The 117,775-nt window shown below is 38.6% G+C and overlaps 2 long non-coding RNA genes across 2 annotated transcripts; one reads left to right on the forward strand and one right to left on the reverse strand.

Annotated features, from left to right (window-relative positions):
* Positions 1-623: 623 nt before the first annotated feature.
* On the reverse strand, positions 624-45,053 carry LOC144312953 (uncharacterized). The gene is made up of 4 exons (XR_013378601.1): positions 44,889-45,053; positions 28,496-28,594; positions 15,781-15,837; positions 624-910 (listed from the first exon to the last, which is right to left on the reverse strand). It is a non-coding gene; the product is annotated as an uncharacterized LOC144312953 (long non-coding RNA).
* On the forward strand, positions 29,715-38,755 carry LOC144311940 (uncharacterized). The gene is made up of 3 exons (XR_013377414.1): positions 29,715-30,038; positions 37,067-37,136; positions 38,622-38,755. It is a non-coding gene; the product is annotated as an uncharacterized LOC144311940 (long non-coding RNA).
* Positions 45,054-117,775: the final 72,722 nt, after the last annotated feature.

Consider the following 117,775-nt stretch of genomic DNA (forward strand, 5'->3'; position numbering starts at 1 on the left):
ATGACTTAGTCTGTCTTAGAGCCACCTTGTGGAACACTGGAAGGTAACAGAGAACTTCTCTTCAGCTATTCACTTTTTAGACAGCAGAGGAAACACAAAGGCCGATTAAAAATAAAAAGCTTAATACATGCAAGGAAATTTTAGCCTTAAGATAAAGTTTTGTGCCAGCAAAAACACTTGCTTTATCATCAGGCTATGAAAATATCAAATGAAATATATTGATACGCTAATTAGAAAGAATAGCCCTCCCCCCCAAAAAAAGAAAGAAAAAATAAAAGAATAGCCAATGATATTTTCTCAGAGGTATGAAGTAATTCATAATCATGCTGTGGAGGTTACTAGAAGTAGTGATTTCAATGTTGCTATTTATTTTTCATTGTTTAGACATATGAGGAAGAATAGCAATGTAGATCATTCAAAGTTATGGTTAATTTATATTAATTTACATTTGGTTTAATGAAAGCCTTTAAAAGTTATATTTCAATATGTAATTTTTGGTGTAATGGCTACTATTGCTGCATAGTTGTAAAGCAATAATGAAAGATGGGAGACTAGGGAGCATGGAAGCCTCTGGAAGCAAGACTGTGAGTCTTAGTCTTCATGCTCCACTCAGTATCTGACACTTAGTAGGTACTCATTTTTTAATCTATGAAGGAGTGTTCTTGAGGACCTGAGTTAAAGGACCTGAGTATGTCCAATTATGGATGTCAATTCTACACAATTGTTTTACGTAGTAACTTATCTTAGGAATGTGACTGGGAACATACACGCAGGTCTACCATCATTTCTTCAGCAGCAGAGCTAGAATGGTTACAGATTCAGGTGTTCTGAGCTCAAATTCCATCTTCAATGCTCCCTCACTGTATGACTTCTCGCTGGTTCCGTACCTTCCTTGAGGTAGTTCTCCTTGCTAGGAGACAGAAAGAAGAGGAACAGCTGCCTCAGGAGATTGTTGGGGTGAGGACTAATGAGGTGATCCATGCACAGTGATGAGTCTGGTTGCCTGGTCCACAGAGGGCATTCAATATATACCAGTTATCACTATTATTCATACCCTAAAATGAAATCAGAAAGTCTTGATAACTAAGTATATTAATGTCCTGTGGCTGCTATAACAAAGTACAACAAATTTAGTGGCTTAAAACAACAGAAATTCATTCTCTCAGAGTTCTGGATGCCAGAAGTCCAAAATCAGTTATCATTGGGCCAACATCAAAATCACTATTGGCGCGATCCCTGGGTGGCGCAGCGGTTTGGCGCCTGCCTTTGGCCCAGGGCGCGATCCTGGAGACCCGGGATCAAGTCCCACATCGGGCTCCCGGTGCATGGAGCCTGCTTCTCCCTCTGCCTCTCTCTCTCTCTCTCTCTGACTATCATAAATAAATAAAAATTAAAAAAATTATTTAAAAAAATCACTACTGGCTGGCCCATAGTCCCTCAGAGGCCCTGGTAGAGAGTCCCATCTGTTTCTTGCCTTTTCCGCTTCTGGAGGCTGCAGGTGTTCCTTGGCTCTGGTGCATGTGTCCCACGTCTTGCCTCTGTCATCTCCTTGTCTCCTGTTCTTCTGTGTGTTTCTGGAAATCTCTCCCTGCCTCCCTCTTGTAAGGATACACATAATCGGGTTGAGGGCCCTCTCTGATAATCTCTTTGTTTTCAAGATTCATAACCATAATCATATCTGCAATCCTTTTTTTTTTTTTTTTGGCTTGCAATGAAACCTTTACAGGTTCTAGAGATTAAGACTTGGGTATCTTTTGGGGAACTATTACATAGCCTACCAAATTAACATTTAATGCTCCAAAAATTAAAGGATTTGCTTCTCCAGCTACATACTATGGGAGTAATTCTCTCTCTCTCTCTCTCTATCTATCTCTCTCCTCTACTTCCTATCCTCCCTCACCGTCCCCCTCCCTCTCTTCCTTTCTCCCCTTCCTCCAAACCTTGTCCCATTTACTTAACTATATATAAGTCAAGTAGCTTGATCAAATAGAGTTCCTTTTTTTTCTTACCTACTTGGAAGACTGGTGTAGGCAGCTCCAGCTTACTGGGGGGCTCACCCAAGACAGGATCTGCATCTTTAAGAAGTCCTGTGATTCTTTTGATTTTTTTTTAGCATGATTATTCCTCACAGACACAAAAGCACTGACCCAGACCAAGGCATTTGAGATAAGAGGAAGAGAGAATGTTTACAGCAGCTTCTGTCTATCAATAAACCAAAACTTGCCCTGAAAACTGTCAGGAGAATTTCCTTTATGTTCTATTGGCTAGAAGTGTATCCTCCATCACAAGATACAGGGGAGGCTGGGAATAGAAAAATATAGCTTTTCTAGAGTGAGTAGTAGAAGAAGGTATCCAGATAGGAGATCAGGGATGATTTCTATGAGCCAGCCAATAGGGATTATAAGATACCCAGTCTATAGAAATGGTGTATTGGGTGTGCTGGGCAGAAGAGGAAAAAGAAGTGGAGTGGTGGGACTATCACTGAGTGCCTGCCACAAGTAGGCAGTGAGCCTGAGAGTTCCTCACACTTTTTCATTTCATCTTCGCAATAGTTCTTTGGAGCAAGTCCTAGTATTCCCATTTTGCAGAGGAGACTGAGGCTCAGAAAAATTTAAAAACACACTCTAGTGTTATCTAATACAGAGTTAATAAATGGGGAGGACTGGAATGAAATTTAACTCTGTCTAAGTCCAGACACTGTGCTCTTTCTAGTATTTTTTAATGAATTATCAGACCCGTTAGATCATCTGTAGCTGACTTTTTCCCGAGCAGCCACTCTTCTTCAGATACTATTTTATCTTAACAGTGTGGACCAAAATTCAGAGTGCTTCACCAGAATCATAAATCACTCTAGGGCTGTGGTTATGGGGGCAGCTCCAATTCCATCACAAACATGCCATGAGAAGCAGGGCCTGGCCAACACATTGCAGTATGCAGTTGAAATGCAAATGTGGCCCAATGAGCCTGAGACCTTGTCCTCACCACAGAGAGTGGGCTTCCCACGCTTCCTGTGGCATATGTGATACTTTTCGCCAAGAATAATTGGTTAAATGGCATTTGTTGGTGACAGGAACTAATAGGAATGCAGCTCAAGTATTGTGGCTGACATTTGGAGTGAGGTCAGCCTTGTGTCTTCAAATCTGCCCTTACAGACACGAGTTTCCAAATATATTCCTGAGAGATTATTACACAGAAGAAATTCCATTGGTGGAGGAATTGGCTTATTCTCGAAAGAAGACAAATATTTTGTTAGAATTCTCTACAAACATAGGAAAATTTGGTCAAGAAGAAAAAATATAATTCAAAAATCTGTCCCAGAACTAGAACAACCATTTTTAATGATCTGAAATGAATCTCCTTCTACTTCATCTCCTTCCCCTTGAACTAATCTAGTGCTTTCTGTCCCTGTTGGAAGTGTATAATTCAAACTCATCAGTTTATGTTTTATGAAAGCAATAAAGAAAAATTTCAGCCCCCCTCAACAAAATACTGTATAAGCCAAAACACGTTTAAATTTATTTTGTTCTGATAAAGTGTTAATGATTGTAGTAACACAAATTACCTGAAATCAAGAGGATCTCAGATTATAAATATGAATTAATTCCCTTACAGTTAAAGAATATTCAAAACAGTGAAGACACAAGATAGGATTTCATAATTTGCATATTCTTGGGGTGGATCAGCATTACTGACTTGATTCATCCATGAAAATAAGTACTGGTCCTTCTACCTATGGCTCTCAAGGAACAGGTAAGCATGATGAGACAGGAGTGGGGATACCAACCCCTGGCAGAGATCCAACCCCTTCAAAGTGAGGAGATCTGAAGAAAAAAGAAAGAGAGTGATCTCTTTTCATTTTATTGGGAATACAGATTGGGTTTGGACCAATTTTGTTTCTCTATCACCCAAGTGAGCCTTACTCACTAGACTCCTATGCCCACACATGACCACTTGCATTGATTCCTGGCTAGTAAGAGTAGCCTTGGAAACTGCCAAATGCCCACAGAATCACCACTGTAGACCTCATGAATGACATTAATGTAAGCCAGCCTTATTGGACTTGTTGAGGCTCTGGTCCCCTAAGGTTGCGTGGCTAGGCCAGGTAATGCAACCTGGAAGTGCAAGGGAGTTATTCCCATGAGGGGTGAACTCAGACTAACATAAAACAGGTGATGAGGAAAAGCCAGCAGATACATTACTCACCCCTCTTCCTCTATGGGCACTTCTGATACAGAGCAGGTCTATACAATCTTTCTATAGATGTTCTGCTTTATTTTGTTTTGTTTTGTTCTGTTTTTACAAAGCTATGGCCAGCTCAATAATGTACCCATTGTCCCTCACTCTAGTTTTCCTGGGACTGAACCCCCAATAAAGCATTAGTTTGTAAGTTTTTGCCTTCGGTGTCATTTTCTGAGGAGTCCATATTAAGACAGAGTGAGAATAGTCATATCTGCTCTCAGAAGTACTTTATTAGGCAGAGGTAACAGGGTTTTAGTGCTAGGCATTTATAGTTTGAACTGTGTAGAAATGGACTTGGTAGGATCTAGAGATGGCCACAGGTCTAAGTCACAGCCAGTATGAAATAGAGAAACCAGTCCCTCCTATGGAAATATAAGTGGAAATAGGAATCATGTTTTCATGCCCAAATAATATGGGAGTCAGAGAGAGAAAAGACAAGGTTCTGTGGGGTTGTACTCCTCTGAACTTCTCAAATCACTCTGAGGTTCCCTGAACAGGGGCATTTCATTATAAATAAGAACAGACTAGATTTTCAGTATAAATCAGTAGAAGGCAAGAGGCTGATAGAACAAATGTGAAAAATAATTTCTGACAGTGAGTCCACCCCAATGTTTCAGGAAGAGTCTGGCCTTCAGCAGACCTGAAAGTTTAGGAGAATCTACCCGAAAATAAGGAAATGTCCCCGAGAGCTCAGCCTCACTCACTATAGCATTACTTTACCAGACTTTATTCAGCACAAATTCAACAATAAAGTGCATTACAAAGCGCACGTGAGTGGTCATCCAAAGTTATGATTTCAAAGTTAGGTCAGCTTCCTAATAGTTCTGTGAAGTTCATCACTTCATTTCAGCATTTTGCATCTCCAGTATCTTCTGGGACTCCAGATAACACCTGCCTCACAAGATCTTTAGCAGAATCAATGAGACAATGTGAGAGATCTTTTTAAATTGCTGCCTTAAACTGCTTTTTACTTCAAGGTACAAAATATCTAACTAAATGTGGCTATTATGAGGGTATTTATCTTTCATGACCAGAGGCTCAGAAGTAATTGCCAACATTAGTGAACTCTGAGCTAAACAATATTATTGTTCTGCTTCCGCTTTTTCCAGCTCCATTAGATTTTCCATGAGTTTGGGACAGCTACAAGCATCATGTCCTCACACAATTGTATTGAAAAGTAGGAGAGGGGAAGGGCCTCTTCTCCTGTGTTTCCTTCTTTACACTAAGAAGAAAACTCTCCCTAAAAGTCCAAAAGACAGTATCTCATTGTCAAAACTGGCTCATGCCCCACTCCAAGCCAATCGTTAGGAGGTAGAAGTACCCAAATTGGTTTAAACCAATCACTACTCATTCCTTGAGCTGGGATAAGATCTCCCCACCCTTCCTAGAGTTCTTGCTACAGGTAGGTGAGCAGAATTAGGTTTTTGTTGGCACAAAAGTGGGAAATGGTTGTTAGCTAGGAAACCAAAAGTGACTGCCACAATTTTAAAGTGTTAAACAGATAGCATTTTAAAAATACATCTTATGGCAAAGAGTACATCTATTTTGATGAGCACTGAGTAATAGATGGAATTTTTGAATCATTATATTGTATATCTGAAACTAATATAACACTGTATGGTAACTACACTGGAATTTAAATGAATAAATGAATGAATAAATAAGTAAGTAAATAAACTGAAGAAAAAAGAACAAGTTCCGATCCTTAGGATGCTAAAATCGAACCTAAAGAAAACCTTTATTGAAAGAAGGAGGATTTATTCTGAAAATCTGTTTTTCCTGTGAGTTTGGATTCCCACTATTTTCAGAAAAATTATCAGGATAACAGATGTATCAAGTGTTTACCACCTAATCAGTCACTTCTGCAAAAATATAAACAGGAGTAAAAGTGCAAAATAGGAGGCTTCCCTATTAAAAATAAATTCTGATTTATAAAACTAAGAGTTAAAATAGCACCCTGATTGTTACAGATTTAAAAAAAAATGAGTCCATGTCTTCGTTTTCTCTGTAACTGGGTTCTGCTGTGCATGAAAGTTTGTGTTGTACAGCTCCAATGGGGGCCCCATCACCTGCCATCGCCTGCCAGTCCTCCAAACATGTCTGCTTGGGGGATGCGATACCTAACCTAGGGAATAATTTCATTTTTTATCTGATGGGACTGTTGACAGAAACGGTACAAGGTTTCAAAGGGATGTGTTTAGGAATTGATAAGCAAACCATTTAACTGTGCTGAAAAATACAGAGAAGAGTCCTGGACAATATCCCCCTATTTCTTCTTGTCTTTATTCCACTTTCCATTGCCTCTGTGTTTGAAAATTCTGTCTTGCTATGAGTTTGTTTTTTTAAGATTTTATTTATTTACTCATGAGAGACAGAGAGAGAGAGGCAGAGACACAGGCAGAGGGAGAAGCAGGCTCCATGCAGGGAGCCCGACATGGGATTCGATCCCAGGTCTCCAGGATCATGCCCTGGGCTGAAGGTGGCGCAAAACTGCTGAGCCACCCCGGCTGCCCTTGCTATGAGTTTTTAATGAAACCAGTATGTTTATCATATTCAATGGCAGACTCGGTCATTTGCAACTCAAGGTTATATTATTTTTTTCCTCAAATTCAACACAAACTACCTGGCAGCTTCTGTAGATTCCTTTGCACCAAAAGTGACACCAAAGTTCTAGTAGCAAGAAGCAAGCTCTGCAATTCTGTCATCAAGATCAAGCATTGCCAACTGATCTTTCTTTTCCTTAAGGAAAAAAAAAAAAAAAACAAAGAAAAAAAAAGAACAGAAAGGATAGAATAAAAAAATGTGGACAAGGAAACATGCTAACATATTGTAACAGAGCAATGGGCTTCAGAGATTTCTGTGATTTTCTGTGATTCTAAATGCTTGGTTAATGCTACAGCAGACTCTGCAAAGCTATCACTTGCCACAATGTCAGAAGATCTTGGGTGCTGGGAACAGACTTGATTAGCATGACTAACTAACTTTCAGAGTCTCAAAGCTTCAGACATCAGCAACAGAGAGGAGCCAAGCAGACACTGGATAAATAATAAATAATGAGAAACATGTTGCAACGTTCACTTTCAAATTATATTTTCAATTTTTTCTTACATCCACAAATTTCTAGTAAAATGAAGTTATGCTGTTTCATTAAATTATCTAGATGTCATTTAAGAAAAAAAAAAAGCAACCTTAGTATAATTCCAAATGTCTCCTTCATGTCAGACACAGCCATGCTGAAGTATATCTCGTATAAAAATTTCCACTTGTTCCCACTGTCCTGTCAACCTATGCAACCATTTCTTTCCTTCCATTTGTGGTCAAACTTCTCAAAAGAGATTGTATACTTTTTCATACTATGTCCACTCCTCTCTCAAAATAATCTTTCTACCCCATATCAGTCTGTTTTAACTGTGTCTCAAAGTCCATTGGCCTTTTTTTAAACAATCTCCTCAAACTTTTTGAAATATGTTACTCTTGTTCCATTTATCTTTGTTGATCCGAAGACATCACATTCACCTGGAAATCCCACTAAACTTCGTATCATCAGTTCCTTCTAAATACAAGCATTCTCCAGAAGGTTCCTTTGACCTCAGCCTTTTTCTCTGTCAGACTGTCTCATCCACTCCTGTGGCTGCAAATACCCACCATTTCTGTGTCTATCTCTTAAATTTTACCTCTCATCTAAGCAGCAAACCCACTTATCACCTGCTAAGTTGAATCAGCGTCATGGAACTTCAACAAACTCCTTTTTAATCCAAATTTGTTTCTTCTCCTTCTAGTTAGCTTCCCCCTCAACCAGGATTAAAACACAAGAGTTATCTTTGCCTCTTCTTTTGAATTTCTAACATCCAATCAATCATTCACTCAGTTCTCTCACCTCTATGTCTGCCGTGATCCCTCATCTAAGGTTTTCACTACCATGGTTTTCACTACCATGCTCAAGGCCAAGTTCCCATTACCTCTTTTCTAGACTACTGAAACAGACATTCACCCTACCTTTCCACATCCTTCTGCTCATCCTTTCCCTGTCAGTTATTTCCTCAATGCACAATTCTGACCATGTCACTCCTGACTCAAAAGCTGTCTACGCTTACTCTGTTTTCAACACAATAGAGTCAATGTCTAGTTTGGTATCTGCAGTCCTGCTGTTAGCAGGCTTTATAACCTTACAAATTCTTGTGTAGAATGTGTTGTTTTAGAAACTTAAAGGGACTCAATGCAGATAAGGGAAAAAAAGGCAAAAATAAAGTAAAACAGAAATAGAAAAGATATTGTTTTTATCGGTCTTTTTTTTTGTTTTGTTTTTCAGCTGGATAGTGAAACAATTTTTTAACAATGATTGTATTGCCATCTGCTGGAATTATCAGAGCACACTTGAAGCAATTTTTTTTTTTTCAAATGTGAAAGCCTTGTCTTCAGTTTTCAAACATTATCTCTATAGTTTTTTAATGTCTAATTTAACAGCAGATGTTTGAGCTTCATATAAAAAATTAGTTTTGTTTTTGTTTTTGTTTTTAGAGTGTGGGACTAGGAAGGGAAGAGGGAGAGAATGATAAGCCAGTTCCATGCCCAGCACGGAGCTAGATGTAGGCCTCGATCTCACAACCCTTAGATCATGACCTGAGCCAAAATCAAGAGTTGGGCACTAAATCAACTGAGCCACCCAGGCACCCCAAGAATTAGCCTTGACTTAAAGCACACAAAATTATAATTAACAAATTAACATGACCTTTGCTTCTATCAGGCTATGAGCATTTACCCTTTATTACTGAGAGTATCCTAGTGAGCCCAAGAATGAAATGATCATCTTGATGGAGAAATGAGGTATCTTGTCTAAAATCAGGTGACTTCCAGAAAATCATATTTTCTGATGCTACTCAAGAATTCACATTTATCCCTATCTTTGAGACTCAGAATAAGAATTACCTTTTCGAAAGGTAATTACTCATATCCTCTCTGATTTTTTATATCTTATTATTGGCAAATAGCTTTTATTTGGGAGACTAAAACATATTTCATTGTATTGGCATGAAACATTGCCTGAGTTTGTCTCTCCATACTCAGTAGTTGTTAAGAATCTAGTCTCTAAAGTCAAAAGCCATGCTTTAAAATGTGAATCTGACACTTACTAGTAACCAATTAATAGTTTTGTAATCAGCTTCCTTCTCTGTCAAGTAGAGACGACAATATTTCCTTCACATGGTTGTTAGGAAGATTAAATTAGCAAAAACTTTAAAAGCACTCAAAAAATCACTTCAAAAATCACTTACTACCATATAATAAGTATATGATGATTTTTAGCTAGTGTCAAGCAGATTGTTAGAGATATGAATTATTGTCACACAATAACCCCAACAGGTAGCAGTGAGTCTGACTACAGCAGGTTTACAATGAACATCATCTAACGACAGATTTTTATTAGCTACTTAAAAGTGATTTAGATTTCTTGAACTACAATTTATACACAGTAAAATTCATCAATTCTGACGGGATAATCTGATGAGTTTTGACAACTGTTTGGGGTTCACTCAGCTTCTTAAATCTGTAGGTTTATATTCTATTGGGGAAGTTGTCATTATTTTTCAAGTTTTTCCAGAATGATATTCTTTTCCTTCCCTTCTGTACCTCCAATTACATGACCACGAGTCCATCAGGTAGTGAAGTTGTTCCCTGAGGCTCTTTTTTTCTCTTTTTTTAAACTTTTTTCTCTCTGTTGTTGAGGTTGGATAATTTCTATTTTTCTACATTCAAGTTATGGCTCTTCTGACATCTCTATCTTACTGTTGAGTCTACTCAGCTGTCCGTTTAATTTTGGATACTGTATCTTACATCTAAAATTTCCATTTGGTTCTTCTTTATGTTTTCTATTTCTTTCTTGATATTTTCAGTTTTAACATTCATTGTGGTGATCCCTGGGTGGCTCAGCGGTTTAGCGCCTGCCTTCAGTCCAGGGCCTGATCCTAGAGTCCCGGGATCGAGTCCCACATCGGGCTCCCTGCATGGAACCTACTTCTCCTTCTGCCTGTGTCTCTGTTTCTCTTTCTGTGCATCTCTCATGAATAAATAAATAAAATCTTAAAAAAAAATAACATTCATTGTAAGAATGTTCACGATTGCTCAATTAAGCATTTCTATAATAGATACTTTAAAGTCTTTGTCAGATAATTCCAAGCAGGGGAAGCAAAGAAGCTTGAACTCAGAATGGAATTCAGAAGTTTGATTCTTCCATGGGGCTAATATTTTAATGACTGAAACTATTCTGGTAAAAAAAAAAAGTGACTGGAGAATGTTATGTGAGAATGACTAATATGAAATTTATCTTAGATTTTATATAGAGCTAGGGATGTTTACCTATGCACCCTATAGATTTCTGGTAATTTTACATATTAATTAACTACACATGATTCATTACTTATCTCTCTCTTTGGTATATTTTATCCTTCCTCAACTTAAAATCAATACCCTGATCCAATTTTTGTTGAAATTTCTATAGTAACTCTTCCAAAGAGAATACAGGGACAATTTACTTGGTAAGGTCTTGTGTTTCTAAAAATACTGCACACCTCAGCCCCACCTCAATTCATAAACACTATCTTGAAAACAAGATTCTATGATTACAGCACTTTTCACTCCAAAGTCCATAATGTTGTTTCACTGTCTTCTTACTGTGTTGCAAATGAGAAGACCAATAGTGTTATCAATCCCTTTGTAACCCTGTTTCTCTGACTGAAAGCTTCATAAGGAGTGCTCCTAATCCCACAGGTTTATTAATTGCCCCAGGACATGGCCAAGCATTTTATTTCCCAATAAAATCTTCTAGCACTCAGATGGTCTTTGTCATCCAAAAACTTAAGTCTTCATCCAACTCATGGGGAGTTCTTCCATTAACCCTTTAGTTTCTGTTATTCCTCTTTTCCTTTCTCTCGTCCTGAAAGTCTTATCATTGGGAATAATTTATTTCATTGGTTTATCCTACGTGTCTCTTTTTGTTCCTGATTTCCATTTCTTTTCTTTTTCTATATTCTGAGATACTTCTTTAAGCTAGCATTTTGGGGGCAGCCCCTGTGGTGCAGCAGTTTAGCACCGCCTGCAGCCTGGGGTGTGATCCTGGAGACCTGGAATCGAGTCCCATGTCAGGTTTGCTGCATGGAGCCTGCTTCTTCCTCTGCCTGTGTCTCTGCCTCTCTGTGTGTGTGTGTGTGTCTATGAATAAATAAATAAAATCTTTTTTAAAAAAAGCTAGCATTTTGGGTCATTGCCAACTCAATAACCAATAGTGTTTATGCCAGTTTTCACAATCTTTTTAAAAAATTATAAACACTTTTATACTTCAAATTTATTTTATTTATTTTATTTTTAAGTTGTCCCCATTTATACCATTGAGTCCAGAATCCAGCTTGATGAAGCTCACCTATCTTAATATTTTAGAAAGATGCCTCTCTGTCCATTTATCAACACTTATTAAAAGTCCAGTATTCCATCAACACTGATGAAAGATGAAATAAGCTATGTGAACAGTTAGAATCAGAAGAAAATGAATATTTTACTAAAATGCAGTCAAAAGAAGAAACAATTGAAGAGGAAAAAGAAAAAAAAACAGAATGAGAGGAAAACCAGATTACTGAAGGAGAACTCGAAAGAAAAATAGAGATAGAATTTTGTGGCTGAAAAGCTGGAAAGAAATTGAGGAAGCACAGGGGAGGAGCTTCAATGTGAGCACTCTGTGTCCCTCACAAGAGGTGAGGAGCAGAAGGCACAGACCAAGTTTAGTGAGGAGCTGAAGAGATAGAGATTGTGGAGAACTCTGGGAGGCAGACCCATGGGCCAAGGAGAAGTGAGATGCTCAAGAAGCAAGAATATAGAAATTGCTGGAGGAGAACACACCCCAGAGACTGGAAACCCAGGTCACCAACATCAAGGTACAAAGGCAGGCAGTGCAGTAGCTGAGGGAAGAGGAAGTGTACCTTGTGGCAAATGAATATACAAGGTCAACCTTGAGAATAAACAGAATAAACTAAAGAACCAGTAGATGAAGAAGGAAATTAGGACACTTTTGCAAAAAGCCCTCCAAGAGAAGGTAAAACATATTCAGCAGGAATACAGAACAGAGCAGGACTTGAACATGAAGTTCATGCAAAGAACTCTTCAAGGCTTACAGGAAGAGGATGCTAAAAGAAGAAGAAGAAGAAGAAGAAGAAGAAGAAGAAGAAGAAGAAGAAGAAGAAGAAAAAGAAGAAGAAGAAGAAGAAGAAGAAGAAGAAGAAGAAGAAGAAGGAGAAGAAGAAAAAGCACAAAGAGAAGATTTGAGAAGAAAACAAACTATCTCATGAATAGTAGCACAACAACATAAAAAAGAGGAAACCCAGGAGGAAAAAAAAAATGGACTAGATGGTAGGGGTAGAGAAGAAAAGAAGTTGGCTGAGAAGGACTGGGAACTGAGAACTGAACAGAAAGCAAAGGAACACCTTGTTAAATGAGGTTATGTGTACAAGAAGAGTTCAAGGTTAAGAAAGGTTGCAAAGAAAAGGAAAACAACAGGAAGCATATGCTATGCCTTAAGATCCTATAAATGAAGGTCTTAAAGAGTTCAACAGTGAACAGGAGAACTTTGCAAGATGCTGAGGTTTTGCCCAGGAGGAGTACAGCAGGCTACTGCAGATGCACATATCCTGCCAGCAGCTGGCCCAGGAAGAGGAGGAAAGAGAATGCCAAAAATTTGAAGCAGAGGTAGCAGTACCCTCCCCTTCCTGACTCTACTGTTGGCTAACATTTCCCTTCCTCCCTGGGCCCCAGACTTATACAAACCAACTCAAGGGTCCAGTGAAGACCTTGAGTGGAGAGGAAGGTCAAGCATCTGTACTGAGCCTACATGTTCTCAGAATCCTTGGAAAACTGTTTATAGAAGCCCATCCCCTCTTATCCAGAGTTTCACTTTCCCATTTCAGTTACTTGCAGTCTATTGTGGTCATGAAACATGATTCTCCTTCTGACATATTGTCAAAAAGTAGTTAGTAGCCTAACTGTGTCAGGATACCTACATCATTCCCCTCACTGCACCTTATCACGTAGGCATTTAATCATTCACATCTTCACAGGAAGGATGAACACAGGACGATAAGATGTGTGAGAGAGACAACATTCACAGAACTTTTATTACAGTATTTTGTTGCAATTGTTCTATATTATTGTTAGTTATTAAGTTAATCTTTTACTTTGCCTAATTTAAAAATTAAATTTTATCATGGATGTGTACCTATAGAAAAGAAAAAGAAAAACATAGCACGTATAGGGTTTGGTACTATTTGCGGCTTCAGGCATCCACTGAGGGTCTCGCATGTACCCCCTGCTGAGAAAGGAGTTCTACTATATTGGACTTTTGCTATGACTGTTAAGTAGTTTTCCTTCCTTCTCATTCATTGTAAGTTCTTTGAGAATAGAAACTTTATCTTTTCATTCTTTCTTATCTTCACTCTATTTATCATGGTGATCAGTTTGAATTTGAAGTGCCAGTAAATAGGTAAAAAACTTCTCCCAGAATTTATGTTAGACCACCTTTGTGGACGATTCCAAATCCTACCACTAGATGGGGAACGTGATATATTTCTTCTGCCTGAGAAAAGCAAGGGAGGATTCCATCAAGTGACTCTGAGACTTTCCTATCTGAATTTTGATTGCTTTTCGAATTTGGGAAGGAGCTACCTCATTTGAAAGAGGTGGGCAAAAAAGCTCACTTAAACCTTAAGAAATTATTTCAATGAGTGAGGGGAAAATTGAGTAACTTCCCAGCCCTACACCTCACAGCATTAGCAAAGCAAAATGTTTATTTCAGAAAGTGAAAAGAACAGATGTCAAGGGGGGGAAATGTGCTAAAAAAAAAAACCCAGAGTTCTTCTGCCAAGAGTTATCGTCTGGAGTTCTGATTAAAAATTCCACTCAGATGCTATTTGTTAGATGCCATATAAAAAAAAAAAAAAAGTCACCCCCAATTCCGCCTCCAGGACAGGCTGGAAAACTTACTTGTGATGCTTCATTGACCTTGGCTGTCCATCTTGTTCCACTGAAATGAGAGGGTTATTTTCTCTAAAAGTAAATGCCTAAAACTCTATTGTAGATGTTAATAAATAAGATGAAACTGCTTTGTGTGATCACTATTCAAGGTTAAAGGTCAAAGTTCACATTTTCTTCATTAAAGTATAATCTAGTACCTTGCTCAGTTCAGCATGATGTTGGTTCATCTTTAATACTGCCCTTTAAGGAAGGTAGAAGAATGAATCCAAGGGGGATTCTTTTAGATTAGTTTAAAAAATTGCCTTAATCTAACACTGAAGAGAACTTAAAGGCATCTTTCATTTTGGAGAAAAAGATATAATGACTCAGGTCAATGAAAGAATGCTTTGGGTTAGCTAACCAAATAAATAACATTTGATTTTGTAAAAGAAGCAATTTATGAGATACACTGACCTATAGGCAGGAATGATCCCCTCCTGGTGTCCATCTGATTAACCAGCTTTCACCGGTACAAAGTTTGGCTTATCGACCTCTCTAAGGGTCTGCGTCCTGGACTTACTCAGAACATGTGATCACATTCACTTGTAACAATAATCATTAGGAACCCACAGTAATATGACTGGTTTAAATGAGCATTTTTGTCTGGCAGGGCTAGGAATTGCCGCTTCCAGAACTCCCACTGTGGTTGTCCATTGTTGTACCTTTTCTTGGGACACAGAGGATGGATTGGTGGCTCTATCTAAGGTCTGGATCATAGGAGGTGCTGGCACCTGCCAGAACTGTGTTTCACTCACTCTTTCCAAAGAAGATACTTCAAACAACCTCAGAAGGAGTTTAAAAGGCAAGAAAAACCATTTTTAAGGTAAAATTTTTAAGGCTCAGCCAACAAAATATGGCATGGAATTTAGGAAAAGGCTGACATTGCAACTGTCTATGTCCCCAAATCAATAGTATCATACACTGACAACTTGATTGAAGCCTTCGGAGGAATCTGGGAGACAAAGATATCTTCTTGGGTGATAAGCAAAGATGGTATTCTTCCTTTGTGGACAGCTAATGTGTACACAAGAGTGAAAAATAACACAAATGCCAAGCAATGTCCTGACAATGGCCTGATTATGCTCTGGGTATAACTTTGGCCAATCCCTGAAGATGAACATACTTTTTCCTTAAGCCAATAGACAAAATAATATACTATGTATTGAGAACGTACCTGTAACAGTCACTTGACACAGATTATCTAAATCTTTACTGTGATCCTATGGAGTGTGAATATAACTACCTTCACTTTACAGATGAGAGAAATGAGCCCAGGGAAGAGAACTTTCCAAGGTTTCACAGGTAATAAGAGGTAGAATTGGGATTTTAACTCAGGTAGTTCGCTCCAAGGCCTTTGGCTCTATCCACTATAATCAACTATTTCTCAAAGCAAAATCCCCCATTTGTATCAATAGGTACCTAATGGAAGTCTTACCTCATTATCTCAGACAGAAAAAAAAGGTACATGTTATAGAAGTAAAGGTGTACACACACCTTGCACAGGGAGCAAGGTGATTGATCCTGGGTTTAGGTGCCATATCAAGATGATATCTGCAAGAGATTAAGAAAATGAATGAGACGTTTGTCAGGCAAATAAGGATTGGGAAGGGAAGTGTGGGCAGAAGAGCATGACATGTTTGTGCAGCAGGAAGCAGATTGGTTTAGCTGGAGTGTAAGCTACAGGTGAGAAAATGAAGCTGGCCAGGTAGATAAGAATCAAGTGTGATCAAGTGTGATGGGTAGAATGTGTTCCCCAAGCTGTAGAGGTTCAGATGTTTTATCTTACGGATGATGTCGAGTCACAAGATTCTAGTCATTCAATGTGTCTGTGACAATGATGGTGACATAATTAAATTGTCATAGCAAGGGTCGGACACTGAAAATAGTTTCTACTATATTATTTTCCACAGCAGGGTCACTCCACTTAATTTTGCCATTGAACTTTTATGGCCATCTCGGAGGCACCCTTTAATTTTAGGGAGAATTCAAAGGAATGAAGAACTTGCAGCTCAAAACCTCACACATTCCCCTCCAAGGTACTGAACATAGAGTTGGATGCTTTGTTCCTACTCTCCTGCTGCTACCTTGGCTCCTCCATCTGATTTCCAGTAATTTAGAATACCTCAATTGTCTCTTTTATTCAGACTGCTTGTTTGCGGTGCATGAAACTGTATTTCTCAGTATTTATATATGCAATTCAAGGTTTCATTTGAGAGTTGGCTTTTCTGATGCAAGTGGGTTGACAATCTTGGAAAACTTTGGACTGATTCTAAATGGGAAACTGAAGTTTTTTTACCATTAACGAGTTAATCGTGTTTGTTTCACACTGTACATATCTATGTATGTAGAGAGATCTCTATGTATCAGTGTATACGTATATACATATGCAGACATACACACATATATTCATTTCATTGTTAAACTTTATTCTTGTAAGTTAAAGGAAAATATTCTTCTAGTATTATGAATTTTGTATTCACAGGGTAGCAAAGCTGGCAGACTTGTCATAAGGCTTAAATGACATGACATGATATGCCTAACACAATCTGACCCAAAGCAGAAACTTGCTCATAGTTCTACCTTTCTCACCTCTAGCAGATTAGAAATGGACCTAAGGAATCTCATACTGTAATTTTCTGGATAGTGTCAGACAAAGGATAGAAATCTACTTCAAACTATATTCAATGAAAGGGATTTTTTTTCTTTTGGCTTTTGTAATAAGCAATTTCAGAAATGACCGGATCCCAGGGCCTCAGTTGCATCAGGTGTGGTAGAGCTCCCTTCCTTCCTCCTTCCCCTATCCCTCCTTTTTTTTTTTTCTTTCTTCCTTCTCCCCTCTTCCTTGCTTGATGTTAGCCAGATTCTCAGGAGGCTTTTCCCCAGAAATGATGAGAACAGTTGCCAACATCCCTAGACTTAAACTTTACCAGCTGAGCAGTCTCAAAAAGAAAGAACACTTCTTTCCAATTCCTTCAACAAGAATGTCCCAAAAGGTTAGCATGACCTAAAAGCCATGCAAGTCCTGAGAATCATTAGAAAATTATTATCACAACCTCTTTGTTCAAATTGGTGCATCATGCCTGGAATCCTGCATGGAATTCAGCTAAATTCAAATAAGGAGAAAGAAATAAGCTGGCAAGTGTTCAAACAAAGGCAACTACTTTGACCAGAGGTGTAGAGAGGACTCCACATCAGGTCATAAAATAAAGATTAGATTCCAGCCTAGAAAAATGAGGGCTTTAAGTTTACACATAATAAATTTGAATATTTTAGGAGACTAAAGTAGAAAAGACCAATGACTAGTGCCCTTCTGGTGATAGAGACACACACAGAGGGAAGAAACTCATGTGTAGATGAAGGCAGAGATTGGAGGGACTCAGCTACAAACCAAGGAACTCCAGGAACTGCTGGCAGCCGCAGCTAGGAGAGATGTGAGCCTCCCTCTGAGCCTCCAGAATAGTGAGAGAAAAAAGTTCTGTTGTTTAAGCAGTCCAGTTTGTGGGAATGTGTTACAACAGCCCTAGAAAACTAATAGACAAAGCAATATGGTGCAGTGGAATGTAAATTAAAATTCTGAGTAAAAGACTTTGGTTCAGTCTACTCTTTTACAACCTATGCCGAAGCCCAGTTTATCATGCTGAGAGTTTTATTTGTCTTATCTGTAAAATGGAAAACTGGAAGATGGAAAAATAAGATTTCTCCTGCCAACCTTGAGGATTATATGAAAATTGAATCACTTTTTTTGAAACTATACTGAGTATTTCAAAATGTGTTCAGTGGAACTTGAGGGTCTGTAAGGATGGGTTCTATGGTGTAACAAGTTGGGAAAATCCTATATATATGACTTTTCTCCACAAGACTATTATATAAAAGACAAAAGGAAAATGTGTCACTTGGAATCTGTTTAGTCTTATTTAATTGTCTTCCAAATTTACCTGACCATGCAATATTGCCTTTGATGAACTCCTGTTAATATCTTACCGATGCTTGCCTTCCTTTGGGAGCACAGTCTGGGAAATACTGCACTAGGCCACTGTAAGATACTTCATCTTTTGGGGGTATGCACTTAGGAATTGTTGACATGGGTTGAAATGGAGAACTCTTGGGAACTCTGCAGAAATCATCTGTGCTTGTGGTGGTGCTGCTGCATTTGCTTGTCCTCCACATGGCTACTTTGATGGGAGATGGAAGAGTTGTGTAACCGGAGTGACAGGTTTTAAAAAATGCATACCACCCCCCTTCCTCCCTAGTCCAGGCGCAACAGAAGTTCCTCTGCTTTCAGAAAGATGGCAGGAAGGAAACAAACATTTGCTAAGACTCCTCCGCCTTCTGGGCCCTATGACAGGCAGCTTCATTTCACTAAATCTTTGTGGTCTTAATGTTTGCATCCTGAAACCTACATATGAGAAAGATATTTGGGTATGAACACATATTTCCTTTAATTAAAAAAAGACTTTAAAAATCACAGTATTTGGGACACCTGGGTGGCTCAGCAGTTGGGCAGCTGCCTTTGGCTCAGGTCGTGATCCTGGGATCCGGGATCAAATCCCACACTGGGTTCCTTCATAGAGCCTGCTTCTCTCTGCCTGTGTCTCTGTCTCTGTCTCTGTCTCTCTCTGTGTCTCTCATGAACAAATAAATAAATAAATCTTTTTTAAAAAGCACATTATTTATTAGCACTTTTATTGGCAATAGAACATAAAATGAGTAGGTACTTAACAGTCTAATCCAGAATTACACATCGACTTTTATATTAGAAAGAACCTATCAGGACTTTCATCTCACTGGACCATCAACTGTTAACTGTCCTAACAGCTCTGAGCTACAAGCGAATTCATTCATGTTTTGGTGGTGAGAATACAGCAGTGAATGTGACAGGCATAGTCACTGGCCTCCTGGAACTTGTATGTAGAGGAAAGAGAGCAAGCACAAGGAAAGAAATAAGTGTACATTTGTGTAAGGTGATGACAACACCATGGGGAAAAATGAAGCCAAGAGGTGGAATTGTGAGGTGAGTCCATACTAGTTTCATATGCTCTGTCAGGAAGGGCCTTCATGGGCAAGGGACTTTGAACAGAACTGGCCAGGACACCTGGGGCGGGAGAAGAGAGAGCTGGGTAGAGGAACCAGCAAATCCAAATAGTCTGCCTGAGATATTCCAGCAAGGAACAGCAAAGGAACAGTGTGGCCAAAGCAGAGTAATTAAGGGGTGGAGAAATAAGACATGTGGTCAGAGGAGGGGGAGTGGGAGTGAGAACGCAGATCGTGTGGGGACTCACAGGAGTGAGTTTGACTTCTACATGAAGTGAGTTGAGAAGTAATTTAGGGCTTTCAGCAGAGGAGTGGTATGATTTGACTGATGCTTACGAATGTCTTCTATGTGGAGGTTGTAACTATGGTGTGGGGAAGGAGAAAACTGGGCAAGGAGGAAGGCCAGTCAGCGGCTGGGGATCCAAATTATTCTAAGTACTAACAGTGACTCAGACCAGGGCTACAGCGGTAGGGGTGGGGAGGAGTGTGAATGTGTTTTGGAGACGGAGCTGATAACTGTCGGACAGATAGCACGGGAGGTATGAGGGAAAGAGAGGAGTCGAGGATAAATGTGCGCTTTAGACCAAAGCATCTAAAAGGATGAAGGTCTGTGAGATGAGATGGAATGACTGGGCAGGAGCAAGGATTTTTTCTGCCCTCTCTCTCTCTCTCTCTCTCTCTCTGTACATGTGTCTTTCTCTGTGTCTCTGTGTCTGTCCCTGTCTCTGCTTATGTTTTGGGGGGAGGTGGAGAAGGGAGGATCAAGAGTATGGTTTGAGGCAAATTCAGTCTAAGATGCCTTTTAACATCCAAATGGAGATGGTAAGTTGGCAGGTGGATATACGAATGCGGTGTTCAGGGTAGACTCTGGGCTCAGTGTCTTCTGCTTATTCATGATATTTAAAGCTGTGGAACTAGGGAAGATCACTCAAGAATTGAGTAGAGACAGAGAAAAATGAAGGGCAGGAGACTGAGTCTTGGGGTTTACTAATGTTTAAAAGACCTTTTTTTTTTTTTGGTACATGAGGTTCAGAGTGGCCTCATACCCTGGCTCAGGAAGCATGGCTGGAAAGTGAGCAAATCAGGGTATTTTATCACAGCCCGTGAAGTTCCTGATTATTTAGCATGTTTATATCCTATCATGAGAGAGACTGCTCAGCAGGGGATCTGAAAACACTGCTGGTGCCTCCTGAGGATGGGGTACATACAAGAGGACTCCATGAAGCTAGTGAATTGGCAAGAACCAATATTTTAATCACAATGATTTCACTAGGCATATAAAGGCAAACACTCTTGATTTCTTGGGTCACAGATACAAAGCTATAGTTTCAAGATCAAAAACCCTACATATCACATTCTGTCTAATATATACAATCAGGCACTTTGATAATCATTTCTGTGCTGGATACTTCCCATGTCCACTGCATCCTGCCCCCCACCTCCACTGTGGCTCAGAGATACTGATCATTATGGGTCATATCCAGCAGCTCCCTTATCCACTGTTCCATATAGCTGTCCGTCTGGATTCCATTCCTTACCCTGACTTTCTGGTCTTGGAGGGGTGGGTTGGATGAGGGGTGTGGTCTTTGGCTAGCCTAAGGATACAGTACTAGCCATTATGCCACTTTCCCTGTGGCTTACCTACCACCTTATATTTCATCCCTTTCTTAAACTCTTTCCAAATTACCCCCATTTGATTGTGTCACTCTTTCCTTTGAGAACCCCGAGTAATACAGTGTTAGAATGTTGTCTCATCAGCCTTTCCCCCTGCACCATGTCAGTATGATGTAGTTATAATCCTCATTTTACAAATAAAAAAAAAGAGAAGTCATTTGTCCAAATGCACACTGAAAGGAGTAAGCAGGACTTAAACCCAGGTTTGTCTGACTCCAAAGCCTGTATCAACTTACTAAATTGCAACACAAAAGCAATTCTAATCAACGGTAATTACGAAATCACAAGCAGCTATGAAATTATAAATAAATCAATTCGCAATGTATTTAAAATAATTTAAAAATAATTGCATATTACATGATGGCATTTCACAAGCATTAGCTCATTTGATGCTTTCTCTAACCCCGCTATTGTTACTATTTTAGAGATTTTTAAAAGTTAGGCTTATCCTCTGATAAATATTCCACCACCACCACCCCCAACCCCCAAAAAAGAACTTTCACAGATAAGCCTCAGTGAGCAATTTGGCTTTTATAAAAGATATGAGGGTGACACACAGGGAGACAGATGCTGACATATCTCATGGCAAATGAATTCAAAACTCCCTAGTAATTTTTGTCTTTGAAATTCCTTCTGATTCACTCTACCCATGAGGGTTTAGCTCTATTCCTCCATCTATGGCGTGCTCCACTGTGATCATCCAGCTGTCCTCCCTCCCAGGTCTCCTTCCTGCCCCAACATTTCTATGCTTCTCCCATTTTTACAAATATCACTGTTTTATTCCAAGTCTATACCCCCAATGGTACACTTAAACCCACCCAAATTTGGGTTGTAGGTGAGTCTTTCCTTTGGCATAATCTAACTTCTTAAGAGAGTAGTTAAAATTACCTACCCAACTATCTATCCTCTCTCATCTGTCATCCTCTATCTGGATATGATGTGTGTATATCTACAGATGTGTTTTGCATTACATCAGAGGTTAGTCTCTAGAATAGTATACAGTGTGAGATTTAAGCTCCATGCTATCTAGTCATCCTACAACAATTTTATGGTTACGGTCAGAGGACAGGAGAAAAGAAAGAACTGAGACAAGACAATCAGAATTAAAAAAAAAAAAAAAAGAAAAAGAAAATCAGAATTCAAATAATTCTTCAATGCCACAACCAATAAATGGCAGATCTGGGATGTGAATGCTCCAAGGTGTATATTAAGTTTTATGTTTTATTGCAGTGAGAATGCTGTAGGCACACAAATGTTTGGGGCTTTTTTTTTTTCCTCATTGACAAGGAAGGAAAACTTAGTCAAATTAATATACAAGTTAGGTTTAAGCATTTTCCACAGATTATTCTTCTTTGTCAGGAATGCAATGAAACTGACAACTCTTCAAATATTTGTGTACAATGCACTCTGATTTGCTTTTGTGGTCGCTGTCAGCAATAAGTAGAAGCAGACCAAGTTTTAGCCATCAGCCTCTTGAATGCATTTGACAATCCCTGTGATTTGCTAACAACTAACCAACAAACCAAGATTTTCTGGGAACCTATCCTGTGTGTCCAGTGCTGAGCCAGAAAACTTTGCATGGGGTTTTAAAATTTTAACACATTTTTGTTAAACAGACGTATAAAACAATCATTCACTGTGTAAGGTAATACACGCTTCGGTGTCAAATTGCATGTGTGAACTACGGATATCAAAGAAGGAAAAAGGGTCAGAGTGGTCCAGAGGTGTTCATGGATGACGTAACTTTTGTAGTTAGAGTTTTGGTTACTCCCTTTCTGGCTTCAGGACACTAATTAGTAGATGTTAATCATTAGATATCTATCCTTTAGTTCAACATTCTTTTGAAACAAGTTTTAAGCAAAAATGGCAACAATTTATTATTCAAGGTAATAACTGTTTTCAACATTTTCAGTTGATACAGAGGGTACCTGATATTCCTGATGTCAGGAGTAGGTCCTGAGAGTGTTTTTCACAGCTGGTGTATAGCATTCCTACAGTCAAGCTCCTAGAATCTCAGCCCTCTTTAGACTCTCAATAATCAAGGACCCCAGGCTACAAGGAAAGCACACCAGATGCCCCTACAGGCTTTCTCCTTGGCCCCCTGCTCAGCTCCGGGTATAGTCCCTCCCAGGGATAAAGTGCAGGCAATGCAAAATAATCAGTCCAAAATTTTTGTGGGTCCATGACTTTCAGACTCTAATCATGACTAGTGCATGGCCTGTCAAGATTATGCTAGCATGTCTTATTCACTACTGCGGGGTCCTTGGAGTCCTGTATTGCAAATACAAACACTTATGGGGTCACCAGTAAGGAAATATTGTGGAGGAGAAAGAGATTATGTTCGTTCAGCATTGCTTCTGAATCTTTCCCCTCTCCTCTTTATAAATCCTTCTGTTCACCCAAACAGAAGTTAGCGTCATCCTGCAAATCATTCCCCAAGGAGTCAACATTGGACTCTCTCCACATGCCTGAGTGAGAGATCTGAATATGTGTGAGAATCTTAAGACACCCTCTAGGCTAGGGGGTGGGACAGTGAAAGAGTAAGAGCCATTCCTCTATATTGGCCAGATGACCTCGATATCACAGTGTTAGTACATTTATAGGAAAAAAACAGTGTGAGAAGGGTAAAGGGAAATGTTGGCTCTCCTTTGGAAAACTCAAAGCAATAACGGTGGTTGGCAATCAAAGTTCAAAAGGCCTGAAGCATGATTAGTCTATTAAAGTCTCAGTGGTTCCTAGGGTTTAGGGATTTAAGGAACGGCATTAAAATGCCATCAACATCATAATCCACAGAATAAAGTTTTTAGAGCTATTGGGTTTTGTTTTTGTTTTCTGTTTTGTTTTGTTTTTGTTTTTTTTAAAGAAAAGAGGCCTTTTGCTTTTATGAGTTTCTTCATAGGGATCTCATTTCAGAAGCTCAGATTTTAGAGAAATAAATAAACTGAATTCCAAGGCACATTGAGGTCTCTCCAAGAGGTGGCATTTAGAAGCTGATCATGCCAGAAGGAAGCAGGGAATCAGGGCTGGGGCCATTAGAGTCACTAGTTTTCATATAGAGTTGGCTTCTGAAGTGCTTTGCGGTACACATTCCTTGGTAAAATCAACCCTCTATGCTTTGCTCCCATTTCAAAAGTCACTTCATCTTTTAAAGTAGAGATTTTTTTTCCAAGTGTGTTTCTTAAAGCGTTTGGGTCTGTGGAAGGAACCAAATGGGCAGCCTCTGGGATCCCGCTCTCTGGGACCCCACTCTGGCTTTATCCTCATTTACTCATTGTGAATTTGTTTGAAACATTTGCCAACAAATGGATTGAAATATTTATTTTGTAAAAGGGGCTTTGCTAAAAAGTAAGAACAACAAAAAAAACAGCAAAGCATCCACAAATTTAAAAACCTGAGTCCAAGTAGTATTTTGAAATGCCTCCATGCAGTATGGAGCAACAGTGCAATAGCAGTACATTCACAACTTGCTTGACAAAGACCAGGGCTCTCAGGATGGAAGTCCCAAATCTCCAATATGAGGAGTTAAGGGATGGGGAGGACTGGGCCATGTTGAATGTCAAAAGGGGTGAGGAGAATGAACAAAAGCTAAGCCCCAGGAAGGTGACGTATTTTACCAAGCGTGCAATATAAGAACATGGAAATTTCCACAGAAGATACTAGAAGAAGCAGAGAACGTTGAAAGGAGTTGATACATAATAGTAATGGAAGATTCAACTAAAATGCCAAATAAGCAATGTCATATATCTAGTGGAGAGACCTTAAATCAAGACATAGTCAATCAAGATGTAGTCTTCCAAGTAAATCCCTAGGAACCAGTTACATGATTTCGGGCCTGCCACCCACTTCAAGGATATAGAGATTCCCCAGATGGTAAACTGAAAGGAAGCTGGAGGAGAATCACTTGAGATAGAGAGGGACTGTGAGTTCCACCCTCCCACACCGGGGGGGTAGGCAGGGCTGAGATGTGGTTTCTCACTAGCTACCGGGGTTTCAAAGGAGAGGACATAGAGGATCTGCTTTTGCTGCCTGAGTTTGGGAAGTTTCTCTGACACATGTCAGAGCAAGACACCCTCTGGTGTTCCATGGGAGCAGAGGGAGCTGCAGCTAGGGCTAACTTTATTCCCTCCAACTGCAAGCCAAGATATATAATGCCAAGGGCCAGGTGGAGGAATGCCAGCCTGGGGCCTTTTTATATGGGATCCTAAAAAGAGCCCTAAAAGAATTTCTGCCTGGGGACAAGGGGATCCTTACTGAGAGGATCTGTATAAAACGAAGCAGTAGAAATCTGAAGGCGAGGGGGATGAACAATAGGCCAAAGGTGAAGAGAGCTGTTGTCTGATACTTTCTGAGGGGCCAAGCAGGTTGGGAGTCCTAGCAGAATATCTGAGAGGCTCTGAGAACAAGAAGCCATGTACAGGCATGGTGGTTAAGTAAGTTTTTCTGGTCCCCTTTATCTGTCTTTTCTGTTCTTTAGCCCCAGAGTCAGAAAGAACAGCAGTGGAGTGGCAGGAAAGGTTGCCAAGGAAGCTAGAAGCCCATGACACCTCTTTCATCAGACAGACTTGTCCAGTGCCAGCTCTGGCAAATGGATGATGAGTCATATTTTTGAATGCAAATTGCAGTGTTAATTAATGTAGTATGGCTAAAGATCTTACTTTCTGAAATAAGACCATGTTTTGTAACTTAAGGAATTTGCAATCTCTTTTTATAAAATAAGAATGGCCAGAAATGTCAAGGTGCTTCCTAGTTTTCTTCCAAAGGCAGGAAAAAAAAAAAAAAAACAACAATAACAACAATGAACATTACCCAGTGAATTGATCTTAAAGTAGCAGTGAGGTAAAATGTCCTTTAATTATAGGCCTGACAACTAGGCTTGTTTATTGCACCAGTCAAAGGTGCTTGTAAGGTAGTTGATGCCACTCCCACTGTGCTGTCTGGGTCAGGTCTTGACACTAAGCTTAAAAGTAAAATCCCCATACACTGTGATCTGGGGAACAGTAATAAATAGAAAAAACTTTGGAGGATTTAGGAGGCTGATTGGTTGCTTGTTTGGTGTCTTCTAGTTTTTCCTTGAAAAATATTCTTGCAGGTATGTTCAGCCTAGAAAGTGTTTTGATCTCACTATGCCAGCATTCTCTATACCCCACACTGCAGCAGAAAGAAGACTATTATACACATGCACACACACACACACACACACATATCATATAGAGATATATTCTTATCTATCTGTATATCTATTTATCTATGTTTGGGTTTTTTAGTTTTTATTTTCTTAAAGTGGACTCATGAGAAAGGGAAAGGGGAAGTGCTTGGTTTATAGGGTGATAGGATGTAATGGTTTATTTACCCAAATCCTAAAATTTCTTCTGTTTTCTTTTCTTTATTTGTTTTTGTTTTTTGAGGTGAAGGGAAGTAGTTTAGGTCTCCCGTCAAAATAAAAACGGTCTATCTGAGTCTGTCTTTGTTTGCTTCTCTCAGCAAGATCATTTGCAACTTCACACTGAAGGGAAACATAGTCACAGAACAAGAAAATGATTTCTAAGGAGAAAATGAAGTTTGCATTCATAAGACCAAAAGAACAGGCATGATGTAACAGACTGTAAGATTAACAACACATTGTCTATTAGACTCAGCAGGAAATGGACTGGAATTAATGGCTCAGGAATGACGGGAAAAAGAGCTTTGTTTCCTTGGGGTTTTAGGAATCATTTCTAATGAGCTGTTTTATTCATAAAATATTTCTGAATATTCTATCAGAAAAGCAAATAATCTTCTGAAAACACATCCAGTTCTGTTCTTTAACTCACAGACAAGGATAAAGCTTGTGTATCATGATAGCTGGGGGAAGGACTGTGCACTTCTGGGTCCAATAAAACCAGAGTGGCATTGATTACTATCATCTCAGATTTTCACCTTCTCACAGGTGACATCAAGGTGCATTTCCTCATCCACCCAATAAATGCCTGGAGTTAAAGTCCCATGATAGTTTAGGGCACCAGTCAGGCTCCTTCCCATTGCTAGCTGACTGATGGTGACAAGGTCACTTAATCTCCTCAGGCCTCAGTTTTTTTACTCTCAAAGAGGAATGATAGCAGTCTTGACCTCATAGCATTTTTGTGAAGATTTGATAAACTAATGTTGACATAATGTCTATGAGAAAGAATTGCTCAGATTTCACATTTTGGGAGCATAACTGATGAACAAGCCCAGTTACTATTCTTTTGGATGTACTGCCATATTCCCACAGGGCTGATCCCAGTCAATGACCAACCATGGTGAGGGTACCAATGTAGGTCATTTCTATGAGATGGGGGACTCTCGAAAAGATGAAGACTTTGGCTTGAAGACTCTCATTGGCTTGGCAGGACATTTCTGGGAATTATACTGCAGCATGAGACCAATCCTCCTTCCTCCTTCTCTTCCTCCACAGTGTCAGACCATCATTGTGGTAGGAAGGCTCCTGCCGCTTTCTGCTCCTCCCTCCCCTTTTATCTTTCACAGGCTTTTCACTCACAATTAACCTTTCATTTCATCTAATCCTAATGTATCCAAACTAACACAGTTGGTTAAAGACCAGTGTCAAATCTATAAAGTATGTGCTCAATAAACATCATAAACATCACTTCTTCTTATTAAAGGTAGTGCTGGGTAGCATAAACATGGAATGCTTGTTGCAATTCAGAGGGAGGAAGGAAAAAATCACTTCAAAGCAAGACATTCAGAAAAATTTCACGTATGAGATAGATTTTGAGCTAGCTGGAAGAATCTTTAAGGTGAGGTTTGCAAAGACTGTGGAAAGATAGTTTGAGCTAGGAGAGTAATACAGGCAGAAACAAGGAGACTGAGAAGTGGAGATGCTCCTAGACTGGCCGTAATGTAGGGTGCATGTGCAGTTGTGATACCATGAACCCAGGCAAGGAGATTGGGGCTAACTGGTGGGAGGGATTTATATTGGTTAATTTTGATTGTTGTAGCAACCAACCCCAAATTTCAGTGGCTTAAGACAGACATTTGTTTCTCATTTGCATCACACGTTGGTGATCGCGGATCAGCTGCTACGGTTCTATTGCACGTGTCTTAGCTTATTCTGAGTCCACGGCTGAAGGGGCGCATTCTACTGGGGAAGCATGGTTTCTCAAGGAAAACGACTGGCAGAAACATACAATGGCTTTTGAAGCTTCTGCCAAAGGCAAGATATATGTCACATCTGCTCACATTCCAGTGGCTGAAACAAGTCATATGGCCAAATCCGCCATCAATAAGACAAAGAACACACTTCTAATGCAGGGGGCATTAAAAGTCACATTGCATTGGATGTGAATGAGTGATCTCACAGCAAGGGGGGCTAAGTAGTGGGTACCGATAAATCAATGTACCACAGGAAAGAAATTATTCAGTTGATCAAATTTAAATACTGTTTTTTTAGTTGGCCAGCGATATCACCAGGGTTGTCTTTGCATATGGAGGTGCAGGTGGAACGGGAGTGCAGAGAGAAGAGTACCACACTGGACCAGGCGGGAGAAGATGACAGGCTCCAGGAGTGACAGCTGGAATTGATCCTCTGCTCCAGGACCCAGCTCCCTAGTCTTTATTTGGAGACCTACACAAACAGACAAAGAACAAAAGCACTTATTAAGATGAACAACCAAATCTCTTTATAAGTATCTGGATATCAGAGAAGGCAAAGCCAATTCTCAGATTAAGCCTCAGAAAACTAGGAGAGAGAAGTTGAATTTCTCTTCAGAGCCCACTCTCCTCCCTGTACCTCTTTACTCTTAAGATTCTACGTCTTCCATCCCCATCAAGCAAGCTCCACCCACAGTGCTCTCATTTTTACTCCCAAGAGGGCCAAGTCTCCCAACCTGTGACTATGAACAGGCCCTCCCCTCTCCTGGCTAACACCCACTGCCTCTGGCCTGACCCCTCTGCTTCAACCCATCTTCCTCAAAGAACCACCTTGCAATCACAACTGTGACTTACTTACTTACTTAGACTTACTTACAATACTTAGATTGTAAACATATGCCTTAGATAGAGAATACCTTGACCTCCGAAAAACAGTCTGTCATATTAGCCAGTGGGAAGAGATGATCTTCAACAAGGGCCACTTAGGAGCAGATCTTAAACCAGACCAATAAGCAAGTGCTCAGTGTTTGTGGCCCAGCTCAGCTGCTCCCCAGCAGGGTTTATGGAGCGTGTCCCACATTGTGTCCTGGTCCGCACAGGGTGACTATATAGACCGACATAGCATTCTACAATCCTACACGTGCATTTTAATGTGAATAGGAGATTCAGAGCCAGAGACCAAAGTCTGAACATCCAAGTGCCTGCAATGAACATTTACACCCTACAGAAATTCTCAGCAGTGTCAATTCACTTGCTCTGGTTCTTCCAGAGCAGAAACAAACTGTTTCTAAGTCACAGTTTTTCATGGTAACCAAAAAGGAAAGTCATGTCAGAAAAAGAGAGTGACCCCAAACCAACATTGATTTGGGACGTGTGTCTGGCCTCATCTTGAGGTGCAAGACATGTTTCACCAATTGCCTTCACCAGAGCCATCAGTACTCTGGTGTAAGCAATTCTAGTTCTTTCTGCTTTTTTGTTTGCTTGTTTGTTTCCTTCTGACTCAATTGTAACATCTGACTGGTGAATAAATAATCTCCCATCTCCTTACCAGTGACACCAGGTCGCATAATAATCATCACACCATCTACCTCAGGCACAGAGAGGCAAAGGCAGCTAACCACAGCTTCCAGATTTTCTTTTCCAAATAAGTAGTGCATCTAGTTAGACCTGAAAAGACATTGCCTGGGGTCAACTGCTCCTAAGCCACTTCTGAAGTCCTGGGAAGCTATCAAGGGAGGGTGAAGGAGGAAATCACCTGGAGACCTGGTTACTGTGCCTTTGAAGTCCCACCACCACATTGGTGTCCCAGTGCCTGGGACTCCGGTGGGACTTTGGGCGTAGGATCCCTTCCACGATGGGGAGAGAGAGAAAGAGAAAGAGAGAGAGAGAGAGAGAGAGAGCCACTGCTCCTACCGCAGGTAAGTTAAAAAGCATGTGTTTATGAAGAGATTTTGCAAAGTTTGCGTGGAGTCAGGCAACAGAGCAGGGCAAGAGAAATCCATGCCGTGAGCAACTGGGACCCTTGGACTGACTTGGCAGGTGACAGGTTTTGTTACAGATTTTTAAAATAATGTTGCTTTAAGAACAGAGGGAAAACCAAGCCAAGAAACATCAACAGTAAGTTTTCCTCCTTTTCCCCCCTAAGATATGCTGAAGCCAGGTTTAATTTTATGTCAGGAAAGAATTCCCTCCTGAGACTTTCCTGGCCACGGTTCAGTTGAGGATAATGTTTTCCAGCCACATTTCCAGAGTCCCTCAAAAGCTGAAAGGAAAATGGCAAACAATGGTGAAGCCTTGACTTTGAAGCAGCAGGGGGAGCTGTTATGATAAAGAAATGGGTGGCTCCTCCTCTACCAAGGTGCTCTCAGACGTCCAGTCAGCATTCTCTGCAGATCTTTTTCCAGACCAGGGAATACCTACAGGATGAAAGATTTACAGATGCCAGCAGCCTTTGTACTTCTGATTTTAATGCAAAGCCTTATATGTGATATTTTAAATCAAAAGGAAGAAAAAAGAGTCTTAGATATTTGTTGAAGTTGCCAGCAACCTGCAAAGCATAACAGCATTCCACAATTACTTTCATCACCACGTAATGAAGCATATCCCCGACGGTATATTGCAATCCCAGAGTCTCCAGCGGAGATAGATGTTTAAAATAGAACTTCCGGAGTATAAAAAAGAGCCATTATAACAACCTCACCAAAATTTACCTACTCCTACCATAAAAGGTATTTCAATGTGCCCGGAATACTTATTTGTTCAGTAATTCTGGTTTTCAAATTACTTGAACCCATTTGAAAATTGAGGGGGAGGAAGGTAAGGAAGCCAACCTCACTGCTTATCATTAGAAACAGTCTCTGTTCTCCTTTGTGTTGGATTGTTTGAAGTCCTACATGAAAACACGCAATGCTAAGAATTAAATGACTACTGATATTTTAGGCAATCTTTATGCTCACCTACCTCTGATTACTTGGTTCCTTCTAGTGTTGGCGGAACTCTAACGTGCAGAACCTGCTGGAACTATATTTGACAATGATTTGTGTCTCTCACAGACATCTCTATGACAATTGCTTCTACATTATTGTCAGGGATGCCCCCCAAGAGTAGTAAATGTTGGCTTCAGGGGAGAGTCAGCTAAAGGGGATGCTGAAGTTCAGGAAACTAGAGTCCAGGAGAAGAGGGAGGTAATGGGGAATTGGCTGGAGTGTAGGAAATTCAAGAGAAGAGGCATCTTTCCAGTAGAGAGTTGAAAATCATAGATCTCTCTGACCAAGTATATAGGCAATGTGATCACCTTAAAGGTGATGTTATATGTATATATGGCCCAAGGATTTCCATTGCAGTGGAGTGCCTTGGGTTTTCAGATAGATTATGGAAAATGATCTGAGAAAGCAAGATGTCGTTCAGAAAATAGACTGAAATTAATACAGATCTGGCAGGAACAGAGTTGGCAGACAAGCAACATAGTGTGGAATATATAGGTATGCAGCACAAGTGGAAGATTTGAGAATACAGAATGAGAATCAGACACAAGTTCAAGAATGGCCTCATCTTCCCTCAGAATAATTTTGGGAGAAATTACTGTTAGTATCCTATAACATAATAAAATATCTTACATTTCTGCCCTTGAGAGAAGATGAACACACATATCAGCTATTTCCAAACACGGCTGGCTTATAGTAATATCCCTCCTGATACACTGATCAACAGGGTAGTCAGTGGTTCCAGCAAGTTCCCGATCATTCAGCAACTGGTTAGGTCCTAACTCTAAACTTTGATCTGAGTAGAAGCTGTCATCTATCTTTGCTTCATCCCTATACTATGAGTCAGAATCACACTTTGGATCAGAATAAGATTGTGCATTTCTATGTGTCTTTCCTGGGGACTTCTGACTGTGCTTTGATTTCCAGAGGGTTCACTAGAGATATAGCAATGGCTTTATTCCTTGGAATCAAGAATAAAACAGTAATGGAAAATTTGCTTTGATAGTGATTTGGGATTAAAATTTGTTCTTTCCTTGCAGAGTTTCTGCCCATTTAACTGGGTTTACATAAGTACCTAGTTTACTAAGCAGTGTTAACTCAATAAGAAATATGAAGTTGTTATGTTTCTAAATCATTCTTCCCAGTTGTTCTATACTGAGTATTAATTCTCTTCAGAGCATCTGAGGCAGCCCCATCATTTTCTGGCTGCTTTCAGATATGAAGTCTCAGTCCAGTTAGTCATCAGGCATGAGTTTATCTTCACCTCTGCCCTCCTCCACTTTACTCAGTACAAGTATAAATTGGCATCCTTCCTGCTTGGGAGCCTATCTCAAGAACACCACTACCTTATATTCCCAGTCTAGGTTTACTTACTTCCAGGGTTTGAGCAGAAAGGTAGGGCCGGAAAAGGGAAGAGGGTCCTGCTAACAGGCCCTGCCATAACCTCTCTGTAAGGGCAGTAGAAGCAGTGAGAGAATGTGCACCTGGAGAAGTCAGGTAGACTTCAAAGAGAAGATGGTATTTGAGCCAGCTATTGGAAAACAAATGGCACAATGAGGCAGGCAAAAAACAGAGGTGGGGGATGAATTTTAAGCAAAGATAAAAATGGCATGCACAGGGACAAATGATATAAAGATTGTGGTGACTAGTGCATATGCCATTGGGATAGGGGGTAGGGAGAGTGCGTGGAAAGACAGCCGGCAGAGCCATTGGGGCTAAACTGTAAATGGCTTTGTAGTATCTGTTCAGGAGCTTGAGATTTTCCTAGATATGAAATGGAGGATTATTGGATTCTTGAAGAAAGAAGATGATATACAGAATGTCTGACTTTGAGTACGAGAGAGATAAGGAACTAGGGTGTTAGGAGATCACAGCTGTGATCATCTGGAGAGCTGTGAGTGCATGAATTTAGTGTATGACAATGGGGAAGGGTGAGAAGGGGCAGATAGGAGGAGAAATCTTTACAGTAGAATTAAATTGAGGATGAGTCAGTGATTTTAAGCTTACTGCTGGGTGTATAAAAATACTGTCATTGAGATGGGAACACAGGAAGAGCTGGCTGAGAAGATACTGGGTGTGGTTTGGGACATGTTAAGTTTGAGGTGATGGGGGGACTTCTAAGGGGAGCTTCCCAGGGGATGACTGGGTAGGAGTTCAGGAGAGAAGTCTAAGTGGAATGTGGGAAAAATCAATGTGTAGATGAGGCTTGAAGCTAGGCAGGTGGGTTGAGAATGTCCGTTTAGAACATATAGAAAGAAAGCAGGATGCTAAGGCTAGAGCATTTAAAGGCCTGAGCCAGGTGAGAGAGAGGCTAGTGAAGAAGGGTCAGAAAAAGTCATTAAGAGAAGAAATAAGGATGGAACCAATATCTTAAAAAATAAGACAGTGGAAACATCACACCAGTCAGTAGGGTCAAGTGTTAAATACTAAAGAAAGGTTATGTGGGATAAAAACTGAAGAAAAAGTTAAAAAGAAATCAGGAAGTACTTGGATGATACTGGCTTTAGCCAGACCATGTTTCTCTTGGGTTTTAGGTATTTGAAATGAATGTCTTAAAATAGCTGTTTTAGAGAATGTTAGCTGTCTATTGGATCAGAAATCTCTGAAGATGCTGATTTTTTTTTTTTTACAGTACATGAAATGTGCTTATATCCTTACATTTTTCTTTAGGATAAACAATTTTTGAGCAAATAAGCAAAAAGGAAGAGACATTCATCTTTTTTTTTTTTTCTAAAGCATATACTATACATGAAAAAAGCCATTACTGAGGGGTTGGAAGTGATAACAGCAATTTTTCTCCGTAGGAAAGGAAATAACTTAGATTCAGGAAAAGTAGCTTGCTGACAAGGCAGTCAGTCACATGGCTCCCCAAAGGAAGTTAAAAGATTGTTTTTTTTAAGGTCATAGTTCTATGGAAAGTGAAGTTGATGTTCACTTGAATAAAGCTTTCTTTAGTTCTACTGAGTGGGCTGTCAAAATAACCAGCAGAAACACAGAAGGATGGGGTGGCAATGTCTTCCTTTATGCTCCGAGCTTCTAAATGTCAAGTTAGATTATTTGCTGAAAGAGCAAACATATTGAAATGTGACGAAAACATTTGTATAGGATATTTCCCTATTCAATATCCTTGTCCCATTCTATGCGAGTAAATACATATTTTCTTGAACAAAACACAAGAATCAAAGTTTTTCAAAAGTATGGCATTCTCCTTTTGTGGAGAACTGGATTAATGATTTACCATACAAATTTGCAGAATTTTTTCTTGTCTTCATAGATGACACATTTTCAAATAAAATTGATTCTTTTATTTGTTATTTATACTCAAGAAATAACAGAACTCAGAAATTACAGAATCTAAGAAAATCTCAGAATATATGTGGACTCAAAGAGAATGGAGGACAAGGGAGATAAAATTAAGCACCTACTTCAGGTGCATACTGAGAACTATGGTAATACTGATGATACAGTCTGAGTGTTGTGTCCAGTGCTTGAAACACGAAGTATCCTCAACATTTGAAGAGGTCTCCCAATGCTCCCCAAGCCCACTCAATGGTTATCTCATCATAAGATGGTTGCCAGTGAACTTGGACTTTTTCTTATTCTGGATCAAGGATAATTTGGATCTAAAAATAAATGGGGATGAACAAAGTGAAAGATATCTCAGGCACCTCACTATGGATGGCTTCTGTTTTTCAGTGTTCCATTTTATGGCTCTCATTTGGAAAGCGACCCTGGTAAACTATAATAAAAGCATAGGGTGCTACTTAAATAACTAGCATTTTCCTAGAATTGTATCTTCTTCTATAACCTTGGAGATTTATCTATTCCTATATCCCTCCTGCACAGTGAGGCATCCAAGTCAAATATCTGGACTTGATCATCACACAGACTCAAGTTTCAGTACCAACACTGCCACTTACAAGCTGTATCCTGAGACAAGCTGCTTGACCACTTCGAGTAAAGTGGGGATCTGATGCTATTTGGTACACTTGGTATAGTGCTCAGAGCTTAAATGGTACTTGGGAGAAAAAAATTTTTGCCCTGGATATTTTCTCTTACCTGGAACTCATTATTTTAAATAACAGTCTTTCCAATTTTTAAGACCTCGAAAGATTATAATGTTTCCTTTCATTAGGCCAAAAATCTATTTTATTCTTAATTTTGCCCACTAATAATTATTCTGTTCTCTGGAATACCACAGAATCAATCCAGTTTTTCAAGCATTTCCATCCTGTTCAATAGCGAACTATCCATTGCTAAGAAATAAAGATGAAAAAGGCATAATTTCAGGCTGAAGGAATCTCAGGTAATAGAGGAGAGAAGCTATGTACACAGAAATATTCCTGCATTTGTCACATTTTTGAAGTGTTTAGGTCCTAGAGGTATATGTTGTACATTCAATTACCATACAAGCAATACGAGCAGTTTAAAGTACAAGAACAGACAATTACTGAAACACAAAGAAGTGAGGTGTATGATTGGAAAGAATTTATGGAGGAGTTGCACCATGCCCTGCGGGATGTGGAAGACAAAATCTCAGATGAAATAGCATCTGAGTGTGCGTAAGCACCTGGGCATATTCAGAAGGCAAGAGGTTGGTTGTGCAGTTTTGCTAAAGCAGGTTTTCCAAACTGTGGGCTGTACGCATGAATCTTTGGGGTTTCAAAGGAGACATCAGTCTAAATATGCACCAAACAGAGCAGCAATAACAGCAACAACCAATGTCTCTCACATAACTGTACTTTTTCTTAAATATAACTTTGCTATTAAAATTAATAATATAGTTATAATTCTATTTTCTTCATCTGTGAGTTATAATTATATAATTAATACTTATATTCATTATATAATAATATAGTTATGATTATAATTAATTACATGATAATGATATAGTTATCATTCTATTTTCTTCATCTGTGAGTACTCAGAGCAAGCGCAATGGCTAACATAGAAAGTCCTTGAAAATTGTTAACATTAAAAAGAGAGCCATACATGAAAAGTTTGGGCACTACCAGGTCGGGGTACAGTAATGAGTAGTAACAGGCCATTCTTTCCACTTGACATAACTTCTTTCCCCTCCAGCCTATTCAAGGACATCACTCTGGCCATTCACCTCTATTTTAACTTTTTCCTTACTGCTCCAGCTCTCATTATCGTACTAATATGCTGTGATTTCCCCCAGTCTGGAAAACAATTCATCTTAACACTGCTTCGACCTCCAGCCGGCTACTTTTACATAAAAAAAAAACAAAAACAAACAAAAAAAAAAAAACTAGAAAAAAGAGTTTTGTGTATGAAGTTTCCGGTTCCTATTCCAGTATTCTCTCTGTGGGCTTAGCCTTCAAAATGCACCTGCTATCTGACATGTACCATTACCACCCCGGCCCAAGCAACTACCATCTGTCTCTTGGATTCCAGGCACCTCTGAGCTGGTCTTGCTGCTTTATCTGCACCTCCGCACACTTTATTCCCAACACAGATGTATCCTGGATGTATCCTGTGGAATTATAAGTCAGATCGTATCATTCCTTTGCTCAAACCTCCCAACGTTTTCCCATCTCATTCCTGGTGGATCTGAGTCCACACAATACTCTCCCAGGATCCATGCTCTCTACCTCCCAGTTCCCTCCTCCATGTCATCCCCAGTCGTGCTGCTTCTTTGTCATTCATCGAGTTTACCAGGAGATGTGGCCAATCTCAAATGATTGTGTGATGTATGCCTAATTCACTATGAGCAAGTTTTCTCTTTTCAGTATTATTTCCATTGCTTATAATAGGTTAGCCTACAGTGAAGAATTAGCTTTGTCTGTGATTCAAGAACATTGTCAAGAAACTCCATTAATAAAACACTTTGATTTATTTTTCTTTTTAATGTATGCCCAGTGATTTACTATATATTTTTCCCACCTGACTCCTTTTCAGCATTCATCCTCCTAAATTCTATTATTGCATGTGATTGACAGCTCCCTTCTACTGGAAATTCTCTCTGCATTGTCTTCAGAGACCCTGTGGCTCTGCAGGTCTGCCACCTACGTGAGTACTCCCAAGGCTCCTTTGCAGGCTCTCCTTCCTGGGTTCCCAGCTCTTAGGTAATTTACAGACCTCTCTTTAGCCCCTGGCTCCTCCTACATATTCAAGGTAGGAAATCTCATCCACTGATTAAAATCTCCATCAATACGTTGTGCATAATTTAGCCCAGACTTTGCTCCTGAGCTCTGTTCTCCATCACCTACTAGTCAGTTCTGCTGATATGTTGCAATGTCACTTCAACTTTAACATGTCCCAAAGTGGAAAAACAAAAAACAAAAAATGTCCCAAAGTGGAATCATTAAATTCGTTTGGAGTCAGTTTTTTAAGCAAATAATACCCTCTGTGAATGCACCACCACCCATGGAGACACCGTCTTAGAAATCTCCAAGTCCTTACCTGTCTGCCACATTAATTTCCTTGCAGAGATTTTTAGGAGATGGCATCTTTTCCCAGAGCACAGTTTGCATCTTTGAATACAGGAATTTGTGTGGCTTAATGCAAACATGTCCTTAAAATTGGAAACCATATCCTATATCACAGAACAATCTTTGGACACCCTAAAGTGATAGATGTGAATTCTGAATATCAAAACACCTGGGTTTATATCAGGGCTCTGCCTTTTGCAGGCTTAGGAAAGTCAGTGGGCCTTCTCAAATCTCAGTTTTCTCATCTACCAAGTGGAGATAATAATTATTACCTCATACTTTCTTTGGAAAGATGAACTGAAATAAATTGTATGCTAGCTCCTAGTGACATACCAATACTTTCAAGAAACACTCAAAACATTGAATTTCCCACAATCTTTCCTATCACATAAGGCAATCATACTTGCTTGAAAATTCCTCTGCTCAAGTATGATTGAAATGTATCCCCTCCCCTTAAGAACAGGCTGTAAAAGTAATCCTCCTATGTGATTTAATATTGATAAAGCCCAGGGACATAGCTAAAGGGTATAACTCAACTGATTTACAAGCTGCCTGACTTACTATCTGGAATGTACAAGTGATCTTCTCAGTGTGATCTTATTACAAGATGGTACATTATCTTTGTCTTGTTCTGTGGAGTAATGGGGCACTCCCATACTCAGCTCATTAGGGCTCTGCTCCAGAATTAGTCAATAGAATTAAAGTTGCAGATTGACAGCAATTCATTCCTGGACTCCTAGTGTAACTGCTGGAGTCCAAATCCCTTCTATAGCTGTGTGACCCAGGACCAATTATTTCATTTCTCTATGCCTCAGTGATAATGTAGGGTTGCTGTGAGGATTGAATAACATAATAAATGTAAAGGACATAAGAAGGAGTATTTAACATATCACTGAAGAGCCACTGAAATCTTCAGGGAATGAGCATCATCTGGAGGTTTCTATCTATAAGAAGAGAGTAGGATGACCCTATGGAAGGAAAATACCAAGATTATATTAAGCAGAAATTGTGACAATTGAAAAACATCTAAGTTTTTAAATATTGGTTTTAAATATTGTTCTAGGGTTGCCTGGGTGGTTCAGTGGTTGAGCGTCTGCCTTGGCTCAGGGCGTGATCCCAGGGTCCTGGGATCGAGTCCCACATCAGACTCCCTGCAGGGAGAGTGCTTCTCCCTCTGTCTATGTCTCCGCCTCTCCCTCTGTGTCTCTTATGAATAAATAAAATCTAAAATAAATAAATAAATAAATAAATAAATAAATAAATAAATAAATAAATAATAAATAAATATTGTACCTCATTCTTTAGGTTCTGGAGTAAAGTCATGTTTCTTTCTTAGTGCATAGTTTAGAACACTAAATACAGGGTGTGTGTGTGTATGTGTGTGTGTGTGTGTTTAAAGAGAAAGGCCTTCTGTTAAAAGCCCAAGTGCTATTCTTACTATATATTCCTATTTCTCCTCATTATTCACAAACAGGGATGACTTTGTCCTTGAACTCAGACTTCCATTGACAGACATTACCCACTTCATGTAGCTGTCATTAAAATGTGTATGATCCTAAAAAGAAATATGGAACGCATATTGGATTTGCACTTTCAAACATATGAAATTATGGCACACATCACAAGCAAGTAGGAAGACTACCTGTGTGTTTCAAGAATGATTTCAACTGGATAATGACAACCAACTACACTGGCATCAGTGTGATCCCTTAACCATGGGCTTAATATAAACCCCTTCATTGTTCCCTCTCCTAAACTTCCCTTCTCACAACACACCTTCCTCCTGACTCCCTGAATATCTCACTACTAGATTCCCTGGTGGATACTGCATAGTCACTGAAACAAAAGATTCATGCCTCTCTGTAGTACCCGCATGCTATCTACGTTAAAGCCGTGATGTTCTTGATTAAAGTTGAGGAATGGAATTTTGCATCAAATAAATATCCTTTTACCTGACTTCACCAAGCATTTTGGGGACTCCAGAAATCATATTTACTAACTTTGGAAGATCAAACCTCTCCACTAGCCAAGCAGTCCTTGTCGCCACATATAAATATTCTTATCTTTCTATCACTATAGTTTTATTATGAAGTGGTGACTAAAATAGTTGGAAATAGAGTCCAGTTGTTTTTGTTTTTGTTTTTCCTGGCTACCTTGGGTGAATCTGGGCTACCTGGAGCAAACTGCTTATTAGTTTTGTGTCTCACTTCCTCGTCTGAAAACAGATATTATAACAATGGTACCCATATCATAGGATTATTGTGAAGATGAATCAAGGTAGTTTATATAAAACAAGTGGACCTGTGCCTTGTATACATTAAGTGCCTAATAAATATAAACTATTATTAGCATTGTTATTATCTTCATTTTGCTCAATTCCTAAAGAGACAATAAGCTAAGACAGGGTACACTATGGAATGTCAAAATGTATGAAAACCTCTCATATTTCAAGTGACAGTCCAGACTACTCCACTAAAGAAGGCCAAAGTCCTTGCAAGCAGCATCCATATACATTCTTTTTTTTAAGTTTTTATTTATTTATGATAGTCACAGAGAGAGAGAGAGAGAGAGAGAGAGAGAGAGGCAGAGACACAGGCAGAGGGAGAAGCAGGCTCCATGCACCGGCAGCCCGATCTGGGACTCGATCCCGGATCTCCAGGATCGCGCCCTGTGCCAAAGGCAGGCGCCAAACCGCTGCACCACCAAGGGATCCCCCAGATACACTCAAAGTCTAGATGGAGTGAATACAGGGCAGGAAAGGCAACAAATAAGTTAATTGAAATAGAAGCACAATTTCAAGCCTTGCCTTAAAAAGCAAAAGTAGTATTTTCACATTGGTGAGTTTTTTATTTAAAGTCTGGGAATCTTTCAGGTAAAACGGTTTGACTTTTTAGTCTCAGGTATGAAGAAGAGCCAACTGACACCAAAAATGTTCACCTAAATTTTATGCATTTCATTTCCAAACTACTCTTTCAGGACAAATAGAGTTCACATTTGTGCAACTATTCTGACTTTATCTCTCCCTATTATAATGCTGAGTAATAGAGTCCATGAGATTAGCACTGTTAGGACAAGAACTCATTTTAATCAGAAGGAAGGAAATCACCACTTCATCTGAGAGAGTCAGTGTAATTACACGACTAAGAAAGGCATTCATTTATTTTAAAAATGACAACAGCCTTCGCCCTTTGTATGTATCTGACAATACTGTTTACTGCATATCATGTGAAGAAGCTACTTCAACATTTTCCTCCAGATATAAGAGATTTAAATGGTAGGATTGTAAAGGCAAGAAACAACAAAGCATTCATTGATTATCAGATAGCTCCAACAGAAATCAAGCTAGTATGCAAATAGCGGGTAATATAATAGGCAACACAGAGTGTCTGCAAACCTGAGTACTCTAAAGTAATTTATTATAAAAACCTTACCTAGAATTTCAAATAAACCGTCAGGTAATATTTTAAAAAACAGCACAAAATTACAACTGACTGGCCAGGAACAAGAAGAATAAGAAGATATTTCTCCATTTAACCTAAATGTAAACTGTGTTTTATATAGAAATGCCCATCCCTTTAGCAGTGAACTATTTAGGGCAGGGGGAAAAGAGAAATAGAAAGAGAGAGAGAGTCAAAGTCTCCCTTGACCCAGCAAAAAAATATGAATGAATAAAAATGAAGTTTAAGGAATAAATAGCCAGAAAGGAAATTGAGTGTTATAATTGAAAAAAAGAGAAAGATTAGACAACATAACTAACAATTTCTTTCAGATGATTTGGGAGAGAAAAAGAGTTTTAGATGACTAGTGACATATGTTTAGGAGTGATGAAAGACTGAGGAGAAAACAGAGTCTGGAAGGAAATAGGAAAATATGATTTAAAAAAAAAAGAAAAATATGATTCAGTACAAGAAAGGGAGAAATAAGCTTTGACATTGAGGCAGAGACAAGAGACAGAGAAAGACAGGGGGGAAAAATGCCTTACATTTTATTGCACAATACCCTTTCTAGAGCCTTTGGCAAAAGCTATCTTTCTTCATTCTTTCTTCCAAAACTAGGCCTTCCAACTAGCCTGACTTCTTTCCTCAGTGGAAAATGCCTTGAATCTAGATACAGATACAAGGATCCCACTGAACTCAGGTCAGGCATCCAGGAGAGGGTTGCTGAGAAACAGAGCAGGGAAGGATCATAAGGAGGATCCTCCCTTCCAGTAGAGGAGAGTAACACAGATGCTAAATCTGGGACATGTAAGTGGGGAAAGTATGTAAGCAAAGAAAAATCTGTAAGGATCCAGTGCCCTGGGAGCATCCCTGGAAGTGGAGTTCAATCTTGACCTTCAGAGAAGGGAGCAACTCCAGGAGGAGTCAGGTATTCCATGATGAAGAAACAACATAAACAAACACAGAGGTGGAAACAGTCCAGTGTGTTTACAGGACAATGAACAGGGAAAACACATTCAATAGAATTGGCCGGGTCCTGTGAAGGTTGCACTCATCACAGGAGGTTGGACTTCCTACTGTCCTGACATGTGAACTGACTGGAGGATTTTGAATGCAGGAAAAGCATGATTAAAGAACCATTTTAGAAAATTTGTTTTGATGGTAGTGTGCAGGAGGGCAGGAAGAAATAAAAAAAAACAGAGAGCAGGACCAACCCTATTTCAATGGCCCACATATCGGATGATGAATTTAAATATGGTGGTAATCTAAATTGTTGCATTAAGAATTAAGCAGTGGATCAAGAGACCGTATAAAGAAAAATTATTTGTTTGGGGGTTTGGGGGAGGATAATGGGACTCCACATGATCCTATGTGATGGCTAGTCCTTCTCTTATTATTATTTGTTTATTTGAAAGACCTTTGGCACTTAATCATAATTGCTGAATGATACATTAATTCATAGGAATGCTTATCTTCCCTGACTTAATGATCTTATCTCTCATACCTGCCCACCAATCTTATCAAAAAACACTGATGTTTTAACAATTTCTGGGCAACTTTTCAATTTCTCACATGAGATTCTTCTATGCTATACTTCAATGGAAGAAATACCTGCAACATATATGCCACTGAATTCTTTGAGATTTCTAGCAAACAATCAAACCTCCAGAGGGTATCTTCATCATAAAAAGAGACCTCTGAAGTCATTCTCAATATGAACAAAAAATGAGAAATATAAATACCATAAGTAAAAGACCACAGATAATCTGAAAAACATCATTTTTATAGCTCTGATTTGAATCAACACAGGTAACAAGGCTTTTGTTTGAATTCTTTCTTAAGAAGTGTTGAAGAGTACTATCACACAGTTTTCTGTTAACAAAATGAGAGCAAAATATTTGAGCTTCAAATTGTCCCTCCATCCCTGAGATAAAGGGGAAAGTGGAAGGGTGATAGATCAAAGGAGCTCTTGAACACCAAGAAATATCATTGACCTGTCCCTAGGGGACACGTCATAGACTCTCTGATCTTTATTCGATTATAACTGATAGTATTTGTGTGTCTACAGTCATCCCAACAAACTTCACCAGTCCAAAAGGAACTCATGTTCATAGTCAATCTCCCAACCACCCCAGACATGGAGCTCCACCAAGGACGCCTCTCACAGTGCAGCCAGTCACAGGAGTTAGATTCTCAACGGTTTTTCTCCAAATCTTCCTTGTCCTAACTACCATATCAAATCCATGGAATTCAAGTCAGGTTCCCAATGACTATTAAGCCTACTCTAGAACATGTTTTGAAATCATCTATGCCTCCATTCTCCTGCAAAGCACCATTACCTCTCATCATTCTGAGGCAATGGAGTCTTTATTTTCTCCACATCTAATTTTACCTTCTGTGATGCATTCCACACAGAATCCAAAAGACTCCTTCCTTTAAAAAAAATTTTTTTTATTATATCACCATCCTCACTAACATTATTCAGTGGTTTCCCATTGCACTTAGAATAAAGCCAATTCTTACAAAGACTCAGACATTGCTCTCACCAAACTTGTCTCCCCTATTCACCTGGCTCCAGTGACTCCTGCCTTTTCTCTATTCCTAGAGGATACTCTTCATATACTGTTCTCTCCATATTACCTGTAATTGGCCCATCTTTAGAGAGACCAATCCACAGCTCACCAAACCTCATTAGTTCTCCTGATTAATTTCTCCCTTTTAGAATTCATCCTGCTGCATAGTACAAATGATCACCTAGTCTGTAACTTTATGTATATTTCTTTGCTTAATATCTTCTTCCCTGTAAGGCTATAAAGACTATGAGAATAGAAACCTTTCTCACTATATCCCTGAGGGAAAGCATTAGTCTACTACCCAGGATGAGCCTAATAAACTCTTGATAAATAAATAAATCTAAAATATAAGATCCAGTAGGGCAGGGATCAAACTGGCAAACTGGTTTCCTGTTATGTCCCTACTATTTAGGGATCTCTATCTTAGGAATATTGGTAGATGTCCCCAAAATATTGGTTCAATAAGTAAACAGAGGAGAGAGCTCACTGTTTTTCCCACTAAAAGCTAATTCCGTTGAGGGACAAGCTTAATTATAGAAAACTTCTCAAAGTGAATTGGATTCTCTCAGTTGATCACTTTACAGTTCCACCTTTGATCAAAGCCTAACTACAAAGAATAAGATTAATAAGAAGTGTTGAAGAGTAACTATCACACAGTTTTCTGTTAACAAAATGAGAGAAAAATATTTGATTTTCAAATTCTCCCTCCATCTCTGAGATAAAGGGGAAAGTGGAAGGGAGATAGGTCAAAGGAGCTCTCTTGAACACCAAGAAATATCAACCTGTCCCAAGGGGACACGTCATGGACTCTCAGCAGCATGAAGCTGGAACATACTGTGTCCCTCCTATGTCTTCCCTCAACCAATCTTCAAGTGAATGACATGACTTTCAGATGCTTCCTCATTCTGCTTTTTGTTCCCTGCATTTACTATAGTTTTATAACTTTTCCTTTTGAAATGCATTTTCTCTAACTGTATCTGTGACATATATGAAAATATTCCACATTTCTTTACTGTATATTTTTATTAGCATTGCCCGATTATATACCTTGGCAGTCAGACTCTAGAATTAATTTATATTGACCTTTCAGCATACTATTAAATCCCAGGAATGTGATTAAATCAGGTCATCTATTTCCAGTATTTGTGCTTTTGATTTTTTAAACCTAAGTAAGGATTTTACATTTATCCCTAGTAAGTAACCCTAAGACAACTCTGATTTCCACACTTGAGAAATCTTAAAGTCCTGATTTCCTTGTACAGTGCACTAACTCATTGTCTCAGTTTTATGCCATCTAAGACCCCCAAATGCTGACCATACCTTCATTCTTAAAACTCTGGTACCTCATCTTCTAGGAAATCACTTGCTTCTAGTTCGTGGTCATCTTTCTGATTGCTCCTTCTCAGTCACCTGTGGAGCTTTCTTCTTTTTAGTTACACATTCATCTGGTAAGGCATGAAAGAAATGTTTGGCAATCTTCTCTGTACCAGGGACTGGGCTAGTGTCTGGACTGAAAGTACAAAGATGAATAAGTCATGGCCTTTGTCCTCAAGTCTGTTTCCCAAAAGCCCCATGGCTTTCACTTATTACCAGGCAATTTTACCCCTAAGCATTGTTAAAAATGAATACTCTACTAAATCCTAAACCAATGTATCCAGCCTTATAAGCTCTCTTGAACTGTAGATGCTTATTTTCAATGGTTCACTGGGCTTCACTTAATAATCCCACAAAAAAACTTGAAATTCAACATGGCCAAAACATAACTCATTGTTTATTACTATCACTAACCACCTCCAGGACACTACTTTTAATACTGATCCTGATTGATGGTACCATCATTTGCCCAGTCATCTAAACTAGCAAACTGGAAGTTATCCCAGATTCCCTATTATTTATCTTTCACCTAAAATGGCTCACAAGGTCCTGTCAATTCAATCTAGTAAATATCTCAGATACCTCTCTTCCTCCACATTCCTACTGCTATGTTTAGTTATCATCTGTCAAATGTATTATTCTTATACTGTTCTAACTGGCTGCCATACTAATCCCATTCTTCACAAATCCATCCTTCAAACTGCTGTCAGGATGCCAGAAAGAGAGCAGGAGGTTTATAAAACATGGATTCTATATAGTAATAGGATTTCAATGAGCAAAAGAAGTAATAAAACATGAGACAGAGAAAAAATAATCTAGGAAAGTAATTTGAAGCCAGGGATACTATCTAACAATTTTTTGTTCTCACTGGAACCCTGATGCTCTGAATGCTTGGCATGGATTATCCAACAATCACAAATACCTCTATGAGGATTGATAAAGAAACTGAAAGGTTAACACATCCAAGGGACCTTGGCTAGTTAACTAGTAGATCTGAACCCAAATTGTCTGTCTCCAGAGCTCATGCTCTTAATCACTCACTATGCTGCCTCCTAAGAATGAAATAGAAGTACAAAAGTTATGCCATGAAATTTTATATACTTGCTATAGGCAGCCAACAGATTTAACTCTTGACTGCCATGCAGCCAACATGAAAGAAAACAATTCTGAGATTCACAATGTCAGAAAGTAAAATCAAACTAGTTGCCCATGGAAAACACTGCACTGCTTACTGCTAAAACCAATATATATATAAAAAAAATGAGGGGAAACTGACATAAGTCCATTTGGCTGCTCAAAACTGTCAAGTTTTTCATAGCCTCTGAAGGTCACAGGTACAGAAGAGCCATAAGCTCTCCACACCTCCCCCCTACAACAGCCACACCATGCCATGTTTATGCTGTGATGAAAGTAGTTCTCAATCCACATTCTGACATTCTTTTCAACATTTCATAACAACCAGGCAGAAAAGCCACAGTCAGGAGACCTTATAGATTTGGTAAAGTCTCAGCTTCTGCCTCAAGTGCTCCGGCAAGGATCTTGCAAGAATGGTTTATTCAACCTGAAACCAATATAATGTGTGTCAGCTATACTTCAATAAGAAAAAAATAGAGAGAAAGAAAGAAAGAAAGAAAGAAAGAAAGAAAGAAAGAAAGAAAGAAAGAGAAAGAGAAAGAAAGAAAGAAAGAAAGAAAGAAAGAAAGAAAGAAAGAAAGAAAGAAAGAAAGAAAGAAAGAAAGAAGAAAGAAAAAGAAAGAAAGGTCCCCTCAAGGCAGACATAGCCATATTCAAGCAGCCACATCGGCTGGCCCTGCAGTCCAGTCCCACCAGGTTACAGATTCCACTGTCAAGTGGCAGGATGTCTTCACCCTTGTTAGGCCATGATTCATTCTTGTGAGCACAATGGTACCTTTAAAATATTTCCAGCAAATCTACTAACCTTGAATACCAGTCAAACACCTGTGAAAACGTATTTCTATTGTACTTTGCCAGGTGTCCTTAAACTTTGTTTGCCATTGATCCATTGGGCAGTCTGACTAGCCTGGGGACTGCTTCTTGAAATAATGTTTTGAAATACATTAAAACTATGGTAACTCAAAGAAAGCCAATTATATTGGGAAGCAGTTATCACAAATAGTGTAATAAAAACCTGTGCTTCTCTTTTGAATCATTAGACAACAAGGTCTGAAAACCACTGTAGCTCTGAAATAATGAGTCCAAATTTTACTGTGGGATTCTGCAATAACTGTAATGCTACATGAAAATTGACCAGATTGTCGGTGAACCTCAAGTCAAGTTAAAGGATGCTTTCTAAGGGATGGCAATATTTCATGGAATCAGGTGATAATGGCTTAATGTATCTACCTCAAATCAGACATATTGCTGACAGACAGACTAGAAAGAGAACAAGTCCACAGACGTGGGCAAAGATTTTTCAAGCCAGAAATAAGAACAGCCAGCAGTTTTGTTGTAGCCTTGAAAGACAGTATTAACATATGAAAAGAACCTAGCAACTAATGGGTAGACAATATCTATAGGAAACAGAAAGAAAAGTAGAAAGAGTTAGCCTTTCTCTTCCAGCACCCTCTAGGGAAAGGGATGCAGAATCCTGATTTTAGGAAACGTTTAGTTGTAAAGGTATTTTTGACTATGGAATAGGTACGGCTATTCTTACTTTCCACATCAGAAGCATCTAACTGGAGCCCTAGACTGACTGCTAAGCTGTTTGTTTGTTTGTTTTTAAAGATTTTTACATTTATTTTAGACATTGAGAAAGAGAGATGAAGTGGCAAAGAGAGAGAGAGAGGAAGAGAAGTGTGGAGAGGGGCTGCGGCAGAGAGAGAGAATCTTTAGCAGACCACACTGAGCACAGAGCCCAACATGGGGCTCGATCTCACAACCCTGAGATCACGACCTGAGCCAAAACCAGGAGTCAGACACTTAACCAACTGAGCCACCCAGGAGCCCACTGACTGCTAAGACTTCTGTAGAGGGACATCAAGGAGTTTCTGATCCTCCTGAACATGGGCATAAGCTTTAGTGTAATCAAGTAATCCATAGTTCACACCAGATTCTCAAAAGGGACCTTGATCCACCAAAAGATAAGAAGCATTTTTCTATATTATTTTTTGCCCTCCCATGACATACCTGTTGGACTCCATGGCAATAGTTTTCTTAGTCATCTAGGTATACTTTCTTTTCCTCACAAATTTCAATTCAAAACTTTATTGATTTGGTCAAGAAATCTCCTGCTCAAACTTTTTACCTCTTTCCTTGTGAAAGGCACTAAATATCTCTCCAGAAAAGCCCTCCCTGTGTGTGAGCACCAGTTTTGTAAAGTACATCTCCTTGGCCCTACCACCTAGCAGATTTTAGGGTGGACATTAAGGGACAGGAAATGCATAAGATGAAAAAAAAAACCTTCCCCTTCCCAGGTTTTCCTCTTTCTATGCCGAGCTTCATGCTTGGGATCTCAAGAATCTGCGTGGAGAAAGAGCAAAGGCCACCACCATATTGTTCTAAGTATAGAGCTATCTGGAAGCGCATAAAGAACTGTGAAGAAGTCCATGTAACTAGAAGCAAGCTGCAAATGCTTAGAAGGGGATATGTCACCAGGCACAAATTGTAGAACAGTCTCTATTGTCCTGGTGGCTCCAAGCGGGGAACTTGTCTATCTCCTTGTTGACATAGGGCGGTCCTAGAACAAAGAAAGTTGATGACATAAACATATCCTTTTTCCCAGCACTTGAGTGTGTGTGATTTAACCTTTAACTCTTGCTTGTTGATGTAGGTGAGATGTCAAATATTTTCTACTGAACTGTTTGGCAACTGTTTAAAGTGTTTTCATCACTCATCCAGTAAGGTGAAGCCAGGCTCAGTTTAGCCAGCACCGTAAGAGTCGCCTCCCCCACTCTCTGTCCTCTCTGCCACTTCCCCCAGACTGAAACAGGAAAGCAGCGACGAAGAGCAGGGATCAGCCTGGTAGTCACTGGAAATCTGCAATTACTTAAAGTGTTGCTTCCTGTTTTTTTGAAAGAATACTCTCCTAGCACGGAATAGAGACTGAGGTCTTGTGACCAACTATGAACAAATAATTTGAATTCTGACACAAACAATAAGGAGTCCAGCATCAGATACTGTAATCCCATTTTCATTCTTCTTTAATTCTTTAGACTCAGACAAAAAGCCTCTTACTTCCTCTAGATCAAACCTCTGCCATGAAAAAAACAAAACAGAGCCCTCTGCCCACTTCATGCTTGGAGGAAACCCATTTCAACTTTTCCTGAGGCTGAACTCATCTGTCTACTCATTCAAGGCAAAAATTTTAAATGGATATATTTCTGTTTCATATTTAAGCCAAAGGTATAAAGTTCTTGTTAATTTCATCTTTGAATACAAAGATCCTCCCACCATCAAAAGGAAAAAGAACCTACAAAGAGTCTCAGCAGTGTAATTTCAATGTATTTTTTTTCTTAGCAACCATTCTTATTCCCTTAGATATAGACGACGCTGCTGAAAAACATGGACTGTTAAGTTACAGGCAAAAAAAAAACAGCACATATGTAACGCACACCTGGAGAAATCAGTTTGGGCGAGCCAGACACCACCCATTAGCATTTTCATCTTTTCAGTCTGGAGCTTACACTCATTTCTTGGAAAGGAAATCTCTGTCTCATTAAAGAAAACTGGTTGTGCCAAATGCGTAAAAGTAACAGGGGAGGCGACAGGGTGGGGGTAGGGTGGAGGAAGGTCACTGCATGAGTCAGAGAAGCTTGGCTTCTATAATTAATATTTTTAAGCCATCTTACTTCATGTTTAAAATAGAATTATACGGTCAGAGGGAAAAAACTAACACATAGCTAAAGCAGGGTTTCTAAATTATATACATGCACACAGTATCACACAGCTAAAGTATGTTGTGTGAAAGCTGTACACACACACTTACATACATACATATAACCACACAGAGCTAAAGTAGGGTGTGTCTTTTACGTGTTTATTGGATTTAAATTTTTAAATCATCCATGCCACATAATATAAAATTACCTCAGTTGAACTGTCTACTGAGCAACTCATTAAAAATCTTTCTACAAGAGATCCCTGGGTGGCGCAGTGGTTTGGCGCCTGCCTTTGGCCCAGGGCGCGATCCTGGAAACCCCGGATCGAATCCCACGTCAGGCTCCCGGTGCATGGAGCCTGCTTCTCCCTCTGCCTATGTCTCTGCCTCTCTCTCTCTCTCTCTATGTGACTATCATAAATAAATAAAATTAAAAAAAAAAAATTAAAAAAAAAAAATCTTTCTACAAGAGTGTTTAAGTAGCCATAGACTCAATTCCTATCCCACTGGCCATTTAGAGCAGTCACATCCATGGTTGCACCTTGAGAGGAAGACGTGTAAAATCAGCCCCCACCTATGCATCATTCCACATGCTAAGCAATTCAGAGACCCAAGAGCTTCAAAGAGTTCACATAAGGGTCAGAATGGCCTGAAGGATTGCCACCTAAAGATATCCTTTGACATAAAATCTTCTAGCTGATAGGTAAATGGAAAATCAATCAATCAATCAATCTTAGGGAATTGATAAAGTATGGTGCACACTTGTTAAACATCAGCTTCAAATTAATATTTAAGGCCTATCAAATTTCTGAACCACCAGTTAGAGAATATGAAAGTTGACACGGTCCAATCTGGCACAATCGTGACTCTTTGGGGAGCTAAACTTTGTGGGGTTCATATTTTAACTCACAGGTAGAAAGGGAAAGGGCAGAGGTAAATAAAGCTGCGCACAATTCCAAAGAAACTCATTCCAGGGGCACAATTTATTTAAAAGCCAACTTTTACTTGACTGAACTTAACAGGTTCTTAAAGAGAAAACTTCATCAAATTATTTTTGATAGACACACGAAGACTGTAACTCTTCAAACCATGTCTTGTTTTTAAGTATTTCATTAAAGTTGTGTGGCAAAATGTATCTTTTGTGTGTACAATCTATGAGCATCAGTGTGTTAAAATGGCAGCACCATACCTAAAAAAAAGAAATAAAAGAAAAGAAAGGGAATCAAAATGGGGCATGGGTAAAGCACCTCATGGAGAGGACCACCATTATGAACTTGAGTGTCAAAGAAGCAGCAATTGCAAAATGATCTGTTTGGTCACAGAGAATTTTTTTTTAAAGATCTTATTTATTTAATCACAGAGAGAGGCAGAGACACTGGCAGAGGGAGAAGCAGGCTCCATGCAGGGAGCCTGACATGGGACTCGATCCCGGGTCTCCAGGATCATACCCTGGGCTGAAAGCGGCGCTAAACCGCTGAGCCACCCGGGCTGCCCCCTGGTCACAGAGAATTTAAATCTGCTTCATATCAAGGTGTTCACCACTGCAGATTTTCACCAGGCATATACCCTGACTCCTTCCTCTGCTTTTCCACTCCTCCCCAATTCTTCCAGGGAATCTCCTTTCCTATCCTATTTGTTTCTCTTACATGGCTCCATTTTGTTCTTTTTTTCTCTTCTGGTCTCCACGCTGTTGAGAAAACCGATGGTTCATTAGACAATTATCAACAATGTTGTATCATTGAAATTATATGCCCACAAATCCAAAGGCATACAGACAGCACACACACATATGTACAACTTGTCCACTGTTGTAAATAAAATAAAGAATTCGGGGGCTCTTTATAATAACATACTTAACAGATGAGTAAGTGAATGATGACCTAACGTGTCACTTGGTGCATCATAAAGTAAGGAACACAGCACACCCAACTCCTTAAGAGACATTTTAGGAAATAGGGGAGGAGTCTGAGGATGGTTTGCTCCTTTCCCCGTGGCCTGTGTGGCTCTGCAGAGGTTGCCTCTGTGCACTTCTCTGGACCTCTCACTTCTGAGTTGCCCCTTCCAGCCCACCAGCCAGCCTTCTGTCATTGACAACTTCTTGCCATGTATCTTCACATTAGTTTACATTAGCCTATACTACCTCAACTTTTACGTCCTCACTGTTACGAGTCCCACTGATATTGTTCACAATTCCTTGATGGTGCAGGTATGTGCTAAGGTTCATTTGGGATGAAATGTCCCTAAGACAAAGCACACAGTAGTCGTACTTGTCTTGTAATATGTCAATATATCAATATCAAGACAATTCCACTGCAGTGAAGAATCAATTTACTCTAGTGGAGTGAAAGAACTCAACTGTTTTGACCTCCTGCCTCCAAAACAAGGAATTGACTGATACCTTTTCTTCCTCCACCTCCAGCATTTCAGTTCGTTTTCATAGTTCTGAACCTAGGGTTTCTTTAAGGGTCTTTTTCCCTAGGCATGAAAAAGGCATACAAAAAGGGGAAAGGCAATTGAGAACATGCTGATTTTTAAAGATAACCAAAACTGCTTTCATCTTTAAGTAAGAGGAAACCAAGCAACACACACACACACACACACACACATACACACACACATGAATACAACATTAACTCTAAAATTAGTTTTAGTGTACTAAATTTGCTTTCATTTAATGTGCTTAAATGATAATATGGAATGTTGGTAATGGTGCTATAAAATGGCATTCTTATTGGAGCAATTATACATCAGCACATTCTTTTTGGAAAAATAACTCCTGCAGTGCTGGCAAATTTTAAACCTAGGTTGGCAGTTTATTTAAAGTTTTCAGGTGCAAAAAAATAAAATAAAATAGTTTTCAGGCACTTGACCAGCAATTCTACTACTACAAATGTAGGCTATAAATGAAAATCTAAAACAAATACCAAGATTTATGTAGAAGGCTATTATACCTTTTATCAGTGTTAAAAATAGCAAAAGACTGGTGGTAACCTAAATTCTGATGGTAGGTGTGTATTTAAAGTACACTCGATCTATAGGATTTAATATTTGATAGACACTGGAAATCGGATTTGCAGAAAATACTACATAAAAGTATTATAAAAGTGTTTATAATATTCCAGAAAAAAAGTCAGGATATTAAATTATATTATATTAAATTATATTAAATAATTATATATATTATATATATTATAAATATAATAAATTATATTAAATATTATATTAAATTATATTAAATTATATCTAGGGCAGCCCCTGTGGCACAGCAGTTTAGTGCCACCTGCAGCCCAGGGTGTGATCCTGGAAACACAGGATCAAGTCCCACGTCAGGGTCCCTGCATGGAGCCTGCCTCTACCTCTGCCTGTGTCTCTGCCTCTCTCTCTCTCTCTCTCTTTTTCTGTGTCTCTCATGAATAAATAAATAAAATCTTTAAAATAAATAAATAAATTATATCTATAGCAGTTATCAATGGCTAAATACATGTAAATAGATACATATGAATAAAATACAAATATGGATAGACAGTAGATAGATAGATAGATAGATAGATAGAAAGAAAGAAATTGGAATGAAATATACCAAAATAGTGGCTCTATTTGGATAGTAGGATTATAGGTGATTTGATATTATTTTTCTACTTTTCTGTGTTCTCCAGATTTTCATAATTCACGTGTGTTAAAACTTATTTAAATCCAAGCAACATTTTGTCGTCTACCTCTGTAATCCTCATCAACTTTATTAAATTATTTTAAGTAACGTGACTAGCACTAATGTTTCCTTCTTTCTTACATTCTTACCTTTTTTTTTTTTTTCCTTGGATACTGCTGACTCACAGTTCCTCAACTTCCATTTTTGCCTTGCTGTAGAAACTCTGTTAGGGGCCCTCCTGATGCTTTAGACATTTGCGTATTAGCTCTTTGAAACTTCATGATTCAGATAATCGTAGTCAATAATTGGTGCATCCTGGGTAGGAGGTCCTGAAAACAGCCTAAGAAAGGGCTTCAGATATATGTGTTTTGAGGTAGAGATCTTTAGGAAAAACCAGAAAGGAAGTAGAGTAAGCTGGTCAGTGAAGGAGAAAGAGCCAAGGAAGGATGGGGACTCAGGTAAAGTGTAACCTTGACTGGTACACGAGAGACTGGAGCATAAATCACACCACAGATGTGGCTCACCTTGCTACGTGGCCAGGCTTTTGTATCCCTAATGTTGGCAGTCATCAGCCACTCAGGAGGGTAGGGGGGATGGTGAGGCTTTCACCTCCCTAGCAGGTGGCTCTCATCAACTAATGGCGATTCTCCAGGAAGAACTCAGAACACTGTATGGGGATTCATTGGCTGGCAAAGGAAATCTGGGTGGGACACCAAAAGAATCGACTACCCATGGTGATTTTGAAAAAAGAGAAAAAGGAAATGGTGGTTGTGGTGTGGGGGGCAGTTTTAAATGAATCAGGTATGTTCAAAAGGACACACTTTTAAAATGATGCTCCCATCCCAACTTGGAAGAATGGAGATGCAGGACATTATTATAGTAGACCACAGCAGATTGGATCATATGAAGGCATTTTAAAATCTCAAAAATGTTTTAACATAGGAGCCTAAAGAGATTCCTGCTTAATAAGCCCCTCTGTTTACTCCGAGATCCTGAGAAAGTTTGAACAGCAGGTATATTTAATTTCCTCTAACACTAACACTTTTTCCATACAACCACAAGCCTTAAAAACAGGTGCTAGATTTCCCCTAGAGATGGCTTAATTTTGGAATTGGATGAAAGGGCTCCTTGGTCCAGTGGTGCGAATTACTGAGACACTGGGATAAGGGGATCTATAAACCCTGCTATAAAAACTTCCACCGTTCCTAGCTTTGATGTCTTGGTGTTGCCAACAAATACGATATACTTTCCAAATGTTCCTCTTCATTCACTCATGCTCTGTGGGTTGAGCTGAGGGGATAGCTGAGATAGATAGCCCTCTATAGGAGAGCAATTTAGGTCTTGTGAGGATTACCTCCAATCTTCTCAGGGCTAGGTCTACAGGTTCAAAATCTGCTGTCGCCTGAATGAAGAAGTTAGTCAAACCTATTACCAGCTGTTAGATAGGTCCAAAAACCCCTTTCTTTTCAACACCCTAAAGTCATATTGTGCAGATTCCAAAAAAGTGCATGTTTTTCTTCTAGCTTCTGCACAGATCAAACAAAAGAAGCCTCAAAGTGAATAGCAAAAATATTGACAAGTATTTTAACACAGAATGTACGGAATAGGGGAAAGAGATAGTTAGAAATGCTAGAAGAGAATGAAAGGAGTGGAAAGGAGAAGAGACATTTGAAAACATCTTTCTCTTTACTAAGCAATTTGTCTCCTAACTTTTTTGTGGCTCCAGTGATAGTCTTCAGGAAACTTGGTGATGTCATTTCCTTTCAATCGGCCAGTTACATAAAGGTTGGAAAAGAGCCAAGTAAAACAGCCCTCAAACAGATGGCCATGTGTGTAAATGCCAGAAAGTGAGAACAGCCATTTGCAGTTTTTTTTTTTTTACCCCACACATGGTATAATGTTTATTTTACAACCTCTCTTATAGACTTATGTGGATCATTCCTGTCATTTTTCTAGGAAAAAAAAAATCCCAAAGGGAGGACTCCTAAAATACGAAAGACAAATCACAAAATAGTGAAAAATAAGGTAACAAGCACAAGTGAGCATTACATTGAGAGAATATAAACCATCAAAGAGTGGCCCATGTAATGCTATTCGGGGCGGGTGGTCAAACATTCTAGAAAAAATATCTAACTGTCAGGAAATTTAAGTGAAGGAGATTCTACAGCGAGGCAACAAATTTGTCTTATGATATTCAAGAAATTAGAAATGAAATGCCTGCGTGGTTTACAAAAAGCCACACTTTCTAGATTTGCTTTTATCCCTTCAAAACAAATCTAAATGTAGCTACAAAGTTCCTTCCCAATGAGTGGTCGACATCGCTCCCTGTTCCAAGTACATATTGATGCAATCAAGAGGAGTTTACACTTTTGTAACTGTGAAGAATTTCAGTTATGCATAATAAAACACAGCAAGGAGTTTGAGGCTTTTCAGCTTCGAAACCTAAATTCTGTTCTTGCTGTCTGCAATGACTGATAACAGAATTTTCTGCCCTTGCTGCTAGTGAAAATGAAACGTGGCTGTTCTTTGAATGCCTAGTACAGCACGTGTTATATGGGTTCAAAGAAAACTAAGTGAATCCTTCATAACTTCCATCAATTAGCTTCCTTTGATATTTCATTTAAAAAAGGACATGAAAATTAAAAAAAAATTCTAACCCTCTTAAATCCAAGTGACAAAGGTATCAACAGAGAGAGAATAAATAAGAGTAGGCTAATCATGGTCCTTCTTTTGATTGTTTCCTTCTTTGTTAAAATGTCTCTTTTATTTCCAGGGGAATTAAAGAATTTGCTTTTTCTTTCATCCATCAAATTTCCACAAGTGTGTAATTATGCATTCTAGTCTCTACTTGAGTAGATAGCCGTAAAATGTCAGATTTATTTGCTTACAGATTTATTAAACAACAATTATGGGCCAATGACTGAGCCCATACCAACTGAGAAATCACTACTGAAACAGGTCAAAATATTTTCAGATTTTTGTTTAAATATTACTTTTTTTGTCTTTTCAGAGCTTCTGCCTCTTTCGTGCCATTCGAACTTTTGGATCCCGGGAAAAATCTTTGGAACTGTTATTTCCTGTGAGTTCTATGCCCCTTAGGTCGGGGAAGGACAGTTTTAGAGACCCTATTACCTTAAGGTAGGATTGTGTCCTCAAAAGGGTTTTCTGCTTATTTTGGATTCTGCTGCCTGAACTCCACCAAGCAGAGTAATAAGTTCCATATGCCCATTTTTTTGAAGAACACATTTTCAAAGCAGCGAATGTTTTGACGGATTGGCTCTTGGAGAACCTGAATACTGTTATACACATCGTTTAGCATTTCACAAGACCCCTACTGTTAAATTCTGGGAACTGAGCCAGGGTAACCTACCTACTGGTGCTCTAAGTAACGTGAAAATATTGAGAATTCTTAGCCATCATGCTTCACTAAGACATAACTGGAATGTGAGGATTTTGTTACTGCCATGGAACTCTGTGTGTGAGTGTGTGTGTGCATGCGTACACACATGTGTGTACATTATAAGTAAAAGAAAGCAATGGGCCCTTAGAGTCAAGAAATGAACAACAACAAAAAAAACCTTGAACTTTTAAATCTTTCATCTAAGGTAATTATTGAGTTCTGAACTTAAACATATGAGAAGCAATGGAAAGAGATAAAAAAAAAATCCAATAGTGGGTATATAATAGGTTTTAATGTTGTTTTCTCCAGGTAAAGAATCCCATAAACCCTTCTTGCTTGCCTCAAGTTATCATCTCTGTGCATCCTGTATTACTCACATGAATAAGCATTCTTTGAATGTCTTCCCAGATTTGCTTAACTCTAATATTCTTCTGGGACATGTCTTCCCTTCCTCCCCCGACACCCACCCTGGGATTCTGAATCCGTAGATATGGGGTTGGACCCTGGAATTTCTATTTTTAAGAATCATCTCAAGCCTTTCTCAGGACCCAATATGAAACCATTAGGAAATTTTAGGTAATGCTTCAAAAGCCAAAAAAAATTAAGACTATATCTGTGTACACTCACCAAATCTGCTATTCCTAATTATTTTTTCCTTTAATTTATTGGCTTCTGAATTACTGTCATGCAATCCAGCCTTTTGTTAAAATCTTATTTCTGTATTTGATCTTTCACATCGTTCCACTATTGTCTTAGCCCATGCAACAAATATGCCATAGGTGGGAGTCTTATAAACAACAGAAATTTATTTCTCGCCATTCTAGAGGCTGGGAAGTCTAAGATCAGGGCATCAGCAGATTCAGTGTCTGTGACTTGTACCTGTAACCTCATGTGGCAAAAGGGACAAGGGAGATCTCTAGGGTTTCCTTTATAAAGGCACTGCTGGCCATTCAGGAGGACTCCATCCTCATGACCTAATCACCTTCCAAAGTCCCCACCTACTAATGCATCATGTTGAGGGAATAGGTTTCAACATGTGAATTTTAGAGGGACACAAATATTTCATCCATACCATGTCTCTTTTTTTTTTTAAGATTTTATTTATTTATTCATGAGAGTGTGTACACAGAGAGAGAGAGGGGCAGAGACATAGGCAGAGGGAGAAGCAGGCTCCATGCAGGAAGCCTGTTGCAGGACTCGATCCCAAGACTCCAGGATCATGCCCTGGGCCAAAGGCAGGCATTAAACCGCTGAGCCACCCAGAGATCCCGTTTTTTGTTTTTGTTTTTGTTTTTAAGATTTTATTTCATGCCATGTCTCTTTGAAAAAAATATTATCTACAGGTGATCTGAGTGTTCAAAATGATAAATTTTTAAATTACTATTTATGGTAAGAAATGATACACCATGGTAACATAGTTCCTTATGGAAACATGGTTCATTAGGGAAGGTGGTGCAAAGAATTTGAAGATAAAATGTTAAGAATTATTGCTCATGAAGAGTAATGAAATCCAATAGTTTCATATAAGGCTGTGAATGTGTTTTACTAGATTTATTAAATATGGACTGCATATGGAAGCAGTATAACAAGAAATGCGGTCAGATGGCCAAATTAAAATCTCAGTTACACTCTTTAGAACATTGAGATCTTGAGCCTGTTATCTTCTCTAACCTCTTAGAAGTCTCTTTTGTCCTCATCTGTCAAAAGGAAGATTTACTTCATACAGCTGATTTGAGATTGAGAGAGAAAATCTATGTAGTCTGGCATGTGGTAGGTGCCCATAATTTTTACCTTTATCACTATGATTAATATCATTGTTATTGGGCAGCCCCGGTGGCTCAGGGGTTTAGCGCCGCCTTCAGCCCAGGGCATGACCCTGGAGACCCGGGATCGAGTCCCACGTCGGGCTCTCTGAATGGAGCCTGCTTCTCCCTCTGCCTGTGTCTCTGCCTCTCTCTCTCTATGTGTGTGTCTCTCATGAATAAATAAATAAAATCTTTAAAAATATATATATCATTATATATATGAATGTTATTAAACATTCATCTATGGCCTACTATAGGCTAGACATGTACAGCATGACCCAAAGCCCCTGTTCTATGGGGAGCCTAGAGGAATGGGCAGAAAATAAACAAATATTGAATATTAAAAAAAAAAAGAATTTCAGATAATACTAAATATTGTAAAATTTGAACCGCACTGAGAAATTTTTTTTTTTAATTTTTATTTATTTATGATAGTCACAGTGAGAGAGAGAGAGAGAGGCAGAGACACAGGCAGAGGGAGAAGCAGGCTCCATGCACCGGGAGCCCGATGTGGGATTCGATTCCGGGTCTCCGGGATCGCGCCCTGGGCCAAAGGCAGGCGCCAAACCGCTGCGCCACCCAGGGATCCCCGCACTGAGAAATTCTAATACAGTCACTGCCATTCGCTCATTTATCCAGCAAATACTTACTGAGCACCAACTACGTGTTAGGTATTGCATGGAATAGAATTAAAATGTTGGTACCTTAAGTAGCTATTAATCCAATTTGTGAGATAAAACTTAGAAAAATAACCACAATATAGTACAGAATGTCTTAACAGGCATTACAGATGTACATAAAAAGTCTGAAAGAGTTCTTCTTGCTGGTAGGGTCAAGGGAAAATATCAGTGAGAAAATCATATTTTGAAGTAACCTCCTTGTGAGATTTCTGGAGAAGAAAACCACAAGCAAAAAAGGCTGGGCAGGAAAGAATAGAGCATGCCATGTGAAGAAATCATGTCCGATCTGGCTGGAGTGTATGAAAAGAGTGATGATGTTTTTTCTGTTTTGTTTTTTTGTTTGTTTGTTTGTTTGTTTGTTTTGTTTTTTTGTTTTTTTGTTTTTTTTGAGTGATGATGTTTTAAAGAAATTTCAAACTAATCATGTGGTTTGGGATACAATTCTGTAAAGAATGGGAAGTTACGGAAAGTTTCAGAGCAAGGAACTGTTGTCGTCTGGCAAAACCATGTTCACCCGGCAGGAACATCTAGGAAGGACAGGGGCAAGAGGCAAGCTGGCTGCGGAGAACTCCTGTGGAGGCCGTAAAGTAGACCCAAGAGAAGTCAGAATCTGCACTAGGATCTCCTTCTGGGCTCAGCCATTGACCTCTCTCTTCCCCAGATACATTTACTTATGATTCACCCATCTCACTCTCAGTGTCTTTGAAGGCATGTTTTTTATTTTTGCTTCTTTTTCATCAGTCTTCAAACGATTCTTAGTTAAGAAGTACACAGGAAAGTAGATTGAACAGGATACATAGAGAGAGTAAATGTTGTTCTCAATGAAAAGTAATGAGAACCCTCACTTATTAGGGACACGGTATGGCACATACGGTGTGCTGGGTACTCCACATATAGCTCTTTAATTCTCAAAAAGCCTCATGAGAATGGTACTATTGTTTCCATTTCATTTATTTATTCATTTATTTTTTTAAAGATTTTATTTATTTATTCATGAGAGACACACAGAGAGAGGCAGAGACACAGGCAGAGGGAGAAGCAGGCTCCATGCAGAGAGCCCAATGCAGGACTGGATCCCGGGTCTCCAGGATCATGCCCTGAGCCAAAGGCAGACGCTCAACCACTGAGCCACCCAGGTGTCCCACTTGTTTCCATTTTAAAGATGGAGAAAATGTGGCTTAGCTAGGCTCACTCCACACATTATCTAAGGGTAGTGGGTTAATGTTGTTTTCCACAGGAAGACACAATGCTTCCAGAATTCTCTCACTCTGGAAGACTTTATAACCTTGCTCTATTCTTAATTCTAGTCTTCAGTCAGAACACAATACTAATCAATGTTCATTAAATCTGAAGGAAACCAGCCAGAGAGCCCATGAGGGAATGAATAATGAGGAGGCAGGGAATGGCTGGCAGTCCTAGGACGCAAGGTTTTCCAGGCGACACTGGGTGGAAATGGTGCAGAAAAATTAGGATGGTGATGACATTGTTAATCCTTAATATAAATAACTCTTCATAATCTCATTGTAGAGGCTGTAGGGACACCAGGGACATTGCATCTGAGGCTTTTTAAGGAAGTATTCTCAGTTGATTAAAACTCATTCAGACTAAACAGACAAAATTAAGGTAAAGCTTAATATTCTCAGTATAGACCAATAATCTTTGGGCTTCTGTTGTCACCTGTTCCTGCCATCAAGCACCCCTTAGAATGGCCACCGCAGTGAGTCTAATACCCAGCAGGCTTCCCTCCTAACTGCATCTAAAATTGAGGAAACATATTTCATCTTTTTTTAAGTGACTATAACCATGGAATATCTGGTGAACCCAGAACAGGTTAAATAATGGAAGCATGACATTGCTTCCCATTTTTCACTGGAAAGTTGAGAATATTTAATAGAACCCAGGTGCAAACTGGGATCTATGAACCCATTTTATCAAAATGTCCCCTTGGCCACAATTCTCATGGAAGAAATTGTAGATTCTTCCTCTTGGCAACTCTAAGTATTCCTGCTTTTCCCCCAAAATAAAGGAAGGCTAACGTGCTGTCCAGCCACAAATCTCAATGACCAGATGAGATGTGTGGTAAAAAAAGCCCCCTTTCCCTTTTTCTCCCAGCTAGACACTTTTCCTGGCGTCTTTCTCCTTCTGCAGTCTCTACTTAGACTCCTTGTAACTGGTCCTGTCTGAAAATGACACCATGTTTCTAAAAGTCACAGCTTTTGGAGGGGGACTAATTGCATAATATGGTGCAATAAATTGCCATACTCATCACGGTTTTCCACTTCACAAAGCTCGAAGCTAAATGTCAGAGGAAAGGCCTCCTCAAGGTTTTATGGGGTGGGAAATTTTGACTGTAGAGAAAAGTAGACTAAAAATAATTTATTCGGGATCCATCCATCCATCTGTTTCACAAACAGTTATTATTATCTACACGGCACTCTGGTAGGTATTATGGGGAAACTTTTGAAAAGTAATTATGTACAACTGCAAATTATACTTATGTGACACATTCAAGTGAAGGTGCACAATGCTTCCAGAGATTAACACAGAAATAATGTAAACTGTAAGAATGCAGCACCAGACTGGGTTTAATTAAATGTGTGCTCATAAGATGAGGATGAGAGCCCTGATAGCACGTGCTCATGGCATTACTACATCAGCGTGCTGTGGCCATGTCATTTCTATGTGTTGGATGTGGAATAGGCTTTCTATTTTATATCGAAGACATTGTGTCTCACTTATAATTATTTGTGTATCTTTTATGCAAGTAGAAATTGGTATGTGGTTTATTATATTATAATAATATATTGTATATATTATATGAAATCACATTTAGTTTATGTGCACGGATGTGCGATTGGTAGGTAGAAAAAAAGAAAAGAAGAAGGAGGAAGAAAGGAAGAGAGGGAAGAGAGTGTGAAAAGAAAGCCTGTGCCTTTCCCGATTCTTCCATTCCTCTTTCCTCAATAAAGTGAATGCCATTTTCCACAAATTAAAGCACAAAGTTCACATTATATTTTTTTCTTAAAAATCTAACCTCGGTGCTTCGCTCACCAAGGTTGATGAGAAGTGTGATATCAGTTTTTCTGAAAAAAAGGATTTATCTCTCCCCTTGAAAGGAAGAGGGAACATATCTGTCACTTTTTTCTATATCACAGATAATTATTCCTAATTAGGGACCTTATTGACATCTATTTATCTACCTCTGTATATATATCTACATATCTATTATCTGTATCTCCTTATATAACAATCTAAATCTACATCTACATCTCTATGATCTATATCAGAATCACAGATTATCTTTTTTTAAAATTAAAGTCAAGTTAGTTAACATATAGTATATTATTAGCTTCAGGGTAGAGTTTAGTGATTCATCATTTGCATGTAACACCCAGTGCTTATTATGTCAAGTGTCCTCTTTAATCACTGTCACCCATTTAGCCCATCCCCTACCACTTCCCCTCCAGCAACTCTTGGTTTGTTCCCTAGAGTTAAAAATCTCTTATGGTTTGTCTTTCTTTATTGCTGTTGTTGTTATTTTTTTTTTAAGATTGTATTTATTTATTCATGAAAGATACACAGAGAGAGGCAGAGACATAGACAAAGGGAGAAGCAGTCGCCCAGCGGGGATCCTGATGCAGAACTCGATCCCAGGACCCCAAGATCCCGACCTGAGCCAAAGGTAAACGTTCAACCACTGACCCACCCAGGTGCCCTTCTCTCTCTGTTTTTATCTTATTTTTCCTTAATGGATCCTTTTCCATATTGTGTTGTCAGCAAATCACCTTGATGCACTTATTATCTCATTAGCCACACCATTCCACTGGAAATATTACAAAATCAAAAGAAATACGGGAATGAAAAGAATCTCAGAGTTGCTTATTTGATATCTCCTAAACTTTTACTATTCCAGCCCCGTTAACAACTTTGTTACACTCACATGAAATGGTCTGTAATTTTTTTAACATATTTCTTGAAATCAACTCATTTGTTTTTCTAAAACATGGGTTTTTAGAAGATTTTATTTATTTATTCATGAGAAACACACAGAGAGCCAGAAACATAGGCAGAGGGAGAAACAGGCCGCCTGCAGGGAGCCTGACTCCCAACTCAATCCCAGACCCAGGGATCATGCCCTGAGCCAGAGGCAGACGCTCAACTGCTGGGCCATCCAGGTGTCCTTAAAACATGTTATTTTTAAAGCAAAATTTATTACCATAAATAGATGAAAACTTGCAAAAGCTTTGCCTAAAAAGAAATAAATTGAAAAAAAAATGTTGTTCAACCCTAACTGCTATAATAGGCAACGACTTTGAACTTGAGACTGCTCTTTGCCCCCCTTTTTTTTTGTGACCAAAAAGAGATTTTAAAAGGAAATAACTTTCTGATCATGTGATTTTGTTGTTGTTTAATTCCAAGTTCTATATGTCACCTAAAAAAGTTGTGTATCACACTTTGGAAAACATTACTAGAGCTTATTTCCTTCACTTTGCTCAAGAATTGAGGTCCAGGGGATCCCTGGGTGGTTCAGTGGTTCAGCGCCTGCCTTTGGCCCAGGGCATGATCCTGGAGTCCCGGGATGGAGTCCTGCATCGGGCTCCCGGCATGGAGCCTGCCTCTCTCCCTCTGCCTGTGCCTCTGCCTCTCTCTCTCTATCATGAATAAATAAATAAAATGTAAAAAAAAAAAAAAAAAAAAAGAATTGAGGTCCAGAGAAAATAAGTTTATAACTTGCTCCTGAAAAAACTGAGATTAGTCCTTGGGTTTCTTGACCTTGAGATCCATGCATTTACCCATGTCACCTACCTATCCTACCTACAAATTATTATAGAAACATTCATTTGTCTGTGCCCTGCCACTTTAATGGGATGACAAGCTTACTTGCTTGAGTCAGGAGCTATGACAAAGTTCTTTGTATACTCTCCTGCACATGGTGCCTTTCACTCTAGACAGCTGATTCAGAAATAAAGTTTGATTTGATGTGAAATGCCTGTGTTGTCACCATGAAATGTTTGTTAGGGAATCAAAATTGCCACTCTCTCACCTCCAGATTAGCATTAATGGCCATCCTTGCCAGGCATTGTCCAAGAAGTTCCAGTGACTGAGACACAACCTCTGCCACCAGGAAATCCACATGTGGCGGGCATGGGTGGGGGAGATAAGTAGGGGGAAGACTTGCATGGATATAACTCTCCTGAAGGCAAGAAATGCCATAATAGCGCTAGTTATGAAGAACTTAAGGACCACAGAGGAAAGAACCATTATGAGAGTAAAAACAGATGAGGAATCAAAGTGGAAAGCAAAGGAAAGTAGAAGAGGAAGAAGATGAAAAAAAAAAAAAGAAGAAGAAAGGAAGAAGATGAAAAAATAAGAGAAAGAGGAAAACATATTGGTTCAGAAGACTAGAACTCTTTATAAAGCTGGGGGAGGATCAGCTCAGCTCAAATGAAAATACTAGAGAAGCCTCAGCTGCAGTGTCAAGACTAGAGCACAATAGCCAGAGGTACCCAGAACAAGGTAATTCAATCCGAGTGACTTCTAAAATCGATGTCTACCCTATGGTGCTGGGTTGGCCACATCAATTCATAGTCTCTGACTCCAGCCTACTTAACATGGCCATGCTGGGATCATGTTGATGGCCTAATGATTTGCTACAGGCCAATCTCTGTAGTGCCAGATGGGAAGCCTATAGCCATGGACCACCCAAGCCTTCAGGTAATGGAGCACATGTCGAGGAGCAGTCCACCCAGGCAGCCATGGTGGGGCCAGCTGTACAGCCTGACCTAACAGAAAATTGCCTTATGTTCCTTATAGAACTTTTCTCTTTTTCTTGTTTTTTAACTTGCCTAAAGGCCAATTTATCCGCATGAATAAAGGCTTCCAAGAAAATTTGTTCCTTGGGTAATATCCATCTACAATTTCCCTTCACTGCCATTTTACCGTAAACAGGAGAAAGCTCAGGGCAGCTGTGTTGGCAGAATTTGTTACTACTGTGTTTTTGTGAAAATCTAGCGGCTTCCCAACCCCTCTTTTTTTAGCACCTCCCCCACAGCTTCTTCACCCCTGCCACTCATCCCCACCCTTTGCTCCTTCTCTGGACTCATGCTATTTTTCTTGGAGATGTTCTTTTACATGTCAACCAACCGTAGTAATTGGCCCTGATGTGCCAGAGCCTCATGGGGCCCCTGGAGAGGGCTCAGTTATGTCAGAAGAAGGACGTGATCCAAGTTCACTGTAAGAGAACTAATTAGCTCCTAACAACAAACCATCTCCAGAGAATGTGATGGTCTTGATGTTTAAACAAAAGTCCCAGGCCAAAACCCCCACCTCTACTGCTCATTTCACACCCAGATACAAGAAATCAACCTTTTCATATTCTTCTTGTGAACTTGACAAGTTCAGTCATTTCTATCATCTAGTCCAATTGTTTGTCTTTTGAATAATCCCATGAAAGGGAAATGGGGGAGCTGATGACCTCCACATTGGAAACTAGCTCTCATCGGTCTATACACCCAAACTTGAGCACAGTACTTAGTGCACCACTAATGCTCAAAGCAGAAGGTTTACCAAGTGAATGATTGATGAGACTTCAGAAATAAGCCAGTGAGTTAAATGTAAAGGTAAAGTAGCTATATAGATATGTGTTAACTTTCTGATAATTCAACCCATCGTTGAAGTCATATTACCTGTCGATTTCCTGTAGGTTACTCAGAGTTCAAGTACCAATAGTCTCCATGTGACTTCTTGGGAATATTCTTGGTGGTACTTTGTGAATTCTAAAGCACAGAAGTGTTACTTTAACCTACATGATTTATTAGTTTAATTAATAATGCATATAGGCTATAAAAAGCACTGTTATTGCTTATGGAGGTCAGTTTTGATGCTTCCAGGATATTGCCTTCACAGAGTTGTCTGGTGAAGGTGTATGTGAATAAGTAGAGAAGATGTTAAGAAATAAAGGAAGGTAGAGAGTGCTAGCCTGTCTAGAGCCCGGGCCTCACAACAGGGGAGAGGAAACAGGTCAAAGCACTGATTCCAAGTTTCTAGGCACATTCAATCTTTTCCTGGAATAGCCTTCCATCCAGGAAAGTCTGATCTGGTAGACAGAGTATAGCAGGATTCTAGGCTGTGGCGCATGGTGAAGTCAGGGGAGTAGCAATCAGTATCCTGATCCCAAGTGGTCTATCTGGTTGAAAGTTCAATTGTTAATAGCTAAGGATGCAGGTAGAGAGTTGCAGGTATAAGAACAATAAGTTCGAAAAAACTAGGCAAGAACCCTATTAGAGGTTGAACTGTGCCTCTCCCTCATTCATATATTGAAGTCCTAGCCCCAGGATCTGAGAATATGACTTTATGGGGAAACAGAGCCATTGCAGAATTAATCAGTTGAGGACATACTGAGGTAGGATGGGCCCCTAGTCCAATATGACTGGTCTCCTTATAAAAAGGGGAAATTTGGACACAGATACCCACACACAGGGAGAATGTTATGTAATGGTAAAGGCAGAGATTGGGAGAACATAACAGAAGCAAAGAAATAACCAAATATTGCCAGTAAACCACCAGAATCTAGGAAAAAGGCATGGAACAGAGTTCTCCCTCTCAGCCCTCAGAAGGAACCAGTGCTCCTGATCTCAGGCTTCCAGCCTTGAGAACCATGAGGCAATAAATTTCTATTGTTGAAGCCACTGGTTTTGTGGTACATCGTTAGGGCAGCCCTAGGGAACTAATACAAACTTCCCTCAAGTCAACTGGCAAAGCTCCAGGAAACTGGGGTAAAAATTGGGACACCAAGGCCAAAGGCAGTCACAGGGACTAGACGGATATGTGACAGACATAAGTGGGGACAGCTGCAACTTGCCCAAGCTTTCCTAGTCCCCATCCCACAGATCCCAGATACTGGAAACAGCAAGTCTGATGTCACACGCTGCCTACCGGTGGGCCCAAAGCTCCCATTGCACTCAGGGCTCTGGCCAGACTCATCCAAAGCCCGAGGGGGCTGAGAACACAGGCTGAAATCCCTTTGCCTAAAGGGAAAGATGGCAAGCACAGTCAGTGTCTTACAGAGAAGGAGGAATCAGAAGTCATTGCCAGCCAACTCTGAGTTTGTAGTTCTTTTCCTAATGCCGTCGGGCAACCACCCCCCCAAAAAATTTTATTTATGATACCTATCATCTCTTGCGTTCTTAAACCGCTTTGGCTTTTGAGATTTAGATCTGAGTGTACCTGCCAGTAGCCTAGGCTCCCCAAACATCCCGCTTGCAAACATCACTCCCAATATCTGTTTATAATACTTGAATTTCCTTTGGCTCTTAAATGGATTTTACTTTTTGAATTTAGATCTGGGTACACCTGCTACTAGCCTAGACTACCTAAATGTTCACCCTGTGTCCACCATTACCCCACTTGCCATTTGGGCTTCCTTCCTGGGCTCCACCCTCTCATCTCCAGTTAGTGCGTCCTCTTTGACCTCCTGGTGAGCCACACGCCCAGACACTATTTCTGCTAAGTCTGTCTGATGGGACAGGACACCTCCCAAACAGGCGGCCAACAGACAGATTGGGAAATCATATGAGCCAAAACAGCTGCTGTGGGATCTTTCGATAATCTAATGTGGTACAAGTATAGAAAATGACTAGCTATCTAGAAGCACAGAATTTTAGACTAAGAAGAAGTTTCAGAAACATATCTAATACAACTCTTTCTATATAGATATGGAAACAGACCAGCAACTTCATAAATGCAAAGCTAGCTATTTGAAGAGACAGCAGATGGGGGCTGAGGGAAACAGGAGACATGCCACCAAGCCTCAAGAAAGCTAAGATGGGTAGCTAAGCTGACCGTGCTGGTGAAATAGCTTGTGGCAGAGGGTAGAGTGATAGGAGAAAGAGCTGTAGAAAAGACAAGAGTCTTCTAACACTGGGTAGAGACCACATCAGGAAATTAATGTGCTGATTGTTCTCAGACTTTGGTAGAAGATACAGATGAGCTACGCTAAAGATTAGGGTCTTTGGAGTAGTGACCAAGAGTCTGTGTTTTTTGCAATACCCTCCTCACCCGTGATTCTGGTGATTCTCACCAAAATGTGAGAGTTGTTACTAACGTAAGTATGATAAAGACTTGGTTTACATCCCAGCCTTTAGTAGCCTGTGTGTGATGGCATGTTTGTGCTGCCATCAGGATATTGGGGGGCAGGGGGAAGGGATAAATGATTTTTAAAATATGCCTTAAAATTTGTATAAGTTAAAGGAAAACCACATTCAGGGGATCATTATAATTTACAGTAACAGCATTAAGTATTTGCTAAAACATTAGCATGAAGAATGAATATTGAATCAGAATTTGAAAAAGGGGTTTGGACTACCTGTGACAGGGAGACAAGGAAAGAGGCGTGTGATTCATTTCCTTGCTACAGTGTGTGTGGCGTGAAAGCAGCTCTGTAATTTGATGGACTTCCTGTGACCCTAGATACTGGCAGTACCCAGCCTGTCAGCACCTGAGCCCTTTAAACAGCATTATCAGCAGAGCTTCCAAGCAGAAGAAAAAAGCAAATTGTCCAGGGATGCCTACAGTTGAAACCAGAGGTGTGCAGACCTAGGCCAAGAGCAAACCTGACCAAGTTTGACATATGCGGGCGCACACACACACACACACACACACACACGAAAAAAGCAACCCATGTTGCTTTCTTTTAACCAACATAGTGTAGGAGTCACATGATTAATACCTTTGCAAACAGTTAGCACTTAGTCATTTTTCACAGCTGATGGATCGTGTTTCCTTTAGCCTTTTGGACTACGTTAGAAAAAAAAAAAAAAAAGAGCAACCACAGAGTCTATGCTGAAATCATCAGGGACAATGAGCTGGAATCATCCATGTTCCCCCCTTTTTCTTTTTTTTTTTTTCTTTTTTGCCCTCTGCATAGAAATGCATGTACTTTTGAAAACAAGGAGGAATTTGAGACCCTGTGAAAATGTTATAAAGTATTCCTCTGAATCACCCTCGAGCCATCCAAAAGGAGGCCTCTCCATCCCATTCCAGTAAATGCTCTTCCAGTTCATGACTGTGCTTGCTGGCTGCTGCGAGGTCCCTGGGAAGGCCTTGGGCCTGGCAAGACGGGCCCTCAGGGTAACGGCCTTCTCAGCCTGCTGGAAAAAATCATTTTTCAGTTCAAGAACAAATATCATCTTTTGCATTTCAGTTGTTGGTTTTATTAACCAACTGTCTTCTGAAGACACTTCAATCAAAATCCTGCATCCTGTTCATTTGAATCTGTTTCTAAGTCTTAGAAATCAATATTTTCATATATTCATCCACAAGTAGACATTGAATACCTACCTTATGCTGTACACTGCATAATCCTTATCTGCAACTAAGGATTCTATAGGAAATATAAGACCCATACACAGCCAACAATTCTTGGTTCATATGAGATTAGATAGTTAGCTAAGTGTCAAGACTCAAGACGTTCGAATTCCAAACAATTTTCTCTTTTTCATAGTGTATTTGGACACATGAGCTATCACTCAGAAATTACCCAAAGTGGGGTTGTTGAGTCCAGCTGTAAAAGCAAGCTTTGGTTCACATGCCCAGGACTTCAGATGATCCTGGATTCTGTGTAGGGAAACTGGGCAATAGGCTCAAAGAGAGTCATTCTGTCCCTGCTTTTTCAACCCACAATGGATGAATTAAATCTTGAATTTTAAATTTCATTTAAATCGAAAATTGCAGTGGTGCCGTACATGCATTTATTGCTTCCCAATATACATACAGACCAATAGTTTCCTTATTTCATATTCTGGGTGACCCTGTGATAGCAGTAGTGGGGAGAGGAGGTTTCTTTCTTTCTTTCTTTCTTTCTTTCTTTCTTTCTTTCTTTCTTTATTTATTTATTTATTTATTTATTTTTTTAGGAGAGGATGTTTCTAAGAGAGGAGGTTGCCACTAAGTACATTTGAATGAGATGATAATTTTGATATGATGAAAATGTATTTACTTATTTGTTTTTAAAAACAAAATGCAGAGCTGGATTTACACAGGTTAAATTTAAACTGTTCATGCCTCTCTGTGACTTAGCTACTATAATTATCCCTGTGTTATTTCAGGATTACTTACAAGTAGATACCAAGGTAACACTGGATTTGCAAGAGACTTATTAGAGGAGAGACCAGAAAAGGCAAGGAAGTCCTTAAGATGCAAACACAGGTCTGCCATCAGTGGAAGGAGAGAGGGAGAGAAGGAGGATTGGGTTGAAGAGTTGCAGATGGCAATGCATTTTCAAGAAAGGTTTGGCCAGGCTGATGGGTTGATGGAATGCCCTGGGCCTCATAGCAATTGGCCTGCATTCATTCCACCCCAACCCCATCCATATCCTGAGCTCAGTCATCAGCTCTTGAGCAGCATGACTCAGCAGACAGTGACAGAGCCAGAAGGACAGCACCTGAGACTCAGTCTTTTATCCCTACAACACTGATGTGAGCAACATATTTCAACGTTCACTACTCTGTGTCAACATAAGCATCATCATAACCAGAGTTTGAGGAATGTGTTTTTTCATTCATTTATTGAGCAAAAATTTATCAAGCCTTTATTAGACTATTTGGAAACAAGCAAAGTCTCTGCCCTCAAAGAATATATTGTATAGCATATTAATTCCCTTGAAAATATTGCCTGAGAATTGAGGATCTCTAAGCTAAACACACATTGCCCACTTCCAATGGTTTAGAAAAATGATAATTTTTGGATCTTCACTCATGATGTCTATTTTGGAGTTGTGTTGTCATTTACTTATTCAAATCTGCACAGAAATTCATCATAACCATATAAAATGATCCTGCCAAAATAATTAATTAATTAATTAAAAAATAAAAAAATAAAAATAAAATGATCCTGCCTGTGCTCTATTCTCATATTTTTATTTTAATACATTGGTTTGAGCAATTAGGCAAGTCAGTATTTCTCAAATGCGTTTGCCCACAAACCATTTCGAATCCTGTGACTTTATGAGTTTCTCCTCCACAGATGAATGCAACATCTGGAGTGGGGGACAGCAGAGACCTAGAGAGAAGGAAAAACATAGCAGAGGTGAGAAGAAACCATCCCAGTTCCCTCCCAGCTCATATTCATTCCCATGTACTACAAAGCCTTGTATTCCATCATAAAAAATCAATCCCTTTGGAAAAAAAAAAGATCAATTCGTTTGAGATAAGGATTAGCCTCTCCAGGCATTTTTTTTTCAAATCATAAATATTTTGAAAGAAATAATGTACACATCACCAACACCTTTGTGTGGGTGAGGCAATCAGCCCACTTTTCTGTTCATTGGATGAGGGGAAAGAATGTCACGTGGGGATCACCGAATGCCTGGAAGTGAGAGGGATCAGAACTATTAAACTCTAAGTCTGTCTGTGGTCAAGACAGAGAGAAACATGAAGTTGCAACATCATCAGTGAGATGGACAGTGATGGTAAACTTGGTCTGCAAGAACTCGGCAGGAGGATTATTTCTGGACATATTCTGGCATTTTTCTTATGTTGTCACTGCAAAGGCATGCAAAGCAACACACATTTCAAACCAAACCTGATTATGTACAACAGCGAAAAACTAGATTATATCAACCTATCAGCTTGAGTAACTATGGCAGTTTCTGTTCTTATTCACCACCTTCAGAGTTATCCTCAAGTAAAATTGCTTAATAGATGAAAATGAGTTTGACGGCTCTTGTCTTGCTTTTGACACCCACTAATTCCTTTTTGTTCACTCAGCTGAAGACCCTATATCCTGAGTTCTACTAAGGTCTCCCTGACCACTCTATCTGCTCAGGATCATTTCCAGCTTCTTAAATAATAATAATAATAATAATAATAATAATAATAATAATAATAGACCAGTACCCATCAAGCGCTTCCTTCGTGCCTGGCATTTTAAGTGCATTATCACATTTAACACCCACAACCCCAGTAGGTACCTAGTTTCTGTTATTATCCCCATTTCATGGGTGAGTACATTGAGGCAGTAACTTGCATAGAAGAGCTGGGTTTTAAATGCACACTTGTTTGGTGGTAAAGCCCCTATGCTGACCTCATCTCACACTTGATCCATTTTGGCTACCAGTCTAGGGCAGTGGGCACCAGGCACATTGCAAAATCTGTCCTAGGGAATGGTTCTTCTTCACATACTACTCTGAATACTCCACATGCTCTTTTGTGTTACTACATGCATTTGTGTGTGAGCTGGAGACATGACTTGCCCTTCCTGGACTGGGCTTGAGAAACCTTGACACAGGACCCATTCCATAACAAGTAACCCTGGGCCAGAACTCGAGATCTATTTGAGATTTTTGGTAATAACTCAGTATTGCATGCCCGCTTCCCCCACCCCACCCCACCCCTGTGTCTTTATACCACCATCTTCCATAAGGTTTCTGGGTAAAAACTGAAATTTATTATTCTTTTTCTCTGGGAAAGACTATCACAAATGGCAAATGATTTCTATCACAATATCCTGGTATGAGTTCTAAGTAGATATGGTGAGGCCAAGGAATGGCCTGGTATGCATTCTTAAATCTAAAGTAAGCCATGTGATTGATTAAGTAATAAGTAGCCACTATTTGTGGTACCTTGAATGAATGTCTTCTCTACCAGGTACTGTACCAAATTCTGAGAATACAATGAGCAAAGGAGACATCTTTCCTGGCTTCATGGAACCTGCAGTTTACAATCTCAATGCCCAATATGCACGAGTAACAATCATATTTTTTGAGAACTTGTGTGTTTGATGCTTTATATCGATGGATTCTAATCTTTATTACAATTATGTGAAATAAGGAGGTAGACAATAGCTCCATCTTGCAGCTAACTAAACTGAGGCTCACAGAGGTTAAATCGATAGTGACACGTGGCCAGTAAGGACAAGAGGGGGAATTCAAACCAGCTGTGTTTGACTAAAAAGTCCATTCATCCCATCGTGTTACTACATATAAAGTAAGAGTGAAGGAACCTCCCTTAGGGCTCCAGCCTTCATATTTTCTCTCTCTCACAAGGTAGCTGTTTGAAAGGCTAAAGAAACCCCTTTATCTCTTTATATTTCATCAATCTTAATTGTGAAATCAAAATGATAACTACACTTTTACAGGAATGTTTAAAAGATTTAAAAGCTATTACAATGGTATGAAAACTTTTATCAATACTAAATATGGTATTAATTTAATAATGTGCTCCAATTTTATAATTCTTCAAAATTCCCAGTTAAGATGAATAACTGTTCCTCTTGTAACTTAAGTGTGGATGGAGAGAAGGCCCATATAGCCTCCTCCCACTCTAAGTGATGTTTTAAGCAAAAAATGGAGTTGCCTTTGGCTTCTCATAGGCAAATTTTAGCTCTCTGGAAAACTGTGCCAATGAGTATGAATCAGTTGAAAATCAATTTGACTAAATTGGTGATAAAATAAAAGTTGTGCCCATTTCAATAAAACACAGTAAAAAGAAAACATTGAAGTATATATAAAACAATTAACAGCATCTGGCACATTGGTTTTGCTGACTAAATTGGATATTTATATGGTTCCAGTTTTCCTGGCATAGCTCCAGTTTATGTTGTAATAATAATAGCTTTCACTTTTAATTAATAGTAAGATTATTAATTAACTAGCAGAGTTGCCAAACCACAAGAAACCAATCTGGAATATGGAAATTTTGCTGAATTATAAATCAGAACTAGAAAGATACTGCTTTAAAGACCAAAAACTATCTATACGACCAGTTCTAATGAAGTGATTTAGAAACATCTGCCTCCACTCATGTACTCTCTGGGGGCTATGGACAATTCCAGTAAGGAGTGACACAAGGTTAGGGGCCACTAATTTTGGAATGTTAGCATCATAAAATCTTAAAAGCATGGTGCCTACATTTAACCCCTGAGTCTCCACTTTTCCCAGTTGATTCCATGGTGTCAAATAAAGGTCAGAGAAGTTGTTATACTGAAATAATCAGCACCTCTGTAAAAGATGAGCTGCCTCTCAGCACCAATGAATCATGTTCAACCAGCACCCAAATGAATTCTTTTAGAAAAACAGCAGCCACAAATCTATATCTTTCTTTTCTCTTAGAATAATCATATTCGGAGACCATTCCACTAATATTTAGCTTCCTTAATATTTGAGAGCCAGGAAGATACCTTTTAGTGAGCTAAAGCATCTAAATATTAATTGGAGGGATCCCTGGGTGGTGCAGCGGTTTAGCGCCTGCCTTTGGCCCAGGGCGCGATCCTGGAGACCCAGAATCGAATCCCACATCGGGCTCCCGGTGCATGGAGCCTGCTTCTCCCTCTGCCTCTCTCTCTCTCTCTCTCTCTCTCTCTGTGACTATCATAAATAAAATAAATAAATAAATAAACAAACAAACAAACAAATAAATAAATATTAATTGGAGTCCTAGTTGCTAAAGAGTTAAGATGGTGGCTCTCAAAGTGTGGTACCCAGAACTACAGGGACATCACCTAAAAATCTGCCAGAAAGGCAAATTCTCAGGCTCCCCACCAGACTCACTGGATCAGCAGTTCTGTGGTTGGGCCCAGCAATCTGTGTTTTCATAGACCTTCTAGGCGATTCCACTGCAAGCCAAAGTGTGAGAACTACTAAGTTAATGCAAGTCCCCATCATATCTGATTTATTCTCAGAATGTAAGAACTTTTACAGCTTAGCTCACATGCCATGAAGTAGAAAATTCAGCAGCTAATAGACAAAGTTGGGTCTGATAGGAGATCGACTTCCTTGATGGAATCTCTGTATGAAGTTTCAAAATATGGAAAACTGAGCTCTGAAATGTTATGATGTTGGTATTGGCAACCAGTACTGCTGAATTGCAGAGAAATACAGGATCCTCCTGCTGTTTCCTTTTCGCTGAATTCCTTTCTAGCCTCTTGGAAAGGTTCCCTTGAGGCATTTCTGAAAATATAAACCTCCCCATGTAAATGAGTTGTTTACCCTCCGATCATTTGTTAGAAAGCATTGAATTTTGCTGAATCAGGAGTAATTGCTTTTGACAAGCATACGCATAAAACAGTAAGTGATACTGAAAACACTGGGTGCAAGTCTCAGAACTTGGAACACTCTAGATTCTTAATAATGGGTCATGCCATTTGGCACATCATTTCATGTAATCTTAAATGAAGTCAGGCCAACCAACAGAATAATAAAAACTGAGTACTGAAAGTTGAACACAAATGAGATGCTATCATGATAGAGAGAATGAATACGAGCCACATGAGAGACTTCTAGATGGGGGGCTTTTACATTTAAGAAGTTTAAACTAGTCTGTCTCAATACTATTTAACTAGGAAGGAAGAAATCTATGGAGAGGAAAAATGATTTCAAGGAAGTGGTCAATTTTTGAGTGCTCCAGGACTAGAAAAAAAAAATAACAATTTTTTTTAAAAAAGCAAACAAAGCTACTTTTGAAAAAGAATGTGTTACCTTCTGGACACAGCTGCATTTTTATCTTTGTGTTTTGTCAAATTTACACATTTTCTTTGTTTTTTAGTTATGAAAGTATTAAATGCCAGTATTAAATTAAAATACAGCAGAGTAGAGAGGACAAGGTAAAGTAGAACATCCTCCCCATTCATTTGTTTATTTTTTTCTACCCTTACCCTAGGAAGTTACCACTGAGCATTGTTTGATATATATATTTCCAGGTTATTATTTATGCATATCTATAAATTTGGATCATATTTCTGCTTCTTATTCTGTCATTGTATCGGGTAAAATTTGCTGGATGAATATTCACCAAATTTGGAGCACATATTTGAAGACATCTTAGAATAAACAAAGAACAGCTTCAGATATATGCCCTAAACTCAAACATTCAAAGGGTAAATATGCAAATTCCTTGTATTTTTATTTGGTACTGAGCTTCTTCTCATACGGGCACTGATCTACTGTCTGCACCAAGATAAGCTGAGCAGGTATTTCCTTAATAATATTTAGATGATTCCTGAGAAATAATGGACACAATAGCCTCATTTTATGTTTACTATAAAGTAAGGCATTGTACATATTGTCATGTATCATGGACTTTTGTCACTTATCTCTGCCTATTGTGAACACCTTAGCATGTTAGTTTATACAGATTTACTTCACTCCTATGGAAATAGGAAAGCAGCCATCCTATAAATGGTGACTGTACCATGATTTGTTAAACTTCTCCTCTATTGATAAGCTTTGGATTGTTTCCCTTCATTTGCTATTGTAAATGATCCTTTAATGGCCATCCCTGTACATTGATCTTTGTGTATTTTTTGCGAGCATTTTAGTAGAGTGGATCCACAGGGGTAGACTTTCTGAATAAAAAGGAAAGAACATTTGGAGTGATAGACACTGCCAAAGCACTTGTTAAAAAGACAGTAGAGAATGAGAGTTCTATATCCCCACACTGTCACCAAAGCTGAATTGTATCACTGCTAAAATATTTTTGTTCTAGTTGGAAAGGGCTGCTTTGCTTTGAGATTCATTTCTTTGTTAGAGGATTTGAAAAATCATTCTGTAGTTTGTTTTTTCACTTTCTTGATGGTGAAGCATGTTAGGCATAAAAGTTTTTTTTTTTTTAATATTTTGGAGAAGTCCAATTTATCTTTTTCCTTTGGTTGTTTATGTCTTTGGTGTCATATTTAAGAAACCATTGCCTACTCCAAGGTCAAAAAGATTTACTCCTATGTTTTCTTCAAGAATTGTATAGCTTTAGCTCTTCCATTTAGGTCTTTGATCCATTTTGTAACTTTGTATATGATGTGAGCTAGGAGTCCAATTTCATTCTTATGCAAGTAGATATCAATTGTGCCACCTCCATCTATGGGAGGAAAATTGGGAAGAGTGAGTCTTTTAACTCTGTTTCAGTTTAAGATTATTTTAGTTATCCAGCTCCCTTGTATTTTGATATGAATTTTATGACCACTTTGTCAATTTCTGCAAAAGCCATCTGGGATTTTGATAGGGATTGTATTGGATATGTAAACCAATTTGGAATATACTACACTATTTTTTTAAAAAAAAATGTTATTTAATGTTTATTTGAGAGAAAGAGAGAATGAGCAGTGAGGAAGGGTGGAGAGAGAGGGAGAAGCAGACTCCTGCTGAGCAGGGAGCCCACCTTGGGGATCCCAGGACCCTGAGATCATGACTTGAGCTAAAGGCAGATGCTTAACCAGCTGAGACACATAGGATCCCTGTATTACAATCTTAATAATACTAATCTTTTAAGAGATTTTATTTATTTATTCATGAGAGACACAGAGAAAGAGAGGCAGAGACATAGGCAGAGGGAGAAGCAGGCTCCCTGAAAGCAGGACCCCGATGTGGGACTCAAACCCAGACTCTGGGATCATGTCCTGAGTGGAAGGCAGACACTCAACCACTGAGCCACCCAGGTGTCCTTTAATAATACTAGTCTTAATAATAATACTAGTCTTAATATTATTCTCTGATCCATGAACATGGGATGTCTTTCTATTTATTTAGATCTTTTTAAATTTTTTTTTGGCAAAGTTTTATAGTTTTTAGAGCCTAAGTTTTGCACTTGCTTTGTAAATTTTTATCTAAGTACTTTGATGCTATTGTAAACAAATTTTTTTTCTTAATGTCCTTTTTGGACTGCTCATTGCAAGTATATAGAAGTACAATTTATTTTTGTGTATTGTATATTGGAGGTACCCTCCAAACTTGTTGGGTTTGATTATCGATTCTAAGAGATTTTTAGTGTATTCCTTAGGATTTTCTAAATATAAGAACAAATCATCCACAGATAGTTTCACTTCTTCCTTTACTATCAGAATGCCTTTTATTTCCATGTTCTTGCCTAGCTGGCCTAGCCAGGACCTCCAGGACAATGTTAAATATATAAGGTAAGAGCAGACTTCCTTGTTTTGCTCTTGATCTCAGCAGAAAATGCTCAGTCTTTCAACATTAAGCACAGTATTAGCTGTGGGTTTTTCATGGATGCCCTTTATCAGAGTTAAGAAGTTCCTTTCTGCTCTTGGCTATTCATTGCTGAGTATTTTCCTCATGAAGGAATGTTGGATTTTCTCAAATTCTTCTTCTGCATCCACAGAAATCAGGTTGGTTTTGTCCTTTGTTGATAGCTCAAGTGCCAGACTCACTGTTCTTACTGAGATTTAGTGATTTTCTTGAGGAAAAAAAAATGTTTTTCATTTGCAATATGCCCTTAAGACAATTTTCAGAGATTTTTTTTTAATTTTCAGAGATTTTTATTTTTTTATTTTATTTTATTTTATTTTATTTTTTTGAGATTTTTAAATGATTTTTCTTTTAAAATTTTTATCCACTATGACTGTTTCACTGGGAGGCAGGTCATCAGAGCTCCTCTCATTGACACATAGACATTTCTTTATTTAGTTTATTCTTGTTTTTTTTTTAATTTATTTTGTTGTCATTTCAATAGAATATAGGATGAAGGGAAAGATAAAATTCAGGCTTAAACCACTATCTTCAGAAGCTAATGTGAGGAGAGAAGTATAATAGGTGAGCATGGCTCTAGAGCCAGACTGAGTTCAAATTCCAGCTCTACTGAGAAAATTACATTTTGTGCCTCTGCCTCTCTACCTATAGAATGAGAACAATAATGATATTCACCCCATTAGATGATTGTAAAGATTAATGCCTTAAAATATGTAAAGCTATTTGAACAGTATCTGACATACAGCAAGTCATAAGTAACAGTTATTATGATTATTATCTTATTTATAATGTGTCTAATACCAGGTCAGATATCCTAAACCAGTGAATCACAAACATAACTGCCTATCAGACAGTTGGTTATCTTTTTGAAAGTGAAGAATTTTTACTGTTCCTACAACTATCCCAAATCAGAATTATCAGGAAGGCTCTGGCAAAGGTCACAGGTGCCAGCTTAGCCATCAGTCTATAGAGAATCATGAGGGGGCCACATACCCAAATTTTTTAAAAATGCATTTCCCTAATGACATGTTGACCAACTTGGATTTCTGAAACTTTATGGTTTCATTCATTCATTTAACATACTTCTAGCAAACATTCACTTATATTCAAAACACTATGCAAGGAATTTCAGGATGAGTTGGTTGTAGTAATTCTCTTCGGAAATTCATTTATTTAGTTATAAAAGATGCAGAGAGAAAGAGAGGCAGAGACATAGGCAGAGGGAGAAGCAGCCTCCCTGAGGGGACCCTGATGCAGGACATGATCCCAGGACCCCAGGATCATGACCTGAGTTAAAGGAAGATGTTCAACCATTGAGCCACCCAGGCGTCCCTCTCCAGAAATTCATATACATGGATTTGTATTGTTGGTATATTCACAAGTAATTGGAACCCAAGGCTTTAAAAACACCACACAAGATATCCATCAACCTTGGCAGGGAAAGCTTCTTTGAAGATAAGGGTCCCAGGCTAACCCTTAAAAATGCCCCAGAAATACAGTGAAGAAAGGAAGACATCAGCTCTTCCTTGCCTAAAATTATAAATTCTTTTTCCAACCAACTTCAGGGGTTGTTCAGTTCTTACATATCTATCTCACCATGTTGAAAGTTAAAAAAAAAAAAAGAGAGTAACAAAATGAGTGTCAGTGACTTTAGTCCAGGTTGCCACCTCATCAGAAACTTGGAGGCAGTCAAGAGGGGCCTGGAGCACACAGCTAGACCAGCAGACTTCCCTCTGCTAATGGCCCAGCTTCAAGTTACAAATCCCACCACTCATCCTTCACCTGCTGAAAAAGTGATTTGCATATCACCATGGCTCTTGTCACTGAGCTTGATCCTAAAGCTTTTGGTCTGGGCAGATATTTAGAGTAGAGGTTAATTTACGAGCACATAGATGCATTCCAGTACTAAGATATGAACTAAAGCTGAACCTGGACCAAAGAATAAACTGCCCACCCAGAAAGCCATATAACCCACGCTCGAATTTAACAGGAGAAGAAAAATAAACCACTGCCATTTACTTTAAGCAGGGCACTAGAAGGAATGTGGAAGACTGTTGAATCATCTGTTCATTTCTCAGCTTGAAATGCTTTTTTTTTTTTTTTTTGTTAATCACGTTCCTCTCAATCTCCCTCGTCTTTACTGAAGGAAGTAGAGGAATGAATGCCCAGAGCAACCATAACTGCTTTAGGTTGGGAGTTGGTGGGAACATGGCTTCTCCCCCATGACCTGGCAGCTGACCTTTGGGCTATGGCCACATGCCACGCATATATTATCCAAATGGCCTGCAGCAAAGCCAGCAACTACACAGGAGGGCAGTGGAGCCACCCCCAGAAGAGCTCACTGTACCCTCTTGAGAGGAACATTGCTCCACCCACTCGCACTGGCCAGCATCTATGTATTAGGGACTGGGGAAAAAATGTGGCTAAAAGTAGTTTCTTCTTTTAGAACAAGCGTTTATCCTCTTGGGTTAACATCCACTTAAATACCCACCCCGGTCCCTCAGACATGAGAGCACATTGCTGGTTCCAAATAAAACTGTTTAAGTTGCTTTGAAGGCAGAGGAAGCTAGGGGCCCCCTCCACCTCCTCCTAAATTCTAGGCCTTGAAAGACACTGGTTGGCAACTGGGCGGTAGCTCTGTCTAACCAAGGATAAAACGAATTCCTGGGGTGCACATGCCAACAATCCATCTGAAAGCCCCTTCCCTTCACTGTCCCTCAATGAGGAAGGTTTTCCCTGCTCTCTTCAGTGCATACTCCTCTTCCCACCTTCATTCCCCCTTCAAGACAGACCTTGTGTTCATTGTCATTGGATTTCAGCACCATAAATGATGTTTTCATCCTGTATTTATGTGAAAATTTGATGCAGTGATTCCTCCAATTTTGTTCATCATGGGTTTTTTGCATTAATTTCTATTTTTTATTTATTGTTATTATTTTTTAAGATTTATTTATTTATTTGAAAGACAGAAGGACATAGACAGTGTGAACGGGGTGGAGGGGAAGGGGTGGTAAGGACGGGAGAGATTTTTTTGACATACATAAATTTGCTCCTGAGGCAAGTGGTACTCTGGCCTTGCCCTAGTTGGCAAAGTTCTTTTTTTCTCTTTACTTCAAATGTTTTTATTAAGTTTTTATTTTAATTCCAATAAAGTTAACACACAGTGTTATACTTTTAAGGATCGGACTAACCACTATCCTCCCTGGGCCATGGCCTCAAGAATCAAAGCTCTTTCAAAGTATTAATATATCGGTGAAGACATGGGGTTTCAATAATAAACTCCTTTGTTTGAGAGTCAGTAGTCCTGGAACCCAGAAAGAAAACAGCATGCCTACCTCTCCTCCTACAGCTGTGTTTCTATGCAACTCTTCTAGGAATGTTCTAGAAAACATTTGAGTATTCCCTAAAGACACATTCTCTATAACATTATTTCTTTGTTCTTGTATTGAGTTTTACTGTGAGGTGTTCCCATAATAAATATAAAATTGTAAAGGACAATGAAGAGAATGTCTTGAGGGACATATTGTTATTTATTCTGAGATAACAGTCTCCTGCTGGTATGTGAATACTGATCAAGCAAATTGGAAACATTATGGAAAATAAATGATAAAACAAAGCTGACAAGTTTATTTTCAAAGCAGGAGACACGGATCCTATAATAACTTTCTGCTATTGTGACTGTTTCTGTTATTCTATGTGATTGATGTGTGTTTAATGATTTTTAACTGAAGTGTCCGGAAACTGTGGAAATGTAATTGCTTAGGAGAATGTATGCTTCTTTCTTAATAAGTGAAGCTTACTTATCCACAAAAATGATCCTGCTTTTAAACTTAGGTTACTCTTAGAAAATCAGGTGGTGTGACTCCTTTTACTTAAGGGATGTAGTCCAGTCACCCAGTTTGAGGTAATGGTCCCTGTACTCCTAATAACATCTACATTTGTGAGAAACTTTTGTGTGTGTGGTTTTCTTCATATGCTTATAACACCATTCAGGCAGATATTAGGTATCTTCCCATTTCACAGGGGTGGAAGGTGAGGCAAAGAGGATAAATAGAAATGTGTAGGTGTGTGTTTCATCAGTGTAGGGCTCAGGACTACAGCCTCCAGTCTTCTGAGTGGGTGGGCTGTGCTCTTCTTATCACGAAATGAAAGAATCTGGTTAATCTTTGTGCTTATATTATTAATTAAACCTATATATATATATATATATATATAGAGAGAGAGAGAGAGAGAGAGAGTCCCATCTATTTTAGAGCCTTAATATAAACCCCTAATTGTATCCCTCTTTGGTTTCCTTGGGAACACAGGCCATGTTTGAGTGCTCACTTCCTTTTTTTTTTATGTTTATCTGATTTCCACTCCCTTAATCCTACTAAGAGATCCTTCCAGTTTCCGAATTCAAGGAGAAGAATGGACCCTGGGCAGCAGAAATAGAAGAAACGTTTTAAAGTGTTGATATCTGAATGATTTTACCCGAAACAGGGTTAGAATCAACTGACGGGGTCAGGTTTATCTTCAGCAGATTTTTCCTTTTCTTATATTTGTCACTGCTCCTTCTCATTTATTCTGATCTCTTCCTTTGGAACATACAGTATTCACAGTTTGAGATTCCTTCTATGTCTTTCATATCTGATCTCTTCTGAAATCATTTTTGTCTCTTTGACCCTTCTGATTCTGGAATACATGTTCAACTATGTCTTCCAACTCACTCCATTTATTTCCTACAGTTTCCACTACACTCGTTCTTCTAAGGTTAATGCAATTCCATGGTCATAGTTTGGTTTTCTCTTATTCTTCCCCGATCACAATTAAAGTTCCCTGTTTATTTCTACCTGCCTTTCAGCTACAAACATTTTGTTTTGTATTTAAATCCCCATCTGCTCTCATATCATCTCATACCTAACCTCTCAGTTCTCGGAATCCATATATTCTTGATTTTCATGAAGAATCAAAGCGAGTACTTGTAAAATTAATTCTCATTTTTGCAAATGCTTGTAGTTGTCATCGCACATCTATTTAAGTGTTCTGCTCCATGTCACAAAAGTTTTATTGGGCCCCCCCTTTCCCGGGCTGTTTTGTTTGGTGTTTTGTGGATGAATAAGAAAACGAACATTGTGGAATTCTTCCGATCAGGATGGGTAGATGCTCCTAGGTTCTTAGGTTGGTCTTAAAATTCTTTTCTCAGATATTAAGTTAGAGACATATGTGGCTTACTAGCTGTCTAAGAAGTGGTGGGGAGAGAGGAACATCCCAAGAAACACGCAGGCTCCTTGACACCTCTGCACTTATAGCAGCCTTCCACAACTGGAGGCCTTGCTGCTTTGTGGACCTTTGCATCAGGGGCAGCCCTTGACTGGCTTGCCTTCTACTTGGGGGCCCCACCTGTTTTCTCTAGGGTTCTGCTCACATTTCTGCTGCTCCTTCTACTCACTGCCATCTGTGCTCGTGACATGAATCCAAGGCCTCCCAAATGTATAAAAATGCCTCATGTCAGGCAGTTAAATGGCATCATAGCAGTGCGCTTCCCCCAAGTAAGACATTTTTATGTAACCATATTAGGGTGACATTTTGATATAAGCTTTTAGATACATAGTTCAGTGTCCAAATGGACCTGTGAGCATGTAAAATCAATTGTTCTTTATTACCACCTAGAGTCTATACAAAGCTTCTATATAACTACTATCGTTGGAATAAACCCAGTGATGATTATGGTAGATTTTTATATTTGCTTGTGTTATTTTTTTAAAATTTCTATGTTGCTGATTTTTTCCACAAAAGTAAAATCCTCAGGGAATCAAGTCAGTACCAAGTCTCAGCTGGGTGTGGGGCTCTGGAGTCTGACCTCTGAGATTAAATCCTGACTCCAATACTTACCAATCGCATGACCTTAAGAAATGTCCATGCCTCAGTTTCCTCAGCTACAAAATTGGAAGGAGAATCATAGCACCAAACTTTGTATTTTTAAAATTAAAATAAATGAGTTAATGTATGGAAACTTTAGAATGGTGCTTGACACTGACTAAAGAGTTAATTTTGGAGAACATGTTATTTAAAAAGATGATTACAAGCAATAAACAAATGCATACTTTCTGAAAAAAAGTGAAACACTCGGAAGGTTATAAAATAAAAGAATTAAATAAAGTCTCATTCCTAATTCTTCTAGAACTCATTCCCTTCTGGGATAAACTGGGATGGGGCAATAAATAGTTTGGGGGGGTAATAAATCCTTTTCTGAGACTACCTGGTGCAAGTCCTAGCACATATTGTGCATGTAATAGATGCTAACTTATACTTAAAGGGTTTATCTATGTGATTTTAGAGTTTCTTATGTATTTCTGGCCCACATATAATTTCCATATGGCACAGGACATCATAGACCACATATCCTGACCAAAATTATTGAGACATGTTGTTTTTAAAGAGACATTAATGAGGGCTATAAACTGATTTATTCTAAACTACAAAGAAAGTATAAATGTGGTTGTATTTAAGTGCTGAAATTATAAGAGACTGGCTCAAAGGCCACCTGGAGCATCCTTCAGGCCCACCAATGGTCATCAGACCACACTTAGAGAACTGCCAATTTATGTCTATTTATATGTCCCAATAGCAAGCTTGCTTTTTTAAAATGACACTGTTTTATTATTTTGTCATGGTCAGTTTGGACTTCACTTATACATTCCCAGATCCTTTTTCTTCTCCAGGGAGATATAGCCAACTTCAAATTTATTTTATTACTCTATTTCATTTTCAGAGTCATATAAAATATAGTTGATAATGCTTCAAGCATAAGACAACAAATACGCCTATCAAATGCCATCACGAAAACAGAGTAACTCCAGAAAGAATAAAATGAAAACAAAAATTGAAAATTGCAGTTTCTCTAAGCTTCCTTCCTCCCTGCCAAGTTCTATTCCTTTTTCCTTTTGCTCTCCTTTGGGGCCCAGCTTTGAAATTGGCACTGAGCAGTCAGAGCAGCCATTAAAGATTCCATGTGACTAAATGTGCCGAGCAAACATAAATGCCAAAGCCCTGAGTAAACACACTGCCTGGAGCCCTGGGAGTCAAGAAGGGAAGATGCTTGCATAGGTCAGGGCCACTGGGCCTCTCAGCAGCCTAAGACCACAGATGGATTCTGGATCTGAGTGACAATGCAGATTTCTGGAATTAAGATCCCAACCCTCCAAACAGGAAGCCTGATCCGGAAAGCTTAAAAAACCAGCATTCTGTAGGAAATAAATAAGAGACATTTTCCCCCTGAGTAGTTCCTCTTTTAAAGAAGAAGTAACAGAACAACTAAATTTGCCGCCATCTCCTCGAAACTCTGATTTTTTAAAAATATATTAAATGTATTTTTTTAATGTATTAAGAACAATTTCTATGGAGTAAGTCTCAAAGAGGAGACTTGTGCTAATGGAAATTGTCAAGGGAAGATTCCTTCCTAACACGTAACTTTTTTTTTTAATATAAATTTATTTTTTATTGGTGTTCAATTTGCCAACATATAGAATAACACCCAGTGCTCATCCCATCAAGTGCACCCCTCAGTGCCCACCACCCAGTCCTAACACATAACTTTTAAGAGCACCGGAGTCATCAAGATCTGTTTTACCACTCAGGTCCTTAGGCAGAGCCACATTTTCAAATCAGCAACATGAATTTTTTTAGGAGTTATTTTTATTTTATTTTTGAAAAAGAAAGAGAAAGAGCATGCGTGCACGTCGGGGAGGGGCAGAGGGAGAAAGCTCTCCAGCAGACTCCCCACTGAGCTTACAGCCTGATGCAGGGCTCCCTCTTAGGACCCTGAGATCATGACCGCAGCAGAAACCAAGAGTGGGACACTTAACAGACTGAGCTACCGAGACACCCCAGCAACATGAATTTTTTAATGGGATATATTTATCTTTAGGGTCCCTTCTAGGTTTAGAAGTTTCTTTTGTTCTTCTACACTGTTCTACTGATGATTTTACATGCTCTGAATTTGACAGTACAAGAGTAAATAACAAGGCAGTGTATTATTAACATTGACACAGTGTAGATCTTAATACTCTCTTGTCTTCTAAATCTATATCAATCATTACATTGGTCCAGAAGCCAACCTCCTATTAAGTCTCTCTGAAGAAAAGATTAGAGATTATATTTATTTTAAAGTATATATTTATTACATATTATATATTATATTTATTATATTTACTAATCCATATATAATATTACATATTTATTATATGTACTATCTCTCCAATTCATAATACATAATTTATATGTAATTATATATGTTTCGACAGATAGATAGATGATAGATATGGGATATATACCTTTATATGTATAGCTAACAAAGCACTATATCTCAAAATAGGTAAAGAACTCCTACAAATTAATAAGGAAAAAAAAGACAATCTTATAGAAAAATGATCAAAAGACTTGAAGAAGCATGTGACAAAAATGGGCCAATAAACATGAAAACAGACTTAACATCTTTGGCAATCAGGAAATGCGAATTAAAACTATGATGAGCTAATACATAGACGAGTAAGCTAAAAAGTATCAGAATGTTAACTGATGATGAAGACGTGGAGCAGGAGAAACATCCACACAATGTGGGTAAGAATATAAATTTGTTCAACTCTGGAAAATAGCTCAACATTAAATAGTAAAGTTGAAGCCTATGATGTAGCACCGTGACCCAGCACTTACACTCCCAGGGATAGATCTTAGAGAAATGCATGACATGTTCCAGAGCACATGAACAAGAATGTTCATGGCATGGTCATATTAGCCCCAATCTGGAAACTACACGAATGTTAACCAAGAGTAGCAAGGGTTGTCTTTATGTACTGGAATATCATACAGCAAGGGGAATAAAAAATATTCCAGCTAATTAACAGCATGAATGAGTTGCAATATTCATTAAGAGAAGCCAGACACAAAGGAATACTTATAGTATGTTTCCTTTGATATAAAGTCCAGTAGCGTAAATAAAGCTGTATTATTTGAGGATGTATACAACAGTAATAAAACTATAAAGAAAAGCAAGGAAATGAATATCATCCAGGTCCTGACAGTCAGGAAGAATGGATGTTGACATGAAACAGGAGCAGAGGAAGGGGGTTTCTTGGGTTGATTGTGTTTTGCATTTCTGTTCTGGGTGATAGTAGCATGAATGTTCTCTTCAAACCACTTTGTCCAATGCCAGTTTAGATCTTTCATTCTTTTTTGAATGGATGTTATATTTCACAATTTTAAAATTTTAAATTTGAAAGAAAAAATTTTAAAGAGACTAGCAGGCTGATGTGTGAAAATTAGAATCTATATTGAGGAATCAAACCTTTGATAATTGAATGGAAATGAAAGACTTTTGGGAGTCAAAGATCTGATGTAAAAAATGCCAAAATTTGGAAAATTACTGTTAATATTAGAAGCATAATTATCTCCCAGAACCAGGCAAACCATGAGCCAAAGATGTTCCTTTAACATTGCTTTACTTTTACTTTCTTTGGGAAGGAATTGAGAGATGAAAACCAGCTCTATGAGTAAAACTGTATTGAGATTAACCAGTCACCTTGGTTGAAATAGTTAAACATGTTATAAATGTTAACACAATAAGTTATCTTCTCTGAAAATGTCTGTAAAGCCAGTAACGAAGGAAGCCAGAGAAAAAATTGAATGGATTTTTGGAAAGGGAAGGACTCGCTCTCTCCAATTCCTGCATATAATGAATCCATCTGAATATTCACATACAACCTCAGCTCATTTATTCTTATTTGCTCTGCAATCTATTGCATAGCTTTGCATAGTTTACATAATCCCACGGTTTTGATTTAATCTGGCCTATATCCATATATGATGGAAGTGGACGAGACTTAGATACATGTATAACTTCAGATCTTTTAGTAATAATGCAGAATCCTTAGTCTTACCTACTTGAGCTAAAACGGCACCAGTTTGGGGCAGGTTCTCTGTAAATCTCAGCAGTTTTAGGACTTCTCATATTTCTCCAATTTTTTTGTTCATTTCCTGCCAGTCTTTATAATATCCATGACTATAAGGCAGATGTTTATTTTCTCCTAACAAGCCTTGCCTATTAAATTTAAAAATATGAACCATTCAAAAATAAATAAGTAAACCCAGAGGTCATTCATTATCAAAAATCCTGAACGAGGATATTTTTGTCTTTTAGTGTAGACTGCTGGTCACCCAGCATATGAAGATGATGACCGTGTCATATGGTACACTGGAAAGTAACACCACATGTAGACAAACACATCTTTTCTTAGTAAAAATATTGGTGGGGAGGGGGGTAAGAAAAGGGGACACACAACACTAAAACTTTGCTTCAGATGTTCACAATTTAAAATGTTTACGTTTCCTGATAATTCATCCCAACGTTAGAAGGATACTTTTTTCTAATGCTAACTCTAGACTTAGAACTACATGTTTTTCATAATCTGATTTGAATACTTTTACTTTCTTTTCTTGGTTGCATCTCAAACTTCAACTTTGACACTTCACAATCAAACAGTCTTTTGCTCAAGCTTGTGACATTCTCATAAATATTTTCCATACTCAAGGACAGACTATCAGAAAATTTTATTTTGCACTGGACTCCCAAAGAGAAGGAAATGCACAAGGATCATTTTCCTTAACATGGGTCTGAAACCACGTAACACTGAAGTTGCAAGGCTTCCAGAGCTACAGCCTGTTCCTTAAGTTGGATGAGAGCATCTGTGCCAAGGAGGCAAAAATGTCAGGACAGAGAGATGGGGAGTAGGGTCTGCTTGTTTCCTTCTCCTTCTCCTGCCAGAAAATTCAGCCCTTTTCTTTTGGAAACCGATAAAGCCAGCCTTTATGTGATCTATTTTTTTATACAGGATTCTTGAGAGTGTGTTTCAATTTCATCCAATTACTTACTCCTTTAAAACAAAGAAGGAGAAAGATCATGGTATCTTTTCTAATGTCTCTGCCAGTTTTCTGCTCATCCAGATCCTGACCTAGCTTGGTTGAATCATTACAGTGCAAAGTTATTCTTTCACTGTGGCAATGACAGAAAGGTAAATCATTAATAAAAGACTAGATGAGCCCATAATTATTGCTGGCCCTCTCCGGTCCCTATGATGTGACTTGGGGCCACTATGTCATCAAGAGCCTGGTGTGATAGTTACAAGCAGGCCTGGAACGCCATCACTCCATCCAATCATGGGTCACATTGCTGAAGTGTCTTCCAGGCTCCAGCTCCCATCACTCCCACCCATCACCCATGGAGCATTTTCTCTCTAAACACCAGTTAAAGTTGGTGATGGCAACCATAGTTTACTGTACACATTCAGTTGCATTATATGTGGCAGATTTAACATGTTAGTCTAAGAAGCTAAGCTTCTTCAGAGAAATCTCTCCTCTAGTCTACTAAAACTCAGAGATTCCCAGTGCAGTAATAAGAGAGTTCATACAGGCAGCATTTTATGATTACCTCACTTGTGTTGGACAGGACTAAAGGAAAATTTCCTCCTGCATGAGCAAAAAGGAGCTGTTCTCTACCAGCCAGTTCCTGCACTGACAAATGGCAATGTGCTAAAACTAAAGGAATCATAAGAAATATATTCCAGAAAATGGAACAAAGGCAAAGCAAGGACAGAAAAGTCGAGAAGAAAAAGTTAGAGAGGCTCTTTATGTCAGGATGTCAGAAGACATAACCTCACTAGAAGTCTGCTCCATAAACCTTGCCAAGTAGGGGCAAAATATGGGTTTGGCCAATGGGGGTGCACTTCCTCAGAGGGGTGCAAATCCCGGCTTCTGAAGTGATGCTCTGAATTCATGGCATTGCACGAGACCATTGAAAATGCTTAGTAATTGTTTGCAGCTGCTGTTCAGCCACTTCCTTTACATTCCACGCCCTGGAGACAGAAGGAAAAAATTCTTTATGCCAGTTTTTGTAGATCATAGTGTTAGCTATAAATCCACTCCACTGCAGTCTATAAAATACAGTTTTTATTTCATTGTTTCCACTTTATGCCAAATCATAATTTTTTTTGAAAACAAAAAAAAATGAAAGGGAAAAACAAATAAAAACAGCAGAAAGGCTTTTTTAAGTTTAAGGAAATTGCCCTCTATTAGGCAGTAAAATCCCAGTGATTCAGGTCTGTCCAGTTTACTAAAAAAAATGTCTGGATTGTGAGTTATGGAGTTCCAATACTGAAGTTCTTGTCATATGTAGAGGTAGGTGCACTTGTGTGTTTGGGGGCATTTATATTCTAGGATATCACAGATGGCCTAATGTGTGGACTGTTCTAGAAGCAGCACTGGGAGCACTAGCAGTGTGGAGCAGTGAGCAAAATTCCCCTGACATGAGAGGCTGGGACCAGAACAGGATGGCAGATACGTGGTATGTGCAGAGTCACTTTCCCTCCTGCTTCCAAGGCCAATTTTGCTAACCTGTAAACTTTCTGTTACCTGAAGAAACAGCCTTCGAATGTTTCTTAACCGGAACTCCAGTAAATATTCATCAGTCTATCAGCCTTTTAGCCCACTCTAGTAAGTCTGTTAATGGGTCTAGATGATTTTGAAGCTTCTTGGAGCATTGTGATTCCGATATGCTAATAGAGACCCTGGAAGAGGCCTTCTGAGAAATGCAAAAACATAACCAGTGTATGGTTTATAATATACTAATCATTTCCAAGTTTCTTCACATATGCTTAAAACATCAGCTAGCTCCATAAAACAGGAGCTCTCAGCCGACTGAGGGGAAGGGGTGCCAACGAGGAGGTTCAGGCCGGGAGCTGAGGACCTGTGCATTAGAATTACCTAGGGAGATTTTTTTTTAAATACCCAAATCTGGGACCCACCCTGCCCATTATCTTTGCTTAAATCTGCAATGGAGCTAGGAGAGAATACCTGCTTAAAGATCTGCTTAGTAAGTTTTGATACTTCCTTCTGTCCAGAGATCCTTTTCTGGAGTCTTGTTTATATTATTTATTTCTTTAGGCAATCTATTATCTCCAGGAGAAGCAACAGTAGATGTCATCTCAGCCCCTGCTCAAATTGAATTTACACATTTCGAATAAGTACAGTGCAAATGAAATGATTTTGCTATTTTCTGGAACCAAGATATTGCATTTTTCAGATAACCACATAATGGTGTCCACTCAACCCTTCCAGTTTCTCAGGCCAAAAAGCCTGGAGTCATTCTCAGTTCTCTTTCTCTCACAAACCTCATCCAGTTATTTTCAGCCAATTCTTGGCTCGTGCCTTTGCAGTGACCACTTCTTACCACCTCCTCTGCTAGAGCCTGCACCCAGCATTTCAATAGCTCCCTAGCTGATTTCCTGCTGCAATCCTTGATCCTTGTCTTCTCTCCACAAGTACAGAGTGATCCCAATAAAACCTAAGTTGGATCATGTCATTCCTCTGTTTGGAAACCTCTCTAAGTATACTTACGACTTACTCCCAGCCAATACCAAAGTCATCAGAATGACCTGTAAGACCCTAAGCTTCCCGACACTCCCATGCCTCCATTCTTTCTTCCTTTGTCCATTCACCCCAGGCCTCCTTGTTCTTCAATCTGCACGTATCCTGCACATGCTGCTCCCTCTACCTGGATTGCAAATTCCCCAGATCCCCACATGGCTCTCTTCCTTGCCTCCTTCAAAGCCCTGGCTCAAAAGTCACCTTTTCAGCATGTGCCTTGCTAATCCCCACTCGCTAAAATTGTAACACTACTCAAAAAAAAAAAAAAATTGTAACACTACTCCCCATCCTGTGTTCCTGATTTAATTTGCTCTGTAGTCTGTATCACCATATATCATAATGTGTAGGCTAATTATTTATTTTGCCGACTCCACATGGTCAGGGATTTTGGTCTGCTTTGCTCACTTGTTTATTCCCAATGTCTAGCTAGCACATGGCAGATACTCAATACATATTTACTTAACAGAAATAAATGAGTGACTCAGCCGATGGACAGCATGATTCAGTGATTGGAGGAAGCAGCATTAGTAAGCAAGTAATAATTGGGCCAAGGTTTTCTGGGAATGTGCTCCCTACACTTCCACATTCAGTTCCCCCCTCTATAGTATTGGCTAATCATTCTTCCCTTTCACCAGGTCACGAGATTGCAATTAGAACAAATAGGTATTTATTTTAACACTTTGGAAGAAGTGTTCTGTCCTAAATATTCAGGAAACAACTATGCAATTTGTTGTTTAGGTCACGTGCCTCTCCTTTTCTTTCTCTACAATATTTCACTTAGCAATTTCATAAAACACCAATAGCCAAAGAAAGAGTAAAAGTAAATTTCAAAGAAGTCCATTTTGTTATTTGTTCATTTCTTTGTAACTGGGAAAAAAGTTCAAAATATTAACTTAAAATACACATGGAGATTACCTGTTTAATGTGTTCTCCATTCTCTTTAGATAGAGCCATTATGCTTTACAAATAGAATATATTGGATTTCAAGAATAATTTTGGGGGGTTTCTGGATATGAAAAGCAATCTGGAATAAGTGGTATGACACAAAAATTTTCTGGTAACTAATAATAATGGCTAATATTTATATGTTTTCTAGGCAGCCACCATTATGTTACAGTTTCGCATGCACCATCTTATTTTATCCTCCCTCAAACCCTAAGGAGAAGGAACATATTTTTTAAAAATCTGAGGCCTCAAAGGGTAAAACATCTTCCCCAAGGTCACACAGCCTAGTGGGTGGCAGAAATGTGATTCAAATTTTAGTTCATCCAAATCCAAAGATAGCATTTGGTACAGCTTTACTTTTCTACGACAGTGGTTTATGGGGATGGTAAAATGAAATATTTTAAAGCAGGATAGTTCTAGAAAAATTGAGTCATAAGCTCAGAGTGTTTCACATTATCCTGAATTTCTGAGTGTTGACTATAAAAACAAAAGTTATTATCATAACAAGTCAGAAGAAGAAAAACTGCTGATAGCACCACAGAGTGCCTTTCCCCAGGAACCACAAAGTACTTTCACAATAATACCAACAAAAAAGGCATTCACAGCATAACACAAAATGGGCATTTGGTGTTTGTCCAGTTAATTGGATCGATGAGAGAAATACAAACTGGATAACTCTGTGATTTTTTTTTTAATTTTCAATTATTCAAGTCCTCTATCTCCAGACATCAGTGAACTGAAGCTAGGCTCACAATGTCACCTCCGGACTTCCTGTCTGGACCATAACTTATTTCTGAGTGAAGGCCTTTTGTCACATTAACACATCAAGAGATGTCTTTCATAAGTCTGTCATTTGAAATTAAATGCTTATCCCTTTGCCTATTTTGGAAAGGGAAGGAGATGGCAGATCTTGCTGAAGGGAAAGGAAAAGACAGTTGAGGCATACATATGTGGTGTGGTGTGCTGGGTGTGTGTGTATGATTTCCCTGGCAACTTGAGGCAGGTCAAGACAGTGTGTGTAATAGGAGTACACGGAGGTGGTATTTGAAGGATCCTAGCTCTTCTTCCCATCCTACTATTTCCCAACAAGCTCTCAGGAATTTTTACAGTCTTCAAAAACATTCTCTACCGAAACATGCATCACAACAGTGATCATTGTTACCTTCATTAAATGGAAAGTCTTCATTTTCTTTCTCTTTATATATGGTCTATGTGACCATTTTCTGGATATTGTGAAACTATTTGTTGCTTTAAGATTCTGGGAGAAAAAAAAAAAAAACTTTGTATTTGATGTATTTTTATACTTAGAACTTTTAACCATTCATTTACAGCCCAGTTGATCTCTCAAGTCAAAAGATAGGAAACAGAAATTAAATCCGTATAATTTCATGAGTGGAAGATGAGGAATCTCTGTGAATCTAAGAGAAATTGCATGAAAAATCAAGACGATGTCAAGAAAGAAATGATTGGTGATCACAAATGGCTCATGTGTCACTTGATACTGGCTCATATAACATCTTTGGATTATGAGCTGAACAACATGACTTCTGCCACAAAGGGAACTAACTATACTGTGTAGTGAAAAGCTTTGACCTTGACTTAAAACTTTTACTTCTTTTAATGTGTAAATGATTATGCTAAACATTAGCCAAGAAAAATCAAGTACACAGAAAGATCTCATATTTATAAAACACTTGACACTAGAGAAACAAATAATCTTAGAGTTAACTGGGATGAGAACATATGATATCATTGTAATAAAGAAAATATAGCCTTCGTTGAGAAAAAGCAAATGTTCTAACATTATTGAAAAAAAAAATACCAGCTTAGAAAAAAATTTACTCTATCAGAAGGAATTGTCCTTTTAACTAAGGCTAAATGTATGAAGTGGGCAGGTCTTAGTATCTCAGTTCTGTTTAAGAGTGAAGTAGGTCAGGCAGCCTGGGTGGCTCAGTGGTTTAGCGCCGTCTTCAACCCAGGGCCTGATCCTGGGGACCTGGGATCAGTCTGATGTCAGGCTCCCTGTATGGAGCCTGCTTCTCCCTCTGCCTGTGTCTCTGCCTCTCTCTCTCTCTCTCTCTCTCTCTCTCTCTCATGAATAAAGAAATAAAATCTTTAAAGTGAAGTAGGTCGGGTAGATGGAGGGCTAAGTCAAAGCAAAGGCCAGAGATTTGCCCACCAATGGTGAGTTTAGAGACACAACAAGAAATTCCACAGTGATTATGAGCACAGCCTCTGGTGCCAGATGGCCCAGGTTCAAAACCAAGTTCTACCACTTACTAGCTGTGCTGTCTTCAGAGAAATTATTTAATTATTTAATGTCTAAACTGTATGTCAGTTTTCTTTTCTAAAAAATGAACATTAAAATGTTAAAGCCTTCTTCATGGAGTTCTCATGAGGATCAAAAATATATATAAAGCACTTGGAACAGTGACTTGCACAAGGTAAATGCCCTATAGTATTAGCGATTGTTGTTATTTTTTGTTATAATAGGCAAACAGAGAAATGAAATGGAAGCTGGAGACATTACTATTGGATATGAGTTACTCCTATGGCATGAAGTGACATGAGCCAAGGTGACACAAATCAGAGAGCAGTGCATGGCACAAGATAGATGATTAATAAATATATGTTGAATGAGTATATTAGTAAGTAAGAATCTTAAGTGCAGACCAAGAAGATCTAAAGCAAATCGGTGTGTGTATATGAATGGCAAAGAAGGTTGTGGTAAACTAATATGACCAAGGCTTGGTTTTATTACAGCTAAGCACCCCTGGAGTGAACCAGATAGCTTAAAGGAACGGTGCTGGACTTGTTACCAAAAGAAAACCAAAGAAGAAGAAAAGAAAAGCAATTACAAATTAATGACCCTAGTCACTCACTGTTACAAAGATTTGTGCTTTGATTTAAGTAATTTTTTTCTTCTACTCCAGTCTCAGTGATTTGATGCATTTTAGAAGTCTCAATAGCAATGCAAAATGACACTGCAATTCACAGGATAATTTTGGTACAATAACAAATAAGGAAATGTGACTAATCTGCCTTCGTCTTATCTTTTTCCTGTAGTAATAAACCAGCTATTTTGGGATGGGTGAATATCGCCTTCCCTTCCCATACCCTCCCTTTCCTAAAACACTTGTGAAGGTTTTGTTTGTCAAAAGAAGTCTATTCTAACTACTTCACTCACATGCATTCTACAAGCTTCTGACAATAAGAAATTCCTCTTGTACTCTAAAATAGTTGTGTCCTAGAACTCTTAACAGAAAGGCCAACCAAAATGGTTATCATTTTCAAGTTTCCATCTAGTTCTTACTAAGGTCCAGACAAGACATGTAAAAGACATATAAAAAAAAATGACATAAGCATCTAGGGACAGTCAAGAATGTCCATTTTATTATGTTGGGTCTTGGTCCACTGGCCAGTGGTATAGGCAGGGATTATACTCCTCAAGCTATCAACATGTGCTCTGATGAATTAAATTGAGTGATGAGGGATTGGGTAGTCATGACATTGGCAGGACCCAGCCAGCGTCTAAAAGACTCAGATGTAATACAGAAGATGAAAATACTTTAATTGCAGAATAAAATAGCAAATTTAAATTTAAATGCTAATTTAGTTGGATTGTGGTGTCTGGATAGTCTATAGGGCAGCATAGGAGATTTCACTCAAATGAGTCAAAAAGCAGAGTATGTCTGAGAGCAACAGAATGGCTTCAGTCAAGAATTGTACTGCACCTTCCTGAAGCTTTCTACTGCCCTTTCTCTTAGGACAACTGAATATCTTTGCTCAGTCTTCTTATTCTTGGCCTGCTTTTTGGGTTTAGGGCACCTTCCATGTATTCTGAAGAGTTCTCCTCATGGTCTCTATGTTTTGGCTGGTGCCTGTTTTAAAGAAATATAGGAGATTTGCAATAGACATTCAAACATTTGGGGGAATAGAGCTGTGTGTCACAGACTGTCCCACTCCTGCTGCTACTCCAGCCACCTATCCTACGGAAGGTCAACAGTTAGAATGTCTGGGAGAGGAACTCCCCACCCCAACACTGGTATTTTCAAAAGCTCCCCAGGTGATTCAATATGCAGTCAGAATGGAAAATCAATGGCTGAAATTATCCTAATTCACTGGTTTCTTTGACTGGAGGTTCCCAAACATGGGTATTTAAATATTTGTTGAAAATAATATTCCTAAGCATCAAGGGACTGAATCAGAATCTTTAGGGATGAGAGTGGGTAGAGGGTGGGATGGTTGGTGTGGTGATGTGGTGATAAGGAACAGAAATCTGTATTTTAACCGTGCCCTATGGGAAATCACTTCATTTGACCATCCAAACTCCTAGGGACTCTTCTGATGTCATGTTCTGGCTTATTAAAATGAATCATCTACTAGGTCATACCACCTAGTTTAGATTGTTTTCCTTTTTATTGGGAATATTACCTCAATTTTGCTTGATGCAAAGCAATTCAAGTTTGTTTTCCATATGGCTTTTCTCTGTCAAATTCACAAGATAATGAGACTGTGCCGGTAAAATTGTGTTAGGATTTTGGAATTCCTTACTAAAAGAAATGCTCTGCAAATGCTCACGCCATTTGTTACTGTGAACCAGGAAGGATACAAAATTAGCAGGTTTTTAAAAACTGAGCTCCATTACAGATGGAATTCTCAAGCCCTACCACAGTTTATCACCTCATCTTTCTAGTCTATCCCCGTGGACTAAGTCTTCCGAAGATTCTCAGTAGTAAGCATCAAAAACTACCCTCCACTCCCAAGGGACCTCCAATGCTGGAGTTCCATTCACTGACTCCACTTCTGGAGGAGGTCAACTTCCTGATTTCCAAATGTATCTATTTCCACTGGCCAGCAATATTTTATCCTTTGTGGTTTTGTAGGTCTCTCAATGCACTCTTCCTCTATGATGGAAAAAGTAGAAAGTCGCCCTCTGCATTTTTCACTAGTCCTTCTGAGACCAAGAACATTTCCTTTTCAAGGATGAGGCTTATCCACGGGCAGAAAAGTCTACTTCTCACTCACCACTGACTTCCTCTGCTGAAGCAGATGGATTTTTAAATGCTAGAATTTGGGTGCTGACCCATACTGTCTCATTTTGTTCTGAGGCTGTCTCAGAATGGGATTATAGCTATAAGCCAATCTCCTACTGCTGAGAGTAGGAAATCTGCATAAACTAGGCAGAGAATAGGTGTTGTATAAACACACTTCAATAAGTAACTTTGACTTGACTTCAGTCTTATCAAACAGAAACAATAGACATTAGTGGCAGACAATTCTTAGGACATAAATTTAAGAAAGGCTTACCTCTTAACCCAGTAGAACAGAAAATTTATTTATCTAAGAAAACATTTCTAGTTCTGAATATCCAAACTTTCTATAGGAGATTGAGCCTAAATTAGTGATGAAGATTGTCTACATTGACCTAAACCATTTGAAAGCAGCTCAACTTTGTACTTGAATCAACAACTGAATATAATTATGGTCAATGCAGTTTCCAAATGTAAAATAGAAATATTGGTAAAGGGAACTTTCAGAAAAAATAAAGATCAGAGTGAGTAACATAAAGGAGAAGAAGATATTAAATACTGACAATTTTCTAGGAATTCAGTTTGTACTCATAGAGAGCAGATACAACAATGAGGAAGTGATTGAGGGAAGAATTGCATTTTAAAAGCAGTCATCTTATAATGCATCTATCACAAGGCTAAGTAAAACAAAAAAGGAATACAGAGGAATTTTAAAAATTGTTTTCTTAATTTCTTAAACACATTATGGTCTTTATAAGATAACATCATGAAAGGTAAAATTAAAATAGTGTAGTATTTGATTAGATTCTAAGAAATTGGAACAGATAGGAAATGTTATAATGGTTCAGAGACTCTTTATGGTATAGCATTATCTTGAACCAAGTGCGATATAGCTGAGCCTTTAGTGAAATGATAGGTAAGATTTCAAAATAAGAAACTAGCTGCACCATGAAAAATAATTCAATGTTTATAACTATTACCATAATCTCACACTCACTTGAAATAAAGAATAATAAAGCTGCATATTCATATGTAGCTGTTTGAATTACTTTATATAGCACATATAGGTTCAGTCTAGAAGCTCTTTCAAACTCCATGCAGATTTGAGAGTCTTGGATTTCACTGATACCACTTTTAATCCAAGGGACCAAGCTTAACTCTAGTTAAGAGCTTCCGAGTTTGTAAATAAAGTCACTCAGGGAAACTGGTCCCATTACATGATAGTGATCATTATCACCCAGCCTGATCCCCACTTATTCACCAACCTAGATTTCAAACAAGAGGAAAAATTAAATCTTCTTCCAAAGAAAAAAATATTTTACTACTAATGATGCTGCTAAAAAAAAAAGATCCATACTACAAAAATATAGCATAGAGAGTATAGTGAATAATATTATACTGATGTATGGTAACAGATGATAGCTACACTTAACTGTGGTAAGCATTGTATAATGTGTAGAATTGCTTAATCATTATGTTGTGCACCTTAAATTAATGTAACATTTGTGTCAACTATATTTCAATAATAAAAAAAACTTATGTGAAAATTTTACAAATAAGAAACAAAATAAAACATACTGCAAGTTACCACATAGAAAGGAATTGCAAAATGGTTTCAGGCTGTGGCATCACCGCTGAAATAAATCCATCCCTGATGAGTATGTGAAAAGAACACCCCTTACTTTGGAGCAATGGCATTTGCCATATATATTTTTTAAATCCAGGTCCCTTCTTCTTCAATCATACCTCATGTAAATGATGTGATTTTGAGGTTTCCTTGGGCCCCCTAATTTTCTATCTGATTTAGATTTGAGGAAAATTTGACTGAATCACTCCATTTTTGCTTATCTTGATAAGCCCATGTATGGAGAGAGGCAGCACCATGGTGGAAAGTGCCTGAACCTTGGAGTTAAGCTATTTAAACCCAGGCTCTGCTACTCATTAACTGTGTGGCTTTGTGTGAGTTTCCTAACCCGTGTGACCCTCAGACATCCCACTTGAAAATAGAGATAATTTATAATATACAATGACTACGTTACAGCAGCCATAGTATCTGGTAGATTCTCAATACGTAAAAATTACTGTTGTGGCATCATCATTAATATTTACTTGTATTATTATTTCTGATACGAGTCTGGACAAATCATTAACTCTTTTCAGGCTTCAACAGCCTTGGTTGTGCATGAGTGGAAACTTATGACAGTCTCTTCACTTCCTTCCAGTTCTAAAATTTTGTAAAGGAAATCACATCTGCCACCAATGTAAACCACAAACACAAGTTATACATTTCTGCTGAGAAGTAGTTCTACTTCTGCATTAATGGAAATTTCACAATTTGCTTAAGAAAGAACTGAACAGTGGAGGCATAGGATTTGCCAGCTACATGTTTCTGCAGGAACATACTCTCCAAGCTGGGTTCTGGGTGAAAAGCCAGTGTCGGGAAGAAGAATACTAACTTTTGGGAATAGTTAGTTCTGATGGTTTCTCTAGGACTTTAGTCATTTCTTTAAATAATATTCACATGACTTTTAGTGAGTTTGTCCAAAAGAGTGTATGTAAGTCAGGGATAATATGGCCAGGGAAAAGGACACAGATTTTAGAAGCAAAGGGCCCTTGCCATGATTCCCAAATCTCCCACCACTAATTGAGTGACCTTGAATATCCCTTATCATCGGGAATAATAATTTCCACATTTAGGGGCATTGTGTTTTGGCATTTGCAGCAGACCTGGCTTGTAATAATAACTCAGCCCCCACTATCTTCTCCTCCCACACCGTAGGAGCAGAGAGATCGCTGTAGTTTTCTTGGCCAAGAGAGTTGCCAGCACTAGATGTTCAGGTAACAGATGTTCAGGAACCACTGGAACCATTTGAAGTTGAATTGAGCACATGTATTTTCAAGTATCGTTGACTTCCAGAGAAAACGAAAACAATTGATATTTTTCTATGGCTTTTTAAAAAAATCTTTATTTAAATTCAATTTGCTAATATGTAGTATAACACCCAGTGCTTACTTCATCATGTGCCCTCTTTAACACCTGTCACCCAGTTACCCTATCTCCCCACTCACCTCCCCTTCTGCAACCCTTTGTTTGTTTCCCAGAGTTAAGAGTCTCTCATGGTTTGTCTTCCTCTCTAATTTTTCCCCACTCAGTTTCCCCCCTTCCCTTATGGTCCCTTTTACTATTTCTTGTATACCACATATGAGTGAAGCTATATGATAATTGTCTTTCACCTATTGAGTTATTTCACTCAGTATAATGCCCTCCAGTTCTATCCACGTCAATGTAAATGGAGGTGTTCAAAACAGTTCATTTTTAAGTAATAACAGTGAACTATTAATGTTTTATTCCACAGCTAGAATCAAGCTAGCTTAAAAGGGATTATTTCCCAAAGAACTCAGACAAGTGGTCTTGAGAAAGGAACCCCCTATCAAATGTGCTTGAAAAAAACTGGTCTTCTGATTATGTAATAGATCTCATCTTCAACAAACATGCACTTGGAGATTCACAGTGCGAAATAACAGGATAAGGGCTCTGAAAAAGTGATGCAGCAAAAAACTTGTTTTGCTGGGCTTAAGCCATTATTTCCCAGTAGTATTTGACCAAGGAATCCTTTGAACACAAATTGAGAATTTTTTTTTCAAGAAAGGGAAATGGAGTAATAAATGTGTGTGATATGTTTAGATTTTTGAAAGCCATTATAAAATCCAGTTTTGAACTTTAGTCACTGTGAGGCTGGGCACAGTGTTTAGATGTGAATCAGAAACTGAGTAAGGCTTAAAAATAGCAAGCTCAATGTGGTTAATAAGTGGACACTACTATACAGGAAATAATGTTCCCAGATACTTTAGGAATCTTTACCCAAACAAGGGTTAACATTTAATATATGGAGAAATTACAGAGAGAAATGAGCAAGCATTGATCAATAAGCAATAAATAAATATTCTGGAATAAAGTAATAAAAAAATCCATGTCTGTGACTCATGAACTGTGACTCATGAAATAACAAGACTAAGAAAAAAATAAATATTTTAAGATCTAAAAAGTCTTTTTGTGCCAGGTAAATTTTAATGTGAATACGTAGGTCTAAATATCTAAAATTCATTCAATCAATACATGTTTATTGAGTACCCATTATATGCCAGGTAGTGTGCACAGCACATTTCTAGTATACGTACTAGAAATAAAATGATGGCGCAAAATCTTTGCCAGCATGTAGCTTATAGTCTATATAGGAAACACACATAACTTAAAAATCATAAAAATATCAAGTTGTGCCTGTACTAAGTCCTGTGAAAGAAGATATTTGTGCCCTGGTTTCTACTTTGGACAACAAGATGGGAACCATGGCTGCTTCATTCACTGTTATATCCCCAGCACCTGGCACAGAGCCTGGCACAGGGCAGTTGTTTAATAAATAATTGTTGAATTACTTGGATGAAGTGAATGGATGAAGGACAATGTACAGTAGAAGGATATGACAGAGTTGTCATGAGGAAAGGCAGGACAGTTACTGTGATTGTCATAAGAAAGAATGGAGTCATTTGTGTAAGATGGGACAAGGATCAAAGTAGCAGGAAACAGGTCCTCTAAGACCAATTAGGGAGTTCTGATTTTATCATAAGGTCAAAGGGAAACCACTGAATACTTTAAGCCAGAAGGAAAGGTAACATAATCAGATTTATGCTTAAAATTGTTATTTTGCTTATTGAATTGGGGTAGAGAGGGAGGAGCAAAAGATGAGGGTAATACCTGGGAAACAACTGCAATGATATAGGTAAGAGATGATGGCAACTTGGATTATTGTAGTCATGGAAGGGTAGATGCATTCAAGAGAAATCTGGAAGATAACATCATACATAAAGATGAGAAATAGAAATAAAGAAAACAGAGGTATCTAAGGAAGGCTCTTGAATTCTTGTTTGCATACCTGAAAAGATGGTGTGTCACTCCCTGAGTTAGAAAGTAATGTGAGACCTGGGTGGCACAGGGATTCATGGATTCAGTTGACCATATGGAAAGAATGGTTGTGAGTGAATAATTAGGGCTCAGGAAAGAGAATCAGGAAATATTCCTTTGCCTCATTCTTCCTCATTTCCTAGCGAGCACCTATTTTCAGCCAAGATTGCAGTATCTATTGCTTCCTATGGACACTGGTCAGTGTGTGTCCCTGAATAAAAAAAGAAGGCACAAGAAAATAAAAATTTGTCACTATGTGTGATGATAGATGTTAGCTAAACTTATTTCATTGATCATTTTCTAATATATGCATATATCAAATAATTATGTTGTCCACTTTAATACAAAGTTATATGTCCATCAAACCCCAATAAAACTGAGGGTAGGGTAGTAAACATAGTGCTGGCATGTGAGAAGTGGCTTTATGAGTCATTATGCCTTCCCTGCACAAAGACAATTTGTATCTCTATCTTGACATAGTATTTTCAGCATCTTTTTCCTTAACATTGTTCATGTTTAAGAACCCCATAAAGAACTGGAAAACGACCATAGAGATGTGACTGAAATTTGTTGAGAGAATAAATTTCCTAAAGGTTTACATAAAATACTAAAAGCTGAGGAAATAAAAGGTAAAGACCAAGGAACAACCAAAGATATATTTATAAATTAGTTTGTGACAGTCCCTGAAGTCTGGAAAGAGAAATTTATAACATAAGAGAAGAAGATAGAGAAGGGGTAGAGAATGGAGGCATTATAACCAGCTGCATTAGAGCAGTTCTTCTCAAACTTTTTTATTTTTAATTACATTTGCCCCAATATCATGATGCTGATGCTGAGCACAGCAAAGGTTTAGACTACAGAGCTTAAGGAGTCAGAAGAACACTGGGTTATGGTTGCATTGAGTGCCCCTGGTGAGGCAACTTGACCTCATTAACCCTTTATTTCCTCATCTCTAGTAGGGAGTAAAAAGAGTACCTTTTTCACAGGGCTATCGAGAAGATTAATTGTGATAGCTATGAGCCTATACCAAGTATTTCCCAAATGTTAACTGTTAGTATTACTAGTATTGTTAAAGTCAGAATTCCAGGAGGTGGTTAAGACTGAAAACACAAAGTAGTTGAAGATATTTTTAGGTGACTTCATATAGCTGATGGATCATAGGTATTACATTTATCTGGGTGGATTAGAATATTTGAAACTGAGGCATATCACTATGGTAGATGATTACTGAGGTTAACCTATCAGGTAAGTTCTATATTTTAGGTTTATTGTTTCTCACTAGTCCATTCAACAGCTCCTTGCCCAAAAACCAATGCTAATAAAACTGAATTGTACCAATTTCTGGTTATGGGGGACTTAAGCTCACAAAGGCATCAACTCCATTTGAGAAAGCCAACTTGCAGACCAGCATTAACAATATGTGCTCAAATAATTGCATGCTTTTACAATAATAGAACTCCCCCCCCCATTTCTCTTTCAATAAAATGCTTTTGTATCCAACATTAGAGATGCATAAATGACCCAGATTAAAAAGCACATGGAGAGGGGCTGGTGGCTGGGTGGCTCAGTCAGTTAAGCGTCCGACTCTTGGTTTTGGCTCAGGTTATAATCTCAGGGTTGTGAGATCAAGCCCCACATTGGGCTCTGCACTCAGTGTGGAGTCTGCTTGAGATTTTCTCCAGGCCCTGTGCCCCTACACCCCCTCTCTCAAATAAGTCAATAGATCCTTTTTTTAAAGTACATGGAGAAAAGAGGATATACTCAGTCTATCTCATGGAATGTACAATGGATTTAAAGGGAACTCTGACTTTGATATAGAGTGTGCTCCACAGGTCCTTGTGGAATCAAAGGGGGTAAAAGTCCTTCTAAAATAATTTACTGATTGACGTCAGTAAGTCTGAAGTAAAACAATTAGGTCCTTTCAATTTATTTTATCACAAACAATTGTGCATTGAGAATCAGGTATATGCCTGCCATTGTCCTAGGAGTTGTGCAAGGGCAAGAAGTTTAAGTCAGGTTCCAGGCCCAAGAAGTATGTGACTGATTTTTTGGACTAGTCATACACACATACATAAACACAACAACATGCAGGATATCATGTGGCTGATTACCAAAGAGGCATTCAGAAGCAGTACTAAAGGAGAATAAAGATGAGAACGTTCAGGGTCAGCAGAAAATATCATCTAAGGAGGTAACACTTGATTTGTGCCTTGAAAAGTAACTGAATTTGGATGAAGCTAGAATTGGAAACTCATTACTGGCAGAAGCAGCAAGAACAAGTTTGGGGTGGAGGTGGGAAGGAACATGGCAATGATTTTGTGTCTGCAGAAAATAATGGAAAATTAAAAATATATATATCCACTCAGTATGGTGAGGCAGCATCACAGGAAGATTTTGGCAATCAATAGAGGAGACTGGAATGGGAGAGGGCAATGCATTAAAGGAATGGATGTGAGTGTGTGTGTGTGTATTTAATAGCTAGAAAAATTATTGAAACTTGTATTTCCAATATAACTCCTGTATCCATACCATGTAGCATCTAAACTTTGTCAACACTGAAAGAATTCTGGCATCAGATTGGGTGTTCATTCTACTCTTCCATCTAGGAGCTCATATTTAGCAATACATAGAAGGACTCTTTTGACTGGGAAATTTTGTAATACAGTGAAAGGATATACTGAGATTTACACTCAGGATTTATGTTTTCATATAGAAATTTTATGTCACTTCATTTTTCTAGTTGTAAACAATGACCTGTAGAAGACCACCCATGGGATCTACTAAGCAGCCAGTCATAAGACCTCATCTGCGTGGCTTAGGGCTATGAAAACGGATCTGATCCTCTCTTATCGTCTATGTACAACATAATTCTTGTTTGGCCTGGAACATCCATTTCTTGCTTCTGGGTTCTTATTTCTAAGTCTAGGTCACTACCCATGCTACAGTTAGCTCTAAGTATCATCTTTATTAATCTATATTGAACTCTTCATAAAGTTCTGCTTCTTTCCAATAAGTTCCCCAAATTCTGACCATGGTTTTGCTGCACTAGATTCTGTGTCTGTATATGCCTTCTCTCTGGCAGCTGTGTTTCCTCTGGGAGAACAGTGGTCTTCTGTCTGCTGTGGCAAGCAACAGTCACTTCTTCTTGTAGTGAGAACTGAAACCAGAACCACCATATGCCATTTCCTGGATACTTCCTATTAAAATTCCCTTCCCCTCACCCACAGAAGCTATAGTTTAGTGGTTAAGACCAATAGGTTGTTGGATTTGAACATCAGCATTGCAATTTAGTAATTGCATACTCTTGGAGATTTAACATTTCTGTACATCAGCTTTCCTTTTTTAAGAATAGGATAATAATAGTGCCACCAACTCATAGAGTGATTGTTAACATTAAGTTAATACATGTAAAGGGATTTAGAAGACTGTCTGGCAAATAACAGATACTTGATAAAAGTTGGCTGTTACTGCTTCTTATTTTTTTTTTTTTTCATTTTTTTTTTATTGGTGTTCAATTTACTAACGTACAGAATAATACCCAGTGCCCGTCACCCATTCACTCCCACCCCCCGCCCTCCTCCCCTTCTACCACCCCTAGTTCGTTTCCCAGAGTTAGCAGTCTTTACGTTCTGTCTCCCTTTCTGATATTTCCCACACATTTCTTCTCCCTTCCCTTATTTTCCCTTTCACTATTATTTATATTCCCCAAATGAATGAGAACATATAATGTTTGTCCTTCTCCGACTGACTTACTTCACTCAGCATAATACCCTCCAGTTCCATCCACGTTGAAGCAAATGGTGGGTATTTGTCATTTCTAATAGCTGAGTAATATTCCATTGTATACATAAACCACATCTTCTTTATCCATTCATCTTTCGTTGGACACCGAGGCTCCTTCCACAGTTTGGCTATAGTGGCCATTGCTGCTAGAAACATTGGGGTGCAGGTGTCCCGGCGTTTCATTGCATTTGTATCTTTGGGGTAAATCCCCAACAGTGCAATTGCTGGGTCGTAGGGCAGGTCTATTTTTAACTGTTTGAGGAACCTCCACACAGTTTTCCAGAGTGGCTGCACCAGTTCACATTCCCACCAACAGTGTAAGAGGGTTCCCTTTTCTCCGCATCCTCTCCAACATTTGTTGTTTCCTGCCTTGTTAATTTTCCCCATTCTCACTGGTGTGAGGTGGTATCTCATTGTAGTTTTGATTTGTATTTCCCTGATGGCAAGTGATGCAGAGCATTTTCTCATGTGCATGTTGGCCATGTCTATGTCTTCCTCTGTGAGATTTCTGTTCATGTCTTTTGCCCATTTCATGATTGGATTGTTTGTTTCTTTGGTGTTGAGTTTAATAAGTTCTTTATAGATCTTGGAAACTAGCCCTTTATCTGATATGTCATTTGCAAATATCTTCTCCCATTCTGTAGGTTGTCTTTGAGTTTTGTTGACTGTATCCTTTGCTGTGCAAAAGCTTCTTATCTTGATGAAGTCCCAATAGTTCATTTTTGCTTTTGTTTCTTTTGCCTTTGTGGATGTATCTTGCAAGAAGTTACTATGGCCGAGTTCAAAAAGGGTGTTGCCTGTGTTCTTCTCTAGGATTTTGATGGACTCTTGTCTCACATTTAGGTCTTTCATCCATTTTGAGTTTATCTTTGTGTATGGTGAAAGAGAGTGGTCTAGTTTCATTCTTCTGCATGTGGATGTCCAATTTTCCCAGCACCATTTATTGAAGAGACTGTCTTTCTTCCAATGGATAGTCTTTCCTCCTTTATCGAATATTAGTTGCCCATAAAGTTCAGGGTCCACTTCTGGATTCTCTATTCTGTTCCACTGATCTATGTGTCTGTTTTTGTGCCAGTACCACACTGTCTTGATGACCACAGCTTTGTAGTACAACCTGAAATCTGGCATTGTGATGCCCCCAGATATGGTTTTCTTTTTTAAAATTCCCCTGGCTATTCGGGGTCTTTTCTGATTCCACACAAATCTTAAAATAATTTGTTCTAACTCTCTGAAGAAAGTCCATGGTATTTTGATAGGGATTGCATTAAACGTGTATATTGCCCTGGGTAACACTGACATTTTCACAATATTAATTCTGCCAATCCATGAGCATGGAATATTTTTCCATCTCTTTGTGTCTTCCTCAATTTCTTTCAGAAGTGTTCTATAGTTTTGAGGGTATAGATCCTTTACATCTTTGGTGAGGTTTATTCCTAGGTATCTTATGCTTTTGGGTGCAATTGTAAATGGGATTGACTCCTTAATTTCTCTTTCTTCAGTCTCATTGTTAGTGTATAGAAATGCCACTGACTTCTGGGCATTGATTTTGTATCCTGCCACGCTACCGAATTGCTGTAGGTCTTCTAAGCAAAACATCTCCAAAGAAATGAGAGCTTTAAATGATACACTGGACCAGATGGATTTCACAGATATCTACAGAACTTTACATCCAAACTCAACTGAATACACATTCTTCTCAAGCGCACATGGAACTTTCTCCAGAATAGACCACATATTGGGTCACAAATCGGGTCTGAACCGATACCAAAAGATTGGGATTGTCCCCTGCATATTCTCGGACCATAATGCCTTGAAATTAGAACTAAATCACAACAAGAAGTTTGGAAGGACCTCAAACACATGGAGGTTAAGGACCATCCTGCTAAAAGATAAAAGGGTCAACCAGGAAATTAAGGAAGAATTAAAAAGATTCATGGAAACTAATGAGAATGAAGATACAACCGTTCAAAATCTTTGGGATGCAGCAAAAGCAGTCCTGAGGGGGAAATACATCGCAATACAAGCATCCATTCAAAAACTGGAAAGAACTCAAATACAAAAGCTAACCTTACACATAAAGGAGCTAGAGAAAAAACAGCAAATAGATCCTACACCCAAGAGAAGAAGGGAGTTAATAAAGATTCGAGCAGAACTCAACAAAATCGAGACCAGAAGAACTGTGGAACAGATCAACAGAACCAGGAGTTGGTTCTTTGAAAGAATTAATAAGATAGATAAACCATTAGCCAGCCTTATTAAAAAGAAGAGAGAGAAGACTCAAATTAATAAAATCATGAATGAGAAAGGAGAGATCACTACCAACACCAAGGAAATACAAACGATTTTAAAAACATATTATGAACAGCTATACGCCAATAAATTAGGCAATCTAGAAGAAATGGACGCATTCCTGGAAAGCCACAAACTACCAAAACTGGAACAGGAAGAAATAGAAAACCTGAACAGACCAATAACCAGGGAGGAAATTGAAGCAGTCATCAAAAACCTCCCAAGACACAAGAGTCCAGGGCCAGATGGCTTCCCAGGAGAATTTTATCAAACGTTTAAAGAAGAAATCATACCTATTCTCCTAAAGCTGTTTGGAAAGATAGAAAGAGATGGAGTACTTCCAAATTCGTTCTATGAAGCCAGCATCACCTTAATTCCAAAGCCAGACAAAGACCCCGCCAAAAAGGAGAATTACAGACCAATATCCCTGATGAACATGGATGCAAAAATTCTCAACAAGATACTGGCCAATAGGATGCAACAGTACATTAAGAAAATTATTCACCATGACCAAGTAGGATTTATCCCTGGGACACAAGGCTGGTTCAACACCCGTAAAACAATCAATGTGATTCATCATATCAGCAAGAGAAAAACCAAGAACCATATGATCCTCTCATTGGATGCAGAGAAAGCATTTGACAAAATACAGCATCCATTCCTGATTAAAACTCTTCAGAGTGTAGGGATAGAGGGAACATTCCTCGACATCTTAAAAGCCATCTATGAAAAGCCCACAGCAAATATCATTCTCAATGGGGAAGCACTGGGAGCCTTTCCCCTAAGATCAGGAACAAGACAGGGATGTCCACTCTCACCACTGCTATTCAACATAGTACTGGAAGTCCTAGCCTCAGCAATCAGACAACAAAAAGACATTAAAGGCATTCAAATTGGCAAAGAAGAAGTCAAACTCTCCCTCTTCGCCGATGACATGTTACTGCTTCTTATTATCTTTATGCTTATTATTAAATTTGTTTTGCCACAATATCATGTAGATTGCATGGCATATCACTTATTCACTCATTAAGTTTCTCGCCTTAAAATAGATTCTAAAATTACAATCTTTGCCATTATCATTTAGGTATTTGAGTATTTCTATGTATATTTATTTCTATGTGTCAATATGAAAGACAATAACAAGCATGAGGGAGTACTACATTACCATTCAGTTTTAACTTTACTACTGGGGAAAATTTTTTACTGAGAATTGAGAAATGATAGCAGTCATTTAGCACCTGATGCAATTAACAAAAAAAAAAAAAAAGAAAAGAAAAGAAGAAGAAGAAAGAAAAGAAAAGAAAAGAAAAGAAAAGAAAAGAAAAGAAAAGAAAACTGCCATTTCAAAGTGAATGAAATTTGATATTCTTAAGTGCTTTTGCTGCTAAACCTTTACAAAACTTCTAAACTTACAGAAGGCTCATCAACTAGTCCATCAGCTAGTTGACACTTCCCTGAACCTAGACTCCTTGGTGAACTGAAACTATGTAAAACCATGTAATTCTTATTGATGATCTTGTCTCATCTTGTTAGAGATGAGATTTTTGCATTTGAAAAAAGTTAAAAAGCAATACAAATTGAGGGTATAATGGGAGGTCAGGAAGGAGTGACCAAATAAACTTAAACTGTAGTGTGAGGGATATAGGATAAATATCAGGAAACATTTATGAACAGTAAATGCTATTAGAATGGGATCATTACAATCTCCTTCCCCAAGAGCCCTTAACAAATGTGGATTCAGATGTAATCCTGTTTTAGCTCAATAATTCAATGCATACCTTGGCAGCAAAGGGAGTGGATTTGATTATCTTGTTAAAGTTCCTTTGGTCTTCTGATGCTATAACTCTAAGAGAAACTTCTGAGTATCCTAAATCTCATGTTTCTCAACTAAAAACAGGAGAATGGTAATGCTAAACTGTGTCTGCAGGGCTCTAAGATCTTCATGCCTAAGGCATTATAAACAGCATGGATACAACATATTTATTACTAATTGGGGAAATTGGTGAGTTGAAGAAAAAAGAGACATTTTGTTAATTCTTAGATATTTAAGTCTTCCTTAGTGTTTCTTGATTTCAGAAACATCTGTAAACAAAAACACTCTATAATATTTTTAAAACATATTTTAGCTATTTCAGTAAAATTTTCCTCAAAGAATGGCTGAGGAAACAAAAACTAAAGTCTTAAGACTGAATCAACAGGTATTTATTTTAAAAAGCACATAATCGTCTCTTCAGTAAAGTATAACAGTCGAGACACTGCCCTCCCACCAAGGTAGAGAACACATAAGAAATGTGGATCTACCACTGACTTAATGAATAACCCAGCTTTGATTTCTAGTTATACTGTGTACAGACTTAGAAAAGCATTAAAGTAATCCTTTATGTATCTTTTCTACTATGACCTTAAAGAGAAAATTGTTTCCCTTTTATATGCATTTGACAATTGTTTATTGACAAAAAATATGCCAGATGCTGTGTTGGACATGGCCTAGAGAGAGACAATAAAAATGAGACAGGCAAATGATAATGTGCAATGGTGAGAATGGAATGATGGGATAGGACTTGTCTGGGCAAGGGGGACCACTTTAAGTTGGGTAATATGCCTGTCCTTAATCTGATTCCAGTCAGATTAATTTCTCCTCAATGTCCTGCTCTGTTCTATACCACAGAGCAGGGGTTGACCTTGGCGCATCACAGTCCACAGGCTTTTATGTTAGCTGACTTATGGCTGGGCTTAACCAATGAAATCACTGACATGAGACTGGGGCATTGGAAGAAGGGAGAGATAGGTGCATTTCTCTCCTCTCTCTCTGCTGTGAGATGTGGTGTCTCCTGGTGTCTCCAGGAGATGCTACATCTCTTCCCTGGCTCTCCTTAGTCATGCCTGATGTGGTTCTAGCTTCTGCTGTGGACCTACCTTCCCTTTTCATCCCTCCTGCCAAAGATTGATTGTGGCTTTCTGCTGTTGCTAATCTCCAGGTTGTTTTACTATCTTCTCTTTGGTTTCCAGCATTTCCACCACATAGGTAACCAATACTAAGCGTGAAATTTCCTGCTTTAAATACTTAGGAGTGGTTTCCTTTTTCTGGGTGAACTCTGACTACTTACTCAGCTTAAGGCTAAAGTAAAGAAATGAGACTTACAGTAGGAACTAGAGAACTAAAAGGATCCAGACACCAGACACACTAGTAGGAGAAGGTCCAGGCTGATAAACATGAAAATCCACAAAGCACAAATAACCATGAGCTCTTCAAGGAGCATAAAGCAAGGCAGTGTGACTGTGCCATCATGTAAGAAGAGAAAGCGATCAGTCGAAGCCAGAGAAGTAAATGGATACAGGATCTCATAGCTTCCAATTCAAGTATAACAAAGGACAGAGATGCTTTGATTTGAATTTTTGAAGGATTACTCTATCTTGTGGATAATGCATTCAGTGTATTAGAGTAGTAACCGGGGAGATGGAAAAAAGTAGGCAGGTTCACAAAGAGTTTTATAGACAAGAGTTGACCCAACTTACTAGTGGCAATGACATCAAGGACAAGAGAAAGTAAACCAAGGATGACTTTGTTAAATTTTGATCTGAACAACCAACAACCAAGTGGACATTGGTAGTCTCCACTGAGAGAAAGAAAGAGGAATGAAAAAGTTGAAGGAAGAGAAATAGAAGTAAGAGTTCTGTTTGGGTCGTGTTAGATTGAGTGCCTCTTAGACCTCCAAGCAGAGATTTATAAGAGACAGTGGGTATATGAATCTAGAGTTAAGGGGAGAGGTTAGAGCTGGAGATAGAAATTTAGGAATATTTGGCATATCAGTGGTTTTTAAAACCACAGATCTGGATAACATTGCCTAAGATGAGAGTATAATTGGAAGCAATTTATTGTAAGCTATCCATGATTGTTTTAAACACAGGATTTTGAAGGAAAAAGTCATTAGACATAACTATCTACAAAACAGACTTTCTAAAGAATAAGTAGAAACATTTTGGATGTGTGTTAAAAAAAAATAATCTAAGAATCTGAAGGCTACCACTACACAATTAGTTTGATTAATGTAGACAGCTTTTCAAATAATATAGGACACATGACAAATTGCCCGAATGGTGTTTGCCATTTACATAGTCTAAGTGAAGCAGATGCTAATTAGGAAATTTTTCTTTCAAAGACATACATTTTCCCAGGAAATCAATCATATTTGACACACTGTCTAAAATGGTGTACAAATATTAACTGACCCTGAATATTACAACACTTTAACAATTTATCTTTCATTTCCTTCATCCCGACCAGAGCAAGCAATGTATCTTTCAGATACTCTTGAGGATCTCTGCTGGGAAATCTTTAGCTTCTTATTGTCTTTGACATCCCATGTTCAGTAGGTTGACCAAACATAACACTTACTTCAAGTAGCTCATTTGCTCTTCTTTAGTCTTTCTGCGATAATCCTAAGCTTATAGATCATATCTGCTCTCAACTGGACCACCTTCCTCCTTCTGGGCATCCCTCCCCCAAATCACACACCCTGCAAGTGTGGTCTCACTGCCATTTCCCAAGTAAACCTGTTGTCCTACAACCTGGAATTCCTAGAGCGGCTCCCTTCTCATTCCTGATTACATCTATGTCTCTAGTCCTCCAAAAGAGCGTCTCCATGGCCCTGCCTGAGATCCCTCCCTCTCTGACATCATCAAAACATCACTAGCCAGTTACCCCGGTAAGATACCAGATGATTTAGCGTAAAGTGGGTTTGCTGCACTTTGTTCAAAATGGGTTTTTAAACACTCAGGGAATAAAGGGTATAAAGTCCTCAAACAAAGATTAAAGTTTATTTTACATATGTAGAATTATAAAAAAGGTTGCATTACAAATTGAATACTGACAAAGTGTAGCAAAGGGGGAAGTATGAGTCAGTGTGTTTATTGGTTGCTTTCTCCTCATTGAAAAGAAGTCATCTAAGGTTGGAAGATAGCTTCAGCAATATAGAGTGGGATTTCTTCCTCCCTATTTTTCTGATCCTGAGAAGAAAAACGAAAAAAAACAAAAAACAAAAAACAAACAAACAAACAAAAAAAAAAACCCAAAGGCATCCCAAGTATGGAAAAGCCATAAACATAAGCTTTCCCAAAGATCATAGGAAAACTATTTCTGAAAGAGAAATATGAATATTGAGAACTGAGAAATAGGAGAAAACCATCAAGAGGTCTCAAAATAAACACCAGGTAAAAGCAAAGAGATGTTTACACCTCATACAGTGCAGCTGGGTACACACAGGTGAGAAGAAATGAGAAAGTCCTGGAAAGGAAAGTTAAGTGTAGCATGATGAAATAATAATAAAAATAATTCTATTGGTTTCATATTAATTATTAAAGTTATATGTACACCTATAATTTCAATTATTATAATTATAGTTATCTCTGTTGAAATCTTTATTTTTTTTAGTAAAGACTTGAAATCTCTATAAGGAAGAGAATAAAGCATTGACAGGACTATGGATGAAATTGGGGGAACTCAGCCTCTGCATCTTAGAAGGAATTATTTCTTCTGGCACATTCTTCACTAGGCACATCACCAGAATTTTAGTCAGAGTGCCTAGGAGTAAATAATTACTGATGGCTGTTTCTAGTTGTATGGACTTTTGAAAATCTTTTTTAAACTGTGAATCTTCCATCCAGATGAAAGATATTCACTTAACTGCAGAGGTCTGAGGTCTGCATAAAATCTCAGGGAGTTATTTGTTCCTCTCTAAGAATTCTGTATTGGGTGCATCATTGTGTGCAATTTTAAAAACTTAAGAAATGTGGTACCCTGGCCTGTCTGCCCTAAACTGTGCTAGAAATGCCGGTTGTTCTTAACAGTTAACTTCTGAAACCCTACCTCATCCATACCAACTTCACAAAATGATAAGAAAAAAGGGAGGGAAACAGTGCTCTTTTTTTTTTTTTTTTGCCTTTTACCATTGTTTCTAGATTTTCATTCCAACATCTCTGTTTGGTATTAATGAAAGTCAGTACTGAATTCTGACCTATTGTTTAGAAATTCATCTTCATCAGCCTGAAAATGGTATAATGATGGATAGATTCTTTTTAATTAGGTCCCAGGATTCTTGGGTCCTAACCCCTTAGAGCTCTGCCACCATGTGTGAAAGCTGAAACGCATCATTTAGCACCTTCATAGTCTCCTTATTGATGCAATGAGAAAGTTCAACAATTAACTGTAAGATTTCTTCAGATTCTAATATTTTATCCCCATAATAGAAAGTACTATCAGAATAGATGAATATTCCTCCTTCTGATCATAAATTTCTGAAGGCAAAAGCTGTGCCTAGTGCCTCTGTGGTCCCTATTTTTTTTTAAGTATATACATAGTCAAACAGACTCCAGTGACTATGGTCCCAAAATATCACTTATGAGAAAAGTGTGTTCAAAGCTATTTCTTTCCAAATGTTGTATATTCTTTTATTACAAACATCACACAATGGAAAAGTAGAGCAGAAAAATATACTGGTAGTGGTGCAATGAATTATCAGGATGACTTGTTTCCATCAAAATACATCCCCTACCTTCTATATTGTGGCAACAGCAGTTCAGATTGCTCCCTAGCAAGCTGAGTATCATGATATGAGGAGTCAGGGGGATTCACTGGTGAGCTTGCCAGAAACTAAAGCATTAGAGCTAAAAAATAGGTCATCTTCAGCCCTATGAAATATGAAGCAGAATATCAAGTACCTTTTAATAGGTGATATAACCTGTCCTCTATTAATGGGTTTTTAGACTGATTCCAAGTTTTTAAATTTTTTTAAGATTTTATTTATTTATTTGACAGAAAATACAAGCAAGGGGAGTTGCAGGCAGAGGGAAAGGGAGAAACAGACTCCCTGCTGAGCAGGCAGCCTGATGGGGGGCTTACTTAATCCCAGGACCCTAGGACAGTGTCCTGAGCTGAAGGCAAACACTTAACCAACTAAGCCACCCAGGCACTCAATTCCAACTTTTTTCATATAAATAATGTTGCCATGGATATTTTCTGGGTAAATGTCTTTGTGAATACATTTGAATATGTATTTAGGTTAAGTATATGACTTTCATTTGGGGACCATATTATCAAGATGTATGAAGACTTTTACACAAGTGGTTAGCCAAAAGTAGTTGAGCTGCATATGGATTGCAACCAGTGCCCCACCATTCTTTTTGTGGACAGAATGTCCTTTGAAGTTGTAACTGAATAGTAATAGAAAGCCATGAGAAAATATACAGGTTCAGTTGATGTTATTTTAATATCTACAAGAGTTCTATTTGGAAGCATATTTAAAGAATGCAGATTCCTATCAACTTTTACTACCTGTGGAGTTAGATAAAAAAATAATAATTTCTATATTTAAAACTTCTCCCCTCCCCTCAAAAAAAAAGGCCAAATCTCTCAAGTAATCAATTAGATGGAAGATAAGAGGTCTTTTCAACAGAACTTGGGCCTCCACCACAGGAGATGAGAATGATGAAATCCTGGTTATAAACTTATAAATAGGACTCAGTATGTTCTATCAGAATTCAGTGACTGTCTTGACCTAAATTTCCATTGTTATGTAACTTCAAGTAAACTGAGAATGTAATCCCCAAAATGATATTAGATGACATAATTCCTTTAGTAGCTAAGCATTCTTTGACCCTAAAAAAATTTTAAAATTAAGTATAGAAGTGTATTTTAGAGGATCAAAACAACCTTACTAATGTCTTTAGTTAAGTGATGTTTGATATGTTTGATATTTCTAAAATATTACTAATGTTTAAGGGAACTTGACATATTGAAATGAGAAATGAGGTACTTCCAATTTAAAATGCATAATGCAGTAGTTGATTTTGACTATTGTTTACTCACATACAAAGGTTACAAAGGCTTTGAATATGAAAGAGGATTAAATAGCATTATGTTTCTGTGCATTTTTTAAGATCTTAAAAAATATTAAGTATTTGGGAAAGTTTTTCAGATAGATAATGGACTTAAGAGGAAGTCAAGCAGATTAAATTTATAAAACTAATTTAAAAATATACATAGAAATTGAGTTAAGCCTATAAATGTGATCATGCACATTCAAAATTCCCCTAAAAATAGTTATTAAAATATCTATTTATAAACAGATTAATAAACCTGTAAACTGAATTTAAAAACTTAAGTAAGACACCGGGTTTTGGATTTTTAACTTTAATAAATTGAATGCTAAATTTTTAGGCAAAAGTAAACCTCCGAATAATCTCTTCCACATACAAAAGCCACTTTTAGGACAGAAGTATTCACATTTAATAGTTGCCACCTGCACTAGATCCTCCTCACATCAATTTATAAGGACTAAGAAATAAAATTTTTAAAAGGATCTGCTACACATAAATAATAACCACCCGCCAGAAAAATTGGCTAATTTTTTAAAGATTTTATTTATTTATTAGAGACAGAGAGAGAGACAGAGAGAGACAGAGAGAGAGAGGCAGAGACACAGGCAGAGGAAGAAGCAGGCTCCATGCAGGGAGCCCAACGTGGGACTCGATCCCGGGTCTCCAGGATCATGCCCTGGGCCAAAGGCAGCGCTAAACCGCTAAGCCACCGGGGCTGCCCAAAATTGGCTAATTTCTAAGGAAATGGAATACAAACAACCAAAACAATATGTGAAAACATACTTAACGTCACTCACAGTTAAAGATGGGGGGCGGGGATCAAAAGTTCTTTCCCCTACTATATCGGCAAAAGCACTGAGACGCAGTCATTCCCATATGCCAGTGAAAAGGTAAACTAGAACTATTGTTTGGGAAGACAATTTGTCAAAAACTATCGTGTTCTAAAAATGCATATATCCGTGGACTTGATATTTCTACTACCAGGAATTTATCACGTATACATATTTGAATGTGTTCAAAGAGGAATTTATCCAAGAATGTCCACTGCAGTATTGCATTTAAAAAATTGGAATGGCCATCCGTAGAGGACAGGTTAAGTATGTTATTGAATCCATGCAGTGGCTTAGCATACATCCATTCAAAAGAACAAAG

This window comes from Canis aureus, chromosome 4 (assembly GCF_053574225.1).
Source record: "Canis aureus isolate CA01 chromosome 4, VMU_Caureus_v.1.0, whole genome shotgun sequence".
Taxonomy (NCBI): Eukaryota; Metazoa; Chordata; class Mammalia; order Carnivora; family Canidae; genus Canis; species Canis aureus.